Source organism: Mytilus trossulus, chromosome 11 (assembly GCF_036588685.1).
Source record: "Mytilus trossulus isolate FHL-02 chromosome 11, PNRI_Mtr1.1.1.hap1, whole genome shotgun sequence".
NCBI lineage: Eukaryota > Metazoa > Mollusca > Bivalvia > Mytilida > Mytilidae > Mytilus > Mytilus trossulus.
Window position 1 is genome coordinate 50,753,888 of NC_086383.1, and position 127,537 is coordinate 50,881,424.

A 127,537-nucleotide genomic window follows, 5' to 3' on the forward strand; every position below is an offset into this window, starting at 1 on the left:
AGTTTATTATTTTTCAGTTCAAAAGACTTTTAAACAATTGGATTATTGTATATATTCTATCCTTGCAAAATCTTGACTATGAATAACTAAAATAGAACTATAGATTTCAATCTGAAATATGCAAATGTATACAAACCCCTCTTCTTAAGTCATATCGTAATTAGAAGTGTAAAAAAATCATATTTTTAGGTGTACCAACTTAACAAAATGTCTCACCTGCTTCAAATTTTAGAAGTAATAACAGATATCGAGATTTTTTTTCAATTGGTGTTCATGTATTTAATTTACATTCGAAATAATTGCTATGTATTTTTATTATTCAAGTAAAAAAGGAATATTTAATATAATTCTGAGTGCTGTATTTGATTTTGGAATGAAGTGTTCAAGATAATGTTATTTACAACAAGTAGATAATTAATATGATAATTTCAGTTTTTTCGTTCCATGAATAGTTTTCCAGCTTATACCATTATTCGCTCCTGTAAAGAAATGAAAATTTAAACACTATTGAGAAATTGGTAAAACATTTCGTTAGCATTAATTTTGTTCTTGATTCTGAAATGAATAAAGCAGGGTAATCATTCAGAAAATCTAGAAATATCGAACAAATCATATGAGATGGCAGAAGTTAATAATATACCTCTGAACCTGACATTTCGCTAAATTAACACAATGGACTTATTTTTCAATTGTCTGCGCACAGGCTCAAAGTGAAGTAAATTACTTTTATATGTAGCATTTTCGGCGGACCAACCAATATTTGCTCCTACCACTCAACGATGATTGGTTTGCAGGGATTCAGCTCACAATAGTTCTAGTGAAAGTTTCAGATCTACTAAGGTCGAAACGCAACAACCCCATTACTTAAAGCAAACACGCCATTTATAAACCCCACACCCGGTGCTGTATCTAATCAAAGAGTAATATATATTATAGTTACACAAAGTGAAGTATGCAAAGATAATTGTATGATAAGATGCATCATTTGAATTTGCAATAAACAAACAAAAATAAAAGCCGTTAGTTTTCTCGTTTGTATTGTTTTTCGGGGCCTTTTATATCTGACTATGCGGTATGGGCTTTGCTCATTGTTGAAGGCCGTACGGTGACCTATTGTTGGTAATTTCTGTGTTATTTTATGTCTGTTGTGGAGATTTGTCTCATTTGCAATCATACCACATCTTCTTTTTTATAAAGTATGATGGTTGTTTCGTTAAATGAAAAGAGCAGAATAATCTGGACAAAAATGTGCAGAAATGTCTGATTTCGTCATGAACAGATGTCAAAAATCTACAAAGGTAATTACCTTCTAAATTTGGGACTGAGGCTATAGGCTGTTCCTCAATTAATACTTCACTTATGCCTGTCAAGGAATCTGGATTTTCTCTCGTTGAGGTAATTGTTTGCCTCATTGTCTCTTTTCTTGACCACACAATAGAAAACAAAAATTAAATATTTTATGAAATGCAACCAATTAAACTAACAGATACAAAAATTTAATGTTATTCCTATGTATTATAACAGACTACTATTAGGTTAACATTGCCATAAAAGCATCTATTTTTTTCTCTTTGACACAAAATGCAGAAGAACCTGAAAGGTATTAAGTACTAGAGAAAAATAGAGAAATATTTTCTCGTGGGTTTGAACCCACCCCCATTAAAAAAATGGTATTTTTCAGTCTATTTTTCAATTTTAAAATGACCTTGAGAGATTGACCAGACTGTGTTTTTCTGTCATTCATGTATATATCCATAGCTACATCATTCCATTCATGCTAACTGGGAGTATATGGGACTTTCGTGCCTTGCTGTGGAATTATTATCGTCAAGTCTGGTATGCCTAAATGTCCGTTTAAGCGGATTTTTTACAAAAACGTGACCTGGATTTTACAGACAAGATTCCTATTGGCCATTTTATACCTTGTTTTGTTCCTGTACTACCTATTCATGCATTTAAGATAATAGTGTATATCTACAGTCACTACCAGTTACATATTTGGCATTACAAGATATCCACCCCTGCCTAATTTTGGCTACTTGTCACCTTTTTTTCCATTTTAAACTTTTAAATAGCTTTTAAAGTGCCATAATTTCATAAACAGACATCTCAGAAAAGTTTATGGACCATTAACTGCTTGGTTGAAGTCCCTTCTAACATGAAAGTTCAGAAAAGGTATGGAGGGTCATACTGGTCATCAAAGAACGGTTGTCGCGATTGGGGGCTTAAGGGTTTGGGGGCTAAAGGGTTAAACTATTTGATCAAAATCTTGAAATTTGAGGGTCATTTTGGGGTGTCAAACTGACCAAAACACACTAAAAATGTTGAAAATCGGGAAAAAAATATTTTTAGTTTAAAACGATTTGATTAAAATCTTTGAATTTGACTTCTTTTAGGTTTGAGGTCGTTTAGGGTGTAAAACTGACCAAAACACTTTTTAGAGGTTTAATATCTTAACCTGTTTGGTCTGTTTTGAGCATTATATTCTCTTCGTCGCTTTTTCTTCGGAGTTTTTACTTGATTGCTATGCGTTTTACAGTAAGCCTGAAAATATAAGCAAAATCAGAATATAAAGTATTTTTCAAAATCTAAGTCATATTAATTTGAAAATAAAAATATTTTTTGAGTAGTAGGTCTACAGAATTTAGTGCAGTATATCTGTAAGCTACAAATATCTAAACTCAAAATAATTGAAAGTTTCTTGTATGTTTGATGACATACGAGTATTATCTAACTGTAGGTATTACAATCTAAGCTCTCCGTAGATATCGAAGATGCTATCATTCTGGAAAATCCTTCTGATACAACCTTTATATATACAAGGTATATGATTTAGATGAATTTTATGGACATTGAAAGACCATGGGGTCTCAGCCTCATTTAAGCGGTCTTAGGTAGGTTTTCACTATAAATTTCTTTTTCGGCTTTCCATAAATATTTCTATTTATATTCCTTAATGTTTCTAAGAGTGATTTGTTTTTCTTTTTGTTTTCAGAAATATCCTATATAAAAGTACATTTTCGAAGTTCTTTTACTGACAAAAATCTATATTACATAAAGACAAATATGCAAGTTAATAAAAATATTCGAGAACAACGAGAATTTACGACAGTTAGAAGAGGTAATGAAACGATTTCCTATGTATCTTATCAGTCCTCTTAACTATGAAAATCATGCTTTTAATGTTAATAAGTCATTCATTATTTTTATGATTTTCAACAAAATTTTTAATATCCAACTGACTGCTAGCATATTGAATATCGAATATCGAATCAACTGCTAACTTCATATACATCCTAACTTTAATGAAAAAAAAACCCTATAAATTCGATTATTTTAGGGAGTGCACCTGGCGTGCACGTCTAAACTGTTTAAATTCTTTTACTATACCTCAAATTTTATATCTGTGTCATCTTCTGCAGGATAATCCATTCTTAAACCATTTAAATATGCACATGTTACATGAAATGGCTTAGAACAATTCTTGAAAGAACACTGAATACAAGCCCCATCTTTTATTTTACACAATGAACATATAAGAGACAATCTCTCTTCCTGCAATGTACATTTATACATAGATTTATACATTAATATACTGATTCAAAACACCAGGTTTAAATCCACAGATAGCTAAATATATTTATATAGCTTGTTTTCTTTTGTTTACGATTTTGCATTGTACGCTGGAAATATTGCAAAGTTAAATTATTCAAATAAATTAAACGAGTTATTGTTTGAAACATGAATTTACTAATAATTCCCTTAGCTCCTGAAATGGGCATATAAACCAGTATAAATGAAACAAATTATTAACAGTTGCACAACAAACACTTTTTAACAAATCAATACAATCAATTTTAGAACTTTCATTTTGAAAATGAAGAAGCGACTTAACTAACCGGAAGTTTGTCTATGCCTACAATCGGTTCCATTTCCTTTGGGTTTCCTATTGTCACTCCTGGTATCCACCATGCACATGTAACATGAGCCCACTGTGTACCATCGCTATTAAAACAGACATTAAAAAAAATAACCAGTCAGAAGCGCTCATTCCATTTTGCATACATCGTGATAATATTTTGTTTAAACAGGTCTCGACGGGTATTTTGAAGTTTGAATACCGACCCAAACTTTGCTTCGATGTCAAAATGCGAATATGGTGCAGGCTGGTTGGAACCATTAATTTAAATAGATCAGTAAAATATAACGACTTAGTAATAAATTTTAATACATAGTTATCTATTTAGTTAATACCTGGTAAATAATAATAAACAAGTAAACTGCGAGCTACTGCTCACTGATGATACCCCCGCCGCAAGTGGATAATATTAATAGTGTAAAAATATGCAAGTGTTCGGTAAACAGGAAGTTGTCAAGTGATCAATCTGAAAACGCATCACACGGTATAGCTGACTTATATAAATCCTGAAACAAAATTTCAGAAATCCTTGTATTGTAGTTCCTGAGAAAAATGTGACGAAAATTTTCAACTTGGCTATCATGTGTAAAATCGTACAAGTGTTCGGTAAACAGGAAGTTGTCAAGTGATCAATCTGAAAACGCATCACACCGTATAGCTGACTTAGATAAACCCTGAAACCAAATTTCAGAAATCCTTGTATTGTAGTTCCTGAGAAAAATGTGACGAAAATTTTCAACTTGGCTATCATGTGTAAAATCATACAAGTGTTCGGTAAACAGGAAGTAGTCAAGTGACCAATCTGAAAACGCATCACACGGTATAGCTGACTTAGATAAACCATGAAAATCCTTGTATTGTAGTTCCTGAGAAAAATGTGACGAAAGTTTCATGGGACGGACTGACTGACGGACGGACTGAAGGACTGACGGACTGACGGACAGACAGAGGTAAAACAGTATACCCCCTTTTTTAAAGCGGGGGTATAAAAATAATAGACGAACGAGTTAACTATCTTTCCTGTTTAACGTAAAATAATTTACATCAATTAGTCACGGCACGAAAAAGAACCAAACTATGATAAATTGGGACACCAGAAGTTCATAATGAAATAAGCATTTATGTAAAGTTCATCACTGAAAATACACTGCTTAAATACTGCAATGACTTAATGGACCAGTCTTTCCAGCGACTATACGCTTGAGGTCTTTACAAAATTATAAGCAAGCATATCCAACAAAATTCCAAACATAAAACTAAAATTTGATTATAAGTAAGCATTTTGAAGTCAATCTTACAATTATTTCGGCAAATATCGAAAGTCTTATGTCGAATCGTTTTAAAATAAACATTTGTAATCAAAAGTTCAGTATGGAAAAAAATCTCAATTCAAAGTCTTTTTAAAATTATGTTCCTATATGAATTAAATATCTTCTTGTTATGTAAGGAATGAAAGATTTTTCATATTCCGATAAACAATTGTATACCTTGTCCTTTTCATTGCGCCGCCATCATATGGACACAACGCACACTTAGGTTTGACAGCTGCAACACATGTTTTGCAATACCAGTTTCCCTCAGGTATAACTTGAACCCCATAACATGCCTTTAAAATAATATTATCGTTAGTTTTTCATGTAAGAAATTAAAGTTATATAACAATCTTCAATGTAAATACTAGTATAAATTTCAAAATACAACATCATACGCTTATATTCAATAACGATCTTGAAAACTTAAACGAAGATACATATAGTGATAAAATGTCAACTTTTCAAAGAGAATATTAAACTCAGACTGTTTAAAACCAAGAACATTAAACCATAGTTTCATTCTCAGAAATTTATGCATAGACAACGAATTATTCATTTTGATATTGAATAAGTGGTCAAGGCTAAGCAATAGAAACTGGAAGATTCAGGAAGATACAGGAACATTTCCCGAGATTTAAGACTAGTGTAGATTTGCCTTGTTTCTCTTTTTGAATGTACACGTACAAATGAATAATTATGAAAAAAATATTTCTAATCCTACAACAAACAGGACGCCTTATTCATAATGTCGTTTAGACTGTGGGCATGGAAAACCTAATAATATATTTGAATATTATCATATATATCTCGCATAAATATGATAAAGTATGATTTATACATGTGCACTTTTTTCATTTGTGAGCCCAAGTTCGAGTGTAGACATAAGTTGTTTTTGGTTTCAAAAGTGCTTTGCAATAAATTCAAATATAATATATATAATCAGTAGTGAGTGATTTATTTTCATGTTTGAGTGATTAACAATAAGTCAACAGGGCCTTTCTCTTGCACCTTTCAATTACAGATTACAATGTCAACAACAGATAGAAACAAATATGCAAATACAAAAGAAATAACATAACTTAACAAAACAAAAATATCGAACTCCGAGGACATTCAAAACGAGGGGTCCCTTATCAAATGGCAAAATCAAGTGCTCAAACACATCAAAAACTATTGATTACAACTGTGATATTCCTTACTAGGTACATTCATTTTCTGATGTAGGACATGGTATATTAAACCGGGTTTTTATAGCTAGCTGTACATAAACTGCATTACGTAATGTATGAACTCATGACATTCGTTTATTTCTAAAAGAAAGCCTGATTTCTTTAAAGACAACAACCAGCGCCACTTTGACAATTCCTGACGCAAAGTCTATAATTTTGATTTTGAATAAATGTATCATGCGAGTTCTTAAAGATTATACGAATGGTTAACAACTGTTATATTCCAGTACAAATTGACGTAAACGACAATGATGCATGTGACTTATATCTTACATGTTACATACCTGATGTACACATAAATTGCAACCATCGCAAAATATCATTTCGTTATTTTCTTCTTCTACAATCTGAAGTGTAATAAAAATTCAGTAGTCGAAAAATTAAAAGCAAATTACTTATAGTTTTGATTGTCAGTAAACAAATTATGTTTGTTTCAAAGGGAATAGGTTTTGAAAACTAGAATTGAGGAAATAAGTGACGAAATGTGCCATAAATGGAAAGTTACTGGGTGTATTTTATTCAAGATTTTCAAAATTATATATTTGACTTATCCGACAGAAACCATTGTTTCGGTATTAAAACTATACAAGTACCGGATATTTATAACCATTAATTAACATTAATAATGCTGTTGTTGTTAAGCCAAGATGGTAACTTCTCTTTCAGAATTAATAAAATATCAGTAAAAAAGGTTTTTCCATACAAAACCTGTTATAAGCATGATTATTTCGAGAACAAAAATATACTTACATCTTTGCAAACATCACATACTGCATTGTCATCAACCTTCTTTGCATCTTGTATTTCCTGAACTTCATGACCTAGTAGATAGAGTAAGATAAAGTTATCGTTGATTTTAAAATATTTGTTGTGTTAATTTTGTACGAAAGTGAATACACATACAAAGTATTGTGAAAAACTTTACATCATTAATTAGATTTTGCAGTCCCTTTAAGGTAAATTAAATTTATAAATTCCTAACTATTCTAAGTTTTATGTTATCTATTTTTCTTCATTTGATATATACAACCAAAGGTACAGGAACATACATTATTTGCAATTCTAATATAGATTTTTGAAATATTGCCTATTTGCACTTAACAAAATTGCTATTGTTTTTTGGAGAAAAGTTAATTTCCATAAAAAGATATCACAAAAGAGGGACGAAAGATACCAGAGGGACATTCAAACTCATAAATCGAAAATAAACTGACAACGCCATCGCTAATAATGAAAAAGACATTCAGACAAACAAAAGTACACATGATACAACATATAAAACTAAAGAATAAGCAACACGAACCCCACCAAAATCTGGGGGTGATCCCAGGTGCTCCAGAAGGGTAAACAGATACTGCTCCAAATGAGGCATAAAATGCTGTTTTGGTCAGAACGATAAGGAAAGTGTACGGGTGCAAAAACCCTACGAGAGTTAACTCTCTGGATAATCAGATGCACATATAAAATCACATATTATTTATAAAAAGAAATCAAGTGTAATATTATTTGTCCGTTTGTCCTTTTTCTTTTTAAGCCATGATATTGTCAGTTTATTCTCGATCTATGAGTTTGACTGTCCCACTGTTATCTTTCGCACATCTTTTTTAATGATTACAATTGATATTTCTCAAACTGCCATAATCTGATGAAATTATTGCCGTATTGCCGTGTTTCAAATTTCTTTATTTAAAAAAAAAATGTTGTCAACAGGTCAAAGAAGATGTTCTGTCACAATTTTATGCAAATTCGACAAGCCAAATCTATATTTTAGCCAAAGAGAGGGGTTTCCTCTTAAGTTGTTTACCTCTAATTATATCGTCATCCTCTTCCTCCTCAAATCTTGGCTTCTTCTTTTGTCTTTCTTAAATATAGCATATTTTTTTCCGAATCGTTAATTACTTTTAACGACTTTATAGTAATCAATTCAAATAAGCAGAATATATTGCACAATATTTGAACAGATAAATGCACTTACCTTATTTCTTTTAAAAGAATATATGCAAATGAATATCAAGATAAATTTTCACATGTGTTTTACACGTTTTACACGTTTTTTGAAAACTTTACGTTTACTTTACGTCTATTGTATTCAAACATGCGCAATTGTCATAAAGTTCTCAAATGTTATTGTCTTTTCAATTTAGTTGTACGTCCTTTTCAATTAAGTTTTTGTTGTACCAAATTGGCACTCAATCATGGTAACACGAATGAAAAAAGCAAAGTTCCCTGTCAATGATTGTATTTATCAATACAATGAAATATACCTTCGTATGCATGTTCTTCTTGCTCCTCCATTGTGTCATATTCTCCTGTAAAATCAATCGGAATCATATTCGTGTTTCTTTTTTAACATTAAAAATCATATGAATTAATGAAATATAAGTACAAAATTCAAATAAATGCCCATAAATATGGTTATTATGAAATGAATGTACAGGCAGGCACTGTACAGTCAGGTTCCAATGGGATTATCTATGATTGAACTTGAGAAGCTTACAAAACACTCATTGGTCAGATTAGAGTCAGTGTCTTTTGCTACCAGTAGACGCAATTTATCATACGAATTTGCGAGGAAATTAAACGGCCTGTGACATTTGGGCAATGACTGTATTCGGTGTTAGTGGTGTTACAGTACAGGGTTGCTTCTTATATCGTTGTAAGCTGTGTATGCATATTCTGCAGGGTAACATAAATGGACAAACATACAGATATTTGGTGCCTAAACACATTGAATTTTTAAATTTTGATAATCCCCCACTAGCGTCAACATGGTTAAGACCCTTGTACATGGACGATAAAACTAGACCACACAGGACAGGGATTGTAACCGAGTCTAAAGAGCAAAAAGCTATTTAGACTATCTTTAGGCCTGCCATGTCTCATACATAACCCTATCGAACATGTATGGGATGCCATTGGCAGAAATCTCAATCGTAGAGATCCATCTTCCAAAACAATTTGTCGATTTAAAAGTGGCATTTGTTGATTTATGGAATAGATTTCCTCAACTTAAGTTTTGGAAGCTTGTACCGAGTATGAGATGTCCTGTCATTTAATTGTACCGGAAGAATGGTTGTTACACATGCTATTGACTCAAATATTGACATTAAATTTGCCGAACAAACCAAAGATTATCTGTAGATAATTTTAATAATATTGGGTGATTAATTGTTGTAATAAATACAATCACAGTGAAACTTAAATTTCGTTTTTAATTTGTGTAATTTACACCGTTTCTATAACCGCAAAAGCTTAATGCATAGAACCAAAATTATATTTGTGGTTTTTTATGGTATATGTTAGTTAATAAAATCAACGGTACCAATTTTGTTGCACCAGATGCGCATTTTGACAATACATGTCTCTTCAGTGATGCTCGTGGCCAAAATATTTGAAATCCAAAGAATATATAAAAGATGAAGAGCTATTATCCAAAAGGTCCAAAAAGTATAGCCAAATTCGTAAAAGGAATCAGAGTTAAATTGCTACATGAATGTTTTCTTTTTTTTCGAGGAATAATAGATCTTTTAAATAATAATAACAATAACAATAATAATAGGTGGTGCTTAACTTTTGGCGGACTGTATTTACTGAATTTCAAAATGCTTGAATTTTTTTTATTTGATCAGTTTATATATTCCAACAAAAGCTCAATGAGATACCTGTGTATACGTATTGCGCTTTGATTCTATCCAGAATGTTTTTGTTTGAAAACCCGGATTCATATAAAATTATTCTGATTTCACCTTTAAATAAATGTTTTGAAAATATTTTTTTTTATCAGATCCATGTTCTAATGAGTATAGATCGATTGTATAACAGTGAATTATAAATTAATGATATAGAAACAGAACCCAGAATTTTCGAAAGTCCAATTTATTTAGCCTTTTTCAAAACACCTTAAATAAATCCTCAAATAATAGTTCTCAAACATCAAAGGTACCAGGATTATAATTAAATACGCCAGACGCGCGTTTCGCTTACATAAGACTGATCAGTGACGCTCAGATCAAAATAATTAAAAGGCCAAACAAGTACAGAGAAGAAGAGCATTGGGGACCCAGAATTCCAAAAAAGTTGTGCCAAATACGGTTAAAATAATCTGTTCCTGGGATAAGATATGAATATATTGTTTTGAAACACATGCCATTTTCGATATATATCTAATGTATATTGGAACAGCAAAAAATAGTCATCATTGTTTCAAAAAATGGTCCTAGTACGGATTTGTATGCTGTTTGAGCATCATCTACCACTATCTATGCATGCAACCGTCGTGTTTATCACAAATCACTCAAGAAGACAAGACCGGTTAACTTTCAAAACATACTAATAATCGTTTACGTTTTGATTTCTGACATTGCCATTTTTACTTACTTCTTGCTTCTTCAAATCGGTCAAAACATTCTGAAATTAAAATGAAAAGTACACATGTCATTCACCTTCATTAGCAATAGTAACTTAAATATCAAATTTATTAACCCTTTAGAGTGTAGTTTCTTTGGCGAAGTTTATGAGTATTTTCCTGTTGCTGTCTTTTGTACTATTAACCGAATTTGTAATAACATGAGCAACACGACGGATACCACATGTGCAGAAGGATCTGCTTACCCTTTCAGATCCAGGTAATATATAAACAGGATCGATTCCCTGATCATTGTCATTGTCTCTGGTACCTTTCGCCCCTCTTTTGTAATGTTTAAATTTTAAAATTTTTATTATCTTTGTTGTAACATGTGTAAATTGTTAACTGTCTTTTTTGTCCTTTGTTCTGAAAGATAATTGTGCTCGTGTCACACTGTCCGGTTCGATCTTGTGTTAGGGTTAGAAATGTAGATGTTCTTAATTATTTAACGGTTAACGATGTGGGTAAAATATGCACAAATCAACTGGTAGAAAACATCTACTGATTCGATATTGGATAATTTCTTATAACCGATTTCGATTTCTAGTCATGATTTAACTTGAGTAACACGACGGTTGTTCTGTATAGAGAACGAACTGTTTGTTCTTTCGTAAACAACAAACGTTTTACAGAAACATTCCACGGATTTCATCTTTGGTAACTGTTTGTTTTTTCGAGATCTGTTGTTAGTCTTTTCATGTCTTTTTTCGTTCGCCATTTGATAGTCCTAAAATTTTCCCTTGGTAAAATCTATATTTTAGAATGAACCCGGTGCAAATATGTTTTATCCTATATGAATATCATACACGTAAGAGGTTAAGCACATATAAAACTATTTATATTGCACTCGTTCTATTTGAGCAGTCAAAATGCGTTGACTGTATATTTCTATGTCATATACAGTCACTGACCCGACATCACTTTTTCTCATGAATATTTAAATAGAAGTTGCCGAAATAATATTTAATTATTCATACGACCTCTTCAACCTGTCCTTGTTTCCAATGCATACACCGATGCGTGGAACGACTCAACCTTATTTCTTTTGCAATTATGGAAAAAACATAGTTAATTTGTTAATATTTTTTGTTTGCACCTATAAATCAGTTTTATGCTTATGGTTGTTATTTTAGTCCATAATCAAACGATTTCGTTCACCGTCGAGTGTGGGATTCAACAGGTAAATGTACATTTCATTGTGTTGTATATTTCTCGACGAGCATGATAAGAGGCCTTTTTAAGGGAGATTTCCCCCAATATCTAAATCAAATAAATAACCTAAACGCCTTAAACAACAGTTAAAATATTTTTTTTAGATTGCAGTATAGAGACAATAATAGTGCATTGACTTGACATATCAACGATATAAGGATTCGGTTCGAAACGGGGAAATAGCTCGACACAGCCTCGCATTTCCCCGTTTCTAAGCCTCATCCTTATATCGTTGATATGTCAAGTCAATGCACTATTATTGTCTATGTTTAATCCGCCATTTTCTACATAAGGAAATGCCTGTAGCAAGTAAGGAATATGAAACTAGTTTTACTTTGTTTACTGTATTTTGATTTTGCCATTTGATCATGGACTTTCTTCTTGAATTCTGCGAGTTCAGTATTTTTGATATTTTTTACTTTTTATGAGCTAGAACATGTAGTTATATACGCATCAATATATCATTTAATATAAAAGAAGATCAGTCTCAGTACCAATTCCGTGTTACGATTTATACATTTTAAAACTAGATGCTCCGCAGGGCGCAGCTATATACGACCGCAGAGTTCTAACACTGAACATTGGGGCAAGTATGGACACAACATTCAAGCTTGATACAGCTCTGAATTTGGATTGTGATTAAATAGTTGACACAACATAGGTTTCTGACACATAATGAATCTGGTCTAAGAACTTAAACTTAAAAACTTTAAATTTTAAATTGGACATTATTTATTACAAAATGTATTATGGTCCAATATCCAAAATTAAAATACATGGTTAAATTCAGCATATCAAAGAACCCCAAGAATTCGATTTTTTATCAAATAAAGTTCAATTTTGGACACTTTAGACCTCTAAAAAAAATCATTTTTTGCGGTCGTATAAAAATTAACATCAACATTTGATTTATAGTGAAACATTACTTCTGATGACACTTCTCTTTTGATTTCTGTAGTTTGCCATGGTTCGAATCTTTTCTTTTTCCATATCGCTCTGTTTTTCTAGTGTCACAATTTTGTTATTATTTGCTTCACATTTATTTTCCAAATCTTTGATCTTTTGACGACTTTTCTCTTCCTGTTTTCTTCCTACACCACTCTGTTTTTCTAGGGTTTTCAGTTTTTCATTATTTGCTTCACATTTCTGTTCCAATTCTGCAATCTTCTGACGACTTTTTTCTTCCTGTCTTTTGAGAGCTTGTATTAGTTCACAATTATTTTCATGCTGATTTTCCATGTTTTTAATCTTTTCGAGATTCTCTTCACACATGTTGCAGCAAACAGTGTTATGACACAATGGACATTCGTTTAAACAGTTATCATCAGTTAACGATGAAGTGCATTCTGTTTTGATCGATTGTCTTTCAGTTTTTATGTCTAAATAATAGAAAGTGTGTTTGCTTATCTATGTTACAATTATTTATAACGTTACCAATTATCATTCAAAATATATCGTTTAACATATAATATACAAAAACACATGTGTTAAATTTAATTTCGATCATTGAAATTAATCATTGTAAATTCTACAATGATATCAAGTCCCATGATGTGCCAGTCAATAAATTATGAGGATTTGGATGGGCAAAAATATAAAGAATAGAGAAAAAATGACTCAGAGAATAAAACAATCAATACATGTAGTAGTATAGAACGGTTGTTCAAAGATCTTTAGACCAATTAATCGATTTAGAGAAAACAAATCTGGTCACACACTGAAAGATAGAGGATAACGGGGTGCTTATATAGAAAGAAAAATAAAGTAATTTTTTTAGAAACAAATAGTATTTAAATTTTTTTTAAACCAAGGGCTCTCGTATACAATCTCTCATTCATGGACAAAGATATCTCTTGAATTTACATTGCAATACAATTTTTTTGGAATTTATTTATTCTGTTTAATTCATATACATCCTTTTAAGTATAATATATGGATTTTGTACGTGATAATTTCCAAAAAAATGGCTAAACATTAATGAAAAATATTGGAAAATCATCAGAAAGGGATACTTTCAGATGGCAGTAGCAAAAAATGAAGTGTACCATCATATGCTTTTTCTTCACCATGTTTTTACAGTCTTATAAACCCAAAAATCAGGTTAAGAAAAAAGTTTAGTTCTAGAAAATTTGATTCATATGCTTAATGTGTCTTTTTCAAATCGATTTACGAAATATGAACAACGGCAAACCACTATCGCCTTGATTTATATAACTGCAAAGATTTTTGTTTATCAGTATGCATCTGCATGCCTTAAACGTTAAAGTATGTTTTATGTTGATGCCTCTGCTGGTGGACTGTCAGTCCCCGATGGTATCACCAGCCCAGTAGCCAGTACTCCGGTACTGGCATGAAAAAACTGATTTTTTTGTGTTATTAAATTTGCTGTTTCAAAATGATAAAAATTATTATAAAGTAAGGAATGTATCTCACTCATGCTAAGCTCTGATTCCTTTCACGGATTTGCCTATACTTTTTGGAACTTTTGGATTATAGCTCTTCGTCTTTTATATAAGCTTTGGATTTTACATATTTTGGCCACGAGCACCACTGAAGAGACATGTATTGTCGAGAGGCGCATCTGGTGCAGAAAACATTGGTACCGTTTATGTTTTTAAATATGAGATATCGGAGCTAAATATTGATTTGACACACCATACAATGATTTTAACGAATTCGGTATTCTGTTAAAACAATTTCTACCACGACTTAAATTCTCCCTCGCCCTGCTCGTCCGAATTTAAAGTATTTCTACTCTAAATTCAATTAGGCTTTAAACAAAACAAACACAGAAATAGAGTTAGTTGCTCGCAGTAACATTATTATCTTCTCTTTCGATACAAATGTTATTTCACTCTATAATACAAGTTTCTTCGATACTAACAACATAATATAAATACATGTAATAAACATAGCAGCCATTAATGTGACTAACTTCGTACTATACGACCTAACTGCGAGCACCTTCGATAATAATACATTTAAATGCCAAACTTTATATAGTACCCCACCCGTAGAAACCGCCAAAACTTTTCTCGTGCTTTGTACACGTAACATCAGACTTTATAAATAGTACATACTCCTGCAGAACTAGTTCTAAAACTAGTTACACTAATTCCCATCTATATATAATAACTACAAATACCTAAAGGGAAAAACCCCAATTTCAAACGAAATGAAATATATTTAGCTTCTACATGTACCTTTATCTTGCTGCAAGTCTTCGTTCATTTCTTCTTTCACAGCACCAACCTGATGTGGACTATTGTTTGTGAATATGTCAGTACCTATCCTGCCGAGCTGTTTCCTTATACTAAGACACTGCATAAATAGAGACTTATTTGAAAACACATATTTATTGAAACAAACTTTTTTTACAAATGAATTTGATTACTTTATATATATTTATATCTGGTGGAATTATTGAATGTTTGTGTATAAGTATTGTCTCGGGTACCACTGAAATAAGTATTTCTACACAGATATAGGAAGAGTTCCATATGAGTGCCAACGAGACAAGTAACAATTTATAAAAGTAAACCATTATAGGTCAAGGTACGGCCTTCAACATGGAGCCTTGGCTCACACCGGACAGCAAGCTATAAAGGGCCCAAAAAATCACTAGTGTTAAACCATTTAAAACGGGAAAATCAACGGTCTAATCTATAAATAAAAAAAAGAAACGATAAACACTTTTGAACCACATAAACAGACGACAACCACTGAACATCAGATTCCTGATTTAGGACAGGTGTAAACAATTGCAGCAGGATTAAATGTTTTAATGGTACCAAACCTTCTCCCTTATCTGAAGCAATAGTATAAAATCACAACATGGAAAGACACACGTTCTAGTCAGTCATATACTGTGAAAGTACTTTAATTCGTGGGTATCAATTTTCGTGGTTGAGCAATATTTACATTTTCGTGGGTTTTTAAATTCGTGGATTTTAGTTTTCTAAAAAAAAAATAAAAAAAAAAATAAATAAAGCCTTTAGAAACGAAGGTTCAAATAGTCTAGATTGAAGGAAATTGCAAAGTAAACATCGACCCTTTTAAATCGCAGTGATAACACTAATTAACCCATGACAAAGTGATCAACAGATTAAAGACTATCAAAGGTGTTAATTAGACCATAAACATGTCAGCTAAAGAAAACAGTAACATAAACAAATGCTATAAACGTATCTTGAATTGTCAAATAATTCTGATCAAAATCAAGCTCAGCATGAAATTATTATTTCCCATATGTACGAGAACTATGAGGAATAAATGAAAACTTTATCATACTAGCATATCAATACAAGAAATCTGACTTTCATCGATCAAAAATATTTTTTTATGAGAATTAAAAGATCAAAAGGTGTACAGTTTGGGTTATTAAAGATTAAATGGGTTTAATCATGCATGCAGTTGTAGTTCTGTGACTGCTATGAAAGTATTCTCAGATTTGGCGTTATTCAATATATTCTCTAGATCATATCAGTAGTCAAATCTACTGAATATGATGATCTTTCCACGTCTTGATTTGGACATTGGTTATTTTATTTCGTTGGACACTTAAATTCGTGGATAGAGTCATCCACGAAAACCACGAAAATTGGTACCCCACGAATAAAAGTACTTTCACAGTATTTCTAAATATCATGAATTTGAGATTTTCAACAATTTTAAAATTGAGAATGGAAATGGGGAATGTGTTAAAGAGACAACAACCCGACCATAGACAAAACAACAGAAGGTCACCAACAGGTCTTCAATGTAGCGAGAAATTCCCGCACACGGAGGGGTCCTTCAGCTGGCCCCTTAACAAATATAAAGTAGTTCTGTGATAATGAAAGCCATACTAACTTCCAAATTGTACACAAGAAACTAAAATTAAAATAATTTAAGACTAACAAAGGCCAGAGGCTCCTGAAGTTGGGACAGGCGCAAAAATGTCACCAGTATGGCGGAAGAAGAGATTAAATTTACCTTTTCATCTTTTATCTTGTCGACCATATCTTTTACACACTTGACGTCAAAATTAGATATCTTCAATAAATCAATACTCGTATTGACTGATTCTTCAAAGCAAGTAGGTTGAACTTTACTAGCTAAACCTAGAACGGATCCTTCTATCATTGTCCACCACCTATCTAGGGTTTCTTGGTCAACAGATGATAAGCTTTCTTCGTGGTTCAGTCTGTATACTATATCATTGACTGTTCTCAACCACGTGTCCTCAGCAGGACGTAAGCTTCCACAGTTTTTTATCAGTGTATATGCTAGCATGATGTCAAGTTTATCCAATGAACATCGGTCGTTAATTCTAACGTCGCAAATGCAATTTTGTTTTACAGTATTTCCAATGACAATGAAATGTTCTGGTGTCATATTTTGTCCTACTTTGAAAAGTTCCTTTATTTCTTCTTCTTTTAAACATCTGTCAGTCTTTCGCACAAATGCAGAGTGCTCACATTCACAACATGCTACAGAATTTCTCCAAAGATGGTAAATAGAATGCTTGTGGAAATCGAGAAACTTTACAAATGAGTTATCGAAGTTGATGAGTATGTTTGATTTTATAAATGACCGGACAACCTTCCAAGAAATTTGTTCTGAAAATATCAACAGTTTTAAGAACTGCTTTTCCTTTACTGTACTCATTGTCGCTGCAAAAGATGAATATATGTAAAACCAGTAATTTTATTTCATTTATATATAAATATGTTTGGAGTTTTGTATCTGTATCCCCATGATAAAAAATATAGCCTTTGTGCTAATATGTTTTTTATGATTAGTCTCAATAAAGACTTCATAGTAACATATTGAAGGAAACTTTACAATTCATGAAATACTTTAGCCATAAGATGAGACAAGAAAACGATCGCCTTTTACAAAAATTATTCTTGCTATTAATTTTTTTACCTCTAAGCCTTTTGTCTTCTTTTGTTTATTATAGTTGTGATTCTTTCTAAAATAAGATTTTCATGTCATAAACATCAATGTGTATTACAAATGCGAAAATGGGAAACAAAGTTGTGTTTGGAATAGTTCAATATCTTATATAAACAGGAAATTTTCCGAAAAAGGAAATACCAATGGTCATATTTCAAGTCAACACAAATCTACAGCGAAATGTCCGATTAGATAATATTTGTGCTTAAACATTTTTAATTGTAGTGGATTGAGGGACAAGTTATTATAACTTATAGTAGTCCCTTTCCACTTTGTTAGAATAAACACTGTGTAAATATTCAAACTACTAGTAATTTGACTTGTTAGAACGAAAGAGTCACATGTTCAACCATCTTCGCTAGCCAAGGGTTACGATCCACTCCCGCTCTCTTCACCCTTGGCGGATTGAGCCAACATTTGTGATAACAATGTTGCGCCATCTATCGGAAGATAAAAACCACGCCAATTCCGAATACATTAGTCTTGACCAATGGTAGCACTTGAACTCTTCAGCTTGGAGGTAAAAACACGGTAGCGTCTAGATGCTACACACTTGGTAAAGCCGGAAATGAAAGCATACGTCAACATTCATGCATTTGTGCATGAAACATACACAGGAACTTCCATTTGTTGATTAAAAACATTCAAGTTTTCACTAAATATAGTCGTATGTTTAGGGATGTAAAGGCTTGTTGCACAAAAAACACGTGGCAATTGTTTACAAACACTTTCTACATTTACACGTGATCATGTTACAGGCGCATTTTGATTGGATGCAGCGAGTTTTGACTGCAACCAATAATCCTTACCTTGTGTCTCCGAAATTTTATCTCAATCCGCCAAGGGTGAAGAGAGCGGGAGTGGATCGTAACCCTTGGCTAGCGAAGATGATGTTCAACTTAATGTGCAAAGGTTTCCGCCTGAAAACAGCAGAAAGAAGGAAGATATTGAACGTATATTTTCAGAATATCTGACACAATCGTAAAAATCAATCAAATGAATTGCTGCTCTGAAAATAATACTGAATTTTACAATAGTAGTATACATTGATATATCGACATAAAGAAATATATAGACCTCGGACTTCGTCCTCAGTCAATATACGCGCCTATGAGCATTGAGGTCGGCATAATTATCCTCGCAATTACTTCATAAAAAGGCTGTCAGTTTATAGTATCAACACAAATGGTTTTAATGGTGTATTCTTCTGCGGTGTCTATCTCTTTGAAATCTCGTTTGGGATGTGAAGCAAGTTGAAAATATCAATAAACAAATTTGAAAATATGATCAATAAAAGTAATAAATTTTCAAATTCCATATTAAACTAATCGTGTATAAGTCATCAGCCAGAAATAGGTATGGGTACAAAGAAATTATTTTACCAAAGATATGTACATGCCGGTCATGCTTTATCAATTTTTCTTCTGAAAATTCTCAGTCAAGGATTTTTTCAATCTGACATTTAAAACAAAAAAGATGAAATCATATGTTTTTGTTCTAAAAAATGAAAAGAAAGAAAAATCCGAAATTGACAAAATTGACAGCATGGTCAATTTGACACGAAAAAAGCAACGACAGTTTATAATTATTTTTTTTGTTATCACCAACCTATAGCTTTTAGATACATTTATCCAGATTGGCCCACTTATCATTAGTAAAAGTATGTACAAAAGTTTAATTGTAAAAAAATCATGATTATATTTATTGCTTTATAAAAATAGGTAATAATCGATGAAAAATGTGTGTGTGTGTTTCAAGGGGGTTTGGGAGGGGGAATTTGGAGGGGTGGGGGTTGAAAAGATTTATTTCAGTTGCTGTAGAAAAAAATAAAAGATATCATCAGGATTTAAAAAGGTTAAAGGAATGAAAATACGTTATTTTATTTCTAACCAATTTTTTTCTATACACATTTGACTTGTATAGATGTATGCTTAGATATAGGAAGATGTGGTGTGAGTGCCAATAAGACAACTCTCCATCCAAATAACAATTTAAAAAGTAAACCATTATAGGTTAAAGTACGGTCTTCAACACGGAGCCTTGGCTCACACCAAACAACAAGCTATAAAGGGCCCCAAAATTATTAGTGTAAAACCATTCAAACGGGAAAGTCTTTATTGTTCTATGTTCTGTCTTGTGTATTATTTGTCTATTTGTCTATTTCTTTTTTTAGCCATGTCATTTTTTTCATTTCTATCTATGAGTTTGAATGTCCTCTGGTATTTTTCGCCCCTCTCTTATATCAGGTATACTAGGCTAAATATTAAATCATCTAAATCAGAGAAAAAGATTAAGAGTATGTTATGGGACTAGAACTTTCACCATCGACGCACCCGATCTTGTACTGGAGTTTCTGCGATTAAGGTGTCATACCACCAATTAAAAGTCCCTATCTGTTCAACCAAATTTTGCAATTTTCACAGCTTTCTAAAAATTTTACCTAAGTTTAACTTCATAGAAACTAGGTATATATCCTGAATTGTACAGGTGTCACCTTTCTGCATGCCAATTTTCAGCATATAAGAAAGAAGAGAGCTCCCGAAAGGAGGTACCCCAAAAATAACCCCTGGTTTTCTGGAAATCTTAAATTAGTATACCATGGAGTGCATTAATCCTCAATTTTAAATGCAAACTCCTAGACAGGTAAAATTTGGCCCAAAATGGTCTTAATATATTTCTCTTTCAACAAAAGTTTCATTTCAGCAAATTTGTTGGTTAGTTTAGGTGAACAATGACATCAAATGCAAAATTTTTGGTCCCTGTAGGCCATAAATTCGAGGGAGTAATTGGTGGTATGACACCTTATAACCAGTGGCAGATCTAGAAATGTTCATAAGTGGGGGCCCACTGACTGGCCTAAGAGGGGGCCCGCTCCAGTCACGCTTCAGTGAATCCCTATATAAGCAACCAATTTTTTTCCCGAAAAAAGGGGGGGGCGGGCCCCCTGCCCCCCCCCCCTAAATCCGCCTCTGATAACTAGTTCTGAACATAGGAAACGTCTGTTCCATTAACTATCAATATCCAAAATAGCCATTCGATCCTGTTCATAAAATTTTCTGACAAAAATGATCTAGATATATAGCGCCTTTTCAATGTGAAAGTAAAACTATAAATAAATTTGTCGAATAAATCTGATTCATTGACTGAAGTTTGCTTGCATCTTCTAAACATGTGGTTATATTTAGATAGTTACACTTGTAAGAGGGGGTCAACTAAGAAACCATATATCACAATTGATTACTGTCCCAGAAAAAAATAAAACAGCCTTGCCAGACGTCATAATATTTGAACTAGGTCTCACACATTTTGTCACATAGACAAAAATTAATGATGCTTTTGGTTAACATACTGAGTTCACGTCGCAATTAAGATATAACAACTTCCTTAATGTTTTTTTTAATGTGCTGTTAAATCAAAACTGACTTTACTTGGAGCTTACGTCATGCTTACCATGCCTTCCTAGTATTTTAATCCCTTCAAACTTCAATTGATTTAAACGCAAGTTGTATACACGCGAGACACACCTACATACATTATAGTAATGACAGAGCGGCATATAAAATTCCGCGTATTTTCTAAAAATGTATTTGACCTATTTGCATTTGATAACAATGTACGGCACGTCTTTTTAACATATTTAATAAGATAATTATTTATAATATGAGACAGATATTTATACATATATATTTTTGACAAACATATATATAATTAGCTTTTGAATTTTTTAGAATTGATAGAATACCACAATAAATTCAGTTAAACAACGACCCTTACCGAAAAATAAGCCCTGCGGCAAACATTTGCCGCAAGTTTGCAGCAAACATTTCCGCAAGCTTGCAGCAAACGTTTGCTGCAAACTTGCCGCTACCATTTTACCATGCAAATGAAGTTTGCTGCAAGCTTGCGGCAAACATAATTATGCAAATTAGATTTGCCGCAAGCTTGCGGCAATTGTTTGCTGCAAGCTTGCGGCAATTGTTTGCTGCAAGCTTGCGGCAATTGTTTGTTGCAAACTTGCGGCAAACTTGCAGGAACTACACATATATACCAATGTCGTGTGTGTAGACACATAAAAATTATCTCTTTCAAATTACACAGCAACATTTTTAAAAGGTCAATTTCTGTCTTTATACAAACAGTCATTGAAAGAATTCTTGCAATCTCGTGAGATTAAAGGGAATACATACATGTACATGCATATGAGTTTTGAAAAGTGGCAGGAGTCATTCTCAAATGACATTAATATACCTTCATATTAAAAAATGAAAAAGGTAAAATCCTAAACATGTATTGAGTATAAAGCTAGGTCATTAATTTACAGAATTTAACTTAATCTTAATAAACATGATCATGATGGTGCAGTACAAATTCAAACTTATAATCGCTTAAGTTTTTCAATAACTTATACATGTATATATAGTTGCTTTCTTAATGTATGATAATAACATTAATTATTTTATTAAAACATGCAGTTCTATGAATCATTTGTACTTACACAATTACATACTGATTATCCCATATATTACTGAACGAAAATGCCTCCTTAATCTCTTATATATGTGAAATGCATTTCCAAACACAACCAACATGACCTAGCCACAATTTCAAATTGTTAGCATCCAGGAAGTGCCAACTAGGCATGCCCAGTCAATATTGTGTAATTCCTGCATTGTTCTGGCAAACATATAGCATGGTCAAAGTTTTCTGCAATCTTGCATCAAACATATTGAATGGTCAAAGTTTTCTGCAATCTTGCGGCAAACATTCTTTATTATTTTAAACTTTCTGGCAATCTTATGGCAAACATTGATGTTTCTGCAAACTTGCCGCAAGCTTGCAGCAATGTTTGCCAGAAGTTTGCAGCTAGCGGCAAACACCTGCAAACAATGTTTTATGTGTTCCTGCAAACTTTTTGTTTGCCGCAAGCTTGCAGCAAGTCTGCTGCAAGTTTGCGGCAAACAATTCAGTTTCATAAGGGGACTGCATATCAAGACAACGGTTGCATATCAAGACTTTTTGACCGCCGTGACACAATTTGAAAATTATTTACAAAGTCTACAAAAAAAACCAATTTAAATCGAACGCAAAAAAGAATTTATCCGTAATTAGTACTACACATTGCTAGATTCAAATTTTGTTATCTGTGAAGGATTTTTACCCCGGGGGAGGGGGTTACTGACTATCCTTTCGGGTATAACTGTGCCGATAGCACTTGCCAAATCATACCCTGTTCTAACCGGAAAACATTGAAAAACATACCCTGTTCTAAACAGAAATATTGAAAAACATACCCTGTTATAGACAAGCTCAGAAAACGTGTACCCTGTTCTAGACAAGCTCAGAAAACGTGTACCCTGTTCTAGACAAGCTCAGAAAACGTGTACCCTGTTCTTGACAAGCTCAGAAAACGTGTACCCTGTTCAAGACCCTATAAAATAGATGCTGCTCTCCACCATTCTTTTTAAACAAAACAAAAACACTGTTCTTACGGCTAGCAGGGCTTGAAAAAGTGACCCTGTTCTAACCAGCAGGACATAAAAAAGAGACCATTTTCTAACTAGCATTATATGAAAAACGACCCTGTTTAGCGGCACACTCTTACCACTAACAACATAGAAAGTAACCCCCTTCCCCTATGGGGATTTTACTCATCCCTAAAGATCGACCGCAGTATCGTCATGCAGTCAACTGACCCTCTGACGCCTACTTCTATGATCTTCTGTTGGGTCTCTATTGGATTCTCTCTACACTAATATAAATTGTGTTTTATCATTTCTCTCTATTCATTATAAAAATGGTTACTTTGAACAACTATCAAAATGATCAGTTATTTAATAATGCAAAGCGCATATTTTTGTTTTCCATAGTTCTTCAATTTATGTCCATCATTCCGCATTCCATCAATCCCTTAGAGATGGCATTGGTGTGGTCATATTTTATAACTATATGCCCCTCTAATTATAATAAAAAATGTGTAGACAGTAATGGCCTTTTGGCTACAACATTCGGTACATTTTTCAAACACTTTTTATGTGAATGCCTTTCAACTTGAAGATCTTTACTTATTTGCCCTCCTCGTCGCCCACCAACTGCGCATCTTTCATGTCTTTGATTTAACTACCACCCAGAGGATCGTGGTTCAGATATGAAGAATAAAACCCTTCTTCATGTTCTTTGATACATATGACGTGGCTCTGTATATATAGTGTTAGTGTGCTATTGTAAAAAAAACCATTATAGTCTTTATTTTTTGTCTACTATATGCCTTTTTGTGTTTCTTTGATACATAAGAAGTGCATGTGGCTCTGAAATTATACACCCCTTCATTGTGTTATAGTGCTGTGGTAAATTTGTGTATTTTTGTCTTTAAGTTTTGCTTATATAAATGTATTCTGTCTGATATGCCCTAGCCTTTTGTGCTTCTTTTTATGCCCCACCTACGGTAGTAGAAATAGAAAGTGCAAGTTTCAGGTTAAAGTTTTGGTCAAGGTAGTTTTTGACAAGCTGAAGTCCAATCAACTTGAAACTTAGTACACATGATACTTATGACATCATCTTTCTAATTTTAATGCCAAATTAGATTATTTACCCAATTTCACGGTCCATTGAACATGGAAAATGATAGTGCGAGTGGGGCATCCGTGTACTTTGGACACTTTCTTGTTTACATAATTGTTTATGTTGTAGTGATTAAGTTTATAACAAAATGTTGACTGCTGTATCCTTATTTTTGACATTTTTACATGACATGTCTGTTTGTTTTTTTCAACCGTCGTTGTCAATATAATGGAATTTGATGTGACTGACATACAGGTGAGAGCTAGGTTTAGCTAGCCATAAAACCAGGTTTAATCCACCATTGTCTACACAAGAGAATGCCTGCACCAAGTCCGGAATATGACATATTTAGAAAGATTTGCGTTCTTACTTATTTAACAAATAAAATTGAGAATGAAAATTAAGAATATTTATAATAAGTGAATTAAGATTTGGCATGTCAAAAAGACCAACTTTCAACAAGAGACCAAATGACCAGTATAGAATTAAGCTACTATAAGTTATCTGTATAACATGGTATGCAGCAGTCAGCTTTGTTACATTCTGGAATATAAAGCTTTCTACAAAAAGATTACTACGACGTCACAGCCACTGGATTTTACTCCATATTGATATGTCTCGGATTCTACGACTTTTATCACAGGCGAGACAACAATATGGTACTAACTAAATTAAATGACCACCAACACATGCACTTGAACTTATAAACCCAAGTTAAAAAACACCCTGAAAGTCATAAGAAACGAGTGACCGGTGTAAAATAATGTTCTTCCAATTCTTAAACCAATGCATACAAACATCATAAACTTAAATTAGTCTTCTGTGCTCGAATTTATCATTTTTTTTCGTGTAAATTTCGTATAATCGTCATTTTTTGTTCAATCGGTCAGTGTTGTTGTGAAAATATGGCAGGTAATTAAAGTTCGTGTTTTGAATCCGAAGTTTAACGATAGTCACCTGTTTGTCAACAATTGACGAAAAATAAACAGAAAAGCATGAAAATTGAGCACGTGTTTAACATGTAAATTCAGATAATAGTTTATTTTAAGAACATCCATGCGTATTGTGGTCACTGGATTTTTACGAGATGGGTCACACTGTGGTCACCTTGCATACGGAAAATATATCGGGGGAATTGCTTGCTGGAAGGAAGCAATTCAAATAAAGTTTACTTCTTCTAAATATGAATAAATTAAAGAATTTCTTCAGAAAAAAGTATATGTACATAAGTTTTACAATGAAAACTATCCATTGAGTTATAAAAAACATATGCATTATTTTTTTTTGATTTGAGGTTTCTTATGACTTTAATTAAACCAGTTTATTTTTTCAGACTAGAAAAGAAAGCACATTTTTTCCTGCTATAATAAATGCCAAGTGAACTTGAACATGCGAAATTCTCAAAAAAAATAAAAAATTATCAAGATGGAAAATTAATATTCAGATAAAATGTTTTCATCAACCAATCCAGGTGTCAAAATTTGAGCAATACAATCAAAAGACTTTAATAATGGTGGACTTCGGCTGTTGTCTGCTTTTTGGTCGGGTTGTTGTCTCTTTGACATGTTCTCTTTTCCATTCTCAATTTTTTGCAATCAAAATCGAATAATTAGAGTGATCGAGGTACGTATTCTTGTCCATGCTATCTAGGGGAGACAACTCCTGGCCTCACGGTCCTAAAACTTTTGAGCATGATTTTTGTACTCAGACTCGAAAATAAACCAATCAATGATTTTTGTGCTCAGAGCACTGAGCAAAGTTTTATGCCTTCAAGGCCTGCAGGTTGAACTTTATCGTTCATTTTCAAACTACAAAGTTATTTTATTGAATTTTAAACAAAGTATATTTATTTTTAAACAATTTTATTAGTCTTTTGGAAGCTATTATGTTTTCGATTTACTTTAATTTGAAACGTTGCAACTTGGAGAAAAATACCTACGTTTTTTTATTCAATTGTAAGGGAGACTGAGGGCTACTAGTCTTGCTATTAGTCAATTCTTCTTTTTCAAACTATACTTTGAGTCTAGAATTTTCTCTTGTTCTTGAAATAAGGAGTTCGATAATTTAGATTAGTTAGAAGTAACAAACAATCAAAATCAAATATTTGCTTAGACTTGTCAAGGATGTTTATATAGTAGTCCGGGTGTTGTAGCAAGCCGTCATAATGATCTGGACTTATGTTATGGTCGGTTATTATAAATATAAAAAAAGAAGATGTGGTAGAGACCAAAATGATACAGAAATTAACAACTATATGCCACCGTAGGGTCTTCATCAATATGAACAAAGCCCATACCGCGTGGTCAGCTATAAAAGTCCCCGAAATGATAATGCCTTCTTCTGCTGCTGTCTGATAATGGCCACAATTAACGAGCTGATTATTATGCCATGACTTAGGTGAGCATGATACAATCCCTGATCGTTCTCGGAAAAAAATAGTATTACCTGTACATCTCGATGCTGGAATTTGGAAACTTTTGTCGTGCATGTTCCTCGACAGTCGTGGTGGTTGCATTAGACAAAGTAAGACGACCTTCATTAGTTACAGCCACTGTGTTGTATTCTATTTTATAGAGCATAAATAAGACATAAGACATAAAGCTTTATTTAGAGTCGGTATAAGCAAGCAATTACAAACATAAGCTCTGAAGAGCTTTTAAAACCGACATAACAACAAATAAAACAAAACATACATATCGAGTCATGCACACAACATTAAACATATAAAGCAAGAGTTCAATCAGTATATAAACATGCAGCACAAAAGTTCTTTAAGCATCTTACAAGTTTAACACATACTTGCATGCAATTATGAGATAAAAACACGAAAGCACAAATGAAATGGTTTGCACATAAAAAGCATAAAAGCACATTAAGTTTCTAAAATTAGCACAAAAGCAGCAGAAGCACTATAGTAAAAATATTAGAATAAATTTGCCATGCTGAAAATAAAGCAACAAAACAAAAAATAATAAGCAGCGATTAACTGATTTTGCAGGCAAAGCATTGGCATGAGCTGCCAGACCAAGAATTTATCAAGTTCTTGAATTGATTTAAAGGTGATTGCTTACGAAGCTCATCTGGCAGCTCATTCCAAAGCCTAGCACCTGCATACCTGAAAGATTGAAGGCCATATGCAGTTGTTCTTACATGTGGTAGATCTGCTGTATTCTGGTATCTGAAAGAGTAAGTTTTTTCCTTTAAGTGAATCAAATCATGAAGATAAACAGGACAATCTTTATTTATAATTTTGAAAACTTCAATCGCCAAAGATCGCATTCTTCTTACTTTTAAAGATGGTAATTTTGATTTGCAGAGTAGATCTTCATAACTTGCTGAATGGTCTTCGTAGATAAACCTTAGTGCTCTCTCTTGAATTTTCTCTATCTTTTTTGTATTTACCTCCCCACAAAAGTGCCAAACTAGTGGGCAGTAATTAAAGTTGGACATTATGAAAGAATAATAAATTGTTAATTTTCCGAGTTTAGTCAGGTGTTTACCTATTCTTTTTAATACATTTTTTGAGAATATCCACTTTATAAGTGTTTCCATAGATAGTCTAGGGTCTTTTCGCCCTTTTTTCCAGAGATGGCCATCCCAGGTGCTCAATCAATTTGCTGACACTTGAGTGATTATGGTGTTTGTTCGAAACATATCTTGCTGCTCGTCTCTGGACTATTTCTATACAATCTATTTCGGCTTTAAAGTATGGGTCCCATACTGGACTTGCATACTCTATTATTGGTCTAGGCTTGTGATGCTTTCAATGTATGCATTTTCTGTGTCTGAAGTTGCTCCTATGTTTAGATTCCTCTTAAGGAAGCCTACTGTCTAAATGGCTTTATTTCATATGTTATTGATATGATCATTTCACTTCAGTTAGGATGTGAAGGTGCAACCAAGGTATCTAGCACTTTTGACAGGTTCAAATTTGTGACCATGCAATGTGTACGATGTTGAAATGGTGTTGTTTTTGCGGCTGATATGGTAAGATCGTTGCATTTGTCTGGATTGAAGGACATTTTCTATTTGACTTCCCATGTTCCAAGTTTGTCCAAACAATTCAAACGAGAAAGCTAACAACCTTATTTATATAAAAAAAAATGAATGAAAAACAAATATATGTTACACATAAACAAACGACAACCACTGAATTACAGGGTCCTGACTTGGGACAGGCACATACATACATAATGTGGCCGGGTACTTGTACATCCCAACTACAAAAATTGAGACACTAGGAACGTATATGAGAGTACTCGCAAATAACTGACAGCTTGTTCAAAGCCACTAACAACTAATTAATAAAAAAAAAAATCAAGCATCTAGGACTATAAAGTTATCTTTACTTTTTTTTTAATCTCATTCTCTTTATATTCACACCCTCATACATGTGTGGATACCCTCTCACTTTCCAATGGAAAATTAAACAAACTATGGTACAAGTACATTGTATAATGGTATATTGAAATTTCAAAATTATACAACAATTCAAATTTTTATTGTCATAAAACTACATATTTATAGTATGTGACACAACATAACCAAATAAAATAAAAATAACAACAAGATCATTAATATACACAATAAAAGTAAATATCAAAGTTTAAGAGTCCCTGTCCTCAGTTCAATAGACTGTTTTAAAAAGGTTCCGAGCTTAAATATCAACATTACTTCCATGCTTATATCTACCTGAATGTGTGAAATTGGGTTGAGTATATATGTTATTTTATCTATTCCATTTAAATTTATAAAGTGGATATTCTCAAAATATCAAATAATCAAAATAAACTTTTCTATTATTATGGTTTCTATTACAATATAAAAAGAAATAAATTTCATCTTCAATTTGTCTCTTGGTATTTTAGGTTATCTTTCCTTTTCTATTAATAAAGTATGGTCACTTAGAGACATATATACTTAATCTAAAAAAAATTATCAGTTTTCTGAATTCAAGTTTAGCAACGGTTAGATATTTTTCTTCTGTATTATTTATTTTTAAAGCTTTTTTAAATTAATGGTGAGTTTTCTGTTATCCTTTTAGTTTATCATTTTAAAGACTAGTTTTTCATAAAAATGATTCAATTTTAATTATATTTGTTTTTCTATATATATATTTTTTAGTTATCGTTTACATATACATATATACGGTTTTGGTTCCACGTGTATTTGTTGACATGCACTTATTAACCAATTAAAATGCCGTATTTGTACACACCTCCAAAATGATGAGTAGTTTCCCTTGTCATCTAACACCATTTCCTATATGATTGCAACTTCTAGACTGCAAGAAAGCCAGTCATCTTCCTGTTGAAATATTAACAGAAGACATTTTTCTCTAAAATTAATTTACATGTGGAAAAACTTGCTTATATGTTAGTTTGTACAGGTGCTTGCAGAAAAATCTTGCCTTTGTTTATGTAAAAGACAGATTTAATCAGATTCAACGTAAAACATTTCTACTGGCTTGCAACATTTGACGAAAATCTACTACTAATTTAATACTATGCATCGACATGTTACCTTTGTAAAGAAAATAATTAAGCTTGAAAACTTTGGACGATATTCTAAGAATGGTTTTACACTTGTTGGCTGTTGTAACTCTGTAATAAATAGACACTGGTACAACACTGGTACCAACAATCCAAGCACCTACCATACACAGTTTCCAGCAAAAGAGGAAAAGTAAGTCATGCCTATTTATTGATACATAGTACTTCATGCACTTGTTGTATTAGTACTCATACTATTTTGTGCATTTGATGAAATAGTCTGGTTGGAAAAGTTGGAAAATTACTTCTTTATAATTGTTGTTGGTTTCGCTAAGCATGCTACCCAGCTAACAATGTTACGTCATATTTACGTCGTGACAACGTCATGTTTTCGTCGCATTGACGTCAGGTTATTACGTTGTATTTACGTAAAAGTGTATGGTTTTCTTGACGTTGTCACAACGTCGTACATCAACGTTGTGGTGACGTAAAATTACGTTACTACAACGTTATTCCTGACATTACAACAACGTTTATATCACGTTATGTCGATGTTGTCACAACGTCATACATCAACGTTGTGGTGACGTAAAAGTACGTTTTTACAACGTTATTCCTGACATTACAACAACGTTAATATCTCATTATGTCGAAGTAATTTATATTCTATATAATTGGCCCAAAAATGATCATATACTAGTATATACATACATAGTATCAGCTGTGTTTGGGACCATGAAGTGACCTCTAGATGATACATGTGCAATTCTCTGAAGGAATTCGTATATTCTGCATCATCTTTTTTTTGTAGCTTAAATCGAGTTACTGTTTCAGTAATTGTGATATAACAGAAATAAATCCTGGGGCCATCCATAGCTGAGTCGCTGCCTATTCGTATGCAGTTCTTGATAGTTAGTGCTTGTAAAAATAATATGCATTTATCATATATGTTACTCTATAAGGGGGGTGTTCCCCCTGTCTCTTCTAGCCCATCTTTAATTGCTGCCTATACGATATGTAATTCGCCCATTGTTGAAGGCCGTATATTGACCTCTATAGTTAATTTCTGTGAATGGTCTCTTGTGGAGAGTCTCATTGACAATCATACCACATCTTCTTTTTTATACTAGTATTTAATTTATTTCATCGTAGTATACATTTCTCATTTAGTATGTTCACGAAAGTGTCATTAGCCTAATGTGTCATTAAGTCTTCATGAACGTAATGCATCATAAGGGTTTAACGAAGACTTAATGACACATTAGGCTAATGAAACATTTGTACAACTGGCTGCTGGATATAATATCTGGGTAACTACATACCAACCCAGGCCATGAAAGTTTTATAAAAAAAAGTTTATGAAAAGTAAATAATGCCTGTATATCAAAAAGTGAAGATTTGATTATCGTTAACTTTGTTTATTTTAAATGTTCTCCTGTGTCCCTGGTAGAGGTATTTCCGGATCTGCTGGAATTACCCTCTTAGCAATTGGTTCCTGCAATGACAATACAAAAACTTATTAGTACACATAATTATATATTCAGTTAAATTTAATGTTACACTTTAGTGTCGCAAATTAAGAGTATCTTGATCTTCACAATGCTAGTTTCAAATAAATAACTATAATAACAATTTCGTACTGAATTAAAAAAAAAAACCAACATAGACGAATACAAACAATAATATTTTTTGGAAATAATCCAAGATAGGTTGTATACTATACTGGGGAAATAAGGATATTCTTACCTTAATCATGCTTATAGCGTGTTCCGCCTGGTTTGGGGTGCATGTTTTAGGGTTTCCCCAACCAATTCTTCATGTAAGACTCTACAAAAATTGACATTAATAAAATTTGCATCGTGTCATATTTAATATAATTTAAAAATAAACCTTAGACTGTCAGGGAGCATCAATTTAACTTCAAGGAGGGTCATGGTGTTTGCTTGAATCAGATTTTTTTCGTGCAAACAATTTTTTTTCATTTTTCAACGATATCACTCAAATTATTTTGTTCAAATCCAACACTATGATTAAGGTCTTGAAGGAATCGGGATTCAGAATATTTTTTGTCCTGTACTCGAACAGAATATTTTGTTTTGGAAATCATAAGTAAAAAAATAAAGAAAAATAGCAATCCCCCCTTTTATTAAAGTTAAATGGTGGTTCCCTGTTTTCAAAGGCAAATTCGGAATTTTCATTAGATATTTATGATTTTGAAGCTAGTCATTGGACAAAAGTCAGTTCCCAGTGTGAGCGATTTTCATAATATAGATACCAAAAGATGCGGAAATGTCTGAAGTTTAATTGTTTATTTGGTTATAATATTATTCATGCTCATTTTAATTTTCTGACGAGATGGAAAAAAATATCTTGAAAAGTTTGCTATTATTCTAACCAATTCAAATTCGTAAAAAATGGCATTTGTGTTTAACTCATCAAATGATGAAAACGAAACTCAAGAAAATTATGTCTAAATAAACAATAAAACTTCAGACATTTTTACATCTTTTGGTATCTATTTTTAAAAAATAGCTCATACGGTGACTTGGTAATATTTTTTTGAAAAATACCGATTTTAGTTGAAATGATAGGACATTTTTTGAGGGGGAACTCACTTTTGTCTCATATGATCACCATAAATGTAGTATAATTGATTTAGATGACATAACGATTTATTATTTATCAAATTTAAAAATACACAGCTCCTTATTTTTTATTATTAATTTCTACATTCTGACATAATCCAATCGGCCCAATCCAATGACTGATATATGTTTTTAAACTTCACAAAAGAAAACGGTAAAATAACAAATTTACAGTATTGCCAGCGCCGAAATAATTATTTAAACGAAGCTGACTTTTAATCGAGATATATTTTGGACAAGGTCCGACCATACGCGTGCGGTTGGACCGTATGAGTAAACGCGTATGGTCCAGTACGACCTGACCATACATGTTATTGGATCATAGACCATCATATGGTTTACATTTCGACCACCATTATCACAATCTTTATTTTTAGTATTACAAAGTGTTATTATTACAAGTAGATGGACGTAATTTTCATGCTCTAAACACCAAATCCTGTATTTTGACATTTACCGGCCGCTTGCAACAACTTTTGACAATCACTTTTCCATTGTGGCGTCAGATATTTTGTGTTATGACGTCAAAATTTTACAGGAACATCAACTGTTCCTATTAATAGAAACTCTATAAAAAGTAAAAAGAAAAAACAACAGTTATAAAGAATACAGATAAATGTACTTACATTGAATCTAAGTGGTGGCTTGATGAATGGCGTTGACTTTGAATATGACGTCATCACTTTAAAAATAGCGTCACAACTAAAAGCCCTAACAACGAACCAAAATCGGAAACGTTACTGTATTTCCGTATCTTTTTTTTTGAATGTTTGAATCAAAAGACTTCGGTTCCCTTTCACAGGTAATGCCTGTCTCATATCAAATATCGTTCATTAGTTCTATCAATAGAATTAAGACAAATGAAAATTAAATTTAGTGCATAATACAAAAAAGAAATCTTGCTATTGTAAATTTTAGGGACGTCGATAAATTACGTTGCAACAACGTTTTAATTACGTGATTTATTTGATCGATGTACAGTACATATTGCAATTATTTATTTTTTTATTTTTTTATTATCACGATGTATTATTGATGACAAAAACATATAGTTCCTCTTTTTAATATCTTAAAAATCAACTTAATACTTTATTGACCAAAAATATGACGACGTTGCTGTAACGTCACAGATACGTGACAGATGCGTCGCATTATGACATTACAATAACGTAATATAAACGTTATTAAAAACAATAATAACGTTGTCCTGACGTCGGTTCTACGTCGTATCTGACGTGACGTAAAATAACTTTCTCACAACGTTGCAACAACGTCGTACTTACGTAACGTCAGTCACGACCTTCCAGCGACCAATACATAACGTCGCAAGGACGTCATGTGTTTCCTGGGTAATTACATTTAGTACACAATAGCCTGTGTGAATTTTGCTTTTTCCACCCACCCACCTTGGGCAGGCAACCCGTGCCCACTCTAGCTATAATCTCTTTTTTTGTAAAAATATTGATTACAAATGCTTATCTGCTTTATGCAAGTGATTGTACATGCAAGTCTTAGTCTTTTTAAACAAAAGAAATTGCATGCATATGCCCACTCCTATGGGTGGGCAGAGTGGACAAGGTAGAAACTTTGCCCACCCAGTGCCCACTCCCATGGTTGGCTGGTTGACAAAGCAAAATCCATCCGAACTGTAGTGTAAATGTAGTTTTAGTTTGGAACCCAGATTTGTTTTCACTTGGTTTGACTTTTGAATAGTGTACTACATTGTACATGTATTAATGCCTTTATTCTAAATGTTTAACATGTTAAAGAAATGAATCTTTTCTAGGTAAATATTATTGTTTAGCATGTTTTTTTAGATACAAAAATGTTGTACTGCCATAAACATGATAAACCACTCATTTCTGATCTGATTGTAAATTTTATGTAATAAGTTTGGAACATGTACTTTGTAGAGGGGGGATAGGACCTTTATCGGGACTCCGGGATAAAGTGTTTTTAAGCTCGGGATTTCAAAATTGACCCTTCCAGGATTCGGGAATTCTTTTTTTCAGATTTCTGGACGGCGGGATTTTCTTTATTTAAATTCGGGATTTCAGGATTTTTCGTGTTTTTAAGCCCAGGATTTCAGGATTTCGGGAGCAGGACCCCTCCTATCCCCCTTCATTGTAACAGGTATACGTACTTGACATGCCTTTGTGAAAAAAATATTATTTCTTGGTTTTTTTAACAAGCTATTGAATAAATGGTTAAAAAAGTTCGATTTAATTTAAGATTTTTTTTCTACCTGCACCATTTTGTGCACCTGTAAATAAGAAATAAAATTGGTGAATGATCATCTGACAGCATTTATAATCATGATGAGAGATAACAAAAAGAATTGAAGGCATACATGTACATGTATCTATCACAAATTAAACATAGAAATCAGACATCTCTCCATCTGACACATGCTTCATACACAAAGTCACAAATGCTGCAATTATGTATATCATGTATATAAAGGGAAAAATGTTGGTAAGGCACACAAATATACATCTACTGTTACTGCTGTAACTTGTGTAAAATGCACTACATGTACTTAAATCAGGCAATGTTTAACTGTACATTTATATTTGTTGTCATCTTGTTGTTATGTGAAATAAAATTGCAAACTTAGCTGCATTAAACATGTTAAATTAAATCTAAATCATGCAGTCGTGAAAAACAGATTTTATGTATTTACTACAATTAAATAAGGACTTTAAAACATGTTAAAGGTATGGAAATCAAATTTTCAACCTGTATAAAAAAGCAATGATTTGGAAGAAAACTTTGCTAGCACTTAAGATAAAGATCTTAATTTAGATATTCATGTACATTCATTGACACTGTACAGGATACTTTTGTAAAGATCTACATTAAGCTATATATGTAATGTATATTTTTTTATTTGATCAATCTGTGCAAATCAATCATCAGTTCTGTTCGTGTAATTAGATAATATATATATAGTGTCTTGAAATATGAAATTTATTTGTATGAGGCTTAGAAACGGGAAAATGCGAGGTTCTACCAAGCATTATCCCCTTACGTGCCAATACAAATAAATTTCATATTTCAAGACACTATAAAATGTACGTATATTGTCTTTATACTGAAATCGAAAGAAAAAATTTAAAAATGAAAAAAAAAATTAACAAAAATTGTTAAAAAAGGGTGTTTGGAATTTCCCTCTTGGGGTACCATTTTTGGGTATTTCCCTATGAGCGTAGTCCAGGCGATAAGACATTGACATATTAAGGATTTAGACAGGGAAAATGAACTTAATTAATAATATTTGATAATCATGGTAAATAAATAACCAATTTGAAGACATAAAAGTTTAAATTCATAATAGTTTGACCATTGTTACTTTACGTTGTCATGGTCGTGACGTGACGTTGTTGATGAAATACAATAAGGAGGCGGGGCTTATAGGTTAGTTGAGTTCATTGACGTATAAAGCTAATGTTTATACGTATAGCTTTATCTGTATAGTAAAATAGCTGATTGCAAATAGAAAAAGAATTATGTACACTTTAATATATCATTCAGGATTCCCCCTTCAAACTTTCATTTTATAATAGAACAATGTAGTTCAATGAAAATAGATGTCACGCTTAACTTCAAAACATATAAATAAACTAAAATCTAAATTCCTACAGGACTAACAAAGGCGAGAGGCTCCTGACTTGGAACATGTATGCATTGTTTATGCCCAAACTAGTACTTCTCAAAGTGAGACATTTATACCACTAAGATTGAATTGTATCACCATGTTTATTGTCATTGTGATAATATATATATATATTTTTTACAGAGTTCTTGCATCAAGAAAATTGTCAAAAGATAGGTAATTTCTAGCAAGAGTGAAACTTTCATGCACACATTTTGTTCCACAGCTATTTCAATTTACATAACTTGTGCATGATGTTTACATTTTATCCAAATTTCAGACACTGAATTACACATCGTATGCAAGTGGGTTAAAAATCTCTTTTTATATATGTCTGTTTAAGTGATGTTTATGGTTTACTGTTAACTGTCTTTTTTCAACATATCAGAAATAAACTCAAAAGCGCTTTAACCAATATGCATGAAACTTTGGTGAATTGCTAATATCTATTGACATGAGCTCCCTTTTAAGATTTACAGCATGTACAGTTTTGTAGTTTTGGGGTTTTATTCATTTAAAAAGGGGGGATTTTGCAGTTTTCTGACAATAACTCAAAAACAATTTCACCAATTTGCAAGAAACTTTGGTGAATTGTTTATTTCTATCATTGTCTATTGACATGAGCTCCCTTTTAATTTAATAAGTTTTAGACCAAAGATTTGGGGTTCCCGGGGAAGAATGGTTGCAAAGCTGAAACTTACAGGAAGTGACAGAAGGGTACTTACTACATGTACCAGGAGTTGAGCCTGCAGCTTAATTTGACTCAACACGGGGAAACAGTATACATTTACGATTTATGGGGATTTATTGTCTAGCCTGCGACTTTTGTTGTGGCTACGGCTGCGGCAGCGGCGTATGCTAACTTCTTAAAAAGATTTATAATTTAGAAGGTAGAAGACCTGGATGCTTCATACTATGTATATAGATGCCTCATGTTAAGAAGTTCCCTTCAGTCTCATGACCAATGTCCTTGACCTCATTTTCATGGCTCAGTGACTTCTCTTAAAAAAAGTTAAGATTTTAAGTAATGTTAAATTCTCTCTTGTTATAAGTAATAGGATAACTATATTTGGTATGTGCGTACCTTGGAAGGTCCTCAGCAGCCTGTCAAACAGTTTTCACTTGACCTGAACCTCATTGCACAGATCAGTGAACAAGGTTAAGTTTTGGTGGTAAGTCCATATCTCTCATACTATAAGCAATATATGTTTAGTATATTCGGTGTATGGAAGGACTGTAAGGTGAACATGTACATGTCCAACTGGCAGGTGTCATCTGACCTTGACCTCATTTTCATGATTCAGTGGCTATAGTGATTTTTTTCTGTTTTGGTCTGTTCTTATACGAGTGTATGCAATATATCTACTATATTTGGTTTATGGAATGATTGCAAGGTGTACATGTCCAACTTGCAGGTGTCTTCTCATCTGACCTTGACCTCATTTTCATAGTTCAGTGGTCAAAGTTAAGTTTGTGAGTTTTGGTCTTTTTTTTCTAATACTACTTATATGCAAAGGTCAACTATATTTGATGTATTGAAGTATTTCATGATCTAAATGTCAGTTGCACAGGTTTTTTTTTAACCTTGACCTAATTTTCTATCAACATAATATCAATGATTAGTAAAAAAGGCAAGACATTTCAGCTTGTGCACTCTTGTTCAATACAAAAAAGGGGATTTTCCAGTTTTTGGACAATAACTCTAAAATGCTTAATGAAACTTTAGTAAGGTGTTTATATCTATTGTTGTTAGCTCCCTTTTGATTTTTATGAATTGGAGAATAAACGTTTATTTGAAAAAGGGGGTGATTTTTAAGTTTTTGGAAAATATCCTGAAAGTGCTTAAATTTCTGATTATGATATAACATTGAGAGTTATAGTTTGGTTTTGTCTGACAACAGATTTATACTAAGTAAATTGTGCAACAGCACAGTGTATTGCACAACAGCAAGAAATCTCTAGTTGAATATGATTTTCAATTCAAATAACCAATTTTAAGTTCTTTGACTACATTTATTCAGAAACCGTTATTTAATATGTCAAATATTTAATTACAATCCAAATTCAGACCTGTATCAAGCTTGAATATTTTGTCCATTTTTGCCCCAACTGTACATGGTTGGACATCTGTAGGCATTTTCTGCTGCACTCTTGGCAGCAGTTTTTTTAGGTATCAGGTTGTTTTTCATTGTGAACACTGGTGTCCAAACCTTCTTCATGTATTTGACAAGAACATAAGAACATTATTTTTTTTATGTATGTGTCATCCCCTTATTACAGAGTAAATCACTGAACACAAGCCATGTTGATTTTTGATTAAATTCCCGCTGTGTGTCTAGTGTATGCACATTGGTACCAGATTAACAGGCTTGCATGATTGCACCTGATGTTTCAATGTGCATGTGATGTACATGATGTATAAACTATTGTACACAATTAAAACTGAACATTTTTTTGTATCCTATATATGTATATACATGTACCTTTATATATGTTTTTTATCCAACACATTCTGTATTTTTGGCTCTTTGAATAGTATCTATTAACAGCATCTATCAACTACATCAACAAAAGGTACATTCTGAATCGTGTTAAATGTGTGTAAATAAATAAACCAACTCAGAATAAATAGAATTTTATATTTTGCAGAGAATCCTGGGCAATACAAAATTTTGAAGATAGGCTGTTTGATTACCTTAGTGATAATGGAGACAGGTTGAGCGTGCAGAAATTTAGGACTGTAAGAAATACCATTTTATCATGTTTAAACTAGAAAGCAGTTGAATCTGGAATAATTTAGGATTCTCGAAAATTGATTAGAAATTTAAATGTATGAGGAAAACTAACCCAACTAAATAGAGTTAGTCATGTGAGCATGGCTACTTAAGGTCAATTTTACTTTCACTATCATTTCAGTATGAATTAATTAACCCCTCTTAGCCATGGGCACACAGCTAACCCTATTTAGTTGGGTTAGTTTTCATCCCATCTGACAAGGCTCCATTTTACTTTCTGTTCTGGTATTTATTATAAATCAGCCAATGAAATTTCAGCTTTCAAATTCTTGATGGTGTGTTTTAATTCAACAAAATCAGAGGATCTAAAAAGTCTAAAAAACAGAAAGTAGAACAAGGTGTTTCAAGATTCTTGTATAAAACAAAGCTTAGACTCATGATCTTTATTTTAATCCGATTGTTTTTTTATTGCGGCATCATATAAAAATAAGCAGATCAAGTTGTAAGCAGCTAATGATCACTGTATTTAAGCCTTCAACAATGAGCAAAACCCTTACTGCATAGTCAGCTACAATAGAGCCCAGTATGACAAAATGTAAAATAATTAAAACAAGAAAATCAAGAGTTTCTTTACAAATCATAACACAATAAAAACAAATATGATATAATACCAAAACAAATAACTACAACCTGACCACTGAATTACGAGCTTCTGACTTTCGACTTGTTCAATTGTATTATGATTTTTTTTCTGCTTTCTTCATCAGGCAATAGCAAATTATGGTTTACGTGATTCTGACCCCAGGCTGACAGAGAGTATGGAGAATTTAAACAATGTACAAGCACAGGCAGACCTACATGGTTTATTTGTTGATAAAAACACATTTAAAGAGTAAGTTTATAGAACTTAAGATGTTGTCTTGGAATATTGTGGTTATTGGCATTTTACATCACAAACTCCGGTCAGAGGCAGTGTACAGAAATTGTTTCTGGAATAAACTTTTCATCAGACACTAAAATTTAGAACGGTAAAAATGATAAAAAGCAAAAACCATAGATACATTATTTTCCTGTTATGAATTGTTTCAGTTTTAACAGCGCTTAAGAAATGGCTGTTTTGTGAATGACACCATTAAGGAATAACAAAGAATCAATATCCAAATCCTTCGATTGACACACAGTTGGCTCAAGACCACAATTAATGACCCCGCTTTTCGTTGTTCACGAATATCAATGAATATAGTTCCCTTTAATTATAGTGTTTTTTTTTTTTCTTTTTTTCTTTCCCTTTCTCATTCATTTCTTAGCTTTTCTGGGGTGGAAATGAAAGAAGAGAGCTGAAATAAACTTTTGGTTGTGTTATTTTAACTGATTTTAATAAGGAAAGAGTGATTAGGCCAGGTGGAAAAAGGTAATTTTTTGGCATATATTTTTGGACTTGTACTGTACATTACACACACAAAAAATTAGACAAAAAGAATAGGCAAAACTTTTTTAATGCGAAAAAACGTTATAAAGAAATGATAGAGGAATTAATTGTGATCTCGGGCCAGTTAAAGAAAGTATTTGTATATATAGTAAAGTAAAGAAATTTTGAGTTGTCTCCCATTTGTATGAAAAAAGAAGATTTGGTATGATTGCCAATGAGCTAATTATTCTCCAGAGATCAAAATGAAGTTAGCAATTATAGGCCACCATACAACCATGAGTAAAACACATACCACATATAGGCCCTGACATGTTGAAAAAAATAAACTAAATTTCGTTACATTTGCTATTAAAGGAACTTCTGATAATCACTTCATGAAATTTATTCTCAGACTTCATTTCAGCACTCTATACCATGTGACACAAATTCAGAATCAGATTCATCCCATATCAACTTCCTGTTTACCAAATACTTACATGTCATTAAATAACTTGACGGATATGGGGTATCCATCCATGACAGCAATAAACACACAAAAAACAAAGCAACAGGGATTTTATTGCTATTCTTCATCTCAATGTCACATGTATCATACAGGCCATGCATAAAATTTTTGTTACTCTTTTTTATGCCCCACCTACGATAGTAGAGAGGTATTATGTTTTCTGGTCTGTGGCTCTGTTTGTTCTTCGTTCGTCCTTCAGTCTGTTCGTTCGTTCGTCCGCAGGTTAAAGTTTTTGGTCAAGGTAGTTTTTATATGCCGGTCGTCTTTTAGACGGGGCATATTATGGTATACCATGGTCCGTCCGTCCGTCTGTCCGTCCGTTGTCCACACTTCGGACAATAACTCAAAACTACTTTCACCAATTTCCATGAAACTAAAGTGAATTGTTTATATCTATTGACGTAAGCTCCCTTTGGTTTTTTTTTTAATTTCAGATTTTAAGTTTTGGTTTTATGGGGCTTTATTCATAAACAAGAGGCTCTCAAGAGCCTGAATCGCTCACCTTAATTTTTTTGGTTAAATCTCTCATCAATGATTATTTTGGCTTTTCAATTTATTTAAATGTTCTTTGAATCGTCCTATTTTCTTCAAAAGCAAAAAAAAAAATCATTTTTCTCCCATGTTCTATTTTAGCCATAGGAGCTATGTTTCTTGACATACAAAGGTAAACTATAAAATGTATACTCTGAAACTCATTTAGCTTAAGTTTGGCTGAAATTGTTACAGAAGTTTCAAAGGAGAAGATTTTTAAAAATAAGTCAACATGATGAACAAATTGTGAAAAAAAGTCTTTAAAGGGCAATAACTCCTTAAGGGGTCAATTGACCATTTTGGTCAAATTGACTTATTTGTAGATCTTACTTTGCTTAACATTTTTGCTATATAAACAGTTTATCTGTATCTATAATAATATTCAAGATAATAACCAAAAACTGCAAAATTTCTTTAAAATCATCAATTCAGGGGCATTATACCTGCAAAACCAGTTACCCGATTCGTCTGAAAATTTCAGGACAGGTAGACCTTGACCTAATAAATACTTTAACTTCTTGTCTTATTTGCTCTAAATGCTGGAGTTTTTGTGATATAAGCCAAAAACTGCATTTTAACCTGTGTTCTATTTTAGCCATGACAGCCATGTTTTTAGACGAAATAGAAAATAAAACACAAACTTTATTTTATACACCCTACTGATCATTCAGTTGAAGTTTGGTTGAATTTGGTTGAGCAGTTTTAGAGGAGAAGATTTTTTAAAGTTAGCATATATGATGAACAAATTGTGAAAAATTGTCATTAAAGGACAATAACCCCTTAAGGGGTCAATTGACAATTTTGGTCATATTAACTTATTTGTAGATCTTACTTTGCTGATCATTTTTGCTGTTAACAGTTTATCTTTATCTATAATAATATTCAAGATAATGACCAAAAACTGCAAAATTTCCTTAAAATTACTAATTAAGTGGCAGCAATCCAACAATGGGTTGTTTGATTCATCTGAAAATTTCAGGGCTGATAGATCTTGACATCATGAACATTTTTACCCCATGTCAGATTTGCTCTAAATGCTTTCGTTTTTGAGATATAAGCCAAAAACTGCATTTGACCCCTATGTTCTATTTTAAGCAATGGTGTCCATGTTTTTTGATAGATCAAAACTTCAGATACAATTTATAAACTAGATACCCTAAGGAACATTCAGTTAAAGTTTGGAAGTATTTGGCCTAGTAGTTTCAGAGGAGAAGATTCTTGAAATAGTTTACGACGACAGACGACGACGACAGACGACGGACGACGACGGACGTCAAGTGATGGCATAAGCTCACATGGCTATGCCAGGTGAGCTAAAAAAGGGGGATTTTCAACACTTCGGACAATAACTCAAAAACGCTTTCACCAATGTCCATGAAACTTTGGTGAATTGTTTATATCTATTGATGTAAGCTCCCTTTCAATTTTTATAAATTTCAGATTTTAAGTTTTGGATTTATGGGGCTTTATTCATAAAAAAGGGGGATTTTTAAAACCTCTGACAATAACTCAAAAAGGCTTTCACCAATGTCCATGAAACTTTGGTGAATTGGTTATATCTATTGATGTAAGCTCCCTTTCAATGTTAATAAATTTCAGATTTTAAGTTTTGGATTTATGGGGCTTTATTCATAAAAAAAAAGGGGGATTTTTAACACTTCGGACAATAACTCAAAAAGGCTTTCACCAATGTCCATGAAACTTTTGTGAATTGTTTATATCTATTGATGTAAGCTCCCTTTCAATTTTTGTAAATTTCAGATTTTACATTTCCGTGTTATGAATTTTTATGGTTAAAAAAGGGGGGATTTTCCAAATTTGGGACAATAACTAACACTTTTTCACAAAATTATTTATATCTATTGACCTTAATAGTGCCATTTTTTTTGTGCATTTCATTTCTTATTTGGGGGGGGGGGTATTTGACAGGGCTTATACTATTTCTAGTTGATCATATAAATTCATTTAAAGCATAAAATACAAGTTAAAAGAGCAGCTAGCGTATCATGCGCTAAAGCGCAGCCCTTTATTGATGAAGCTGAAGTCCAATCAACTAGAAAGTTAGTACACTTGTTGCTTATGATATGATCTTTCTAATTTTAAAGCCAAATTAGACTTTTGACCCTTATTTCACGGTCAACTGAACATAGAAATGAAAATGGGAGTTTCAGGTTAAATTTTTGGTCAAGGTAGTTTTGATAAGCTGAAGTCCAATCAACTTGAAACTTAGTATACTTGCTGCTTATGATATGATCTTTCTAATTTTAAAGCCAAATTAGACTTTTGATCCAATTTCATGGTCCATTGAACATGGAAAATGATAGTGCCAGTGGGGCATCCGTGTACTTTGGACACATTCTTGTTTAGGGAAAATATACGTGTACATATATTTGTTTAGGGGCCAGCTGAAGGACGCCTCTGGGTGCGGAAATTTCTCGTTACATTGAAGACCTGTTGGTGACCTTCTGCTGTTCTTTTTTTCTATGGTCGGGTTGTTGTCTCTTTGATACATCCCCTATTTCCATTGAATCCATTCTCAATTTTAAATAAGAGCTTCTTCAAATTTCTTATTGAGCTTGATGCGATTATGTAAAATTTTGTGATTTTATTCCTCTTTTAACTTCCTGTTTAAAGAATACTAAAAGGGGGTAACATTAGTTAACAATTGAGCTTCCAATTCTACTTGTTTATTTCAGTTGTATAGCAGATAATATAGTCTTGATAGCCAAAGCCTTCCACAACAATTTTATCATACCAGATTTCCCTATGTTTAGACAACAAATAGATGAACTTTATTGGAAAGCTAAGAGTAATAGTGCTGGCAGGGTAAGATTCTTTATTGAAAAGCTAAGAGTAATAGTGCTGGCAGGGTAAGGTTATACTGACAGAATGTGAATTTTGCTTGTTTGTTGTGGACATTGATGTTTGTCTGATAAGGGTGTTGTGTTCCACTAAACTTAGGTATTCCAATAATCAAATATGATACTTTACTGGTGTTCTGAAAACAATCCAAGAAAAACTTGAAATATAGATTTTTATTAATTGAAAACAAATCAGTAGGTCATATATGCAAATACAATACAAAGGCTCTAAAATTAAAATCATAGATTAATAAAAAATCATCAATTCCATTCATGCATGAACATACACATTTGTAAGGGGTAGAAGTCAAAAATACATAGCTATAGCATAAATATTCATTGGTGAAATATAGATTCCTACACTGCAACAAATGCATTACGATATTTCTCCACTCGAGACAGTTAAATTGCTTTAAATAATAAAATTAAACTGTCGAGAGTGGAGAAATATCGTAATACGCGCGTTATAGTGTTGGAATCTGTTTCTCTAAACGTTTTTATCGTTCTTTTTCAAAGATTTTCAGAAAATTGTGCTCTTTATATGCGACATCATCAGGCAAGGTCGCCTTTTTTCATGACTTCACAATAGGAAACTTGAGAAGAAAACATAACATTTTGACGTCATAATCAATTAAATTTCTACTAATCGTTTGCCGAGAACAGATTTTTCACTAGTGAGGAGAAATATTTTCTCACACCGGTCAGGAAATGTGAAAATAGCACAAAAATTAGAGAAATATAGATTCCTACTCTGCAACAAATGCATTACGATATTTCTCCACTTGAAACAGTTTAATATTCTTATTCAAAGCTTGAGGCTTGCCAAGCTTTTAAATAATTAGAATTTAATTGTCAAGAGTGGAGAAATATTGTGATACACGAGTTATAGTGTTGGAATTTGTTTCTCTGATGATTTTTGTCGAGCCTTCGACTTTAGTCGAAAAAGCGAGACTAAGCGATCCTACATTCCGTCGTCGTCGGTGGCGTCCACAAATATTCACTCTGTGGTTAAAGTTTTTGAAATTTTAATAACTTTCTTAAACTATACATGATTTCTACCAAACTTGGACAGAAGCTTGTTTATGATCATAAGATAGTATCCAGACGTAAATTTTGTAAAAAAATAAATCCATTTTTTCCATATTTTACTTTTGAATGGACTTAGTTTTTCTGCGGGGAAACATTACATTCACTCTGTGGTTAAAGTTTTTAAAATTTTAAAACTTTCTTAAACTATACATGATTTCTACCAAACTTGGACAGAAGCTTGTTTATGATCATAAGATAGTATCCAGACATAAATTTTGTAAAAAAATAAATCCATTTTTTCCATATTTTACTTTTGAATGGACTTAGTTTTTCTGCGGGGAAACATTACATTCACTCTGTGGATAAAGTTTTTAAAATTTTAATAACTTTCTTAAACTATCCTGGTTTGTTTACCAAACTTGGACAGAAGCTTGTTCATGATCATAATATAGTATCCAGAAGAAAATTTTGTAAAAATAAAATTCCATTTTTTCCATATTTTACTTTTAAATGGACATAGTTTTTCTACTGGGAAACATTTAATTCACTCTGTGGTTAAAGTTTTTAAAATTTTAATAACTTTCTTAAACTATCCTGGGTTTGTACCAAACTTGGACAGAAGCTTAATAATGATCATAAAATAGTATCCAGAAGTAAATTTTGTAAAAAAATAAATCCATGTTTTCCGTATTTTACTTTTAAATGGACTTACATTTTCTTCCAGTTAACCATACATACATACACAGTCTGCAGTTGTTTTTAAACATTTATTAGATTCATAAACTATCCTGGATTTTAACCAAACTTTTACAGAAGCTTCTTACAATCAGAAGATTGTATCAAAAGGAATATTTCTATTGAGTTTTTTCCTCATTTTTGTTGAGCCTGCGATTTACAGCAAAAGTAGGCGAGACACTGGGTTCCGCGGAACCCTTACAAATTTTTATCCTTTTTTTCATAGATTTTACAGAAACTTGTGTTCTTTAAACACGACCTCATCAGGCATTATCGCTTTTTTTAATGACGTCACTATAGGAAAATCCAGAAGAAAACAAAACATTTTGACGTCATAATCAAATTCCAACTAATCATTTACCGAGAACAGAAATTTCACTACTGAGGGAAAATATTTTTCTCACGATCAAGAAATGTAAAAATAGCACAAAAGTCAGAGAAACTAAATCAATCAACATTAAGACGTAATGACTACTACATATATACTGAATAAAGCAACAACTTGAAATGCTAAATAAATGTGTATATACTTATGTGTACCAATTAAAATATAAGTTTTCTGTCTAACTGGATGGTATTAAAAAATTCTAAACATATCTTCTTTACTTTTTGTCATGGCAAGACCATTATTTTTTGCATTATATATGTTGTCACTAATCATTAATTCTCATTAAATATATTTTGATAATATTATTGTCAGTTATTGTGATTGATTTCAAAGAAAATAAATATAAAGGGTTCTTTTCATATTTAAACTTATTCATATTCCTCAATTTAAAAATATACTAAAAACAAAAACTATCTACAAAAAAGAAGCAAAAAACACACCTTGCAAAATTAAACATACTAAAATGAAGGGTAGATAAGATAGAATCTGAATTTACATACACATAAACAACAAACAAGGGAGAAACTGGCTCCTTTTATCAAGTTTTGGATAAGCAATGACCTTCATTCTCTTATTTGTCTTTTAGATACAATTAATAAAATAAATACTTCTTTGAATTTGTAACATTGTGACGTTTAAATTTTAGCATCCCAATTATGTACTTCATGTATTGTTTTTATCCTGATTCCTGATGATAGTGCCTAAGGCACCGAAACATGTCGATCAATAAATTTCTGCAGCAGTCCCTAAAGTGTTGTTGTTAAAAGACTCTCTACATTTTATGTTTTTTTATCATAAAGACCCTACATACCCTCGGGTATCCACTTTATGGACTCTATCGTACTACAGATTTACCAGGCATTGGTTCACTTTTGTTTGTAATTTCTTTGAAAAACTGATACATTTTAATTTCAAGGGAGATAATCATACTTTTATGCATGGGTGTCTTAAAAGGTGTAATAACACAATTGATTTTCCTCTATTAGTCTTTGTTAAATTTGCACTGTAGAATTTATCTTTGTTTCAAATAAAGAAATACTTGGCATGAGTAAATCTTGATCCTGTCCAGTACTATAGAAAAAAATTCACATAACATTTCATTGAATATAAGAAAATAACCATCACTGGAAGTTAACCAATCAAATTTCTCCCCTTGTTGATGCTATGTTTTTATTTATGTTATATGTAAATTTCTCCCCTTGTTGATGCTATGTTTTTATTTATGTTATATGTAAATTGATGGTCAATATTTAAAATCTTAGATTCATGATGTCACACATCATACATAGCGAACATGGAGGAAGCCCTGCAGACGATTCAAATAGTAAATTTTTTAAGTTTATCAGAAGGAGATATCAAGAATTTTATGTTAAATGCTAAGAATACAAGAAAGATAACACAACAAGCAAAATACAATTAAAAGAAACCCAGAAAAATACATTGAACGCCATTTTCCTAATACATTATTTACATAATATGTATAATTTAAAGAATATTCACTCAGTCAATAAGTTATATATGGACCTGTAAGATTATATTGACACTAGAACTGTGTTCACAGTCAATATAGTCTATGCAGGTCCATATTTATAGCGTATTGACCTTGTCAAAGGTCCATAATTGATGAATAATAATTTACAACTGATAATTAAAACAAAATAAGGGGAGACAACTAATCTCAACATAGGCTGAAATAACTAATAATTTTTATTCTGTCAGGGGTAAGTTATTCACTACAAAATATTTAAGCAATATATTCATTTTTATATATAATTGATAACATTACGATTACGATTCCTATTACTTAACATCACGATTAGAATAGCGGTACCAGTATGCCAATATATTCATACAAATATCAAGACTTAAAGTCATAAGAAACCAGTGACCGGTGAAAAATAATGTTCTTCCAATTCTTAAACCAATGCATACAAACATCATAAACTTAGTCTTCTGTGCTCGAATTTATCATTTTTTTCGTGTAAATGTCGTATAATTGTCAATTTGTTTTTCAATCGGTCAGTGTTGTTGTGAAAATATGGCAGGTAATTAAAGTTCGTGTTTTGAAGCCGAAGTTTAACGATTGTCACCTGTTTGTCAACAATTGACGAAAAAGAAACAAAAAAGCATGGATTTGAGCATGTGTTTAACATGTAAATTCAGATAATAGTTTATTTTAAGGACATCCATGCGTATTGTGGTCACCGGATTTTTACGAGATGGGTCAAACTGATGTCACCTTGCATACGGAAAATATATCGGGGGAATTGCTTGCTGGAAGGAAGCAATTCAAATAAAGTAAACTTCTTCTAAATATGAATAAATTAAAGAATTTTCTTCAGAATAAAAGTATATGTACATAAGTTTTACAATGAAAACTATCCATTTAAGAATTGAATGCTTCTTTTTGTAAATTTATTGGGTGGTAAAAGCGTTGACCGAAGTACATTTTGTATGAAGCGCGGAAGCGCTTCATTCTAAAAATGTACGCACGGTCAACGCTTTTACAACCCTATAAAGTTTCAAAAAGAAGTATTCAATACTTATAATTACATTTTTTTAGCTAAAATCATGAAAACGCGATTTTTATCCAGTTTTATATAATTCACCTGTGCACTTTTTTGTGGGACCTCGTGTCATCATGCATGCTAAATGTTATTGTCTGATGCAATTGTTTACGGAATAACATGTTAGCCAATCAGAATAACGTATTATAATGAAACTTACATCTAATGTAATTATTGAGTTATAAAAAACATATGCATTATTTTTTTTTGATTTGAGGTTTCTTATGACTTTAATAAAACTGATTCTGTATACATAGAACATTAAGGTAGCCTTGATTTGGATAACATTATAGAAATTCTGAAATTCGGCTTTATGTAAATAAGTCTTACCATGATTCTAAATTATTTTTTTGAAGTTTAAACTTGGTTTCTTTTACAAAGCACCTTTTTAGCTCACCTGGCCCGAAGGGCCAAGTTAGCTTATGCCATCAATTGGCGTCCATCGTCTGTTGTCGTCTGTCAATGTAAACTATTTCAAGAATCTTCTCCTCTGAAGCTACTGGGCCAAATACTTCCAAACTTTTACTGAATGTTCCTTAGGGTATCTAGTTTATAAATTGTATCCAAAGTTTTGATCTATCAACAAACATGGTCGCCATTGCTAAAAATAGAACATAGGGGTCAAATGCAGTTTTTGGCTTATATCTCAAAAACGAAAGCATTTAGAGCAAATCTGACATGGGGTAAAAATGTTTATTAGGTCAAAGATCTATCAGCCCTGAAATTTTCAGATGAATTAAACAACCCATTGTTGGGTTGCTGCCACTTATTTGGGAATTTTAAGGAAATTTTGCAGTTTTTGGTCATTATTTTGAATATTATTATAGATAAAGATCAACTGTAAACAGCAAAAATGATCAGCAAAGTAAGATCTACAAATAAGTTAATATGACCAAAATTGTCAATTGACCCCTTAAGGGATTATTGTCCTTTAATGACAATTTTTCACAATTTGTTCATCATAATTGCTAACTTTAAAAAATCGTCTCTTCTAAAACTACTCAACCAAATTCAACTAAACTTCAACTGAATGATCAGTAGGGTGTATAACATAAAGTTTGTGTTTTATTTTCTATTTTGTCAAAAAACATGGCCGTCATGGCTAAAAATAGAACACAGGGTAAAATGCAGTTTTTGGCTTATATCTCAAAAACTCCAGCATTTAGAGCAAATAAGACAAGAAGTTTTTGGTTATTATCTCGAATATTATTATAGATACAGATAAACTGTTAATAGCAAAATGTTAAGCAAATTAAGATCTACAAATAAGTCAATTGACCCCTTAAGGAGTAATTGGCCTTTAAAGACCTTTTTCACAATTTGTTTATCATTTTGACTTACTTTAAAAAATCTTCTCCTTTGAAACTGCTGTATCAATTTCAGCTAAAACTTAGGCTAAATGAGTTTCAGAGTATCTAGTATAAATTTTATATTTTATTTCCTTGTATGTCAAGAAACATAGCTCCTATGGCTAAAATAGAACATAGGAGAAAAGGATTTTTTTTGTTGCTTTTGAATAAAATAGGAAGATTCAAAGAATATTTAAATAAATTGAAAAGCCAAAGTAATCATTGATGAGAGATTTAACCAAAAAAATTAAGGTGAGCGATTCAGGCTCTTGAGAGCCTCTTGTTTATTTTGTCACAATAGAAATGGGTTATTGGACTTGATTTAAATCTAGCTATTTATAGATAGGTTTCAAAATTTCTATTCGAAATAGAAGTTAACAATTGTAGGTCACTGTACAGCCTTCAACAATGAACAAAAATCACACTGCATAATTAGTAAGCTATAAAAGACCCCTCAATAATATATACAATGCACTTCAACTATAAAAGAATAACCTAATTTATGTACAAAACAATAAATGAAAAACAAATATGATATATATGCATAGTGTTACCTGCTGAATAACAATCTCCTGACTTTGAAAAGGCACATACAGAATTTGACTGGGTTAAACATGCTAACTAAGTAGGTAATTAATTCACTTCAACCTTTATTATAATAACTTTAAGGTAAAAAAACAAGCTCCATTTCTTTTGAAGACTTTGTAGAAATCTAATTATCCTCATTTTAATATAACCATTTTTTTGCAATTTGAATACTTCAATATATATTTGTAATTGGAAAAACAAAACACTGAAAATGTTTAATATTTTAACAGGTAGCAAATTATATACCACAGCTTGCCAGGTACAGCCCTGATGATTGGGGAATATCTATCTGCACAATAGATGGCCAAAGGTAATCATATTTTCTGACCAAGAAAAATAATATTTAATTTCAAGTTACTCACTTGTGATTGATTGTTTAAATATTTATAGATTATCACTGATCTTCTCAACTAGATTGTTTTTCTTGCTTTAGCTGATATGGGGAAAAGTTAAAAAAAGCAATTGAGCTGAGATGACCAATGATATCTGTTTATCCCTATTTTACCTATGATAAGTGTTGATTTCATTGACAATGAGCATATGTGCCCTTAGTTTCTAGAGGTAATTTTTCATATTACTCTACTGTGCTGTAGTTTCTAGAGGCAATTTTTCATATTACTCTACTGTGCTGAGAATGGAAATTATCAGTCAGACAGTAAGATGAAAGGAAAATTGCATAAAATAGTAATAACTGTTTTCATTTTAAACTTCACTTTTTTGTAACCCCTATGTCAATTTTCAGCCATGGAATATTGGCATTCCCCTCCCCCTCATGTAAAATGACTCATTCAATTACAGAAGTTAACTGAGTATCCAAATAATCATTCATAAATTCAGGCATTTATCCACTGAACTGATGGATATTTTATATTCAGCCATGCTAGATCAATGGATTTTGTGATGGTCCAGATTCTAAATCTAAATTCATAAACTTATTCTGTAAATTATTTCTTGAAGATAAATGAATAATAAATCAAAAGATTAACTTTTACGAATGGAAAGACAAAATACAAAATATGTATAAGAAAGGAGGGTCTATTTGATTTGAAAATCAGGGCCTATATTTATAAACATCTAATAAATATTGGCCCTGATTTTCAAATATATATTCTTATAAACATCTAATACATGCATATATGTATGAGTAAAACAAATAGTTTAATTAAAGCAATAACAATTATCATAAATTTGCTTGAAAAGATAAACACTATATATATGTATTGCATAATTAATATACCTGGGCATAATCTGCAATCAAATTTAAGTGTTTAGTCCACATCATATTGCTAGTTAACAGTACAAAAATAAAAAAGATGTGGTATGTTTGCCAATGAGACAGCTCTCCCCAAATTTCAAATGGAGTGGGTGTAATTTATTATAGGCAAATGTTAGGCCTTTAACAATGGTCTGCCATGTAGTTGACTATCTATAAAGCTATAACAGGAAAATTTGAAACAATTCATTTTAGAAAAGTTACTGCCTAATTTATGAAAAAACAATTTTTGAAGAAAAAAAAAATATATGACTGCAGACATGAACCAATGACAATCACTAAGTTACAGGCATCTTTGGGAGCCCTCAACCCTCCCCAAACTTTGGATGAGTAAGGGTAAATTTACATATATATATAGATATATCTGACAGCAGGAAATTAATCTTTCTCAATGAATATAAACTCTAATTAAAGTAAAACATTATGGTTTGTTTATGATGTTGGAAAAGTCCTGTTTTTTAAATTATTAAGCTGCAATAAAAAAAATGCTACATGTTCCTTTGAAGATTCTTTTTCCAATCCTGTCAAAAAATTTTAATTGAAGAAAAAGAAATGTTATGAGAAATCTTCACTCCTCCCAAAAATTAAAAGATCAAAATAATTTGTATAAATATTGAGAAATTCTCCTTCTTTAAAAGACTTTTGGCAATTGAATGTAATTTTTAAAGATGATTTACTGAAATAAAATAAAACATACGGATACCATCTCAGTGGCATAGGATTCTTAATAAAGAATAAAAAAATCAATAAAAGATCCTAAGTTGAGTAAGAAAAATTACATACCTCTGTTTAAAAATATAAATATTCCTTAAAACAACCATTTATGTATAAATCAACTGATAAAAAATAATCTTTCTTAATTTCACAAAAACAGTATTTTTATAGTCAATAATTTTCTACAAAAACTTTTATTTAGAGAATTAAGTAGTTTTTGCTTTCAACAATATAGTTTTTATCAGGAAAATTTACATCTGACCACAAGTCACCACCTTCCCTCAGCTAGGATTTTTTACTGGTCACTGAATCTTGCTTATAATTCGGTATCCCTCTCTGCATTCAGAATTTTCTTGCAATCTCCATCTTATGAATGAATAGTGGCTGCTAGCGTTAATGAGTATATGTAATTTTTTGTAGAACATGATCATTTGACTTCTTAGTCCATATTTTATCCAGAAGATAAATTGAATTTTACTAAGTACGTGCCATGATTATCACAAATATAACCTGAAGACTCATTAGGTTTTAAATAAATACACTGAGGTTTCCTTAGTTGTTCCTCTTTACTAATCAGTACTTTACTATTCTGGCCATCTTTTGATATCACTATTATTCTATCAGAGTATTTGTCTGCTACAATAATGTTACCATAAGTATCTGTACATAGTCCTGTAGGTCCTTTTAAATCCTTTTTATAGTCCCAGATCTGTTTACCTGATCCATCAACACAGTATACGGCATTACCATTATAGTCACTATGGATTACTCTGTCATTACAATAAACAAGGTGATACAGTAGGTACTTACTCTGAACTTGTATTGATTTCAGTATATTTCCTTCTAAGTCTATAATACGGATTTCAACACTGCTCAAACCTACAACCAGAGAATTATTGGAGAATGATAAACCGTAGCATGTTTTGTCTAATGTGATAACTTTGGTAACTGTTTCATTGTCCATATTGAAGATCTTAATGGCTTTCTCATAAGGATAAGTTATGGCAATAGTGTTCTGATTGATTTGTGTGACACCGTAGGCTTTACCAGATATAGGAAGCTGTTTTTCAAGTTTGCCGTTTGAAGTAAGCAGGTTAACTTTATGCCACAATTCCACTACTATAACTCTTCCATCCATCAGACACATCATGTCACTAATCATAATCTGTTGGTTGATCTCTATCTTGGTCTCAATATTCATGGTCATGTTGTTTATGTTGGATTGTTCTCTTGATTCTACTTGCGCTTCCCTCTTCACATCTGTATCTCTTTTCAAGTCTATATCAGTTTTAACAACCATTACTTCTCCAAGAGTTTCCAATGATTCTAATTTGCTGAGTATTGTTTCTATTTCGTTATTTTGCTTCATTTTGAGGTCAAATTCTTTTACCCTGCCATCATTTTCTAGATCGTCGACATATCGTTGACATTGGTGTACTTGTTGTTCAATCTGATGTACTTCTAGAAAGGATTGCAGTTTTGAACTGTTTGATATGACTGCATGTAAGTGGTCTTGCATTTTCTGTATTTTTTTCTGTTTTCCTTCAATTTCTGTCATGAAATCTGTTGCTTTAGATTTTTCCTGATTCAAGATGGTGTCTGCTTCATTGCATAACTTCTTTTCCAGATTGATTAAATAATTATTTATTTTCTCGCGAATATTAACAATAAGTTTTTTTATGTTTTTGTTTTCTTGTTCACCTCTGCTAATGTTGACAGATTTGTTTTCAATAAGATTATCTAGAAAATGTTTGATGGAGTCAATTTGTTTTTCTATAGACTGTGTGGACTTTTCAATTTTTGTTTTCTCCACAACATCAGCTAAACTTTTTATTCCAGTACATTTTGAATGACTAGTGGAAATACATTCATCACAGCAAGGCATTAAATGACTTGGGCAGTACAAGTTGAGCTGTTGACCATGTTTGTCACACTCAGTCTTGATAGCAGAAATGGATGGGTTATATCTTTTAATATCAATAGTCTTATGATTACTTGTCCCTCTTGGTCTTTTATGATGACTGGAACATACTGAGCATAATCCTTCATTACAGTTGTTACACCAGATCTCAGCTTCAGTGTTTACCTTTCCTTCATGACAAGGTCCACATGGTATATTAGGCTTATTGGATGCCATGACCTGAACATATACAAGATAAATTATGCTGTTTTTTTATTGTTTGAAATCTTTTACATTTTGTCATGAATAGCTTACTTTACAGTATTGGTTTTAATTAGTGTTGAAAGCTGTACATTGATTTATATCTGCTTACATCTATGTCTCATGTGTAAAGTTGTCTCATTGTCAATCATACCACACAAAGGCTTCTTACTTGTTCATTGATCAAAATACTTGATATAGAAATTATAGATATACGTAGATGTGTAATGAATGTCTTGGCTCACATGTGCTTACAGCAAGCTATAAACGGCTGCCTCATTACACTGTAATATAGATTACTCAGTGTTTCTATTTGACAAATTTTTATATTCATCCCAAGTTTGAATGCTAAAAATTATAGCTTACACATTACACTCAGTATGAAATCTGCATAAATTACATAAAGATCTGCAAGAATTTTTCATTGGAAAATGAAAACTAACTTGACTTATTGGTTGGAACTTTAAACAGTCCTGATCATCCTAAGACAGGATACTGTGTTCAATGTTGTAATTAATTAAATTGGTTTCTGAGATGTTTTATTTTTTTTAGTCCACTACTAGTACTGATGAAGTCAAAGGGGACTTTAGGTCTGTTTGTCTGAAGATATTGATTTGATATTTGGTGTATTGTTTATCATGACAAGTTACAGTTCAAGTTCAATTTTCACTAATCAAAGGGAGATAACTAACTTTTTTTAAAAGATTTTGTTGGATATTTAGTCTGATGATTTTGTGCAGAGCTATGGTTCTTTGACTAAGAATATTCACTAAGATAATCAATTTTTCAACTTTTTTTGTAAATTCAGTTTCTTGTTCAATTCCCACTAAATCCCTGTGGGATCAAAACAGTATGGTATCACATGCTTGTGAGTTACTTGGGTTTGATATGTGTTTGATATTTCTCAGATACCATAAGCAAAAGATTAGTCATTTATATATGGTGTATGGAACAATTAAAAGGAGAACATATTCGTAATTAGATATAGGAAGATGTTGTGTGAGTGCCAATGAGACAACTCTCCATCCAAATAACAATTTATAAAAGTAAACCATTATAGGTCAATGTACGGCCTTCAACACGGAGCCTTGGCTCACACCGAACAACAAGCTATAAAGGGCCTCAAAATTACTAGTGTAAAACCATTAAAACAGGAAAACCAACTGTCTAATCTATATAAAAAACGAGAAACACATATAAATTACATAAACAAACAACATTTACTGAACATCAGATTCCTGACTTAGGACAGGTGCAAACATTTGCAGCGGGATTAAACGTTTAATGGTACCAAACCTTCTCCCTTTTTCTGAAACAATGGCAACATCACAACATAGAAAAACACACGATAAAATATCAATTGGCAGGTTTGGAAGTGTTCTTATGACCGTGACCTCATTTATTTTTTTATTCAATGGTCACATTTAACAAATAAGTTTGTTTCTCAGATACTATAAGCAATAGACTAACTATTTTCATGGTATTGTATTAATTTTAATGATAATAAGTAAAGCAGGTGAGACATTTCAACATGTGAACTCTTGTTACAATGTTTAACTTTTGAGAGAAATAATTTACAATTATTTTTCATCTCCTTTTCCGAGTTTTGGTTGATGATCCAGCTACATGAACCTTGGTCAATGAATGAAAATTTCTTCTTTATGACAAGAAAAAATAAAGAAATAAAATAAGGACAAAATTGTCATAAGATTAAGGATGCTTAATAGTAGTCTGTGGTTATTTATGTATTATTGTCATTTTGTTTATTTTCTTCTGACATCAGACTCGGACTTCTCTTGAACTGAATTTTAATGTGCGTATTGTTATGCGTTTATTTTTCTACATTGGTTGGAGGTATAGGGGGAGGGTTGAGATCTCACAAACATGTTTAAACCCGCCGCATTTTTGCGCCTGTCCCAAGTCAGGAGCCTCTGGCCTTTGTTAGTCTTGTATTATTTTTATATTAGTTTCTGGTGTACAATTTGGAAATTAGTATGGCGTTCATTATCACTGAACTAGTATATATTTGTTTAGGGGCCAGCTGAAGGACGCCTCCGGGTGCGGAAATTTCTCGCTACATTGAAGACCTGTTGGTGACCTTCTGCTGTTGTTTTTTTATTTGGTCGGTTTGTTGTCTCTTTGACACATTCCCCATTTCCATTCTCAATTTTATTCATTGAGATTAAGGCGCCTATTCTGGTATTAGTCATTGGTACATAAAAGCAGTACAGGCTTTACGATGACATGTCTTTTGAATCTATAATTCAAGAAACATCTCTTTATTCAATATACAAAGGCTGATCCAGAAGGGTTTCCGGGATTTGGACGATCAATGCATTTGCATGGGAAAAAATAGTTGGAACATCTCCTACATCCTGGGTTGGGAACCGCCCCCTTTTTAAAATGGCTGGATCCGCCCCTGATATACTTAACAAAACATTTGATAGAAAAGTTAAGATTTCGATTAAATACCTCTGGATGTTGTTATGACAAAATCTACATCAGTTGTGTGTGCTGCCTCAGTATCAAGAATTTATTTTCCTTCACTATTTTAAAAATGTCCACCATTACTATGAAGTTAATTAGAACATATGTCGATACCCCTTCAGGTGATAAAATTATGTCAACATACCTGACCGAGATAATTAAAGTTGATAATAATCTTTTTATCTTTATATAAGTTAAAATAAGTATATATTAATTGTTACAATACATGAACATTACTTTTTCAACAGATTTTACAGTTTTTTATATGCTGCCACAACTCTGTTCCAGATTTAGGGGGGGGGAGGAGGGGGGGTTAGTGCTAACAAATATTTTAGATCTAGATCCATTTTCTCATTTAAATTTAACCTTATTTTTATACGGTCTCAAAAACATTTTTTGGGATTGTATAATGGGGGATGATGGTCTCAACTGTTAAGGAAATAGGAGCCCAAAACAAGCATTTTCTTATTTCAGAATGATAACTTGTGTATAAGTATTTTGGTTGCTCTGAAATTTTAATTGTAACACAAGTAGAAGATTAGGATTCATTTTTGATGTTATGGAACCAACAGTTTAGGAATTAAGGGCCAAAAAGGGGTCAAAAACAGACAATAATTTGTGAGTCAGTGTATAGATCTCTCTGACATTGTACCTCAAGGTTCCATATAACTAAGTGGGAAGGCTGGGATCGAGTTTGGGGTTAATTGCACCAAACAATGGAAGAAATAGGGGCTGTAAAAGGGCTAAAAACAAGCATTGTTCTAGTTTCCAGACAATAACTTGTGTTTAAGTGTTTGGGTCCCTCTCAAATTGTACTACAAGGTTCCATACTTCAAAGGATTGGCTGGGATTGAGATTTGGGCTAACTGCTCCAAGTTGGTTGTCAAAAAGTTTGGGGGGGAGGGGAATTTTTTTCCAATTCTTTTAGGGATTCATATTTTTTATGCCCCATTTATGGCCATTATGTTTTCTGGTCTGTTAGTCAGTCTGTTAGTTTGTCAGTCTGTCCGTCTGTTCGTTCATCCCCCTTCAGGTTAAAGTTTTTTGTTAAGGTAGTTTAAAGTTTTTGGTCCAGGTAGTTTTTATGAAGTTGAAGTCCAATCAACTTGAAACTTTGTACACATGTTCCTTATGATATGATCTTTCTAATATTAATGCCAAATTAGAGATTTTCCCCCATTTTCACAGTCCACTGAACATAGAAAATGATTGTGTGGATGGGGTATCCGTGTACTTAAGACACATTCTAGTTTTTAAAAGTTTTCAAATTTCGAAGGTTTGAAAAATTTCCAGAAGCAAAATTTTCGATTGCACAGTATTGCGCGAAAGAATTGTAAGATCTTTGACCACAGTTATTTTGTGTTAGAAACCTATATTATGTCAAAAATTTGATCACAATTCAAATTTAGACAGTATCAAATTCTGAATATTGTGTCTAAATTTTCCCTAATTGTTAAGAGTTCGACCTCTGTGGTCTTATCATGCTGCGCTCAGCAAAGCAAAAAAAGCCTTTTAACCAGTTCACCAGGTATGTGTATAATATATGAACTGCCCCTTTATTAATAAAAGCAAACTGGTCCATTAAAAACTAACAGGGCATTAATACAGTGCCATTCTGTTGGGAACTATTATTCTATTTTAAGGCATTCTGCTGAGAACTATAATGTACCATTATTCCATTTTTCGGCTTTCTGTTGGGAACTATAATATACCATTATTCTATTTTTAGGCATTCTGTTGGGAACTTTAATGTACCATTTTGCTTACAGTCAACCAGTAAACCACTAGTGTATGCCCTGGTTCAAGAGGAATTAAATCAAGAAACAGTTCATCAGTATGTTGGCCATGAACCCAGTGGGTTCACGTTCAATGCCATTTCTCTTGATCCTGCAAGTAAGATATATTTGATAACTTTAAAATGCCATAATGCCTTCTCTTATCAAGTACTGCATGTATCTTCAAAAATTATTGCCTGCATTCATTATTTTTGTCATTTTGAACTAAAATTCTTTGTGATATTGAGAAAAATCCTGTTTAATTCATATAAAAAAAAATTGTTATTGTGATTATAACGCTGCTAGCTGTTGCATTTTTCACAATAATAAAAACACTGTAATAATTTCTGAATTCACAGTAGTATTTGGTTATAAACCTCTTGCACACACCATTACTCTTAGGATGGTAGCTAGTAGTGTGATTCTTCTTCAATCCTGCCAGGTTAAAGAGTTCTTAGATGACTTTGGACTCACAATTTGTTCCCTGGTCTGAGTGTATCCTCCCAGGTATCCCATAGTGAACAATGGAGTGGTTCTGATTTTGTCAACAAATAAAAACGAATCCACTGCAGAAAAACTACTATGTTTATAACAACCCAGTAGTTAACACTTCGATGTTACCAGGAATATCAATAATGTGGTCATTTTTGTAAATTTCCTGTTTACAAAACTTTTAATTAATCAATTTTCTTATCCCAAGCATAGATTACATTAGCTGTATTTGGCACAATTTTTTGGAATTTTGGATCCTCAATGCTCTTCAACTTTGTACTTGTTTGGCTTAATAAATATTTTGAATGTAGACGAAATGTGTGTCTGGCATATTGAATTATAATCCTGGTACATTTGATAACTATTATTAGCCTAGAAAGTGCTACTATACACATAAATTAAAACAGAGATACAATTTGTTGAAAAAGTTTGTTGAGAAAAAACCCAGTTTTTATAATTATGCCCTAAATATGAGGACATCTGGTCAGTGCATTTGTTTATCAATATAAAACTTGGTAAACAAGTTTATATGACAATAGTCAATAGACAATACACATTTACATTAATGGTTATGGCATCCAAATTAAGACAATAAAGTTACAATAGTTAAATTGATTACAATTATATTAGAGTGACAGTGGTATTCACAGCAAAGGAAAAAAAAGGCTATAAATATCAACAGTTAACACATTATTATATGACATAAACTCTCAGAAAGATATGTCAAATTAAGGGGTTTTTTTACTTAGATTTTTGAGACTCAAATGTTTTTTTTATACGACCACAAAATCTCAAAACTTTTGGTCATATATTGGTATCGCATTGTTGTCATCGTTGTCCTTTTTGTCGTTGTCGTCAGCGTTGTCCTAAGACAGATGGTTTCAGGATAATAACTTCAGAATAAGTAAATAGAAATCAATAAAATTTAACACAAAGTTTATAACCACATAAGGAATCTTTGATTATCATTATGCAGGATAAACTAGAAATAATCTTTGTTCCTATAGATATTTGAGGGGGGATAAGATCTTTATCGGGACCCTGGGATCGGGTGTTTTTAATTGGAATTTCGGGATTGACCCTTTCGGGATCTAGGAATTCTTTATTCGAATATCGGGACCTCATGATTTCGTGTTTTTAAGTCCGGGATTTCGGGATTTCCTGTTTTTAAGCCCTGGAATTCGGGATCAGGACCCCTCCTTACCCCCCTCATATTTAATTACAATTCTCTTTTTGACAGCAGTGTTGATTATCAATTAAAAGAACTAACATGTGGAATTATTTGTGCAATGTAATACTAAGCATTATATTTTCTCATGAAAAGGAAGTGCTGATGCCCTACATGCAACAAATTCGAAAGTTGTCTATTCACAAACATGTGGTTTTGTCACGGAATAGATAGCAGTGGCGGATCCAGAACTTTTCCTGACTGACCTAAGGGGGAGGGGGGCCTCTCCAGTCCTTCCTAAGTGATTCCCTATATAATCAACCAAATTTTTCCCAAGAAAGGGGGCCGCCCCCTGGATCTGTCTATGGAAAAGGAAAAAATATTCTGGATAATATCATTTCCACAGGAATAAATATTACAGTATATGTTCTTAACGGAATAAATAGTATAGAATATTTGTTCCAACAGGAATAGATATTATGACCATGTTTATAACAAAGTTTCCATTGGATCTTCTGTTAGCTGGAACAAATATACGTTGACAGTGTGATGTGAATATTATCTCTATTGGCCTTGTATATGATAAAGTGGCACTAGCTACAAAGAGTTAAAAAATCTAATATATTATTTTTTCTCTCTTTCATTAAGGTTTATGTACCTTTCTGTAGCCTTTTTTGTACGAATTTTTCAAACCTCAATTGTATCAAGACTACAGATATAATGAATATTAGAGATAGGCCATTTTGTACATATTCCAAGGGGACACTTGATACAAGGTGATATTTTTTACTGTTTCATTGCATTTGATAGAAAAAGTGGACTTTGTGGCAAATAAATCAAGATTTAGGAAAAATTCTGGATCTGCCACTGAAATAGTGAAATAATAATTTGCTGTTAGCATCCAGCAGTATGATTCAATTTTGTCAAAATAAGGTAAAAACATGAGAAGTAAGACCCATTAAAATATTACCATATATATACATGTTTAAAATACGACTGATGAACAAGGTATTGTTGGAACTCCCCTGTATTTAAATGTCTGGATCTGCCCCTCTAGAGAATCCCATTTTCAGCAGCACTTCAATGATGAACTGAGAGAGGCTCTTCAGTGTATAAACAAGAAAATGACTAGAAATGATTATCTCCCCTTAATTAGGCTGCATTGTAAATCACTGCTCAGATTAAGTTTTGTAATCAGAAACTGTTTTTATTTAATATTTTTATCTGAATTATTAAAAATGTAGTTCAGGAGGAATTTATGTAAAGAAGCTCGATTATTAAAATGAGTTAAATTGAAATGTAGCTGTTAAATTAAGACTCTTTGAAATAAAACATTGAGTAGATTTCAGATATGTGAATTCTCTAACCTAGAGCTAAATTCAAACTTGATCTAATATTTAGACTTGATCACATTTGTGTACATAGCATTGTCCATAAGGACAAGGTATATATCTAAATTAGAAAAAAATTATTCAAAAGTGAAAGGACAAGGTACAACTGATAAACAAATTACACATGGTGTTTATCATATCAAAATTCTATGACAGATTTGATTTTATGCTGAAAAGATTATTGCTAGAATGGAAACTTACAGAATATTTTGGGGTTATAATGCAAATCCAAAAAGTATAGAAATATGAAACCAATGACTTGAATGAATTTTTTTTAAAGAGGCACTAGCTGTCTTTGAAAAATCAATTCTTACTGATTGGACTCATTAGATATAAGATGATGTGGTATGAGTGCCAATGGGAAAACTGTCAGCTAATGTCTCAAGTTGTAAAAGAAAAACCATTATAGCATTGTATTGGTCAGAGTGCAGTCTTCAACACGCAGCCTTGGATCACACCAAACAGTAAGCTATAAAGGGCCCCAAAAAATGAATTAGTTCTCATATAAGTAACTGTAAACCAACTAATTTATTTTCGAGTCAGTCATGAGTAAAAAGATAACTCAAATATAAATTTTTCACGAATTTGTAAAACTTGGATCTTTCATTTCCTACATAAAATGATTAAGAATATCACGAAATTAAATCACCGCAAAGTGGAATAGAAAAGTAACCTCAATAATAAGTTGGTTTACAGAATATGGTTTGCTGACCCCCTACCGAACCATAGAGGGTTAGTAAAATCCATAGGAGTGAGGACCTTTGGGTATTACTTACCCTCTATGGGTCTGTAAGAAGAGGGTATGGAACGGTACATATACACAGTGGTGGATCCAAAAAAAATTAGATGTGTGGGCCAACTGACTGCCTATTTTAAGAGGGGACATGCTCCAGTCATGCTTCAGTGATTCCTTTTATAATTTAAAAGCAACAACAAAAATGAGGGGTATTTGGCCCCCTCTAAATCTGTCTCTGTTACAGGCATGGGGTTATGCAAATTTGTAATTCATCACATTTTTCTTAGGAACTACAATACAAGCATTTCTTAAATTTGGGTACAAGGTTTATATCATTCAGCTATACAGTGTGATGTGTTTTCAAACTCATCGCTAAACAACTTCCTGAAATATTTAGGCATGGGTATCATCAGTGAGCAGTAGCTCGCTCCTGAGTTTCACTTGTATTTATTGAAACAGATTGATAGATTTTTTTTAGGTACTTGAAATTTAAATATTATAGTCCTCTACAGTGACAAGAAGTCAAGAAGCCTGTATTTTGTTAAAGGAATTTATATATTGCTTATTTCAGATAAACCACACAACCCAATGATAAATGCTGGAGCCATTCTGACCTGTTCTTTACTCAAGCAAAACATGAATCTTGCAGATAGATTTGATTACGTAAGTTTCCCTACTACTGTCAACCAGACTTTTTCTTGTGTTTATATAGTCATTTTTTAATGATTATTTGAGTTTATTATCTCCCCTTTATTAGCAGTTTTGTAATTCACTGCTCAGATTAAGTGTTAAGTGTCCTTTCTATATCATAGAAGGAGATCTGAGATTATTGTCAATGAGACAGCTATTGCAGGGGCAGATCCAGCCATTTTAAAGATGGGGGGTTCCCAACCCAGGACAAAGGGGTTTCCAACTATATGTTCCCATTCAAATTCATTGATTGGTATAAAAAAAAAGGTACCAATGAATTAAGGTTCCTCTAGATCTTGCACAGGCAAATTCAGAATATGTCAGGGACTGAGGCAAAACATGTTAAGTCCTCAATAGCACACCTTGACACGGTTATGTTGATGTAAATAGATATGCATTAGTTGAATGATTGTAGAATAAATTCAAACATGGATTATACAGAAATGTTGGGTATTATAACTATGACCTCAAATTATGAATAAAAAAATTGTTACTTAGAACAAGTGTGGACACAGATGAGTGTGGATAGTATGTATGGATGTTTGACAGTGTCTTATGACAAAATGAGTTCTATGTTTTTCCTATATGGTGTTATTAACTATGTTGCACGATGACAACAAATCTGAGCATTATGAGTGTTATTTATTAAATTTTGTATGCCCCCACCTACGATAGTAGATGGGCATTATGTTTTCTGGTCTGTGGGTCTGTTCGTTCGTTTGTCCCGCTTTAGGTTAAAGTTTTTGGTCAAGGTAGTTTTTGATGAAGCAGAAGTCCAATCAACTTGAAACTTAATACACATGTTCATTATGATATGATCTTTCTAATTTTACAGCCAAATTAGACTTTTGACCCCAATTTCACGGTCCATTGAACATAGAAAATGAAAGTGGGAGTTTCAGGTTAAAGTTTTTGGTCAAGGTAGTTTTTGATGAAGCTGAAGTCCAATCAACTTGAAACTTAGTACACTTGTTGCATATGATATGATCTTTGTAATTTCAAAGCCAAATTAGACTTTTGACCCCAATTTCACGGTCCATTGAACATAGAAAATGAAGGTGGGAGTTTCAGGTTAAAGCTTTTGGTCAAAGTAGTTTTTTTATGAAATTGAAGTCATATCATCTTGAAACTTAGTACACATGTTCCCTGAAGTATAATCCTCCTTATTTTAATGCCAATTAGATTTTTACCATATTTCAAGGTCCATGGAACATGGATAATAATTGAGTAGGGCATCCGTGTACTTTGGACACATTCTTTTTATGTTCAAGACGGGCATGGAGGAGACAGTAATTACATTAGTTACCAAATGATTATGATAGAATATATATGTTCTACATCTTTGATTTTGGATACATTTTGTAGCAAGGAGAGCTACACATAATAGGTTCTTTTTTCTTTCTTAATGGGAGATAATATCTAGTTTTAAGAACATGATATAAGGAACCTATAATTCAGTGGTTGTCGTTTGTTTATGTGTTACATATTAGTTTTTTGTTTATTTTTTTCAATAAAAATAAGGCCATTAGTTTTCTAGCTTGAATTGTTTTACATTGTCATTTCAGGGCATTTGATAGATGATTATGCGGTACTGGCTTTGCTCATTGTTTATGGCTGAAAGTGACCTGTAGTTGTTAATTTCTGTGTTTATTTGGTCTCTTTTGGAGAATTGTCTCGTTGGCAATCATACCACCTCTTTTTTATATGTATTTGCTTAATATTGGTATTTGGTATTTACTAAGAACTACCAATCCTTGTTAATTAAGATCATTGCAGTTAATAAAAAAAATGATTATGAAAACTGAATTGTACAGTTAAATACCATATAGTGGGCTATTTTAACGGGTGTAAATTTTCGCTTATTTTCAGGGATAGAACTAAATCGCCAAAATAAATTCTGCCTGAATTTAAAAATGTTCATACAAAGGTATTGATAAAAGTATTGAATCCATCAAAATAATAACCTCCAAATTATTTCGTATACCTTTTTCAATGAAAATCACCTGCGAAAATAACCCGCTATATGGTATCGAACAAAGCTTACAAACTATTGCACAAGTTCTAAAAATATGTTTCTTCTTCATTACTTTAGGTGACAAAGATGTTTAAAAGATTGACTGGTGGAGAATATCTGGCATTCAATAATGCTGTGTAAGTAGATATAGACAACACATCCTTCTTATACAAGTAAGTTTGATAACGGAAAAAGGGGCTGTATTAGAGACAACAACCCAACCAAAGAGTAGGAAACCATCCAAGGTCACAAAGGATCATCAATGCAGCAAGAAAATCCCACAACGGAGGTGACCTTCAGCTGGCCATAAACTACATGTATTGTGAATACTAGTTCATCGAAAATGGACTTCACACTTTATCTGAAACATAAATGAACCAAAATTAAACAAAAAAAAACATACAAGACTAAAAATAATAAAAGAGTTTTCTTTTGATAAAATTAAAAATGTTGTTACAGTACACGAGCGAAAAAAGATGGTCCCAAGGTAATGTCACCATCTAAAAATGGATGATTAACAATAGAAAATGAAAAGTAGACCATTTGAAATTTTGAAAGAGGTATTTAAATATTGGCTCAACTATGAAATTGAGTAATTTGTTTATTGTTTTATAGGTTTTTATCTGAGAGAGAAACAGCTGACCGCAATTTTGCTTTGGGATATTATATGAGAGAAAATAAGGTATGACATATTTATGTTATGCCCAATCAAAGGAGTAGGTCCAGTTAGTAATGATTTTGGCCTCAAATTTCAGGTTCATCTGACAAAAGATTTTGACCTTTTTTCAAACACTAAAGTGCCTATTTCATTTGAATCAATTAGTTTATGTGAAAGATTTGAACTGATTTAGTAATTCAAAACAATCCGATTCCAGCTCAAATATGAAAAATGAACCAAATATGCTGAAAAATGTCACTTTTCGGATGGTTTTTGTCAAAAGTGAAAGTGGCCACATCCGTGTTCATCCTCAACCTTTATATGTGTTATGTATTATCATAAAATACAACTTCCAAGTCAATATTAAGGATGAACACGAATGCAGCCACTTTCGTTTTACACGAAAACCATCCAAAATTTAACTAAAATGCTAGAATTGTGAAGAATTCAGTAATTTAGCATGACTTTAAGGTGTCAGTACCTGATACATGTTCATTGTATAGTCAAAAATAGCCCATATTAATGTAGCAGAAGCACTCTACTGTTCAATAAATAACTAAAAGTTAACATTTTATCAATTTTGTAAAACTGCTGTATTTTGAGGCCAAAAAGGGCTCTTACCGGACCTACTCCTTTAGATCTGTCATTTTTGTAGGTACTAAACCAGTAAATTATAGATTAACTATGAGTAGTTTTAATAACTCATCTAAACTTGGTAAACAGTTATTGACTTTATTTTCAGGGTTCAGTATTATTTGAAGATTTTCATGCTTATTTGAGTTTCCAAGTTATGAAGAATATTTAGTTACATCTGGTTATTTTATGTTGGTGTTTAATAGTCAACTCCGAACAATTTAGAACTTAACATATAATTTACACACCTGTATATTTATAGACCTTTAGATATCTTAAGGTTTTTCTCTGATACTTTGCTCTTTCGTTGGTATATATCCTTTATCTTCTTATCTTCATATACCATTATAATCTTGCCACAATTTTGACTTGTACAATAAGGGTGTATCATGAACTCTTGACGCAGCTCTAAAATTGAAGATCTCACAGTCTTATGCTAAACTTTACAGATTTTTTCTCATTCACTAAGACATTTAACATTGTTTTATTATTGTTTTTTCCACAATTGTTTTATGGATAATTACTTTTGGAACTCTAATGCTTGGTCATATAATACATATGGTTTAGATAGAACTTAATTAACAATAGGGTTGTTACCTTAAATACATATTTTTGTAAAAACATAAAAATTGTTTTCAGTCACATGAATAATTTTGACCAATGAAAAAACAAGAAACAAAGATATCCATTATGACTGTGCATTTAAACGTGATTATAAGCTAAAAAAATATTTTACTTTTCAGTGTTTCCCAGAGGGAACCAATTTGATGGAAACATTGGATTTTTATTTCCAGGTATGTCTTACTGGGTTAATTATTTTATTTAATGTGTTTTTGATGAGTTGTCTTCCCTGATTTATCTTGTCTATTTGTTTCATTGTTCGGTAAAGGGAATGATTTAAAATTTAGTCTGAAGCATATTAATGTTGAGTTGTAGTGAGAAAGCAAATTTTACATGTGCCCTGTAGCCACTATCTGTTAGCTGATAGCTTGAAATTTTACAACACTTGTACAAGTAACATTTCATCAGGTAAATGATGGTGTGCTGAATCTTTCAATGTATTTTTATATAAAATTTTGGGCCCCATTATCGAAATGGTCCACATTAAGGTCCAAAGCGTCCAAAATTAAATTTTTGTTTGAATTGAGAGATTGAACTTTTGTGGTTCTTTGAATATATATGCTAACTATGTATTTAGATATTTGGACTGGGAATTATTGGTTATTCTCAGTTAAATAATACCTCAACCAATTGCATGCAGTGATGCAGTTACAGACATTAGATTTATTTATTTTCATGTGAACAAATTTTTGTGGAATGCAGAAAAATTTCCTTTAATGGAAAAGTCTGCATCCAACCTGATAGAAATTTGTATTTTGTTGAACATTTAAATTTTTTGTTCAATAGTTCCAAAAGAATCCACAAAAAACGTGAAAAATAATAAATTCTCATTACTTATTGCAAACTGTTCTTGAAGTAATTATCACATAAAATGTTTAATTTTGATGAAAAAGTATAATCAGTGTCTAGCAAAAAAAAATTCATGTCATAAACTCATAGATATCATTTCCAAACTTGAAAGTTATTTATTTCATTTTCATTCAGGGTCATTTAGATAAGAGATATTAGTATTGTCTATTGGTATTGGAATGCAGAATTCTGTGAATTTGTGGATAGCAGATAACTAAATACTCCATGACAACACTAACAATAGTAATATTTATAACTTGCATTCTTTTATAACAAATTTTTATGTAGATTTAAAACAAACCCAAATATCTAACTCATTTTACAATTGGTTTGAAATGTAGTCACACAGCTTATTGAATGAAGAATTAGTCAAGTTCTATATATAAATTGGATTAAAAAAAAATTCAGAACATTAATTGGTCAGTTTTGGAAAAAAAGATGTGTATACAAAGACTGAGGACGAAATTATTTATATATGTATTTTGATTTCTAATTATTTTCCATGGCAGTTGACTCTAATACTATCGTGAGTATTGAGGAGGTACATTCTGTGGATTCATTATTTTTCATTGGATCATTTTCTAGATTTTTGTGGGTACAGGTCAACCACAAAGTTAGATTTCCAACAAATAACAAATTTTCAAATAGAATTCGGCAAAACCGCAAAAGTGGTGTAGTATAGAGAGCCGTGGTGTAGTGGTTAGTGCATCAGACTACTAACTCAAAGGTTCCTGGTTCAATTCCTGTTCGGGATGAAAATTTCAGGAACTCAATTTTCAGCTCTCTCTTGACACCATTTGCGAGTATGGTCTTGAGGAAATATGATAGTCCGTCAGAAGGGGACGATAAATGACTGACCCGTGTTAAGAGAGCCATATCTCTTGCACATTAAAAACACCCTTGTAGATTTCGAAAAAGAGTAGGCTAATGCCGCTACAAGGCAGCACTCGCACTGGCAAAGTGGAAAGGGATTAATATAAGTTGCAAAACTTGTTTCCCAATCCACTATAAATAAATATGTTTAAACTAAACCACGAAATTAAATATCCATGAATATACAAATTTTGCTCAATCCACAAACATTGGTACCTATGGAAATAAATGAATCCACAGTACATAATTTATCTTTTATTTTTTAGCTTTGTTCAATAGAAGCTGACTGTGATTCTGCCTCTGTGATAGCAGCTACTCTAGCTAATGGAGGGGTGTGTCCTACGACAGGGGACAAGGTGTTTTCTACCAACTCTGTACGGAATACTCTGTCATTAATGCATTCCTGTGGCATGTATGACTACTCTGGAGGGTTTGCCTTTGAGGTTGGTATTAACCTTGATCTCTATATATTGTATGGTATTAATTTCTATATGGATGATGGAAAATGTTAATTTTCATGGTTATTATTTATTCATTTTAAATAAATGGTTCAGATGTTGTTTTTTATACCCCCGCTTTAAAAAAGGGGAGGTATACTGCTTTACCTCTGTCTGTCAGTCCGTCATTCCGTCTGTCCCATGAATATTTTTCGTCGCATTTTTCTCAGGAACTACAATACAAGGATTTCTGAAATTTGGTTTCAGGATTTATATAAGTCAGCTATACCGTGTGATGCGTTTTCAGATTCATCACTCGACAACTTCCTGTTTACAGAACACTTGCATATTTTTACACTATTAATATTATCCACTTGCGGCGGGGGTATCATCAGTGAGCAGTAGCTCGCAGTTTCACTTGTTTTGTTTTGTTAAGCACTTAATTTCTTGATTAACCAAAACTTATAAAATTCCTACCTCCCTTGTACTTATACTCTATGCTATTTAAACCATTATAAACAATTACCTTTGCTTTTCTTCAAACCTTGGATCTAGCACACCAGGCATACTCAATTTGTGAATTTTATGTTTTCTTTCCGTATGTTACTGAGCTGTAGAATATGTAAGGTGCATTGTACAATGCAAGATATTTTTAAATCTACAATGTAGCTATTTTTTTTTGGAAGATATTTTAAATGAGAGGTGTTACACTTACCATGATATCATTTTCAACTTAATATTGATATTTTGAATGAGATATTATGAGGTGTTACACTTAAATGCAGTAGCAGAGGGGCCATTAAGTTTTACCCTTGTCCGTCTGTATGTCTGTACTTATGTAAATAGATATAGGAAGATGTGGTGTGAGTGCCAATGAGACAACTCTGCATCCAAATAACAATTTAAAAGGTAAACCATTATAGGTTAAAGTACGGCCTTCAACACGGAGCCTTGGCTCACACCGAACAACAAGCTGTAAGTCTGTATATCCCAAAGTTGGTTTCCGTTCTCATACTTTAGTTTGCCTCAACCAAATGTTATGATACTTATATACAATGATTATCACCACTAAATACAGATCAATTTTGAATGTTGGTGGTGTTCTAGAGTTTACAAAATTGCTAATTGTTTTGTTTCTGGTCTCTAACTTAAGTTTGCCTCAACCAAATGTTATGAAACTTGTATACACAGTGCTTATTACCCCAATATACAGATCAAGTTTGAACTTTGGTGCTGTCACTTTTATTTACTTTTACTTCCTGCATATTGATATTTTGAATGAGAGGTGTTACACTATTTGTTATATCAGATACAACTTAAAAGTACTGATTATAAATTGTATTTTATAGGTTGGTTTACCTGCTAAGTCTGGTGTGTCAGGATGTATAATGCTGGTTGTGCCAAACGTGATGGGTATATGTATGTGGTCTCCACCCTTAGATAAATATGGTAACAGTGTCAGAGGAATACAGTTTTGTAAGGTATGGATAGAATTATATAGATAAAGATATTTGCAACAAATTTTATGGAAAAAATTAATTCAAAAATAGTTTTATTTTTTTACATTCAGACTGTGGTTAAAAGTTATTTAGTAAGATTTTAATATCCCTACTTCCTACCTATTTGTTTTTTTAGTTTTAACACTATCAATCAATTTTTTTTTTTTTATATATAGCACTATAAGGTACTGAAACATCTGGATTAATTCTTGTCATCTGCGCAAAATACCATAATCTTTATTTTCATCAAATTGGGATAAGAATATTTTGTTGTCATCCTCATCTAATGTCTTCATAAAAAAATCATCTCTTCTGAAACTACTGGGCTAAATACCTTCAATTTTTAAATAAATGTTCCTTGGAGTATCTAGTTTATAACATGTTTCTGAAGTTTTGATCCATCGACACACATGGCAGCTATGGCTAAAAGTAGAACATAGGGGTCAAATTCAGTTTTTGGCATATATCTCAGAAAACTTAAGCATTTAGAGCAGTTCTGACATTGGAAAGAAATGTTCAAAAAAGGGAATATCTATCAGCCCTGAAATTTTCAGACAAATAGAACAACTCATTGTTTGGTTGCTGTCACTGAATTGGTTATTTTAAGGAAATCTTACAGTTTTTAGTTATTAACTTGAATATTATTAAGATACGTCAAGAAACATAGACACTATGGCTAAAATGGAACATATGGGTAAAAGCAAAAAAAACCCAAGAGCCTTGAATTACATTATATTGATATTTACAAGTCTACTGTTTTGGGTTATTTTTATTGTAAGAATACTGTCTCATTGTATTCCCATCAGAGAAGATTATATTAACTATACAGTGTTATTGTGTATTGATAATCAAACTTGATAAAATAAGGAGATGTGGTATGATTGTTAATATGACAACTATGCATTAGAAAATTGAATGAAATGGATATAACCAATGTCATGAAAATAGGTCACTGCAGCCTTCAACAATGATTAAATGCCAAAACAGAAAAAGAACTTAAAACCCAAATCATGTATGAATGTCCTATTATTTATTACCAAATACTTGAGTTTGTGTAATGTTTTATGATTTTGATATTATTTTGTAGGATTTTGTTGAGAAATTTAATTTCCATAATTACGATAGCTTAATACATTCTCCTAAGAAGTTTGATCCTAGAATTAGGAAAGCAGAATCCAGGGCCAAAGTTGTCGTTAATCTATTGTTTGGAGCTTATAATGGAGATGTTACAGCTCTAAGAAGGTTTGTATATGTAGACAATGTAGTGGATATGAAAGTTATTTCAATATTTTTTTCTAGTTCAATATAGTCAAACGTTCTTCCTACTCTCGGACAAGCACTAAAACATATCTGAATTATTACTATTTCACCACAAATTAAAATCCATCATGTCAGAATTTTGTGGTTATTGAGATAACACTTATAGTTTGTGTAATACATAAAACTCATTTAAAACTAGTAAAGTTTTCGACAAATATTATCATTAGTTTAGCATTAACGACTATGAATTTCAAATTTGGATGTTAAGAGACAATCAAATGACATCATTTAGACCTTTGTACGACAACACAAAATAGAGTTTCGGTTAGAATAATCAATTAAAATGTCAGTTTACTTGGTTTTTAAGTAATCAGATATACCTTTGAATCTGGGCTCTCGTGGCCACAGTTCACAATTAATTTCCTTATCATTTCTTTATAACGTTTGTTCACATTAAAAAATAATCGCACTGTGAATTTGCAAAATTTTGGATAAAATTAATGTGTATTATAAGTTTTTCATTCTGTCTTAAAAAGTTACTTATTTCGGTGCAGGTAATAAAATTATCCAAAACACATCAAGAAAGGACAAGTCAAGAGATGTCCCGAAAAAATATAAATTTCACCTTTTTGCAACTGGCATAATCACCCATTCCCACTGCTTAATAGCTAAAATAATGCATCTAAAAAAAAATTATTTTAACTTTCTTATTTCATTTCCACCCTATAAAACTAAGAAATGAATCAGAAAGGCAGATAACAAAGATAAAGAAAAAAACCCACTATAATAATAAGGAACTAATAATTATTTGTGCGGGTCTTTAATTGTGGTATTGGGCCTCCTGTTGAGTCATCTTCTATAATTTTCACAAGCTATTTTTTTTTTTGAATGACTTTTATAGCAAGTTAAGAATATAATGCAAATGTAAATTGACATCAGAGTATGTCAAGATTGATCTTACGTTTTAATACGTGAATAAGGAAGTTAGAACATTACTTAAATAAATCACTTCAATGTCAACACAATTTGTTTAACAGTTTATTGAATTACAACTATAGTTGTGAATGTGATCATTTCTTTAAAGATCTTAAGGTCAAGTTACAGTGAATGGGCTATGTCACAGATTTCAGTAAAATTTGGCATACAACTCTGACTCGATGAACTTCAACTGAAAATCGATAAAAATATTGCATTTATCTCAATTATCATTTGAAATAGTACTGATTGAATTCTTACAAAATGGGTGAACATTTGTATAGAAAGCACATAAAATCGGCGAAAACCCTTCTAAAATTTGTCTTGAAATCGTCAAATCTCAAATTCTACTCCATAGATTTTTCTTAAAAAAATATATGTTGTTGATACATAAATTTTCGTTATAATGATACAAAATAAAGATAGGGTCACCGACTTCGTTTTTACGGTATACTTCATTCAAAGTTGCGTTCTTTGAGAAACAATCCAACAAAATGTCGAAATAATCGTAACGTTATCGCGTTGCAGGCCGTAAAACGTTGATTTTTGACGTTTTTCACTACCAACAAGGGAACAAATAGATTATTAGACAAAAAACGAAGTCGGTGACCCTATGATTATTTTATATCATTAATACAGAAATTTATGTGTAAACAATATATTGTTTTTTAAGAAAAATCTATGGAGTGGAATTACAGATTTGGCGATTTTAAGACAAATTTTAGAAGGGTTTTCGCCGATTTTATGTGCTTTCTATACAAATATACACCCATATTAAAAGAAATCAATCTGCAATTTATCAGATTATAAAAGAGATAAATGTATTATTTTTTCGATTTTCATTTGTAGTTCAACGAGCGAAGGTTGTATGCAAATTTTTAGCAAAATCTGGGACATATCCCATTTACTGTTCCTTGACCTTAAGCATAAATCCAAAGTCTTAAATTCTATAGTAATTCCTTATTTTTCAGATATGCATTATTAGGTACTGATATGAACTTAGGAGATTATGATGGAAGAACAGCTTTACATGTTGGGGCTGCTGAGGGAAACGATAGCGTTGTTAAATTTCTGTTGGAGAAATGTAAAGTCAATCCATTCCCTAGAGACAGGTATCATTTTGTTATCTCTATCTTTTATCCAGTTCTATAAATTTGATGAATACATGTTAATTTCAAATTAAAAGAAGTACTGTTAAATTTATTTTTGACTAGATGATTAAAATTTGAAATTTCATTATTACATGTACCGGTATTACATATCCACTGTAGAGGGAGGGTAGGAGGGGTCCTGATCCCCAATTCCCGGGCTTAAAAATACGAAATCCCGAAATTCTGGGCTTACAAACACAAAATCCCAAGGTCCCGAAATTCAAAAAAAAATTTCCCAGATCCTGAAAGGGTCAATCCCGAAATCCAGAGCTTAAAAACACCTGATCCAGGATTCCGATAAAGCTCCAATCCCCCCTCACTGTATAATAAGGATCATAAATATTATGGTTGTACCAAATTAATACTTTCACTTGAATTAATTTGGCTTGTTAAATTTTCATAAAATTTTTAAAGGACAAAAATAAAAAAAATAAAAAAAACTTGAACCCCACACTTTATCAGAAAAAATTAATTCGATGTATAGCAGTTTGACAAACACGAATTTTTATCAATGAGAAGCTTAAAATTTAGTGATTTTAAAAAACGTCTGCTGAAATTCACAGAGTTATCTCCCTGTAGCGCTATGTACAGTACCACAGTAAATATTTATTTCATATTTTGTAAAATTAAAATATTACAGATGGGGATTTACACCACTAGATGATGCTGTAAGATTTGGGCACACAGAAGTACAGAAAATATTAGAGCCCTACACAGAGGAAGATAAAGACAATACAACTGTAGATTCTTGATGAAGGCTATAAATAGAAATTCTTTAGACCAATAGTTAGTTCCTAAAATATAATGTCTGTTAATGTAGTTATTGAAATTTAATGACTGTTAACTTAAAATTTAATGATTTAACATAGTTCATGAGTTTTAGATTTAATGAATGTTAACATAGTATATGAGATTTAATAAGTAATCTTTAAGCTGAATTACACCCATGATTACTGTGTTTTTCAGCCAGTTTTTAGCTCACCTGACCCAAAGGGCGTCCGTCGTCTTCCATAAACTTTTACAAAAATCTTCTCCTCTGAAACTAAGATGGCCACCACGGTTAAAAATAGAACATGGTGGTAAAATGCAGTTTTTGGCTTATAACCCCAAAAACAAAGCATTAAGAGCAAATCTGACATGGGTAAAAGTGTTTATCAGGTCAAGATCTATCTGCCCTGAAATTTTCAGATGAATCAGACAACCCATTGTTAGGTTGCTGCCCCATAATTGGTAATTTTAAGGAAATTTTGCTGTTTCTGGTTATCATCTTGAATATTATTATAGATAGAGATAAACTGTAAACAGCAAAAATGTTCAGCAAAGTAAGATCTACAAATAAGTCAACATGACCAAAATGGTCAATTGACCCCCCTAGGGAATTATTGCCCTTTTTATTCAATTTTTAACAATTTTCATAAAATTTGTAAATTTTCACTTACATTTTCCACTGAATTTATTGGGCCAAGTTCATTATAGATAGAGATAATTGTAAGCACCAAGAATGTTTAGAAAAGTTAGATCTACAAACACATCCCCATCACCAAAACACAATTCTGTCATAAATCCATCTGTGTCCTTTGTTTAATATTCACATAGACCAAGGTGAGAAACACAGGCTCTTTGGAGCCTCTAGTTCGTTTTAGATTGGAGCTGTTTGAAAAAGCCATGAGTGGTACAGATACAAAATAAAGAATATTGCAAACTTAGAATATTGGTGCATTTTATTATTATATTTACTAAACAGCCACAGACAAAATACAAAATATTTATTTGAAAAATTGACCAGTTAGACCCAACATTGCCATTTTCACCAGAAGATTGACCAAATAATATAGAAATGTAAAAGGTGTATTCTTTTTATACCCCTGAAATTATACACTTGCAGAAGGGGTATCAACAGTGAGTAGTAGCTCGCAGTTTCATTTGTTAATTTTCTCTTCAGAATAAGGATTTTTACTCATTTTCAATTATTTTTTTCTTGACAGAAATGTTGTCTGGGGGATGGGATGCAAGTTAGTAATTTTAACAGATGAAATTTTATCTTTTTACACAATTTATATGAAATTTATACATATACATTGCAGCTGATACATTGTACATATATGTATATCTGTAAGATCTGAAATAATTTGTAAATACCCAAATCAGTTGTATTGTGACTATTTGTATTTTAACAAGATGCATTGTATCTTTTATCTCCATACTATAAATTATGTATAAAAAGTATAAAAAGTATATAACATACAAAAACTCTTTAATGTACAGCTAGTCAGGTTAAATACTTTTGACTCAGGAATGTGTTCTTTCATTTATTACCATAATATGTATGAGATTTAAATATGACAAACCGATTACAAACCAATAGAAAGAACAGCAAATATCTTTGATGCATTTATTTTTGTTGGTGATGACTTTTGTGGATGGAGAAAAAAAATTGTTTCCATTTCTTGTTCATGTCATTGTAACTTAAAATCTGTATATTATCGAGTATTAAATTTGTTCAAATGTCTATGAAAAATCTGTATTGTTAATGAATCCACTGTAAATAAATGTCAAGTTGCCATAAATTTTGTAAGCAACTTGGAGATAGTGAAGATGTCTTGGCTATAAAAAAAAACTGGGTCACATTGACCTATATTTTTAAGTCTCAGTACAAGTCCAGATGAATTTGTATTCTTTGCCAGAATAAAGTCTTGTGATCATAGGTCATTATTTTTATAAGAATTTGTAAAATATACACACAAAAATACATTTGACCTTTAAGGTATTTTTTTAATTGCGACACAAGACCTTCAGTCCATGACCCTCGTGGTAGAAGCTTTATAAGATTTTAGATTTTTATTGATATTTTTTCATGATAAAAAAATACTCTGTTTTTGCGGTATTTTATTGTGCATAATACTTTTGTTTTATTCATATTTTGTTTGTTAGTCATTGTTCCATAAATTTTATTTTGTCAGTTTGGTTATATGTTTGAAAATTTAGCAATGTTCGATTTTTTAAAGGGTAAATATTATTAGTTACATAGTGTGTTAGTGACCTGATACAATATATATCTTCAATAAATTCCATTTGAGATGAGAGGGAAGTAACAAATTTATATTAATGACCATCTTAACATGTGGCATTTAGACTAGTGGCCTATCAAAGAAATGAGTCTTCAATATTGAGAACCTTCTTCAATTGATATAAACAGAAATAAAGGGCCCCCAACTCTTTCTTTAAAAAAAAGTTCAGTCTTGGACAAAAATGGGACCAAAAATTGCTTTTTCTCCAAAGATTGGTTAAATAATGTTGTAGTCCATTTATATTATCTCATATAATATATTAACAATTGATAAACCAGATATGTTCTTATTTGCCTTGACAATACATTTACAGTACCCTTTAATGTGTATGCTGTCTCTTAACGGTAATGACTTTAAAAAAACAGATGAAAGGGAGATGTTGTTTAGTCCACTTCAGTTGTGCTGTGCTGTGTATTTTATTTTTTATTTTGCATTTATTTAGAATGTCTTTATGATTATGCAATGTATTTCTCATTATACTTAATAATTTATACATGTTGAAATGTTTGTAATACGCATGATTCTTATTGTTATCTTTTCATCAAAGTTTTTGTTTTATGTTTCATTATTCTACATCATTTGTGCGTTTGTTGGGGGTAAAATCTACATCAGTATGTTGAGCTAAGGATGGATATTCCAATAGGGATAACTTTCTTATGACTGCTTCAATAACTGGTTCTCTATAGTCAGGGTTTGATTTGATTTTATATGTACATACCAGTCTAGAAAAGTGTTTTAAATATGTGAAGCAGTCATATTTATCACTGGAAAAACGCAGGGATCCAGTTACCCAATATCGTTCAAATGATGTAAGAATCAGTTTATCGCTATTTTGTGCATTTTTCCTTTGATCTTTTTTTGTGATAGTTTTTCATATCGTGTTACTTTCTTGAGATGGAAAACTATTGTGAGAAACTAAGGAGGAAGTGGCATTGCAATTGAAATGGACATGAAATTAAAAATGTTGTCATAGATAAATAGTGATTAACAGATTATCATTGGTCATCTCAACTCAATTGCTTTTCTAGTTTTCACTGTCCCAGCTCAAGCGAGAAAACCAATCTCATTGCCATGGTGATCAACGATAATCTATAAATATAGTAAAAGAGTATTTCTGGTGATGGAAATGATATGGATTAATAGACCACTTTCGAGTTTATCCGTTACCGGCAAAAACTCATCAATTATGAATGCCTTTATGACGTCATTTACCAGATAGAGGGGGTTGCCTGTATCCCTGCACTATTTACATTCATCAAGCGTCTTAGTGATGGTCATTGTGCAGGATAAACTAGAAATAATGGTTGCTCTGTAGGTAGTTACTGACAATTCGCTAATGACAGCAGTGTTGATTGTCAAATTTGAGAATTCAATTTGATGCATAATTCATACAATATAGAATTATAGTTTTCCAACCACTTGCTCAACATTGGAATTGCAGTGACGATGCCCCTAAATGCACAAAGGACGTTCACTAAAACCAGAGTTTTTGACGAAGATGCATCGAACTCGAAAGTTGTCTATTGTATTGTTTGAATCTCTAATCCATAACCTTAATCTCTCAAAAGGTTTATTGCATAGTTTATCTACAAAAGAGTTTTATATTTTGTTGTTGTTTTATTTGTTGACCATTTATTATATTATACACAAGGGCTTTTGTTATGAGTTGAATGATTTATTTTTTACATTTTCTTTGATTTGTTTTTTCCTGTGTTATGCATGAAAAATTTGTGGCTCAGCAAATATTTTAAAAATTTCTCAATTATTTTTTAGAAAACATGCATTTCAAAATCATTTATTGTACAATATTTTCAATTTCTTGTGATTCTTCAGAATATATATTTGTTCCTTCACATTTGAAATGATTTCACATGAAAGATACAGAAAACTATTTTCCATACATTTGATGTGGTATCATTTATGATGTTCTTATTTTGAATTCCAGTATGTAACATCCTTATAAATGCCATTAAATGTCCATATTATACAAAGAAATAAAGGTGTTTTTGCCAACATTTGTGTTGCTTTTATGGTATTTGAATATTTGTTTTCTTGTCTTTTCCTAGCATATGATAAAATCAAAGACTTTGAAAAGAGTATCTCTTAATCAAATAAGGGGCTTCTGTGACGGAGTTGTCCAAGTAGGTTGTGAGCTCGAACTTCTCTCGTGCAGGTGCACTCATCTCAAATCTTATTTTAAGTGACTAGGATTGTCAATTTTTTTTATATAGCTATCAAAAGGTCGTAGTTTTGTCCAGGCACTCCAGCTTACTCCACCAATAAAAACTGGCTGTCATGAATTAGCCAAAGAGCGGTGCTAAAAAGTTATGTTAAAAACCCTATCAAATTAAATAGCTTTAGACTTTTGCTATAAGTACCCTATTCAAATTGTTGGTGTTGAAGCAATATCCATTTTAAATCTTTCTATTCTAAGAGTTTTCCTATTCTTGTATTTTAAGATTTAAAATGTGGCTGTTGCAGAAAAGATAAATAGTATGTATGTAGATTAGAGGGATACATTCAAATAAGCCTAATTTATTGTCCTGCAGTTGTTTTATGCCCCATTTATGGGCATTGAGGTTTCTGGTCTGTGCATCTGTTTGTTCCTTCGTTCGTCCGTTTATTTTTAGCTCACCTGGCCCGAAGGGCCAAGTGAGCTTATGCCATCACTTGGCGTCCGTCGTCTGTCGTCGTCTGTCGTCGTAAACTATTTGTATCCGAGGTTTTGATTTATCAACAAACATGGTCGCCATTGCTAAAAATAGAACATAGGGGTCAAATGCAGTTTTTGGCTTATAACTCAAAAATCAAAGCATTTAGAGCAAATCTGACATGGGGTAATATTGTTTATCAGGTCAATATTTATCTGGCTTGAAATTTTCAGATGAATCGGCCAACCTGTTGTTGGGTTACTGCCCCTGAATTGATAATTTTAAGGAAATTTTGCTGTTTTGGGATATTATCTTGAATATTATTATAGATAGAGATAAACTGTAAATAGCAATAATGTTCAGCAGAATAAGATTTACAAATAATTCTACATGACCGAAATGGTCAGTTGACCCCTTTAGGAGTTATTGCCCTTTATAGTCAATTTTTAACCATTTTTCGTAAATCTTAGTAATCTTTTACAAAAATCTTCTCCTCTAAAACTACTGGGCCAAATACTTCCAAACTTTTACTGAATGTTCCTTAGGGTATCTTGTTTATAAATTGTATCCGAAGTTTTCATCTATCAACAAACATGGTCGCCATTGCTAAAAATAGAACATAGGGGTCAAATGCAGTTTTTGGCTTATAACTCAAAAACCAAAGCATTTAGAGCAAATCTGACATGGGGGTAAAATTGTTTATCAGGTCAATATTTATCTGCCCTGAAATTTTCAGATGAATCAGACAACCTGTTGTTGGGTTACTGCCCCTGAATTGATAATTTTAAGGAAATTTTGCTGTTTTTGGTTATTATCTTGAATATTATTATATATAAAGATAAACTGTAAAGTGAGCAATAATGTTCAGCAAAGTAAGATCTACAAATAAGTCTATCTGACCAAAGTTGTCAATTGACCCCTCAAGGAGTTATTGCCCTTTAAAGACTTTTTTCACACTTTGTTCATCATGTTTACTTACTTTAAAAAAATCTTCTCCTTTGAAACTGCTGTATCAATTTCAGCCAAACTTAGACTAAATGAGTTTCATAGTATCTAGTATAAATTTTATATTTTATTTCCTTGTATGTCAAGAAACATAGCTTCTATGGCTAAAATAGAACATAGGAGAAAATGATTTTTTTTGCTTTTGAAGAAAATAGGTTGATTCAAAAATATTTAAATAAATTGAAAAGCCAAAATAATCATTGATGAGAGATTTAACCAAAAGAATTAAGGTGAGCGATTCAGGCTCTTGAGAGCCCCTTGTTTCATCGTCTGTTCTGCTTCAGGTTAAAGTTTTTGGTCGAGGTAGTTTTTGATGAAGTTGAAGTCCAATCAACTTGAAACTTAGTAAACATGTTCCCTATGATATGATCTTTCTAATTTTATTACAAAATTAGAGATTTAATCCCATTTTCACGGTCAACTGAACATAGAAAATGATAGTACGGATGGGGCATCCGTGTACTTGGGACACATCCTTGTTTTACTATAAACTTGACATTTTACCCTATACTTCACAGATGTTTTTGATATCAAGTTGCAATTTTGTTATAGAAGGGTTCAGGTTCTGGTGAAATTTTGAAAAGGGTTTATAAAAAAATACTAATGCTTAATTTTCTTATCCCCATTCCAATGTGCAATGCTGCAGTTGGATAATGGGCATATTTTCACTGAATATCTTTTAGCTTGCATTTATATTGACTCATTGTCAGATCTAATGGTTTTAATTTTGCACCGATGTCTATGTATTCTAAATTTAGTCCTGGTATCTATGGTGAGTTTATTTGCATTGTCTGGTTAATTGTATATCTTTTGGCATTGTCAGATTTACTAGATATCTTTTTGGCAATGTAAGATTTACTGGAATTTTTTTTACATTGTCAGATTTACTGGATATCTTTTTACAATGTCAGATTTACTGGATATCTTTTTACAATGTCAGATTTACTGGATATCTTTTTACATTTTTAGGTTTACTGCATATCTTTTGCAATGTCAGATTTACTGGATATCTTTTTACAGTGTCAGGTTAACTGTATATCTTTTTACAGTGTCACATTTACTGGATATCTTTTTACAGTGTCAGGTTTACTGGATATCTTTTTACATTGTCGGGTTTACTGGATATATTTTGACATTTTCAGATTAACTGGATATCTTTTGGCAATGTCACATTTACTGGATATCTTTTTACAGAGTCAGGTTTACTGGATATTTTTTGGCATTTTCAGATTAACTGGATATCTTTTGGCAATGTCACATTTACTGGATATCTTTTTACAGTGTCAGGTTTACTAGATATATTTTACATTGTCAGATTTACTGGATATCTTTTTACATTGTTAGATTTACTGGATATCTTTTTACAGTGTCAGGTTTACTGTATATCTTTTTACAGTGCCAGGTTGACTGGATATCTTTTTACAGTGTCACATTTACTGGATATTTTTTTACATTGTTAGATTTACTGGATACCTTTTTACAGTGTCAGGTTTACTGGATATCTTTTTACATTTTTATGTTGACTGGATATCTTTTCACGGTGTCAGAATTACTGGATATCTTTTCACGGTGTCAGGTTTACTGGATACCTTTTTACAGTGTCAGGTTTACTGGATATCTTTTTACACTGTCAGGTTGACTGGATATCTTTTCACGGTGTCAGGTTTACTGGATATCTTTTTACATTGTTAGATTCACAGGATATCTTTTTACAATGTCAGTCTTCATGGTGCTGATGAAGTGTTGCTACTTTGCTGCCATTTTGCTGTTCAAGATGGCCACAATGAATGATTATTAAACTACTGGGCCAATATTAAACCAAGTTTGGCCTCAATCATTATCAGGGTATCCGTTTTGATTGTCATCTATCCTTGACCTCTAATGATTTACTTCTATAAATTGTTCTTTGGATGGAGAGTTTTCTCATTGGCACTCATACCACATATTCCTATATCTGTTTACATGATTTACAAAACCAAAGTAAATTCAGGTGAGCGAAACAGTCTCTTGGAAGTCTCTAGTTTTTTTCTATTGTCTCTGCGGTATGGTTAGTATGATTAGACCGTTATAAACCATTTCTTATAAATTGAAATAAACAACCAAGAAAATGAAATGAATTTTTATTGTTTAAAGCTGAAAAAATCAACATCAATAAAAACATGACAGTGGTAAACATACCATTGTATATATGGAGGTAAAAATCTACTGGAGCTATTCCATTAAAATTGAATGAGGGACCGTCATTCTATAAATGTTTTTTAAAAGTTGTTAGGATACTAGTCATAAGATAAATACTTATTTTGTCAATTTAAGGGAGATAATCAAACTATTATGCAGGGGTGTCATACAAGTTATAAATCCGATTAAACAGGTGATAAATTAGTATATGCTGTGAAAAATATTTATGAACATGAATATTAAATCAAAATGCACTACACACTATATATGGTCCGAGACCACATTTATTGTCCCTTGATTTCAAAATTTATTTCTCAATGTTTTATGCCTCAAATGACAAGTAGGGGATGAAATTACACTGTACAGAAATTTGGGTCCAGAATTTTAAAGTAAAGTAGTTGTTTGGTCCAGCTGAAAATTGTTAAAAATAAGCATTTTGGAAGCTGTCAAAACACTTCAAGATAGACAATTTTATGTTTAGGGGGTCTAAACATAAAATTGTCTATATTTGAAGTTTAATAGAGTCGATGCAGTTTTCTATAATTTTGATATAATTTGTCCCAAAATTAGTAAAACACACTGTAAAAATTTTATTGAGAAATCACAGGTGGATTTTTTTTTATTTTCATTCATTGTCTATAAGAATACAAAAAAGCTATTACACACTACAGGCAAAATACAATTAAAAAATAAACAGTTAACATTGAATGCCATTTTCCTAATATGTTATTTACATATAAATTATATGTAATTTAAAGCATATTCACTCAGTCAATACATTCTATATATATAACTTGTCCATCGTCAATACAGGTCCGTATTATACAACATATTGACCTCGACAATAAGTCCATAATTGATGAATAATTACATAAAACTGATGATTAAATCAAAAGACTTTAAAATCTTGATTTTCATATAAGGCCATTGAAAAATAATTCATGGTTTCCCTTTACCGACCGGGTCATTGTTTTACAGCCAAGTCATTAAATTTTTCTGGGAAAAAATAAATTAAATAAAATTATGCATGGTTACAAAAAAAAAAGAAAAGCCTGTCTGCAGGGGTTTAAAAATGTTTATATGACTAAAGCCTTCCACAACAATCTCATCATATCAGATTTCCATATATTTAGACAAAAAAGGAGATCTTTATTGGGTAGCTAAAAGTAATAGTGGTTCGAGCATAAGGCTATACATGTGCATGGTGTAACTGATAGGAGGAAATGATTGCAAGTGGCAGTCATTTCTACCTAGTAGCTTCTGAGACAACTCTCCACCAGACACCTAATGAAGCAAGAGTTAACAACTGTAGGTCACTGTACAGCCTTCAACAATGAACAAAACCCATACTGTGGATTCATTTATATTCTTTGGATACCACTTTTTGTGGATTTGGTGGGTACAGAGGGACCAGAAATTCAAATATTCAAGGAATGACATATTTTCTAAAGGCATGAATACAGACTTTGCTGAAACCATGAAATTCAATTAAAATATTCACAATCATGCAAGTTTTTCTCAATCCACAAAAAATTGATACCCACGAAAATAAATGAATCCACAGTATTGCATTATTAGTAACAAATGTAAATCAATTCAACTATAAAACTAATGGCCTAATTTATGTACAAATCAATAAATGAAAAACAAATATGATGTACATAGAGTTAACAGCTGAATTACAAGCGCCTGACTTTGGACAGGCACATACAGCATTTGGCTGCATTTAATATTGCGATTTTAGTCTTGAATTTGCCATTTTAGACTAAAATGAGATTTTAATTTTTCCAATATTCAGAAAAATCTTGTTTAATTCATATAAAAATTTTCAAAAGTTTTGATTATTGTGATATATTTTTGTATTGATAAAAACATCTTAATTTTTTTTGAATGTACAGTAATATATTTGTAATTGAAAAACATAAAAAATGTAAAATATTTTAACAGGTAGTCAATTATATACCACAGTTGGCTAGGTACAGCCCTGATGATTGGGGAATATCTATTTGCACAATAGATGGGCAAAGATAATTATATTTTCAGACAAAGAAAAAATATTAAGTTATTTCAGGTTACTCGCTTGTGGTTTCTGATTATAGATTATTGTTGAGCATCTCAACAAGACTGCTTTTCTTACTTGAGCAGGTAGGGTGAAAGCCAGAAGAGCTGACCAATGATAATCTGTGTAAAGCTATTTTACCTATGACACTTTGTTAATTTAATTGACAATGAGCATGTGCGCCCTCAGTTTCTAGTGATAATTTGTCATATTACTCTATTGTGCTGAGAAAGGAAATAATCAGTCGGTAAAATCAAAGGAAAATAGAGCAGTAATTGTTTTTAGTTTTTAAACTTCACTTTTTTGTAACCCCTTTTTCAATTTTCGGCCATGGAATATTTGCATTCCCCTCCCTCTCATGTAAAATGGCTTATTCAATTAAAGAAGTTAACTCTGTATCCAAATAACTATTCATAAATTCAAGCATTTGCTCACTGAACTGATGGAGATTTTATATTCAGCCATGCTAGATCAATGTGATCACTTTGGATTTTGCGATGGTGCAGATTTCCATCAAATTAGTTTGAAAAATGGTTTCTTAAAGATGAAAAATTAATGAATAAAAGTATTAAATTTTACCAAAGGAAAGACAAAATATAAGATATGTATTAGAAAGGAGGGTCTATTTAATTTGAAAATCAGTGCTATATATAATGATCTGATATAAGTAAAAAAATAGGTTAATTTTAGTTACAATATCATAAATTTGCTTGAAATGATAAAACTATTGCAATATTCTTATACCTGGGCATAATTAGCAATCAAGGTTAAGCGCGTAGTCCCCATCATATTTCTACATACAGTACAAAAATAAAAAGATTTGGAATATATAAAAAAGAAGATGTGGTATGATTGCCAATGAGACAACTATCCACAAAAGACCAAAATGACACAAACATTAACAATTATAGGTCACCGTATGGCCTTCAACAATGAGCAAAGCCCATACCGCATAAAGTCAGCTTTAAAGGGCCCCGATAAGATGTTTGCCAATGAGACAACTATCCACTAAATTTCAAATGAAGTGGATGTTAGTAATAATAGGCAAATGTAAGGCCTACAACAATATACTACCATGTAGATAGCTATTTATAAAGCCATGACATTAATAAAGATATGAAACCATTTAATTTAGAAAAATTACATCCTAATTTATAACAAACCAATTTTTGAAGAAAAAAATATATGACAGACATGAACCAATGACAATCACTCAATTACAAGCATCTCTGTGAGCCATCAACCCTACCTTAACTTGGGATGAGTAAGGGTAAATGTACATATATATCTGAATGCAGGAAATTATTCTTTCTGAGACTCAATGAATATATACACTGGCAAAATTTGCTCACATGAATTTCACATGAATCTCACATGAAATTAACCTCAATGGAGCTTATACATTCTTTATTCCTAAACGCAACCATTTAGGTATAAAACCACAATTTGATAGCCCCACTGCCTTCTATGTTAAAATATGCAATTTAAATAAAAATAAAATTGAGAATGGAAATGAGGCATTAATGGCTACTTTCAAAAATAGTGGCAGTTATTTCATGTCAAAAGTTTTGACTCAAACTATATCTTATCCTGACTTGTGGTGAACAATTAAACATACCTTTAATTGTATATTAGAGCATACCTGTTCCAAGAAGTTTGATTGTACAAAAACAGGTACTTCTGATCTGGCGACAGGTCTAATTTGCCCTCCCGTCAAAATTTTATATATTTATTATCATCCTCATGGATTCATAAGAAATTTTCAACAAGGATTCTATTGTGATCCCAAGTCCCCAAGCTTTCAATTGATATCAATACAATCCAAATATTTAAACTATTGAAAAAGATACAACTATACTTAGGAACTATTTTGTTTAAAATATGCACTTCTTTCTTAGTATTTTCATTCCAACCAGACCTGAATTAGTGGTTCTATACCTTTACAAATAAATTTTGGGAGAGAAGCTTGTCTTTTTGTCCATCAGCTGCCAAAAATTTATATCTCACTCAGTATCACTAAGACAGCCTTGTAGTATTTTGTTTCAACAAAAACTTTTATTTAAAGATTTAGCAGGTTTGGCCATCACCAAAATAGTTTGATAATTTTTTTTACATCTGACAACCTCTCCTCAGTTTGGATTTTTCTTTTGTTGCTGAATCTTGCTTATAAGTCGGTATCTCTTTCTGGATTCTAAATTTTCTCCCAAAGTCCAACTTTTATGCGAGTAACTATGGTAAATAAATATATGTAGTTTGTTGTATTACATGATCATTGGAATTCTCAGTCCATATGTTATCCAGAAGATAAATTGAATTTTACTAAGTATGTGCCATAGCGATCACAAATAAAACCTGAAGACTCATTAGGTTTTAAACAAATACACTGAGGATTCCTTAGCCCTTTTTCTTTACTTATTAATACTTTACTATTCTGGCCATCTTTTGATATCACTATTATTCTATCAGAGAATAGGTCTGCTACAATAATGTTACCATAAGTATCTGTACATAGTCCCTTGGGTCCTTCTAAATCCTGTGTATAGTCCCAGATCTGTTTACCTGATTCATCCACACAGTATACTGTGCCACCAACCAATTCACTATAGATTACTCTGTCATTACAGTAGACAAGGTTACACAGTTCTGGTTTACTCTGAACTTGTATTGATTTCAGTGTATTTCCTTCTAAGTCTATAATACGGATTTCAGCACTGCTCAAACCTACAGCCAGATAATTATTGGAGAATGATAATCCCCAGCATGCTTTGTCTAATTTGATAACTTTGTTAACTGTTTCATTGTCCATATTGAATATCTTAATGGATTTCTCATCAGGATAAGTTGTGGCAATAGTGTTCTGATTGATCTGTGTAACACAGTAGGCTCCACCAGGTATAGGTAACTGTTTCTGTAGTTTGCCATTTGAAGTAAGTAAGTTAACTTTACCTCTCCATTCCACTACTATAACTCTTCCATCCATCAGACAAATCATGTCACTAATCTGTTTCCCTATATTAATCTCCATCTTTGTTTCAATATTCATTGTCATGTTGTTTATGTTGGATTGTTCTCTTGATTCTACTTGGGCTTCCCGTTTCACACTTGTATCTCTATTCAAGTCTATATCTGTTTTAACAACCATTACTTCTCCCAGAGTTTGCAGAGATTCTAACTTCCTAAGTATTTTCTCTATTTTATCATTTTGCTTCATTTTGATGTCAAATTCTTTTGCCCTGTCATCATTTTCTAGATCGTCTACATATCGTTGACATTGGTGTACTTGTTGTTCAATCTGATGTACTCCTAGAAAGGATTGCAGTTTAGAACTGTTAGATATGACTGTGTGTAAGTGGTCTTGCATTTCCTGTAATTGTTTCTGTTTTCCTTCAATTTCACTGATTAGATCTGTTGCTTTAGATTTTTCCTGATTCAAGATGGCGTCTGCTTCATTGCAAAACTTCTTCTCCAGGTTGTTTAAATGACTATTTATTTTCGTGCGAATATCAATAATAAGTTTTTGGATGTTTTTGTTTTCTTGTTCACCTCTGCTAATGTTTACAGATTTGTTTTCAATAAGTTTGTTCAGAAAATGTTTAATGGAGTCAATTTGTTTTTCTATAGACTCTGTGGACTTTTCAATTGTTGTTTTCTCCACAACACCAGCTAAATTTTTTATATCAATACATTTGGAATGACTAGTGGAAACACATTCATCACAGCAAGGCATTAAATGACTGGGGCAATACAGGTTGAGCTGTTGACCGTGTTTATCACACTCAGTTGTAATAGCAGAAATGGATGGTTTATAGCTTTTAATATCAATAGTCTTATGATTACTTGTTCCTTTGGATCGTTTGTGGTGAATGGAACATGTAGAGCACAATCCTTCATCACAGTTGTAACACCAGCTGTCAGCTTTAGTGTTTATCTTTCCTTCTTGACAAGGTCCACATGGTATAGGTTTATTGGAAGCCATGACCTGCACATATAAAAGATAAATTGTGCTGTTTGTTTTCTTGTTTGAAATCTTTTACATTTTGTCATGTCAGGGACTTTAATGGCTTACTTAAAAGTGTTGTTTTTTGCTTAGTGTCGAAACCCGTACATTCTTTATAGCTGGCAAAGCAGTTTACATCTATGCCACTTTGCCTCTTATGTAGAGTTTTCTCATTGTCAATCATACTATAAAAATGCTTGGTATTTGTATATTGCAGTTTCTTATTCATAGATCAAAATACTTGATATGGAACTCATGACAATTTCCACTGTAATATAGCTAGGTCAATGTGTTTCTATTTGACCAATTCCATATTAAATTGATAATGATTTGAAGTTTGAATAATAAAACATATTACTAAGTGTTGTATTTGTTCCGGACCATATGAGTATTTGGACCATACGTGTATAGTCATGACCATACGTGTATGGTCATGACCATATGCGTATACTCATATGGTCCGACCATACACGTATGGTCGGACCATATGAGTATAATACTCGTTTGGTTATTAACAGACCAGACCATATGAGTATTTGGACCATATAGGTATTTTTTTCACATTACATTATAAAGGCATCAATACAAAAATTATTTAAAAATGCAATGATGGTTACATGAAATGTCTTAATTTTATAATTCAAAGAATACGTAAAAATTAAATATTGATGCCTTAGTTAGTTTTCATCTCTAATTACATTCTTGCATGTAGGCTTGGGGTGACAGTTACTTCCACATGGTATCATAGCTTTTTTGCATTACAAGTCCTCGATCCTTTTCATTTACATCTTTTGTTTGCGAAAGAAAAGTTAGCCTTTTTGCAGCTGCGTACAGTGATACCGAGGTCTTGGGCCATTCCGATATATTTACGATGTTTTAAGAAGCTCTAGATCTCAAATATCGTAACACGACTGCAATACACCATGTTCACAAAACAACTTCAATAAAATGTGTTTCTTTCAATTGACTTCTTGTGTAACAGTTCATTAAGGAATTTCTTCAATTATATTTGGTTGAGTCGACATATTGCCATTCACTCGTTATAACAAATCGGCCATAACCATCGGTAATGACCATCGGCAATGACCATTGGTATAAAATGTGTTTATTATAGTTTTGACAAGTTAATAAAATTAACAATTTGAAACTTCTATTTTTTTTTTTAGCTAATCTTTATGTTACGATTATATAAATTAATATAGAATTACCTATATGATAGCGTCTTTTTAATGAACAGTCATACCATATGAAGAGTTGAGTTGTATTTAAAGTAAACTGTAACAGAGTGTTAATTACCCAGACCATACGCGTACAGTAAATACCCATATGGTCATGACCATACGCCTATGGTCCAAATACTCATATGGTCCGGAACATATACACATAGCTTACACATTTCTCTCTGTATGAAATCTGCATACATGAAGATGTGGAAGAATTATTAATTGGAATTTCTTAACTAAGTAGACTTATTGGTTGGAACTTAGTCCTCTGATCATATAAAGACAAAATATTGTGTTCTATGTTGTAATCAATTAAATTGGTTTCCCTTGCTACAAAAAGAAGGGTGTGAATTTTACACTGTAAAATTTGCAATAAATTAAGAAACATATGCGAGTAATATACTAGAACACTTGTTTTTGTCTCCCCTGTGACAAACGTATAGAGCCATAGGTATAACAATCATGGCAAGGTTGGTGACAATGAAAATTATTTGTATAAAGCCTTTAATAATATATTTCTGACATTAGCAGACCTGGATGCTTCATATCTTTCATGCAAATACTTTATGTTACAATGTAATATTTTTATTGTGTGAAATACTCACTTATTATGAGTAATAAGATAAATACATGTATATTTGGTATTTGAGATCCTTGCAAGACAGAGATACCGGTAAATATCTTAATTAGATTTGAACCCCTGGTAGATTTATCTCTAAAATTGCCACGTGATGGAATGTTTATTATAAAATACGGTGAATTCAGAAATTATATTGCATGCATTTATAAATTATTTATTATTAACAGGGGGATGTAAACTGTTTTTTTTGGGGGGTGGAAGGTCAATAGGCAACAGCATAATGTATTGCACAAAAGCAAAAACAGGGGTAAACATTTTTTTAAGGGGTGGGTTGAAGGTGGTGGTCAATTTGCAACACCATAGTGTACTGCAGTAATAAAAAAAAGACAGTAACCTTTTTTTGTGGGGGGGGGGGGGGGGGGGGCAATTCGCAACAGGATGGTGTGTTGCACAAAATCAAAAAGTATATAAATTCAAATCATGTAACCAATTCCAAGTTCTTTTCAATCGCGAATATTGTGTCCATTTTTGCACCAATTGTTCAGGGTTGAACCTCTGTGGCTTATCCAGCTGTTCTCAGCAAAGCAATTTATTAATTATGGAATTTGCATAATTTCTTAGGGGAGGGGAAGAGATATGTGGATGTAGAAAGAAGGAATTATTTAAACAAATATTATTTGATGTTTATACTACTTATACATACAAAAAAACATATTGTTTTGGGGGAAAGAGGTGGTAATAAAGCAAATTGGCCCAGGGGAAACCTGGAATGAAGTGCATGTTGTCTGGCAGTGTTCATATGACCTTGACCTCATTTTGACATTTCATTGGTCAATGTTAAATTATCATGATTATAGTATATATGTTAATTTCACAGATGCTTATAAGCAATATAGACTAACTTTATTCAGTGTATGGTATGAATTTTAATTATAATAGATAGGTAAAGCAGGTGAGACATTTCAGTACTTAGTACACTCTTGTTTAACTTTTGAGAGATTAGAATATTTGTAATGACGTGTTTCCTTACCAGAGTTGTTGTTTAAAATCCAACTACATGAACCTTCAAGCCAATGAATGAAAAGTACTTCTTAATAATAAGAAAAGTTAAAAATATTTAAATAAGGTCAAAAAAAGATCATGAAATTAAGGAAGCTTAATATGTTTGATTAAGATAAAGGGGTATATTCTTGGAATAGGCATGGGTACCTAAAAGCAGTAAAGGTCTCTATCATGTCATTGGAGCCTATAATTAAAAAAAAAGAAACACCCCTTCATTCAATATACCAAACAAATCACTTGATAGTCTAATTAAGATTTCAACTAAATACCTCTTGGTGTTGTTTTGAGAAAAATTTACGTCAGCTGTGTGTATTAACTATTGAAAATTTATTTTCCTTCACTATTTTAAAAATGTCCACCTTACCAGGAAGTTAATTAGGACATGTCTATACCTGATTCAGGTAATATGTAAACATTTAAATGACACCTAAAATACCTAACCCAGATAATAAAATCTGATAAAAATATTCTTATCATTAGGGGGATTTAAATTTTCTATTAGAGCAAATTGGTAAATAATAATTGTTCTAGATACAAACATGTTACTTTGTCAACTGATTTTTGGAAAATTTGCTATAGCTTGCTATAGCAATAAACTTTCTTAAGGCATCGGCCTCACCGGAAAAGAGGCAGACTAACTGACTTTATGAAGTGTGTCCTACTTCTAGATAATGTAGTACTGGTGTTTGAAAAGTAATAATAGAAAAGATGCTTTTGAAATTTTGAGCTCTTCTATTTTCAGCTGATTTTAATAGCATACAGCTTGAATAAAAATGTACTGAATTTTCATCGATAAATCAAATAATTCAACTTCATTTGAAAGAAGATTTAACACATTTCGCGGATCTGCGCTACGCGGAAAGTAAAATCAATACATACACGAGACAGCAGTTTCTACGTTATGATTTTATCGGTATTCTTCAGACATGCGTCATATCCATATATGTGTGCCTCCAAACGGGAGTACTACTATCCCGTTTCAAAGGTTTCCTACCTTCCTCCGGTTGAAGAGAAAATTAATAGCATGTTCAAAATATTTCATGAATGAACATTTTTCGTCGCTTACTACGGTTTTTACAAATTTATATTCAATAAGTAAAATCCCGAGTTTCGGAAGTATCATGGTATCTCATCTGATCTCGACCAACAACAAACTCGGACTATAATAAACTCGGCCTTTTACATATTCGGAATTAGAAATTGGACTATAACAAAAATCGTAATTATACTAATTGCTATTAAGACTCATAAACAAATTTTTTGTTCAGTTCTTATTATTTTTCTTCTTGAGGTCTATTTAGTTGTATTTTGAGGGGCCAACAGAAGGAAGGAATTTATTATAAAACCCTAAGGGATTTTTTTTTAAATTTTCAATAACGATAATAAATTATAAACTTGAAGAAAACAGTAAGTGACAGACACACATGGTTTTCAGTAATGATCACAGGACCATAAAACAAATCAAATTAACTAAATTTAAGTTGAGTCCATGATGTCACCCCACCCAACCCCTCATGTTTGAATACTTAAAAACAGTCAGATCCCCATTCCTAAACATTATATGTTCTTATACATTACAATAAAACAAATCAAATGAAATAAAGGCCAGTCCCCTGGGGTCACTCTCACCCCCTGGTTTTTTGAAAACTTATTAACAGTTGAGATCACCTATATACCATATATATTATTGTATGGGACAATGAAATAAATCAAATGAAATATAGAGGAACTCCAGAGGGGTCAGTCACCGTACCGCTTTCTTTTCGAAAACTTGTAAACGGTTGAGATCCCCACCCATAAACCATATATATTTTTGTATGTGGCAACAAAACAAATCAAATGAAAAAAAGTGGGTGTGCCTTTGGGTCAGCCCCAACCCCTCATGTCTGGGAAGTTAGAAACTGTCGAGATCCCCACCCCTAAACCATATATATTTTTGTATAGGGCAACAAAACAAATTCAATGAAATAAAGTGGTAGTCCCTTTGGGTCAGCCCCACCCCCTCATGTCTGAGAACTTGTTAACGGTCAAGATCCCCACCCCTAAACCATATATATTTTTGTATAGGGCAACAAATCAAATCAATTGAAATAAAGTGGGTGTCCCTTTGGGTCAGCCCCACCCCCTGTTGTTTGACAACTTGGAAATGGTCAAGATCCCCACCCCTTAACCAAATATATTCTTGTACTGGACAATAAAACAAATCAAATTCAAAAAAAGGCGAGTCCCTAGGGGTCACCCCCACCCCCTTGTTGTTTGAGAACTTGTAAACGACTGAGATCCCCACCCACAAACCATATAAATTTTTGTATGAGAAAATAAAATAAATCAAAATGAAATATAGAAGAAGTTCACAAGGGTGACCACATCAACTTCTTTTTGAAAACTTATACGGTCGAGATGATCACCCCTAAACCATATATATTCTTTTATGGGGCAACAAAACAAAACCAATGAAATAGAAGTGGGAGTACCTCTGAGTCATCCCCAACCCCTCACGTTTGAGAACATGTAAACAGTTGAGATCCCCAACCCTTAATCATAAATATTCTTGTATTGGACAATAAAACGAATAAAGTGAAATATAAGGAAGTCCCTAGGTGTAACCCCACCCCATCCTGTTTTGAGAACTGGTAAACAGTCAAGATCCACCCCCTTTTCGAAAACTTGAAAACTGTTGAAAACCCCACACTGAAACAACATATATTCTTGTATGAAATAATAAAACAAATCAGATGAAATAAAAGGCTAGTCCCCTAGGGCCACTATTACCCTACCTCTTGCCTGTTTGAGAACTTGTAAACTGTCTAGATCCCCGACCCCAAATCATGAATATCACTTTACTAGACCAGACCAATTTGTATTGGACTTTGCTTAATGTCAGGCGACCGTGGGAATGACTTATTTTGAGAGCTTTGTTTGGGAGACTTCGTAGCAGCATCCTGTTACAATTATTTCTTGATAAAGTTTTTTTCTTTTTTAAGTAGGAAAAAAAGTTAACCATGCAATCTACACACTATATATTTGAAATATTACAATCTACCGTTGCAAACTTTCAACATGTGCTATCCAGCACTTTGATTACAGTTTGTTAATAGTATGTGCTACCACATGGTGTTGGTTCATGTTTGCAGAGACATATATATATGTCTCTGATGTTTGTAATAAAACAAAATCGTAAATATTTTGATATAAATTAGGCCCATAGTTATCTCCATTGATTTTTTCAAATTTTTCATTTTGGGGTCTTTAATCAGTGAACCAGTTTTGTCATAATGTAAAAAAAACTATTCCCTTATTAATAAAAGCAAAACTGGTTCTTACATTCTAGCAGGCTATTAATACAGGGCCTTAGGAATAAACATGGCTACTTTTAATTTAAAGGGCCAGAATGAAAAAAAACAGAGCCATTCTAAAAAATGTCCATTATGAAAAATCAGGGCTATAAACATAGATTTTTTATTCTATTTTAAGGCATTCTGTTGGGAAATATAATGTACCATTATTCTATTTTTAGGCATTCTACTGGGAACTATAATGTACCATTATTCTATTTTTAGTCATTCTGTTGGGAACTATAATGTACCATTATTCTATTTTTAGGCATTCTGTTGGGAACTATAATGTACGTACCATTATTCTATTTTTGGCATTCGGTTGGGAACTTATTATATATATATAATGTACCATTATTCTATTTTTAGGCATTCCATTGGGAACTATAATGTACCATTATTCTATTTTTAGGCATTCTGTTGGGAACTATAATGTACCATTTTGCTTACAGTCAACCAGTAAACCACTAGTGTATGCCCTGGTTCAAGAGGAATTAAATCAAGAAACAGTTCATCAGTATGTTGGCCATGAACCCAGTGGGTTTACGTTCAATGCCATTTCTCTTGATCCTGCAAGTAAGTTATATTTGATTACTCTAGAATACCATAATGCCTTTTCTCACACAAGTACTGTAATTTCAAAAATTATTGCCTGCATTTATTTTATCATTTTGACCTGAAGTTCTTTGCAATATTGAGAAAAATCCTGTTTAATTCATATCAAAAATTCTAAATTCAAATTACAGTTATTGTGATTTTAACCCTGTTGCATTTTTCACAATAATAAAAATATCGCAATAATTTCTGAATTCACAGAAGTATGTGGTTAATCTTATCACACACCATTACCATTTCCCTGATGATGGTAGCTAGTAGTGTTGAGTCTTCTTCAATCCTGTCAGGTTGAACAGTTGCTAGATGACTTTGGACTTGCAATTCGTTCCCTGGTCTGAGTGTATCCTGCCAAGTACCCAGTAATGAACACTCTAGTGGTCCTGATTTTATCAAGACATAAAAACAAATCTATATCAGAAGAACTATTATGTTTGATTAGCCTAGAAAGTGCTACTACACATTAACCAAAACAGAGATACAATTTTGTTGAAAATGTTTGTTGAGAAAAAAAAACCTAGTTTTTATGCCCTACATATGAGGACATCTGGTCGGTGCATTTGTCTATCAATATAAAACTTAGTACACAAGTTTATATGACATAAACTCTCAGAAAGATATGTCAAATTTTAAAAGTTTTTTTTTTTACCTAGATTTTTGAGACTCAAATGGTTTTGTTATACGACCACAAAATTTAAAAAACTTTTGGTCATTTATTGGTATGGCTTTGTTGTCATTGTCCTATTTGTCGTTGGCGTCAGGGTTGTCTGAAGACAAATGGTTTCAGGATAATAACTTCAGTATAAGTAAATAGAAATCAATGAAATTTTAACACAAGGTTTATAACCACTAAAGGAATCTTTGATTATCATTATGCAGGATAAACTAGAAATAATGTTTGTACTTAATTACAATTCCCTTTTTGTCGAGCCTGCAACTTTTGTTGCAGAAAGCTCAACAAAGGGATAGTGATCTGGCGGCGGCGGCGTTAGCTAACTTCTAAAAAGCTTTATATTTCAGAAGCTGGAAGACCTGAATGCTTCATACATGTACTTTGTATATAGATGCCTCATGTTACGAAGTTTCCGTCAATCACATGTCCAATGTCCTTGACCTCATTTTCATGGTTCAGTGACCACTTGAAAAAAAAGTTAAGATTTTTTGTAAAGTTGAATTCTCTCTTATTATAAGTAATAGGATAACTATATTTGGTATGTGCGTACCTTGCAAGGTTCTCATGCCCGTCAGACAGTTTTCACTTGACCTCGATCTCATTTCATGGATCAGTGAACAAGGTTAAGTTTTGGTGGTCAAGTCCATATCTCAGATACTATAAGCAATAGGGCTAGTATATATATTCGGTGTATGGAAGGACTGTTAGGTGTAGGTACATGTCCAACTGGCAGGTGTCATCTGACCTTGACCCCATTTTCATGGTTCAGTGGTTATAGTTTAGTTTTTGTGCTTTGGTCTGTTTTTCTTATACTTTATGCAATAGGTCTACTATATTTGTTGTATGGAATGATTGTAAGGTGTTCATGTCTAGCGAGCAGATGTAATTTGACCTTGACCTCATTTTCATGTTTCAGTGGTTATAGTTAAGTTTTTGAGTTTTGGTCTATTTATTTAATATTATATGCCAAAGGTCAACAATATTTGGTGTATGGAAATATTTTATGATCTATATGTCAGTCCCCCACGTTTTATTTGACCATGACCTTAATTTCACGGTTCATTGCACAGTGTTAAGTTTTTGTGTTTTGGTCTATTGTTCTTAAACTATAAGTAATAGGTCAACTGTATTTAATGTATGGAAGCATTGTTAGCTGTACATGTCTCCTTGGCATGGTTCATCTGACCTTGACCTCATTTTCACGGTTCATTGGTCTTTGTTTAGCTATCTTGGTTAATGTTAAGTTTATGTGACAGTTGTAATAAAGCTTTACACTTAGGACTATCATCATAATATCAATGATTAGTAAAGAAGGCGAGACATTTCAGTGTGTGCACTCTTGTTGACAGCAGTGCTGAATAATATGAATTAAAAGAATGTAATATGTGGAATTATTTGTGCAATGTAATACTAAGCATTATATTTTCTCATCATGAAAAGGAAGTGCTGATGCCCTACATGCAACAAATTCGAAAGTTTTATAAAGGCCGGACTTCTATTCCGTGACAACACCACATGTTTGTGAATAGAAATTCCTTAATAATATAACTTCCAAAAAGAAAAAAATATTCTTGATAATATTATTTCCACAGGAATAATTATTACAGTATATGTTCCTAACAGAATAAATAGTATAGAATTATACTTTTTGATTTTGTGCATATTAACTCTATTGGCAAGTTGTATATGATAAAGGGTCACTAGCTACAAACATGACAAAGAGATAAAAAATCGAATATATTATTTTTTTGGCTCTATCATTAATCAAATGAAAAAAGTGAAATAATAATTCGCTTTTAGCATCCAGTATGGTTCCAGCCGCGGATCCAGAAATTTTCATAAGTGGGGGGCCACTGACTGCCGTAAGATGGGGCCCGCTCCTGTCACACTTCAGTGATTCCCTATATAAGCCTAAAAAATCCGCCTATGGGTTCAATTTTGTCATGGAGAGCCGTGGTGTAGTGGTCAGTGCATCGGACTACTAACAAAAAGGTTCCTGGTTCGATTCCCGTTCGGGTTGAAAATTTCAGGAACTCAATTTTCTACTCTCCCTTGACACCATTAGCGAGTATGGTCTTGAGGAAAAGATGATAGTCCGTCAGAAGGGGACGATAAATGGCTGACCCGTGTTAAGAGAGAGCAATATCTCTTGCACGTTAAAGACACCCTTGTAGATTTCGAAAAAGAGTAGGCTAATGCCGCTACAAGGCAGCACTCACACCCGCAAAGTGGACAGGGATTAATATAAGTTGCCAAACTTGTTTCCCAATCCACTTTAAATAAATATGTTTAAACTAATTTTGTCAAAATAAGGTAAAAACAATAGATGTAAGACCCATTAAAATATTACCATATTGATACATGTATATACATGTTTAAAATAACTCTAATGAACAAGGTATAGTTGGAACTCCCCTGTATTAAAATATCTGGATCTTCTAACCCTCATTTAAAAGAATACCATTCATAGGCGGATCCAGGGGGGGGGGGGGCTTTCGTGGGAAAAATTTGGTTGATTATATAGGGAATCATTGAAGCATGATTGGAGAGGTCCCCCTCTTAGGTCAGTCAGCGGGCCCCCCCTTAGGAAAAGTTCTGGATCCGTCACTGCCATTTCAGCAGCACTTCTGAATCAATGATGAACTGAGTGAGTCTTTCCTGTGAATAATTAAAAAAAAATGGCTAGAAACAATTATCTCCCCTTAACTAGTCTACTTTGTAAATCACTGCTCAGATTAAGTTTTGTAATCAGAAACTCTTTTTATTTCATATCTTTATCTGAATTATCAAAAATGTAATTCAGAAGGAATTTATGTCAAGAAGGTTGATTATTTAAATGGGTTTATTTGAAATGTAGCTGCTAAATTTAGACTTTTTGAAATAAAACATTGAGTAGATTTCATATATGTGAATTCTTCAAAGTCGTGTTAAATTCAAACTTGATCTAAAATTTAAACTTGATCACATTTGTGTACATTGCATTGACCAATAGGACAACGTTTATATCTTAAATTTATAATAGTTTGCACATCCAAACGTGAAAGGACAAGGTACATCTATTAAACAAATTACACATGGCGTTTCTCATATCAAAATTTTATGAAAGATTTGATTTTATGCTGAAAAGATTATTGCTAGAATGGAAACTTACAGAATATTTTGGGGTTATAATGCAAATCTAAAAAGTACAGAAATATGAAACCAATTACTTGAATGAATTTTTTTTTAAAGAGGCATTAGCTGTCTTTGTCAAATCAATTCTTACTGATTGAACTCATTCGACAGGGGCGGGTCCAGGTAAGGGCGTAATGGGCGTACGCCCCTTTAAAAAAAAAAAAAAAAAAAAAAAAAATATTGTTATAATCTGCTAGTATTGTATTGAATAATGGCAATTTATCATATTCATTAATTAAACACATACTCTGATTTCTTTTTATACTGATTCCCCAATCTGATGGGTCATCATCAACCGTAAAATTTCGTTTATCGGAGTCAGGCATGTTCGACTATGCGATTAGTATCCATTTTTAAAGAAAGGCGTCTAACATGGCAGTAAAGGCCGGACTTGATGAGCTAAAAATGCCCCGTCGTTGTGCTAGACAGACACATCATAACAATGTTCCTGCTTCATCAGATAAAGAATACGTTAAATGGGCAATCTACTTTCCTTATCTTGATGAGCAAATTCAGCAACTTGATATGCGTTATGGTCAAGAGGCTGTCTCTGTTGTTCGTTTTGCCTTTCCGAGTTCACCTTATCTCCGAAGATATGGAGAAGGATGTTTATGATTATTACAATACTGATATGCCTTCCCCTGAAACATTCAGGCAAGAGATGAGTCGTTTTAGGAAAATCAACTGGACAAACCAGAGTCAATAACATCAACCTTTTAATGATGTAAGGGCATGCTCGACTTTATTTGCAAACATCATGAAAGTTCTCTTCTAACTTGCTTTGACAAGTGTCACGTCAAGCTCCACCGAAAGAGCTAACTCATCCCTTAAGTTGATCAAGAATGATTTGAGAAGCACCATGAAGGAGGATCGCCTAAATGCTCTGCTTCTTTTATATGTTCACAGAGACATTAAACTTGATTTTGATAAAATTATTGATGATTACGCCATGAGAAATCCACGTAAAATGGTTCTAATGAATCCACTCTAGTAATTGAAAATGAGAGTCTGTCAGTATTTTTCTGTGTTCATTTTAGGTTTTGCGTCAAGGTACTTGTATACTAGAAATATGTATATTTCCACATTAAGGCAATACTCAGAACGAAAGAACATTATTCTTCAGTGTTTATTTGTCTTGTATCATGTGTGTCGTTCAACGAAACCCTAACTGAATCAAAAATAGAGAGATTACTTCATAATTTGATGCTAAATTGTTGAAATTCAGGAGCTTCTGAGCTTCCCCATGGACCCTCAACCGTAACCACGCCTCTCGTTCATAAAATCCTGGCCTATGAATTGAAATGTTAAGTAACTTCTTATACCCTTGAGTTTGGAATTTCTCGTTATTGGTCTACTGCTGTTTAGATCCATCCAATCATTTTAATATACCATAGACAATTAATGGAGAGATCTCGGCATAAAAAATGTCACACCCTGACACTTTAACTATAAAATATACATGCTCCAAGACAGGAACCGTTACATTAGTGCAATTCTCTATTATTTTATGTTTTTAAGCCAAAAAAAAAGGTCCAATTTTTTTTTATTCTACGCCCCCCCTTTCAAATACCCTGGACATGCCCCTGTTCGATATAAGATGATGTGGTATGAGTGCTAATGGGAAAACTCTCGACTCATGTCACAATTTTTAAGAGAAAAAAACATCATAGCATTGTATAGGTCAAAGTGCAGTCTTCAACACACAGCCTTCAGTCATTCTTCAGTGATTCCTTTTATAATCAAACAACCAAAAAATGAGAAGGGCTTGGCCCCCTCTAAATTTGCCTCTGTTACAGGCATGGGGTTATGCAAATTTGTAATTCATCACATTTTTCTTGGGAACTACAATACAAGCATTTCTGAAATTTGGTTACAAGGTTTATATAATTCAGCTATTCTGAAAGTGAGTGAGTGTGATACCTTTTCAGATTCATCACTAAACAACTTCCTGTTTACTGAAATATTTGGGCATGAGTATCATTAGTGAGCAGTGGCTCGCTCCTCATGTCAGTTACACATGTATTTATTGAAACAGACCCCCCTCTTAACCCGCCTCTGGTACAGATATGAAGTAATGCAAATTTGTAATTAATCACATTTTTTCTCAGGAACTTCAATACAAGGATTTCTGAAATTTGGTTACAAGGTTTATATAATTCAGCTATACAGTGTGATGTGTTTTCAGATTCATCACTAAACAACTTCCTGTTTACTGAAATATTTGGGCATAGGTATCATCAGTGAGCAGTAGCTTGCTCCTGAGTTTCACTTATATTTATTTAAACAAATTGATAGATTTTTTTGAGGTACTTGAAATTTAAATATTATAGTCAACTACAGTGACAAGAAGTTAAGAAGCCTGTATTTTGTTAAAGGAATTTATATTACTTATTTCAGATAAACCACACAACCCAATGATAAATGCTGGAGCCATTCTGACCTGTTCTTTACTCAAGCAGAACATGAATCTTGCAGATTTGATTACGTAAGTTTCCCTACTACTGTCAACCAGACTTTTTCTTGTGTTTATATAGTCATTTTTTAATGATTATTTGAGTTTATTATCTCCCCTTTATTAGCAGTTTTGTAATTCACTGCTCAAATTAAGTGTTAAGTGTCCTTCCTATGTCATAGAAGGAGATCCGAGATTATTTTCAATGAGACAGCTAATGCAGGGGCAGATCCAGCCATTTTAAAGGGGGGGGGGGGGGGGGGTCCCAACCCAGGACAAAGGGGGTTCCAACTATATGTCCCAATTGAAATGCATTGATCGGCCAAAAAAAGGAGGGTTCCAACCCCCAGTACCCTCTGTATCCGCCAATTTATTCACCAGAGACTAATGATACTGATGTGTGGAACTATAGGTCACTTTATGTCCTTCAATAATGAGCAAACATACATCTCATTGCAAGCTAATATAGGACTACAACATGGCAAAATGTGCACAATTCAAACTAGAAAATTAACTGTCAGATTGATGTACAGCAACAAAGCATAACTAGATATAGTGGGTCTCATTGGGGTCTAAGCGTGATGCGGGAAATGACAAAATAATGAGAATTGCTTGCGTACATAGTGTAAGCGGGATACGGGAATCTGACAAAACACTAAGCGGGATCCGGGATCGGAACCCCCCAATGAGACCCCCGATATAGGAAGATGTGGTATCAGTGCAAATGAGACAACTCTCCATCCAAGTCACGATTTATAAAAGTAAACCATTAGGACCATTGAATTAAGGCCTCTCTAGGCACATTCAGAATATGACAGAGGTAAAACATGTTAAGTCCTCAATAGCGCACCTTGTCACAGTTATGTTGATGTAAATAGATATACCTGGTACATTAGTTGGATGATTGTAGGATAAATTCAAACATGGATTATACAGAAATATTAGCTCAAAAACTATAACCTCAAATTATGAATAATTTTTTTTAACTCAGAACTGCCAATCCTTGTCAATTAAGTTCATTGCAGTTTATCAAGAAATGATAGAATTACATATTAAACAAAGTTTACGAGTTATTGCATAAGTTCTTAAAGTATTTTTTCTTCATTACTATAGGTAACAAAGATGTTTAAAAGATTGACGGGTGGAGAATATCTGGCATTCAATAATGCTGTGTAAGTAGATAAAGACAACACATCCTACTTATACAAGTAAATTTGATAACAGAAAAGGGGGATGTATCAGGGACAACAACCCAACAAAAGAGTAGGAATCCTTCCAAGGTCACAAAGGATCATCAACACAGTAAGAAAATCCCACATACGGAGGTGAACTTCAGCTGGCCATAAACTACATGTATTGTGAATACTTGGGTTCATAGAAAATGAACTTCACACTAAACTCTGAAACATAAATGAACCAAAATTAAACAAAAAAAAACCATACAAGACTAAAAATAATAAAAGAGTTACACGAGCGAAAAAAAATGGTCCCAAGGGAATGTCACCATCTAAAAATGGATGATTAACAATAGAAAATGAAAAGTAGACCATTTGAAATTTTGAAAGAGGTATTTAAATATTGGTTCATCTATAAAACTATGAAAGTAACTTGTTTATTGTTTTATAGATTTTTATCTGAGAGAGAAACAGCTGACCGCAATTTTGCATTGGGATATTATATGAGAGAAAATAAGGTATATTTTTGTAGGTACTAAAACACCAGTTAATTATAGATTAACTATGAGTAGTTTTAATAACTCATCTAAACTAGTAAAACAGTTTCACCTTACCTTGACACTTCTTTCATGGTTCAGTAATATTTGTAGATCTTCATGCTTATTTGAGTTTCTGAGTTATGAAAAATATTAAGTTAAATCTGGTTAATAAGTGTTGGTGTTAAATAGTCAACTCAAAGTAATTTAGAACTTAACATAATTTTAACACCTGTATATTTATAGACCTCCAGATGTCTGAAGGTTTTTCTCTGATACTTTGCTCTCTCGTTGGTATATATCCTTTATCTTCTTATCTTCATATACCATTATAATCTTGCAACAATTTTGACTTGTACAATAAGGGTGTATCATGAACTCTTGACGCAGCTTTAAATAGATTAAAGATCTCTCAGTTTTTTGCTAAACTTTACAGATTTTTCTCATTCACTAAGACATTCAACATTGTTTTAACATTGTGTTTTCCACAATTGTTTTATGGATAATTACTTTTGGAACTCTAATGCCTGGTCATATAATACATATGGTTTAGATAGAACTTAATTTACAATAGGGTTGTTACCTAAAATACATATTTTTGTAAAAACATCAAAATTGTTTTTCAGTCACATGACTAATTTTGACCAATGAAAAAAGAAAAAAACAAAGAAAACAAAGATGACCGTGCATTTAAACATGATTATAAGCTAAAAAATTATTTTACTTTTCAGTGTTTCCCAGAGGGAACCAATTTGATGGAAACATTGGATTTTTATTTCCAGGTCTTACTGGGTAATTTATTTTATTCAATGTGTTTTTTATGAGTTATCTTCCCTTATTTGTTTCATTGTTTGGTGAAGAGAATGATTTAACATTAGTCTGCAGTTTAATAATGTTCAGTTGAAATGAGCAAGCAATTTTTACAACAGCAATGTAGCCACAAGTAACATTTTCGTCAGGTAAATGATGGTATGCTGAATCTCTCCATGTATTAAGATATAAAATTTTGGGCCCCATTATGGAAATGGTCCACATTGAGGTCCAAAGCGTCCAAAATTTAATTTTTGTTTGAATTTATCACATGTATCAGAAATTGAACTTTTGTGGTTCTTAGAATATATTAGCTGCGGAACCGTAGCTCATAGGTCCTTATGTTATTTTTTTTACTTTGGTCCACAAATAGTAAAAAAAAAACATAAGGACCTATGAGCTACGGTTCCGCAGCTATGAATATATATGCTAACTATGTATTTAGGTATTTGGACTGGGAATTATTGGTTATTCTCAGTTAAATAATACTATAACCAATTGCATGCAGTGATGCAGGTACAGACATTAGATTTATTTATTTTCATGTGAACAAATTTTTGTGGAATGCAGAAAAATTTCCTGTAATGGAAAAGTCTGCATACAACCTGATAGAAATTTGTATTTCGTTGAACATTTAAATTTTTTGTTCAATAGTTCCAAAAGAATTTTTCCAAAAAAAATCGTGAAAAACAATAAATTCTCATTACTTATTGCAAACTGTTCTTAAAGTAATTATCATATAAAATGTTAAATTTTGATGAAAAAGTATAATCGGTGTCTAGCAAAAAATAAATTCATGTCATAGACTTATAGATATCATTTCCAAACTTGAAAGTTATTTTCATTTTCATTCAGGGTCATTTAGATAAGAGATAATAGTATTGTCTATTGGTATTGGAATGCAGAATTCTGTGAATTTGTGGATAGCAGATAACTAAATACTCCATGACAACACTAACACTAGTAATATTTATAACTTGCATTCTTTTATGATATATACACAACAATAAATTTCAATGTAGATTTGAAACAAACCCCAACAGCTAACTGATCATTTTAGAATTGGTTTGAAAAGTAGACGCACAGCTTTTTGAATCAAGAATTATAGTCAATTCTATAAATTGGATATAAAAAAAATCTGAACGCCAACTGGACAGTTCTGAAAAAAAGGATGTGTATTCAAAGACTTTAAATAATTATTTCGTTGAACATTTAATTTCATGGTTCTTCTTCACCCACGAAATTAACAAAAATTGTTATCCAACGAATATTAATGAATCCACAGTATTATAGTATTGAAGAGGTACATTACTGTGGATTCATTTATTTTTGGTGGGTACTAATTTCTTGGTTTGAGAAAAACTTGAATATTCCTGAATAATTGACTGTTTCCGAATCTAATGCATCCTGGGTAATATTTTCAAAAGCATACACCAAAGCATTTTGATTGGTTTAAAACGTTATAAACAATGGAAATTCAACCAATGACATAACGTTATTTTAACTTTGGGGTACCAACAATGAAATTACCCATGATGCTTTAGATCTGAAACGGCCAATTGATTTTGTGGATTTGGCACTCTGCATATATTCCTTAACATGTAATTTGGTGAACATTTAAATTTGTGGTTTTTCTTCACACATGAAATCAACGAAAATTGATATCCAACAAATATTGATGAATCCACAGTAATTTATCTTTTATTTTCCAGCTTTGTTCAATAGAAGCTGACTGTGATTCTGCCTCTGTGATAGCAGCTACTCTAGCTAATGGAGGGGTGTGTCCTACGACAGGGGACAAGGTGTTTTCTACCAACTCTGTACGGAACACTCTGTCATTAATGCATTCCTGTGGCATGTATGACTACTCTGGAGGGTTTGCCTTTGAGGTTGGTATTAACCTTGATCTCTATATATTGTATGGCATTTATTTCTATATGGATGATGGAATTTTTTTAAATTTTTATGGGATATTATTTTGTTTCGTTAAGCACTTAATCTCTTGATTAACAAAAACACATAAGATTTCTACCTCCCTTGTCCTTATACTCTATACTATTTAGACCATTATAAACAACTGCCCTTGCCTTTCCTGAAACCTTGGATCTAGCACACCAGGCATACTCAATTTGTGACTTATAATTTTCTTTCCATATGTTACTGAGCTGTATAATATGTAAGGTGCATTGTACAATACAAGATATTTTGAGATCTACAATGTAGCCATTTTTTGTTGTGTGATATTTTAAATGAGAGGTGTTACACTTACCATGATATCATTTGCAAATTAATATTGATATTTTGAATGAGATATTATAAGGTGTTACACTTAAATGCAGTGGCAGTTGGGACATTAGGTTTTACCCTTGTCTGTCTGTATGTCTGTACTTATGTAAGTCTGTATATCCCAAAGTTGGTTTCCGTTCTCGTACTTTAGTTTGCCTCAACCAAATGTTATGATATTTATATACAATGATTATTACCACTAAATACAGATCAATTTTGAATGTTGGTGGCGTTCTTGAGTTTACAAAATTGCTAATTTTTTTGTTTCTGGTCTGGAACTTAAGTTTGCCTCAACCAAATATTATGAAACTTAAACACAGTGCTTATTACCCCAATATACACAGCTACTTTTGCATAGGTACTATTTCTGTACATAAAATCTGTAGTACTGGAAATTTACCTTTAATATTCAGTACTATTTCTTTACTTTAAATTATTGTAATATTTAAGTTTTATTTTTTAACATCATAACTTCATGAGATTTGAAAAAGACAAACGTTCAAAATGCTGAAAATGTAACCGTGCAACCACAAATCTGTAGTACTTAAATTTCAAGTACAAATCAAGTACTGTAAAATACAGGTACTTAAATATTACAATAATTCGTAAGTAACACAATAGTATTGAATATTAAAAGTAGATTTCCAGTACTACAGATTTGTGGTACATAAATAGTACCTATGCAAAAGTAGCTGTGTATAGATCAAGTTTGAACTTTGGTGCTGTTATTTATTTTTACTTCCTTTTTATTGATATTTTGAATGATAGGTGCTATACTAATTGTTATATCAGTATTACAGACTAGGGGAATAGCTCCGGTAGCATGGATGGAGGCGATTATATACGGACACATAAAAACACATCAGCTTCCATTTCTACATTTTAATCAGACAAAGATGACGTCACAAACATAGATACAAAATACTGACAAAAGGGGAACAACTCTCTCTCACTAACAGAAACATAATCTGACCTTACATACTGATATATAACATCAGATACAACGTAAAGTTATAGATTATAAATTGTATTTTATAGGTTGGTTTACCTGCTAAGTCTGGTGTCTCAGGATGTATAATGCTGGTTGTACCAAATGTAATGGGTATATGTATGTGGTCACCGCCCTTAGATAAATATGGTAACAGTGTCAGAGGAATACAGTTTTGTAAGGTAAGGATAGAATTATATAGATAAAGATTTTTGCAACAAATTTTAAAGAAAAAATTAATCCAAAAGAGTTTATTTTATTCCATTCAGACTGGGGTAAAAAGTTATTTTCCTCCATTAGTTTGGTCAGACTTTACTATCCCTACCCTTCTCTTTTAATTTTTTTTCGATTGTTACACTAAAAAATGTCTGAAAAACTGAAGATTTTGTTTAAATTAGCTTAAGCATCTACCTCTTACTTAAAGCCTCTGTCACACTTTATGGGATAGCCCGAATGGATGCCAAACGGGTATCTTTTTTTCAATCCGTTCATGTCTGTAAGTATTTGTTCTTATCTATTAGACGTCCATCCATATCCTTATCTTGTCCATTTAGCCTACGTTTTATCTGTCTAAGTCTGTTCTGTCCTTTGGAAAATTTTGAGCATGTTCAAAACTTTGAACAGAAGTCCAATGGATGAAGTGTCTGTTGAACATCGGTAGGTGTCCTTTTTGGTTCTGTTACTTGTTCTTCATACATCCGTTGAAGGTCTGGTAGACCAATTCACCGACAAACTTCTACTGGACGTTTAATGGATAAAACAGATGTTGAACAAATTTGAAACAGACTTCTACTGTACGTTTAACGGATAAAACGGATGATTAATGGTTCTGAAACGGATAAATGCCAGTTTCTTCAGTGTCATGAATTCTTATTATTCATACTCGATCTAAGAGTAAGGGCACGTTTTCACTATCAAGCAGCTCTTGTTCAGGCCAGACACTACCCTTTGGCAGCATTTTGAAGACCAAACTAAAAGCAGTTACACAGAAACTTGCAGAATATTTATGCAATTTATGTGTATTATTATTGTCGCCTGAAATTTTTCATAGATCCTGTTCATCCATTTTATCTGGTAAGCTTCCGTTCGGTGTCCGTTTTATGCGGTACTCGTCCGTTGGATGTCCATCTGTCTGCCAAGCTTAGGGTTGAAGTTTTTTGTTACAGTAGTTTTAGATGAAGTTGAAGTCCAATCAACTTGAAAATTAGTACATATGTTTCCTGCAATATAATTTTTATAATTTTTATGCAAAATTTTTTACCCCATTGTCATGGTCCACTGAACATAGAAAAAGTGTGAGTAGGGCATCTATGTACTGTGAACACATTCTTGTTTAAGACATTATATTGACACTACATGGCTGTTGTTTTTTATTATTTTTCTTTGTAAGGCTGCTGTCACATTATTTTCATAGCAGAGAAGATTATATAATAAACTGTACAATGTCATTGTGTATTTGTAAAAAAACTTAATGAAATAAGGAAAAGTGGTATGATTAACAATGAGAAAACTATATACAATTTGAAATCAAATGAAATGGTTATAACAAGTAACATGATTATAGGTCACTGAAGCCTGCACAAATAATAAAATGACACACAGTAGAGAAGCATCTTAATACCAAAACCAACTTGATTACAAGTCCTATAACAGATTAACAAATAATTGACTTTTTTAAGGTTTTATGATTTTGTTTTCATTTTGTAGGATTTTGTTGAGAAATTTAATTTCCATAATTACGACAGCTTAATACATTCTCCTAAGAAGTTTGACCCTCGAATTAGAAAAGCAGAATCTAGGGCCAAAGTTGTCGTAAATCTGTTGTTTGGAGCTTACAATGGAGACGTAACAGCTCTGAGAAGGTTTGTTTATGATGGCAATTAAGCAGAACAGTTATTATACATCCGCTTTAAAAAAAAAAAGGGGGGTTATACAGTTTTACCTCTGTCTGTCCGTCAGTCAGTCCGTCCCATGAATATTTTTCGTCGCATTTTTCTCAGGAACTACAATACAAGGATTTCTGAAATTTGGTTTCAGGGTTTATCTGAGTCAGCTTTACCGTGTGATGCGTTTTCAGATTGATCACTTGACAACTTCCTGTTAACCGAACACTTGTATGATTTTACACATGATAGCCAAGTTGAAAATTGTTGTCACACTTTTCTCAGGAACTACAATACAAGGATTTCTGAAATTTGGTTTCAGGATTTATGTAAGTCAGCTATACCGTGTGATGCGTTTTCAGATTCATCACTCGACAACTTCCTGTTTACTGAACACTTGTATATTTTTACACTATTTATATTATCCACTTGCGGCGGGGGTATCATCAGTGAGCAGTAGCTCGCAGTTTCACTTGTTTTAATCATATTATGCACTATCCAGTAGCATCAAATTCTCTTTGTATTCTTGCTCAAACACGTTTCTGCATTATTACCTTTTCACCGCAAATAACAAACGATTAATATTTTGCAGTTATAGAGATAACACATACAGTTTGTGTAATACATAAAACGCATTTAAAACTAGTAGAGTTTTCCTACAAATATTATCATTTATTGAGCACATTATGCATTAATGACTATGATCTTCAAATTTGCATGCATGTTAAGAGGCAATAAAAAAAACATCACATAGACTTGTGTAGGACATCACAAAATAGAGTTTCAGTTAAAATAATCAATTAAAATGTCAGTTTACTTGGTTTTCAAGTAATCAGATATACCTTTGAATCTGATCTCTCTTGGACACAGTTCACAATTAATTTCCCTATCATTTCTTTATAACGTTTGTTCACATTAAAAAATAATCGCACTGTGAATTTGCAAAATTTTGGATAGAATTAATGTGTATTATAAGTTTTTCATTTTGTCTAATTTCGGTGCAGGTAAGAAAATTATCCAAAACACATCTGTACTGAAAGGACAAGTCAAGATATGTCCCGAAAAAATATAAATTTCACCTTTTTGCAACTGGCATAATCACCCATTCCCACTGCTTAATAGCTAAAATAATGCATCTAAAAAAAAATTATTTTAACTTTCTTATTTCATTTCCACCCTATAAAAACTAAGAAATGAATCAGGAAGGCAGATAAAAAAGATAAAGAAAAGAAACCACTATAATAACAAGGAACTAATAATTATTTGTGCGGGTCTTTAATTGTGGTCTTGGGCCTCCTGTTCAGTCATCTTCTATAATTTTCACAAGCTATTTTTTTTTAATGACTTTTATAGCAAGTTAAGAATATAATGCAAATGTAAATTGACATCAGAGTATGTCAAGATTGATCTTACGTTTTAATACGTGAATAAGGAAGTTAGAACATTACTTAAATAAATCACTTCAATGTCAACAAAAGGGTAAGGCAAAAATTGGTTTACACACAATTTGTTTAACAGTTTATTGAATTACAACTATAGTTGTGAATGTGATCATTTCTTTAAAGATCTTAAGGTCAAGTTACAGTAAATGGGCTATGTCACAGATTTCAGTAAAATTTGGCATACAACTCTGACTCGATGAACTTCAACTGAAAATCGGAAAAAAATTGCATTTTCCTCAATTATCATTTGAAATAGTACTGATTGAATTCTTACAAAATGGGTAAACATTTGTATAGAAAGCACATAAAATCGGCGAAAACCCTTCTAAAATTTGTCTTATATCGCCAAATCTCAAATTCTACTCCATAGATTTTTCTCCAAAAAATATATGTTGTTGATACATAAATTTTCGTTATAATGATACAAAATAAAGATAGGGTCACTGACTTCGTTTTTACGGTATACTTCATTCAAAGTTGCGTTCTTTGAGAAAAAATCCAACAAAACGTCGAAATAATCATAATGTTATCGCGTTGCAGGCCGTAAAACGTTGATTTTTGACGTTTTTCACTACCAACAAGGGAACAAATAGATTATTAGACAAAAAACGAAGTCGGAGACCCAATGATTATTTTATATCATTAATACACAAATTTATGTGTCAACAATATATAGTTTTTTAAGAAAAATCTATGGAGTGGAATTACAGATTTGGCAATTTTGAGACAAATTTTAGAAGGGTTTTTGCCAATTTTATGTGCTTTCTATACAAATATACACACATATTAAAAGATCTGCAATCTGCAATTTATCAGATTATAAAAGAGATAAATGTATTATTTTTTCGATTTTCATTTGTAGTTCAACGAGCCAAGGTTGTATGCAAATTTTTAGCAAAATCTGGGACATATCCCATTTACTGTTCCTTGACCTTAAGCATAAATCCAAAGTCTTAAATTCTATAGTAATTCCTTATTTTTCAGATATGCATTATTAGGTACTGATATGAACTTAGGAGATTATGATGGAAGAACAGCTTTACATGTTGGGGCTGCAGAGGGAAATGATAGCGTTGTTAAATTTCTGTTGGAGAAATGTAAAGTCAATCCATTCCCTAGAGACAGGTATCATTTTGTTATCTCTAACTTTTATCCAGTTCTATAAATTTGATGAATACATGTTAATTTCGAATTAAAAGAAGTACTGTTAAATTTATTTTTGACTAATGATCAAAATTTGGAATTTCATTATTACATGTATTACATATCCACTGTATAATAAGGTTCATAAATATTATGGTTGCACCAAATTAATACTTTCACTTAAATTAATTTGGCTTGTTAAATTTTCATAAAATTTTTAAAGGACAAAAATTAAAAAAAAATTTAAAAACTTGAACCCCACACTTTATCAGAAGAATTTCATTCGATGTATAGAAGTTTGACAAACACTGATTTTTATCAATGAGAAGCTTAATATTTAGTGATTTTAAAAACCTCAGTTGAATTTTACAGAGTTATCTCCCTATAGGGCTATGTACAGTACCACTGTAAATATTTATTCATATTTTGTAAAATTAAAATATTACAGATGGGGATTTACTCCACTTGATGATGCTGTAAGATTTGGGCACACAGTAGTACAGAAAATATTAGAGCCCTACACAGAGGAAGATAAAGACAATACAACAGTAGATTCTTGATGAAGGCTATAAATAGAAATTCTTTAGACCAATAATTAGAAAGTACCAATCTGTTAACTTAGTTCCTGAAATCTAATGTCTGTTAATGTAGTTATTGAAATTTAATGACTGTTAACTTAAAATTTAATGAGTTAACATAGTTCATGAGTTTTAGATTTAATGAATGTTAACACAGTTTATGAGATTTTAGATTTAATGAATGTTAACATAGTTTATTAGATTTTAGATTTAATGAGTGTTAACATAGTTCGCAATAATTTTTTGACCCATTTATGGGCATTATTTTTTCTGGTCTGTGCGTCCAATCAACTTAAATATTAGTAGACATGTTCCCTGTGATATAATCTTTCTAATTTTAATGCCAAATTAGAGATTGACCCCTTTTTAACGGTCCACTGAACATAGAAAATGAGAATGCATATGGGGCATCCGTGTACTATGGACACATTCTTGTTGAATATAAAGTTGTAAGATATTGCCAAAAAAAGTGTACATATAATGCACCAGAAGAGTGTGTGTAATATGGTTCACATGACAGTCAGATTTCTACTTTGCCAAAATTGCCTCTTTGATTTTTTGCTACAATAGTAGAGGGGCATTATGTTTCCTAGTCTGTGGATCAGTTTGTCTGTCTGTCCAACTTCAGTTTCAAGTTTTTGGTGAAGGTAGTTTTTGATGAAGTTGAAGTCCAATTAACTTGAAACTAAGTACACATGTTCCCTATGATAATTATGATCTTTCTAATTTGAATGCCAAATTTGAGTTCTTTCACTAATTTTACAGTCCAATGAACGTAGATTATAAGAGTGCAAGTGGGGCATTCATGTACTAAGGACACATTTTTTTTGTTAATAAAAAAATGACAGTCATCGTAGAAGTGACACTTGATAGAGTTTTAGTCAAATGCATCAATACCCGTCCTTTTTTGGAAGACAAGTATTTTTCCTATTATTTAGCACCAATGGACATATTTTTATAACTCTTTATTACATAAAAGAGGGACAAATGATACAAGAGGGACATTCAAACTCATAAATCGAAAATAGACTGACAATGCTGGCTAAAAATGAAAGAAGACAAACAATAGAACACATGACACAACATAGAAAACCAAGACATAAGATTATCTTTTATTGGTTGATAGGGCAATTTTGTAAAGACAAGACTTAAAAAAAAATTGAAGGGAAACAGCCACAGATAACATACAAAATGATTATTTAAAAAATTGACCAGTCAGACCCAACATTGCCATTTTCACCAAAATATTCATTGTCTGGGAACTGGAATACAAGTTAGTGCTTTTAACAGATGAAATTTTATCTTTTTACATTTGAATGAAATTTATACATATACATTTAACATATATGTAGATATCTGTAAGATGTGAAATAATTTGTACATACCAAAATCAGTTGTTTTTCTGACTTTTTGTATTTTACCAAGATGCATTGTATCTTTTTTCTCCATACTATAAATTATGTATAAAAAGTATATAACACACAAAAACTCTTTAATGTACAGCTAGTCAGGTTTAATACTTTTGACTCAGGAATTTGTTCTTTTATTTATTACCATATATGTCGGAGATTTAAATATGACAAACCAGGTACAAACCGATAAAAAGAACAGCAAATATCTTTGATGCATTTATTTTTGTTGGTGACGATTTTTGTGGATGGAGAAAAAAAATTGTTTCATTTCTTGTTCCTCAGTCATTGGAACTTAAAATCTGTATATTATTGAGTATTAAAATTTGTTCAAATGTCTATGAAAAATCTGTATTGTTAATGCATTCACTGTAAATAAATATCAAGTTGCCATAAATTGGCTAAAAAAAACTGGGTCACATTGACCTATATATACTTAACGCTAAATGAATTTTTAAGTCTCAGATACAAGTCCAGATGAATTTGTATTCTTTATATTGCCAAAATAAGTTTTGTGATCATAGGTCATTATTTTTATAAGAATTTGTAAAATATACACACAAAAATACATTTGACCTTTAATGTATTTTTTTAATTGCGATACAAGACCTTCAGTCCATGACCCTCACGGGTAGTCAAGGTCGTTTAACTACCCTATGGTAGAAGCTTTATAAGAATTTAGATTTTTAGTGAATTTGTTTTTCATGATAAAGAATACTCTGTTTTTTGGTATTTTATTGCGCATAATACTTTTGTTTTATTCATGTTTTGTTTGTTAGTCATTTTTCCTTCGATATTGATTGGTCAGTTTGTTTTATGTTTGAAAAATTTAGCAATGTTTGATTTTTTAAAGGGTAAATATTAATATTTACATATATTGTACTAGTGACCTAATATGATATGTATGGTCAGTAAATTCCATGTGAGATGAGAGAGAAATAACAAATTTATCTTACTGACTATCTTTACCTGCGGCATTTAGACTAGTGGCCTATCAAAGTGATAAAGTCTTCAATATTGAGAACCTACTTCCATTGATATAAACAGAAACAAATGCCAATAATAAAAACTTCTTAGATTTAAATGTGTTTTATGAATTTATTTCAATCTTTCATCATCAATTTATTTGTCTAGATTTTTCCTCAATACCATGTTATTTTAAGAAAGGGACATTTCCACCCTTTTGTGGGAAAATTTTGTTGATTATTCAGAGTATCCCTGAAGCATGACTGTAGGGTCCCTCTTATGGCTTATGTCAGTCAGTGCCCCCCTAATTTATTCTGACCTCTAAAGCATTCTCAGCCATCTCTGTTTTGTCTATCAATTCAATCCATTTTTATACTAATAACTAGAATTAAGTCAATTGTATAAACCTTAATGGTTACTTATGTAGTTTCAGGATTAACTTACATTTTTTTGGGCTTTAATAAAATGTTAAAAGACTGCAACCTTTAAATTTATTTTAATTAATGTTTATGTCAAGGGGGTGCCAACTCTATCTTTAAAAGTTCAGTCTTAAACAAAAGTGGGACCAAAAATTTACTTCTTCTCCATAGATTGGTTTAACAATATTGATAAATTTACTAAATGAAGGTTCAAATGTTATAGTCCATATTATATCTCAACAATCAATTAACCAGATAGGTTCTATATAATCTTATTTGCCTTGACAATACCTTTACAGCACCCTTTAATGTGTATGCGGTAATGACTTTAAAAACAGATGAAAGGGAGAGTTTCACTTTGTTGAGCCCACTTAAATAGTGCTGTGTATTTTATCTTTATTTTGCATTTATTTAGGATTTCTTTATATGATTATGCAGTGTGTTTCTCATTATACTTAATAATTTATACATTTTGAAATGTCATTTGTAATACGCATGATCCAATTGTTATCTATCCGTCAAAGTTTTTGGTTTTAGGTGATGTTATTTGACATCATTTGTGGGTTTGTTGGGCGAAAAATCAACCTCAGTATGTTGAGCTAAGGATGAATATTCTAATAGAATAATAATTTTCTTATGACTGCTTCAATAACTAGTTTTAAAATGATAGAATTAATGTTATTCTATAGGCCTGGTTTGATTTATATGTTCATACAAGTAAAGTAGGTGTTTTAAATATGTTATGCAGTCATATTTATCACTTGAAAAACGCAGGGATCCGATATACTTTCAAATGATGTAAGAAATAAGTTTATCGCTATTTTGTGCATTTTTTCTTTGATTTTTTTTTGTGATAATTTTTCATATCATGTTACTCACTTGAGAAGGAAAATTATCGTGAGAAACTAAGGAGGAAGTGGCGTTGCTAATGAAATTTACATGAAATTGACAATGCTGTCATAGGTAAATAAAATAGTGATTAAAAAGATTATCATTGGTCATCTCAACTCGATTGCTTTTTCTAGTTTTGGCTGTCCCATCTCAAGCGAGAAAACCAATCTCATTGCCATGATGATCAACAATAATCTATAAATAAAGTAAAAGAGAATTTCTGGTGATGGAAATGATATGGACAGGGGCTTATCTAGCCATTTTAAAAAGGGGGGATTCCTAACCCTGACAAAAAGGGGGAGGGGGGGTTCCAATTACATGTCTCAATTCAAATGCATTTATCGTCCAAAAAAAGGGGGGTTCCCCCCCTTTCTGATCCTCACCTGATGGATCAATTGTATTGTTTGAATCTCTAATGAATAATCTTAATCTCTCAAAAGGTTTAATGCATAGGTTATCTACAGAAGTGTTTTATATTTTGTTGTTGTTTTATTTGTTGACCATTTATTATATTATACACAAGTGCTTTTGTTATGAGTTGAATGATTTATTTTTACATTTTCTTTGATTTGTTTTTTCCTGTGTTATGCATGAAAAATTTGTTGCTCAGCAAATATTTTAAAAATTTCTCTATATTTTCTTAGAAAAAATGCATTTCAAAATCATTAATTGTAAAATATTTTCAAATTCTTGTGATTTTTTAGAATATTTATTTGTTCTTTCACATTTCACATGAAATATACAGATAACTATACTTTCCATACATTTCATGTGGTACCATTTATGATGTTCTTATTTTGAATTCCAGCAGGTAACATCCTTATGAATGCCATTAAATGTTCATATTATACAAAGAAATAAAGGTGTTTTTGCCAAAATTTGTGTTGTTTTATGGTCTTTGAATATTTGTTTTCTCTGGTAATTTGTCAATATCAACATTAACTTGTCTTTTTCAAGCATATGATAAAATTGAAGACTTTCAAAAGAGAAATTCTTTATCTAAGAGCAGGTGGCCGAGTGGTCCAAGAAGTTACTACTGTAATCACTAGCCAGTCAACTCTGAGGTTGTGAGTTCGAACCCTGCTTGTGTGGGTGCACTTGACTCCAATCTCATTTGACTAGGATTGTCAGTTTTCCTATCGAAGGTCATGGTTTTCTCAGAACGCTCTGGTTTACTCTACCAATAAAAACTGGCCGACACAAAATAACTCAAAAGTGATGCTTAAAAGTAGTGATAAAACACCATTTCAATCTTTTTACAGTGTCAGATTTACTGGATATCTTTTTACGGTGTCAGGTTTACTGGATATCTTTTTACGGTGTCAGATTTACTGGATATCTTTTTACGGTGTCAGGTTTACTGGATATCTTTTTACATTGTCAGATTTACTGGATATCTTTTTACGGTGTCAGATTTACTGGATATCTTTTTACAGTGTCAGGTTTACTGGATATCTTTTTACATTGTCAGATTTACTGGATATCTTTTACAATGTCAGATTTACTGGATATCTTTTCACATTGTCAGGTTTCCTGGATATCTTTTTACGGTCTCATGTTTACTGGATATCTTTTTACGGTGTCAGATTTACTGGATATCTTTTTACGGTGTCAGATTTACTGGATATCTTTTTACGGTGTCAGATTTACTGGATATCTTTTTACATTGTCAGATTTACTGGATATCTTTTACAATGTCAGGTTTACTGGATATCTTTTACAATGTCAGATTTACTGGATATCTTTTCACATTGTCAGATTTACTGGATATCTTTTTACATTGTCAGATTTACTGGATATCTTTTCACATTGTCAGATTTACTGGATATCTTTTCACATTGTCAGATTTACTGGATATCTTTTTACATTGTCAGGTTTCCTGGATATCTTTTTACGGTCTCATGTTTACTGGATATCTGTTTACATTGTCAGGTTTACTGGATATCTTTTTACATTGTTAGATTTACAGGATATCTTTTTATAATGTCAGTCTTCATGACGCTGATGAAGTGTTGCTACTTTGGTGCCATTTTGCTGTTCAAGATGGCCACAATGAATGATTATTAAACTACTGGGCCAATATTAAACCAAATTTGGCCTCAATCATTATCAGGGTATCCGTGTTAATTGTCATCTATCCTTGACCTATAATGATTTACTATTAAAAATTGTTCTTTGGATGGAGAGTTTTCTCATTGGCACTCATACCACATATTCCTATATCTGTTAACATGATTTACAAAACCAATGTAAAATCAGGTGAGCGAAACAGTCTCTTGGAAGCCTCTCGTTTTTTTTTTATTGTCACTGCAGTATGGTTAGTATGATTAGACCGTTATAAACCATTTCTTATAAATTGAAATAAACAACCAAGAAAGTAAAATGAATTTTTATTGTTTAAAGCTGAAAAAAATCAACATCAATAAAAACATGACAGTGGTAAACATACCATTGTATAATATATGGAGGTAAAAATCTACTGGAGCTATTCCATTCAAATGAAGGAGGGACCGTCATTCTATAAATTTTTTAAGTTGTTAAGATACTAGTCATAAGATAGATACTTATTTTGTCAATTTAAGGGGAGATAATCAAACTATATTATGCATGGGTGTCATACAAGTTATAAATCCTATTAAACAGGTGATAAATTAGTTTATGCTGTGAAAAATATTTATGAGCATGAATCTTAAATCAAAATGCACTACACACTATATATGGTCCGAGACCACATTTATTGTCCCTTGATTTCCAAATTAATTTCTCAGTGTGTTATGCCTCAAATGATAAGTAGGAGGTGAAATTACGCTGTACAGAAATTTGGGTCCAGAATTTTAAAGTAAAGTAGTTATTTGGTCCAGCTGAAAATTGTTAAAAAAAAAAGCATTTCGGAAGCTGTCAAAACACTTCAAGACCGCCTAAACATAAAATTGTCTATATTTTAAGTTTAATAGAGTCGATGCAGTTTTCTATAATTTTGATATAATTTGTCCCAAAAGTATTAAAACACACTGTTAAAATTTTATTGAGAAATCACAGGTGGAATTTTTTTAATTTTCATTTATTGTCTAAAAGAAAAACACTAAGAAATAATTGTGGTCTAGGACCTAAGATACTAGAATATTTCATGCGTGTAGCATTCTCCTGTTTACATTGGATATTACAATTACATGTTTCAAAGGTTATTTTATGTATTCGAAGCCTTGTTTCAATATTTTTATGTGTATTTACACTATGTTTCTATTTCTATTTTATATCTATGATCAATATTAAAAATCTTGCTAAATTTAGATTGATGATATCATGACGTCACACATAACACATATGAAGGAGGTGCCACAGAAGACCATTTGTCAGATGGAGATATCAACAATTTTATGATAAATGCAGACGATAAGAATAGAAGAAGGCTATTAAACACAACAAGCAAAATACAATTAAAAAATAAACAGAAAAAACATTGAACGCCATTTTCCTAATATATTATTTACATATATCTAATATATAATTTAAAGAATATTCACTCAGTCAATAAGTTATATATATATAACTTTGTCCATGGTCAATATAGTCTGAACAGGTCCATATTGTACAACGTATTGACCTCGTCAATAAGTCCATAATTGATGAATAATAACTTAAAACTGATGATAAACCAAAAGACTTCAAAAATCTTGATTTGCATATAAATGAACAAATATTTTAAATAAAAGGATTAATACTTATGTATATAAAATAATTATATAACACATATTATTTACAATTACGGCTAGACAAAAAAAAAAAGAGTTAGTCGTAATTGTAACTTATATGACAAAAGCTTTGCATAACAGTTTCAACATACCAAGTTTCCATATATTTAGACAAAAAAGAAGATCTTTATTGGGTAGCTAAAAGTAATAGTGGTTGGGGGGAAAGGTTACATATGTACATGGTGTAGCTGATGGGAGGAAATGATTGCTAGTGGCAGTCATTTCTACCTATCAGCTTCTGTGACAACTGTCCAACAGAGACTTAATAAAGTTAACAACTGAAGGTCACTGTACAGCCTTCAACAATGAACAAAACCCATACTGTGGGTTCATTAATATTTGTGGATACCAATTTTTGTGGATTTCGTTGGTACAGAGGAACCCCAAATTCAAATATTCAAGTAATGACATATTTTCTAAAGGCATGAATACAGATTTTTCTTAAACCATGAATTTAAATATCCACAATCATGCAAGTTTTTCTCAATCCAAGAAAATAAATGAATCCACAGTATTTCATTATTAGTAACAAATGTAAAGCAATTCAATCATGAAACTAATGGCCTAATTTATGCACAAAACAATAAATGAAAAACATACATGACATACATAGTGTTAACAGCTGAATTACAAGCGCCTGACTTTGGACAGGCACATACAGCATTATGTTGCATTTAATATTGCGATTTTAGTCTTGAATTTGCCATTTTAGACTAAAATGCGATTTTAATCTTTGCAATATTCAGAAAAATCCTGTTTAATTCATATAAAATTTTCAAAAGTTTTCATTATTGTGATATATTTTTGTAGTGATAAAAACATCTTAATAATTTCTGAATTTAGGGTAATATATTTGTATAAATTGAAAAACATAAAAAATCAAAAATATTTTAACAGGTAGCCAATTATATACCACAGTTGGCCAGGCACAGCCCTGATGATTGGGGAATATCTATCTGCACAATAGATGGGCAAAGGTAATCATATTTTCAGACAAAGAAAAATATCAAGTTATTTCAGGTTTCTCGCTTGTGATTTCTGATTATAGATTATTGTTGATCATCTCAACAAGACTGCTGTTCTTACTTGAGCGGGTAAGGTGAAAGCCAGAAGAACAATCAAGTTCAGATGACCAATGATAATCTGTGTAAAGCTATTTTACCTATGACACTTTGTTAATTTCATTGACAATGAGCATGTGCGCCCTCAGTTTCTAGCGATAATTTTTCATATTACTCTATTGTGCTGAGAAAGGAAATAATCAGTCGGTAAAATCAAAGGAAAATAGAGCTGTAATTGTTTTTAGTTTTTAAACTTCACTTTTTTGTAACCCCTATTTCAATTTTCGGCCATGGAATATTGGCAATCTCCCCCTCATGTAAAATGGCTCATTCAATTAAAGAAGTAAACTCTGTATCCAAATAACTATTAATAAATTCAGGCATTTGCTCACTGAACTGATGGAGATTTTATATTCAGCCATGCTAGATCAATGTTATCACTTTGGATTTTGCAATGGTGCAGATTTCCAAATCATCAAATTAGTCTGAAAAATGGTTTCTTAAAGATGAAAAATTTATGAATAAAAGTATTAAATTTTACCAAAGGAAAGACAAAATATAAAATATGTATTAGAAAGGAGGGTCTATTTAATTTGAAAATCAGTGCTATATATAATAATCTAATATAAGTAAAAAAAAAAATAGGGTTAATTTAAGTTACAATATCACAAATTTGCTTGAAATGATCAAACTATTGCATTATTCTTATACCTGGGCATTATCTGCAATCAAGGTTAAGCGCTAAGTCCCCAGCATATTGCTACATACAGTACAAAAATAAAAAGATTTGGAATATATAAAAAAGAAGATGTGGTATGATTGCCAATGAGACAACTATCCACAAAAGACCAAAATGACACAAACATTAACAATTATAGGTCACCGTACGGCCTTCAACAATGAGCAAAGCCCATACCGCATATAGTCAGCTATAAAGGGCCCGATAAGATGTTTGCCAATGAGACAACTATCCACTAAATTTCAAATGAAGTGGATGTTAGTAATAATAGGCAAATGTAAGGCCTACAACAATATGCTACCATGTAGATAGCTATTTATAAAGCCATGACATGAAAAATATGAAACAATTTATTTTAGATAAAATTAAAACAAACCAATTTTTGAAGAAAAAAATATATGACAACAATGATCCAATGACAATCACTGAGTCACAGGTATCTTTGTGAGCCCTCAACCCTACCTTAACTTGGAATGAGTAGAGGTAAATGTACATATATATCTGAATGCAGGAAATTATTCTTTTTCAATGAATATATACACAGGCAAAATTTGCTCACATGAATTTCACATGAATTTCACATGAAATTAACCTCTATCGAGCTTATACATGAAACTCACGTAAAAATTTTCATGTGAATTTCACGTGAATTGAGATTCACATGAATCTAATGTGAATTTTTTCACATGAATTTCAAGTGACATTTACAACAATTTAAAAAAAAATTTACATGATTTTGATTAAATTTGAAAATATATATGTTATTTGAAATACTCTATTTTAAAAATTCATGTGAATTTCACATGAAAAAACTTACGTGATTTATTTTGTGAAACTCACAAAATCTAATTTCATGTGAGTTTCATGTATAAGCTTGTGTGAGGTGAAATTCATGTTAATTCAACGTGAAATTGATGTGAGTGAAATTTGCCTGTGTAAGTAAAACATTATTTTTATTTTTGGTTGTTGAAAATTAAAGTCTTCTTTTTAGCTCACCTGGCCCAAAGGGCCAAGTGAGCTTTTCTCATCACTTGGCGTCCGGCGGCATCCGGCGTCCTGCGTCCGTCGTCCGTCGTCCGGCGTCGTTAACTTTTACAAAAATCTTCTCCTCTGAAACTGCTGGGCCAAATTTAACCAAACATTTCCAAAAGCATTATTAGGGTATCTAGTTTAAAAATTGTGTCCAGTGACCCGCCCGACCAACAAAGATGGCCGCCATGGCTAAAAATAGAACATAGGGGTAAAATGCAGTTTTTGGGTTATAACTCAAAAACCAAAGCATTTAGAGCAAATCTGACATGTGGGTTAAATTGTTCATCAGGTTAACATCTATCTGCCCTGAAATTTTCAAATGAATCAGACAACCCGTTGTTGGGTTGCTGTCCCTGAATTGGTAATTTTAAGGAAATTTTGCTGTTTTTGGTTATTATCTTGAATACTATTATAGATAGAGATAAACTGTAAACAGCAATAATGTTCAGCAAAGTAAGATTTACAAATAAGTCAACATGACCAAAATGGTCAATTGACCCCTTTAGGAGTAATTGCCCTTAATAGTCAATTTTTAACCATTTTTCGTAAAACTTAGTTATCTTTTACAAAAATCTTCTCCTCTGAAACTACTGGGCCAAATTAAACCAGACTTGGCTACAATCATCATTGCGGTATCTAGTTTTAAAAATGTGTGGCGTGACCCGGCGAACCAAGATGGCCGCCATGGCTAAAAATAGAAAATATTGGTAAAATGCAGTTTTTGGCTTATAACTCAAAAACCAAAGCATTGAGAGCAAATCTGACATTTGTTAAATTGTTTATCAGGTATCTATCTGCCCTGAAATTTTCAGATGAATCTGACAACCTGTTGTTGGGTTGCTGCTCCTGAATTGGTAATTTTAGGAAAATTTTGCTGTTTTTGGTTATTATCTTGAATATTAATATAGATAGAGATAAACTGTAATCACCAATAATGTTCAGCAAAGTAAGATTTACAAATAAGTCAACATGACCAAAATGGTCAATTGACCCCTTTAGGAGTTATTGCCCTTAATAGTCAATTTTTAACCATTTTTCGTAAAACTTAGTTATCTTTTACAAAAATCTTCTCCTCTGAAACTACTGGGCCAAATTAAACCAGACTTGGCTACAATCATCATTGCGGTATCTAGTTTTAAAAATGTATGGCGTGACCCGGCGAACCAAGATGGCCGCCATGGCTAAAAATAGAAAATATTGGTAAAATGCAGTTTTTGGCTTATAACTCAAAAACCAAAGCATTGAGAGCAAATCTGATATTGGTTAAATTGTTTATCAGGTCAAGATCTATCTGCCCTGAAATTTTCAGATGAATCTGACAACCTGTTGTTGGGTTGCTGCTCCTGAATTGGTAATTTTAGGAAAATTTTGCTGTTTTTGGTTATTATCTTGAATATTATTATAGATAGAGATAAACTGTAATCACCAATAATGTTCAGCAAAGTAAGATTTACAAATAAGTCAACATGACCAAAATGGTCAGTTGACCCTTTAGGGGTTATTGCCCTTTATTGTAATTTTTTAACATTTTTTGGAAATCTTAATAATCTTTTACAAAAATCTTCTCTGAAACAACTGGGCCAAATTAATCCAAACTTGGCCACTATCATCTCTGGGGTATCTAGTTTAAAAATGTGTGGCGTGACCCGCCCAACCAACCAAGATGGCCGCCATGACTAAAAATAGAACATAGTGGTAAAATGCAGTTTTTAGCTTATAACTCAAAAACCAAAGCATTTAGAGCAAATCTGTCACGGATGTTAATTGTCAGGTCAAGATCTATCTGTCCTTAAATTTTCAGGTGAATCCAACAACCCGTTTTTGGGTTGCTGTCCCTGAATTGGTAATTTTAGGGAAATTTTGCTGTTTTTGGTTATTATCTTAAATATTATTATAGATAGAGGTAAACTGTAAAGAGCAATAATGTTCATCAAAATAAGACCTAAAAATAAGTCAACATGACCAAAATGGTCAACTGACCCCCTAAGAAGTTATTTTCCTTTATAGTCAATTTTTAACAATTTGTCATGAATCCATCTGCGTCCTTTGTTTAATTTTCACATAGACCAAGGTGAGCGACACAGGCTCTTTATATAATTAGAGCCTCTAGTTTTGAATTATTAAGTCAAACTGCAATAGAAATATACTACATGTCCCTTTCTAATCATAAATAATTATTAAATTGATAAAATAAAATGCTCAATGCTGTTATTAGAAATCTGTGCTCCTTATAAAATTGAAAGATCAAAAGAATTTGTATCAATATTTGGAAATACTCCATCTGTTTGCATGTAATTAAATGATTTTTTTCAGTAAAATTAAAAAACTGATAGAAAACCTAGCTTTTTATCTTAAGTGGCATATAATTTTTATAAAAAAAATCAACAAATTATCCTATAAACATGATTGAGATTAGTTATAAATAACAAACCAATGTGTAAAAATAGAAATTCTGTATTCCTAAACGCAACCATTTTGGTATAAAACCACTAATTGATAGCCCCACTGCATTCTATTTTAAATTATGCAATTTTAAGCATTTATGGCTACGTTCAAATAATGTGGCAGTTATTTCATGTCAAAAGTTTTGACTCAAACTATATCTTATCCAGAATTGTGTTGAAAAATTAAACATACCTTTAAATGCATTTTAGAACATACTGGTACAAAAACAGGTACTAGTACTTTTTAATCTGGCAACAGGGCAAATAAACCCTCCTATCAAAATTTTATTTACATATTATTTATATTATTCAAAAGAAATTTTCACCAAGGGTTCTACTGTGATCTCAAGTCCCAAAGCTTTCATTTGATATCAAAACAATCCAAATATTTCAAATATTTAACTATTGAAAAAAATACACCTATGCGGAGGAACTATTTTTTTTAAAATATGTACTCTTTTCTTGTATGTTCTTTTCAACCAGACATGGATTAGTGGTTCTATGCCTTTACAAATAAATTTTGGTAGAGAAACTTGTCTTTTTGTCCATCAGCTGATAAAAATTTATATCTTACTGAATATCACTATATAATAATAATAGTCTTTTATTCAGAAGCAATACAGCTTATAGAGTTTACATATACAAATATAATAGCATCAGTGAATAATTACATACATGTTTTATAATTACATACAGTTTGTATCAATGGCGGAGAATGACGACAAATAATATAAATAATGAAATATAAGTATAATATTATGAATAACAAATCTTATCAGCTAAATAAAGATATTTACCTAGATTGTTAAGCTCTTTGATGTTATGAACAGACAATAATTGTACAAGTTTGTAACTAGATGTTTTTTTCCAATAAAATGGTTTTTTATATGTTTTCCTTATATCAGAATATTTCTCACATACTAAAATATAATGGTATTCATCTTCAATCATGTTTTTATCACACATATTACG

General features: G+C 32.0%; 2 protein-coding genes and 1 long non-coding RNA gene across 5 annotated transcripts; 1 reads left to right on the plus strand and 2 right to left on the minus strand.

Moving 5' to 3' along the window:
* Positions 1–305: 305 nt before the first annotated feature.
* Positions 306–21,604, minus strand: LOC134691289 (protein Jade-1-like). 3 transcript variants are annotated; one of them, XM_063551731.1, is made up of 15 exons: positions 21,469–21,604; positions 17,053–17,732; positions 15,282–15,399; positions 13,005–13,457; positions 10,839–10,868; positions 8,726–8,770; positions 8,266–8,322; positions 7,212–7,282; positions 6,746–6,808; positions 5,407–5,525; positions 3,900–4,005; positions 3,391–3,555; positions 2,459–2,544; positions 1,307–1,422; positions 306–479 (listed from the first exon to the last, which is right to left on the minus strand). In XM_063551731.1, exons 1-15 carry the CDS (start codon positions 21,572–21,574, stop codon positions 415–417), a joined length of 2,280 nt encoding a protein of 759 aa, XP_063407801.1. In that variant the 5' UTR covers positions 21,575–21,604; the 3' UTR covers positions 306–414. The 3 variants fall into 3 exon arrangements, with proteins under 3 accessions (XP_063407801.1, XP_063407803.1, XP_063407804.1); XM_063551733.1 differs by lacking the exon at positions 8,266–8,322; XM_063551734.1 differs by lacking the exons at positions 15,282–15,399; positions 21,469–21,604 and having other exon boundaries at positions 17,053–17,160.
* Positions 21,605–29,886: 8,282 nt separating this feature from the next.
* LOC134691290 (glutaminase kidney isoform, mitochondrial-like) lies at positions 29,887–115,660 on the plus strand. The gene is made up of 15 exons (XM_063551735.1): positions 29,887–30,261; positions 39,018–39,108; positions 39,871–39,995; positions 44,265–44,394; positions 51,316–51,395; positions 59,450–59,613; positions 63,854–63,945; positions 66,065–66,123; positions 104,638–104,704; positions 105,454–105,504; positions 107,245–107,421; positions 108,857–108,988; positions 110,514–110,668; positions 113,116–113,256; positions 113,723–115,660. The coding sequence occupies exons 1-15, from the start codon at positions 30,083–30,085 to the stop codon at positions 113,832–113,834; spliced, it is 1,755 nt and encodes a 584-aa protein (XP_063407805.1). The 5' UTR covers positions 29,887–30,082; the 3' UTR covers positions 113,835–115,660.
* LOC134690453 (uncharacterized) lies at positions 31,426–33,478 on the minus strand. Its single transcript, XR_010101935.1, has 3 exons — positions 33,340–33,478; positions 31,815–31,895; positions 31,426–31,563 (listed from the first exon to the last, which is right to left on the minus strand). It is a non-coding gene; the product is annotated as an uncharacterized LOC134690453 (long non-coding RNA).
* Positions 115,661–127,537: the final 11,877 nt, after the last annotated feature.

Bases quoted from the DNA above. Each gene is read 5' to 3' on its own strand.
- LOC134691289 (XM_063551731.1), bottom strand. From the start codon at position 21,574: ATGCCGCTCTGTCATTACTATAATGTATGTAGGTGTGTCTCGCGTGTA. The intron at 17,733-21,468 runs GTAAGCATGACG...CATCTTTTGCAG, and splicing joins TAAAATACTAGGAAGGCATG to CGACAATGAGTACAGTAAAG. The intron at 8,771-10,838 runs GTAAGTAAAAAT...TTGATTTTACAG, and splicing joins CCGATTTGAAGAAGCAAGAA to GAGAATATGACACAATGGAG.
- LOC134691290 (XM_063551735.1), top strand. From the start codon at position 30,083: ATGCATCGACATGTTACCTTTGTAAAGAAAATAATTAAGCTTGAAAAC. The intron at 66,124-104,637 runs GTAAGTAGATAT...ATTGTTTTATAG, and splicing joins CTGGCATTCAATAATGCTGT to ATTTTTATCTGAGAGAGAAA. The intron at 110,669-113,115 runs GTTTGTTTATGA...CTTATTTTTCAG, and splicing joins GACGTAACAGCTCTGAGAAG to ATATGCATTATTAGGTACTG.